The following is a 116,605-nucleotide window of genomic DNA, read 5'->3' on the forward strand; positions in this document are numbered from 1 at the left end:
CTATTGACCCACCGAGCCCCATTCCTTTCCTTTTATATGGAGTCTGTTCCCTGCTACCCAATGGGGAGTCTGATGTTTAATGGATATAGCGAGGAACTGGGAGGTATTTTTTCAGATTTTGTTGGATTTACACAAGGAGTTGCTATGTTACTTCTTTTGTGTCCTTTATTTTTATTTTTTAAGCTTATCTGTTTATTCTGAGAGAGAGGGAGTGGGAGAGGGGCAGGGAGAGAGAGAACCCCAAGTAGGCTCGGTGCTGTGAGCACAGAGCCCAACTTGGGGCTCGAACTCACAAACTGTGAGATCATGACCTGAGCCAAAATCAAGCATCACGGGCACCTGGATGGCTCAGTCGGTGGCATCTGACTTCCACTCAGGTCATGATATCACGGTTCGTGGGTTTGAGCCCCATGTCAGACTCTGTGCTGACAGCTCAGAAGCGTGGAGCCTACTTCAGATTTGTGTCTCCCTCCCTCTCTGCCTCTCCCCCACTTGCTCTCTCTCTCTCCCTCTCTCCCTCTCTCTCTCAAAAATAAATAAACATTAAAAAAAAAAAAAAGAGCCAGATGCTTAACCGGCTGAGTCACCCAGGCACCCCTCTTATTTATTTATTTATTTATTTATTTATTTATTTATTTATATTACTGGGGCATTTATTTTTTGTTCTTATATATATACTTTTCTTTGATGGCCAAGAGAAGTAAGAATTAGTGAAATTCAGCTTCCAAAGATTTTGCTATCCATACATGAAAGTTGCTCACTGGATAATTTTCTTTTTCGCCTCATTTTATTTACTTTGATTTAATTATTTTAGAGAGGGGGAGAAGGAGACAAAGAGAATCTTAGGCAATCTCCAACTCTTGATTTTGATTCAGGTCATGATCCCAGGGTCCTGAGATCGAGCCCTGAGTTGGGCTCTGTGCTGAGTGTGGATCTTGCTTGGGATTCTCTCTCTCTCTTTCTCTCTCTTTCTCTCTAAAGAAAAGAAAAAAGTCAGATGCTCAACCAACTGAGTCACCCAAGTGCTCTGCTCTGTTACTTACTTGAAGAAAAAGGGACAGTTGGGTATTTCATATTTCTCTTTAAAAAAAACCTTTTTTGATTAAAGCTCTAAATTTTTTTTTTCTTAAGTGCCCCTTCCACCCCCAAAGATGTCCAGGTCCTAGTCCCTGGAACCTGTGAATGTTACCTTACACGGCAAGAGAAATTTTACAGATGTGATTATGTTAAAGATCTTCAGGAGATTATCCTGGATTATCCACATGGGCCTATTGTAATCAAAAGAAGGTTTTATAAGCAGGAGGTAAGAGAGTCAGAGTCAGAGCTGTGTCAGTGGAAACAGAGGTTGGAGTGACACAGTGCGAGAAAGACTTAGCTGAATACTGATGGCTTTGAGGCTGGAGGAAGGGTCCGGAAACCGAGGACTGCAGGTGTCCTCCAAGAGGTAGAAAAAGGCAAGGAAACAGATTCTCCCCTGGAGCTTCCAGAAGGAACACAATCCTGCCGATTCCTTGATTCTAGGCCAGGGAGTCACATTTGGAATTCTGACCTCCAGAAGCGTAAGATAGTAAATTTGTGTTATTTCAAGCTGCCAGAGTTGCGGTAATGTGTTAACAGCAACAATAGGAAATTAATGCACGACCCCTCCCGGGAAAAAAGAAAATCCTGCTGTAGACCCACATTCATAGAAAGGGATGAACTGGGGAGAGGAGACAACTGGGCAAGAGCTGTTAAGAAGACAAGGGGCTCCTGCAACGCGGGTAAGAAGGTCAGAGGCTACCCACGTGTGTGATGTATACGTAGGTTCTTTCTTATTCCAACACGGGTATGAGCTGGCGCCACGGAGATATACGGTGCAGTACTTGCCTGTGGCTGCATCTTCTATTTTAACTATTTGTGTAGCCCTTTTTATTTCCCCTGCCAGCCTGCGCTTTTCCGTGATGGCATTCCTCATTAGGTCCTGGTCCTTTCCTCTGCCTTGTATGAATAACCCCGCCTTGCATTTATGAGCATCTCCCACTTCCCCAAGCTTTTCTGCAGCCATTCCCCATTTTGAGCCCTACCACAACTCTCGTGGGGTCGGGCAAGACCACGAGTAGTGTTACCAATATATTTCACTGTCTCACGCAAGTTCTCCAACACCCAGGCCCTTCTGTCCCCGGTAGCCCACCCATTTTCTCTGCAAGGTGAACTCTAGGCCAGGGGTGAGAATGTGGAGGTGCTGTGGGCCTGGAGGGGTCCTGAGACTGTGAGCTCAGGGCCACCCAGAGTTACTGTGTGCAACTCCTTGGGCTTCTAACCTCTGAACCTGGAAGAAAAATGCTTTTGCCCAGCTTGCGGGTGGGGGACGGCGGGGAACTGCACCACGGTGAAAACTTTTTCACTGTTCTTCTCAAGGACGTGGAGTAATTGGATAGGAAGAAAAGAGGTCAACCCCTGGTTCGGGGCGGGGGAGGGCAGGTAGGCCAGGCTGACTGTCAGGGGTCCCCAGTCTGAGCCCCCTCCTCATCCCCAACTGTCCTACAGAGGCTCTACTGTGAAGGCAGGCAGGAGGGATAGGCATGCTTCTGATCCGGGTTTCAGGGCCTGGCGGAAGGGAGCGTCAGAAGAGAGCGGTACCCATAATTCTTTGCATGCCATCCACATCCTCCCAGAGACAGCGGTGTCTCTGGTTAGAGACGGTTTCGGGCCATAGGTCCCCATATATCAGGGGTCTAAGCTTGCCCTGAAGCTTGCAAGTCACTTTGCCTGGATCGCACTTCCTCTGCAGAATGTGGGTAACACCTATCCTGCAAATCGCTGGGAGGATAAAAATAATACATGGAAAATAGGAAGCACTCAAATGACAGCTCTATTATTTACAGCCAAACAAACCGAGAGGGGAAGTGGATTTCTCAAAGTTGGGCAGCTGATAAACGGAATCAAGACCCCATCTTCAACCCAAGTCTTCAGTTTCTCATCCAAAGGCCCTCCACTTCCCACAACCATCTGTGGCCCGGCGTGGGACAACCACCCTGCCCCCCCCCCCCCCAAGACAAATCTTCCCAGCTCGGCTCACACAGAGAGAGCAGCAGGGGCTGCTTCTGCGCGCGGCCCCCACCCAGAACCCGCTGGAAGCTGAGCGCCGCACAGCTGCACACAACTGGCAACCCTCCCGGCTGGATCCCCGAAGGGCGGCGCCGCGACCCGAAACCTCTGCGCGGGGAGACGTCAGGGCGGCCGCGTGCGTCTCCTCCCTCCGGCCGCTGTCCCGACCGCCGCCCCGGAGCACAGGGGCACTGAGCCCGCGGTCAGGGCGGACCCCGGAGCGGCGCCAGGCACAGCCTGGCTGGCGAAGCTCCCCGCGCGCCTCCGCTCCCGGGTGCGAGCGCTTCGAGCCGGGGCAGCCTGGGGCAGCGGGGAGTAACCGGGAGCGCACGGAGCCAGGGCGCACGCACATCTGCAAACCCGTCCGCAAAGCTCTCCCTCTGCAAGCGTGTCGGGTTCGCGCGAAGGCCGGGCGGGAGGAACCCGGGGCGGCCGGGGGAGGCCTCGCGAAGTCGGCCCGGGGCGGCCGGGAGGCGACGGGAGAGGGGCCTGGCCCGCCGCCTGCAGGGTTCAGACGGGGCCAAGGAAGCCAAAAGCCGGCCGGCTCGCGCCAGCGCCAGGAGCCAAGGCTGACGCGGGGTGCTGAATAATGTTTGGCCGGCGGGCGCAGCCCCCGGGCTCGGCGGGGACGCGCGCAAGGGGCGGGCGGCCTCCCTCGGCGCCTCTGCCCCGAGCCCGCGCAGCACGCTCCGCTGCGGGAGCGCTCCCGTCCCGGGCCCTGCCACCGCCGCGTCGGCCCCGAGGGCGGGCAGCAGGCGATTCCAACCCCACTCGGCCCCTCGGGTCTCCCTGTTCTGGCGCGTGCCGGGGATCCCTGAGCAGATCGTGGGAGGACAGGAAATGCGGTCCCACTCCCCACGAAAGCAGTCCACCCGCCCCGCGCATGTTCCCAGGCGGGACAGCCCTGGGGCCCAGCGCTGAGATGGCTTGCGCGCAGAACTTCCTGAAAGTGAGCACCTGCTTTGGGAAGATGACAAGAACGGGGAACCCTGAAACTCAGCTGTGCTGAGCCCCTGAAACTCACCTGTCGTGAGCCACAAAGGGGCCTCACACAGCCCTGTTATCCCCTTACTGTCATTAACAAGACTGTAAACATAAACAGGTTTGTATTTTACCTGGGCGCTTTCAACCCATCTTTCCTTGTTATCCTTACAGCAACCCTGTGACGCAGACAGAGCTGGTACCTATTCATTTTACAGGTGAGAAGTCGTAGGAGTGAGAAAGACCTGAGTTTCTGTGCCCATTTGCCCAGCCGAGCTCTGTCAACCAAAGGCTGACCCCCTTCTCCCTCTCTCTCTCCCTCTCTCTCTTTCTCCTTCCCTCAGCGGGAAGCCACATTTCCACCCCCTGCAACATTCTTGAAGACGGTGGCCTCTATTTCTCTGAGAATTAGGCCTTCTAGTCTTCTGCTGCCTGGAGAGGTGGTGATAGCAAGTGATGACGAAGCAGGTTCTCCTTACAGCAGGACACATTCTGTGAGTGGCCTTCTTGATGCTTTCCTTCCAGCTGCAAGGAGGATCAGCACTCCTTGCCCTGGGCAAGTAGTTCTCAAAGTCTAGTCCTCAGACTGGCAGCCGGAGCGCCACCCAGGAACTTGTAAGAAGTCCATTCGCAACCTCTGCTCCACCCCAGACCTCCTGAATCGGACACTCTGGAGGCGGAGCCCAGCAATTTTGTTTTAAGGAACCATCCAGTGGATTCTGTGATACATGCTGAAGTTCTGGGAACCACTGTTCTAGAAAAACCTCTGCAGAAGCAGACTCCGAATCCAAGAGCCTGACTGCCACACTGCTGAGGAGGTCCGAGAAGGCAAGAAATGAACTGGTCTGGCGATCGGCAGCAGTGTGATGGGTCCATTCCTCAGATTCTCTGTTAACTCTGTGTGTGTGTGTGTGTGTGTGTGTGCGCGCGCGTGCATATGTGGGTAAACCTTTGGGGCCACATAAGAGATGGGAAAGAAATGGGGTCTTTCAGGGCGCCACACAATACTGCGTTCACACACCCACTCGACTCACACACTGAGTGTTCCTGCTGTGGACCAGTCCCTCAACTTGCTAAGGATGATCTGGATGTTCACTGATTCTTTGAGTTGGAAGAAACAGGTGCAACCAGGTCATGTCACGCAGTGGAACAGCATTGCTAGGTACGAGGAAACACGTGAAATGGACACCATTGTTTCGTTCTCCCTGGCTGACAGGAAGCTGACCCTGACTCAGTTGAAGGGTAGAGCCAGGCTGTGTTTCCGGGAAGGGAGGGAGGGGGAGGGGGGGGGCAGGCTGCACTCCTCCCAGCTGGCCCCAGTGCTTAATGTAGGGACGGGTACCAGGTATGATTCCAACCAGTGACGGAGCAGGGAAGCTTGCTGGGGAGCGGTTGGAAAATTTTCCTCCCTGTCTGACAGGGTCACAAGAAACATGCATTTCCTTTTTTATCTCTAGGTGCCACTGCCCGGAATCACTACAGTCTTTCTGAAAAGACAGTGACACATTGGACTAGAGGCGCAGGCAGCATATTGAGGGTGGCAGAGAAGAGAGTTAGGAAACACTTGGTATCTTCAGGATGTTGTTCAGCCACCAGGTTCATGGATTTGGAGAGGTGGGGGAGGGGCGCGTTTTGGGATTTTCCTGTTAAATGAGATGGATTATCTTTCTTATCTAGACCGCTTCAAGTGCGGTTTTCTTTTGCAGCCCAAACCTTCCGAATACAACGAGTGAGACCAGAATCTCCCTGCGATACACAAGCAGAAATGCAAGTCCCATGCGGCATCAGAGGGGTTATCAGGAGGACGTTCAGAGGCTCTGACAACGCTAGGCCTTAGATCGGCTGGTGTCCCGCATCTGTCTGTCTCAAGAGTTTCCGGCTCTGTTGCTCACGCTGTCGGTCCCTTTTTGTGTCTGTTGTTTCCACTTTCTGCCGGTTTCCAGGTCAGATTTTCAACAACGAGAACCAGACTCGCCTCGTTGAGCAGCACAGCTTCTGATGGGGAAGGACTTCTCATGTGGGGCCTCCTCCTGGGTCGCTGGTCAGTCTGTGCATTGGCTGTCGTTGAATCAGGGTCCTGCTCCTGGTAAGGAGGGTGGATATGGAACGTGGCCAGCCCCACTCAGCCCGAGGCAGAGGCCGTGGGCTGGGAAGCCTCCCTGACAAGTAAACAAGGCCCTTGGCAGGTACTGAGACTGACTTGCCACCACAGCCTTCTTGGGGAACAATGAAATGGCAGCGCTGAGCCAACCAGGGTCAGAGCAAAGGAATCCACTCCAACCACAACCCCCCTCCGCTGTTGATCTGTCATACACCCGACAGTCCGGGGGGGTCTGGCCAAAACGTGTGCCTGGGTGCCTCGATCTGCCTCCAGACGCACAGTCGAACTGCTCAGAGACTATCCCCACCCCGGTGGGTCCCCGCAGGAAGGAGGCGCCCTTGCTGCCCGCCCCGAACGCGCACACCACACATGATTTTTCCATATGGCACTTTATGGCAACTGTCTGCAGGGTTGCTTTGTGGTGTGCCGCATCAGGAAAGCCTTCGCGGTGCCGCCTTGCGCTGGGATGTGCCCGCAGCCGCCGCGCTGACGGAACTGAGAGTCGAAGGGACAGCAAACGACCGCAGCAGAACGTTTCCTAAAGCCACGCTTTAAAAAAGCATAGGGGATACCGGCAACAAGGAGCCCAAGTGTGAGAGCACGACCTCGCTTCCGCTGTGTTTATGGCATCCTGATCGGACGTGTGTTATTCTTTCCTTGAGAGCAAGCAATCACAGGAACGGAAGAGGCGCAAACTGAGTGTTTCTGTCACTTGTTAGTTCTCTATCCTCAGGCGAGTTGTTTGAACTTTCTGAGCTTCAATGTCTTCGTTGGTAAAATGCGCCTAATACTCCTTCCCTCGCAGGCTTGCCGTATTCCTTCTACGCAGTGAGGCACCTGGGAAGATGTTGAACACCTAACGTCATAATATGTTAAAGCTGCAATTCCGAAAGACCCCCTCCCGGGGGCAGGTGGGCTATCGGATGACTTTGAGAGAACCATAGTCTGAATCTCTAGAGCGTGGTATTGACTGAGTCCTGCGATGTCAGAAACGAGCCGTGGCTGGAAAGTGCCAAGTGGATCATAGGATCTTGGGAAGAAGACAGCTTCGCTCATGTTCATCCGACCAGGAAATGGAGAGGAAGCCAAAGTAGCTTCCAGAGCTGAGCCCAGGTGTCATTCATCATTTTACGCTACATGGGAAGTGGGACAGGACCCGGGCCTGACACCAGCTAGGCCTCCGAGGAAAGAATCAGAAGCCACGGTTACCAGTCAGTGAATGATGCCAGGGAAAACCACTCAGGGCATTAGGAGATGGGTCAGGAATAAGAATGGGATTTTTCGGGATTTGGGAGCCAAAGGATCTTCAGGGGAGTGATAAAGATGTTTAGGAATTCTCGGGCCTAGCATCGAGAAAGGTCAACTAGACGTCTGAGAGCACTCAGAAGTCTGGAATGGCTGCCTGAGGCCACACTCGAAGAGGAAATCAGCAGTGAGTGTTGGAGAGATTTTAGGGATCCCTGAAGGCCACACGATAGGAGTACCAGACACTGGTGTTATTTAAGATGGTGGGGAGGAACAGGGCCAATTTTTTCCAGAAGACAAGAGTCTAAGGTGTTTCACTCCACCCCGCCCCCACCCCACCCCTGCACCTCCTGCAAAATCCTCAGAACCGTGAAGAGCCTGGGCCTGACTCCCATCCGTAGGTTACATTAAAATGCCCAGTCGGCCTTAAAATAGGAAGAGTCATCCAGGTGGGTAGGACCTCATCCTAAGAGCCCCTTGGAAGCAGAGAATTTCCTCTAGCTGGTCGCAGAAGGGGAAGTCAGGGATCTCAAGCAGAAGGACTCAAGTCACTACTGATGGCTTGAAGAGGGAAGGGGCCACTTGTCAAGAAATTTGGTGGCTTCTAAGAAAAGTAGCTTTGCTGACTCCCAGAAACAAGAGAGGGATCTCAGTCCTACACCCACAAGGAGCTGAATTCTCCAACAGCAAGAAAGAGTGTGGAAATGGATTCCTTCCCAGGGCCCCCAGATGAGGGCCCAGGCTGGTCAACACCTTCACCTTAGCCTTGGGATACTCTGAGTGGGGGACCCGGTCAGATCCAGACCCAGATCCGGAGATAATAAGTGGGTGTTGTTTTCAGCTGTTCAGTTTGTAACGATTTTGTGTGCAACCGTTGGACACAAATACAGGTCAATGAAGAACACGTAGCTCAAACTTGAAGACTTAGAAATGTGTCCATCTTTGCCTCGTTTCGACTCTGGTTCTTTCCACCTGTTGTTTACCACTATCTTCTTCAGACTTTTTTTTTTTAATTCACTATCTGATTACTAGGAACCAATAAGAATTTAAATATACATAAGTGCTGATAAAATATAAGAAAAATATGCAAAAAATGTAAAGTCCATACTGTTTCTGCCACTTAGTTTGTGTGGCCTCGGAAAATTTTTTTAGCCTCCTTGTGCCTCAGTTTCTCATCACAAACAGGGTTTATAAAGCTTACTTACTGCATTTAAGTCAGACTCAACTCACACGGTGTATTCCAATGTGGTTTATGAAGTATAAGGCTTTATACAAATGTAAGCAACTGCTTCTGTAAAGCCAAAGCAACCAGCAGGATGCCTGGGGCAGCCGGGCGAGCCAGCGACAGTGAAAATCCCAGCTAGAATTTCTAGACACCTAATAGGAGAACATTAATGAGAAGAGCCCCTTGAAGGAAGTATGGAGGACCATTTGCAAGGACTATTTTTCCTCTTGGCTGTGCTTTCATTCTTCAAGTAAAAAAAGAACAGACTCGGAAGCATGCTAGACTAATTCTCGGTATCACTAATAACAGAGTTTAAAATCCTAGATGAAAAAAAAAGTAATATGATTCCCAGAACGGCCGACCAAGTTGTTTAGAGAGCAAAAGAGAAAAAGGAAGCCGCCCTGTAATACGTTACGTAATGAGGACATTAAACAGAACAAATGAATGAAATCAAACACCTATAAAGCAGAGGAGAAGCAGAAGGACATTTCTTGGGGGAAATGTTATCATTGGTTAAAGATAACACACGCCTGTGCTTCACAATAGGGTGTGAAACGTCTTGCACGGTAAAGAGATGGTTGGGAAGAAAGGCTACAGGCACGGCGTGGCAGCATATGGAAATTCAATCTATAACAAAGAAAATCAGACAAGCGATGGGTGATAAGCACGCCCATGAAGGACAAAAAGACAGATGTAAAAAGCTGATGAGTTCTCCCACTACTAACAGCATCCAAATTAGCAGAATGTTTATTATAAATCAGACTACAATAGCTACACAGAGGAATACTTTGGAGAAGGTTCAGAAGAGGAAGAACCAGCACCAGTGCTATATTTAGTCAACAATACCAACAAAGTGTTTTGTTTCCTGCCTGTTCCATTGTTGATTGACAATGAAGCTGCATTTGAAAAACATGAACCCAGGTAATACGAAAGCACACACATACGTACGCACGCCAGGTAAATCTGTAAATAAATTTACAGGCAGAATTAAAAGCTTTCGCTAGCACACAACATGTTGCAGTCATCCTAGAGAATGGACAAAACTGAGAACCAATTCCGGGAAGTAACCCCATGCCACAGAGGAGCCCCGTGTTTAGGATCTTAAGTGTACTTGAGACTAGAAACGGGCTTGAGTTCAAAGCTTAGCTCCACATTTATCCTTTGGGAGATACTGAGCATTTAAATCAGCCTCTCTGAGCATCAGTTTCTCTGTCTGTAAAATTGAGATAATAGGGGTTTGGAGAGGACTAAGTGGAATGTTACACATAAACGGCTGACATATGGTCAACGATCAAAAATGGTGGCTAATTTTTAAATCAGTAATACCCCTCCAGCTGTAAAGGAGCTCATTAAATAGACTGAGGATCCTTTCCACTTTTAAAGTCTTACAGTTCTACCCTTGTACATTTTGATGGGAATATAAAATGGTGCAGTCGCCGTGGAAAATAGTTTGGAGGTTCCTCACCAAACTAAACATAGACTCAGCCTACAATCGAGCAATTCCAGTCCCAGGTGTTTACTCAAAATAATCCAAAGTAGGGATTTAAATGGTTACTTAGAGCATTTTTCATTAGAACATTTTCTTACAGTAGCCAAAAGGTGGAAACAACCCAGTGTCCATCAACAGATAAGGGATAAAGAAAATATGGTACGTAATATAATGGAATATTATTCAGCCATAAAGAGTAATGAAGTTTTGTTACCTGTTACAACATGGATGAACCTTGAAGACTTTATGGTAGATGAAATAAGCCAAAGGCAAAAGAACAAATATTGTATGATTCCATTTATATGAAATACGTAGAAACACATAGGAAATTTCATAGAAACAGAAAGTAGAGATTACCATGGGCTGGGGGAAGAAACAAAGGTGAATTATTACTTAATGGGTACTGAGTTTCTTTTTTTTTTTTTTTTTTTATAAACTTTATCATGGTTTACTGGAAAGATTGACCTGTGATTCTGGTTTGTTTGTTTGTTTGTTTTTAACGTTTATTCATTTTTGAGACAGAGAGAGACAGCACATGAACAGGGGAGGAACAGAGAGAGAGGGAGACACAGAATCTGGAACAGGCTCCAGGCTCTGAGCTGTCAGCACAGAGCCCGACGCGGGGCTCGAACTCACGGACCGTGAGATCATGACCTGAGCCGAAGTCAGACGCTTAACCGACCAAGCCACCCAGGCGCCCCGGGTACTGAGTTTCTATTTGGAATGATGGAAATGTTTTTGGAAACAGATTGTGGTGATGGTTGCACACCAGTATGAACAAGAATGATGCTACTGAATTGTATACTTAGAAACGGTTAAAATGGCATTTTTTATATATAATAAATTATATATAATTTTCCCACAAAAAAGCGTGGTTCTATCTTTCAGACTCTTCTCCTGTGATACGCCAACATCCCAGTTAGAACGATGAATGCCACCTGCCTTTTCCTATTCCCTACAGTCACAAGTGTGGGCTCTCGAGACAGTTCGCCTGGGTTCGAACCCTCCCTCTGTTACTTACTACCTGTGCCATCTGGGGCAAGCCGCTCAAATTGTTTGAGCTTCAGCTTCCTTCTATGTAAAATGGAGATAAAAATAATCCCTACCCCGTAGGCTTGTTTGGAGGAAACTGTGAGATGCTTACAACGGGGCTGGGATGAAGAAAGTGCTTCTGAAATACAGGTTCTTACAATTCCTTGACAAGGGCCGCTACAGTGGTAGCGGAAGGTGAGAGCATCAGAGTGGGAGTCTAACAGTGCTGGGGCCAAAGTTCCGATTCTGATTTCCCAAGATGCTCCTCCCTGAGGTGGGAACCCTTGGCTCTTGTCCCCAGCTGATCAGAAGACAACAAAGTACTCCTTGAAGCACTACCCAAGCCCACTCCATCCTTCCTACTGTAGGCAGAGAGATCATTCTAATCTTTCAGTAGAGAGCATCTCACAGCTCTTGAATTCAGTCCCAGCTCCTGAATACCCCTTTCTGCTCTAACCGTGTAGACCTGCTTACTGCCCTGCCTGGAAAGCTCTTACCTTGCCACTTGCCCCAGCTCTCTGCTCCCCATCATTTCGGTTAACACGTGGACATCACCTCTTCTAGGCAGGCTTCTCTGGCTCACCAGGGCTGAGTTAGATGCTTCTCCTATGAGCTCTTTCCACTACCCCTACCATTGCATACTCACTCTGATGTTATTGCCTGTTTTCTTATCGTCTCTTATTAAGCTCCCTATGCTATCAACCTTTTTATCCATAGCACCTAGCATAGTCCCTGCAGTGCCTGGATCATAGAAACACATGCTGGTTGAATGGATGAATAAATTTGAACGGAGGGAAGAATGGCCTGGCATTGGTTCTATAAATTGCGTCGGGTTGTGAGACGGCGATATCAACTTCTATAAGCCTTTGGCCTCTTTCAGACCTTTATCAGACCGTTATGGACCCTTGACGTTATGTCAATATTAACGGAACATAGTAAGTGACAGCACAGATCCTAAACAAGGGAGGTGGGCAACTGTTCGTTTTTTAGAAACTTACTGGCCCCTACTGTCTATGTGCAAATAGATTCCTACCTGTGGTTTCAGTCCCTCCACCATCCAAACCTACCTGGTTCTTAACTTTCCTACTTGTACCGGTGGTGGCCCCATCACCTGAGCTAACCAAACTTCAAATCCTTTCATCTTTGACTCTCCCATAGCCCCTCAGATCTCCACAGTCCCTCAGGCACTCATTTGACCTCCTATCTACACCCACTTTCCCATTCCTACGATCGCTCTTAAAAAGTGCTTTGTGTAAGAACAAAGCTCTGTTAGAGAGTGTTTTCCTCCACTTTGGGAAATCATCAAGGACACCCGGGCCACTCAACGTCATTTAATACGGAACACAGACTTCAGGCTAGTGTCTCATTCTCCAGCACCTTTGGGAAAACAGCGCTGTGAGACTAGTTAGACTCTCAAGGCAGAAACAGCACCAATTTTAAATGGCACCAAATGGGGCAATGACCTAGAACTGCTCCTTTTTTTTTAATCTTCATAATACTAGGAAAATTAGGGGCATGTCCCTCTGCCTTAGGAAACAGGAAGGCTAGCCTTTCTCCTTTGAACCAGCGGCATTGTTTTATTGTCTTTGCCTAGGAAAGGTCTGAAGCAACCATTGAATTTGTACTTTAGCTATTGCCAGAAGGAACATTAATTAATATAAATTACAGCATAATTAAATCACAGAAATAAGTAAACATTCATCAAAATTTTAAAAAGAACAATTTTATACAATCTTCTCCCACTGGTTAAATGGAATCATTCTGCTATTTAAGCTGCTTTTCCACACTATTACTTATTTGTGGCGCCTAATAGACGCCTTCCTCAGCAAAAAGTACAGAATAATAGAGGAGTTCGCTTTGAGAAGGTATAGACAGGTGGTCACCGCCTAAAGCAGGTTGTCCGATGAAAGTCTTGTTCTCCCAAGCAGTCCTATCACTGTCGCCCTCTGTCGAGAACAGGGTCTCCTCACTCAGGGATGCTTATATGTGACCTTTGATCTCCCTGGGCTTTCAACTTCCTCTTGGAAGATTGTAGATGATAATGGTGTCTCCTTCATCGAGCTATTTAGAACGGTGCCCAGACATCATTCAAGCATTATTCCAAGCTGTTCCCCTGCCCCATCCCATGTTGTTCCTGCAACTCTGCAGTGGGTAGCCTGCCTGAAAAGGATTGCCAAGTCCAGATCTTAATATTACAACATAGAAGGACATGTTTCTTGCTTTCCCATCTTGTATCAAAATTGGATAGCTCTCATTCAGTCCAGAAAAATCTATATCGTTTAGAGGTTTGGGTCGTTATTTATAGGTGTTTAGCATGTGCCCAACGATTGCTTAGGCATCTGGGATTGGAGAGGGTCAAAGCATATAAACCACCCATCAGAGATTCCCCAGGTTCTACACATGTGATCTTCTTAGGCCTTGAAGGAAATACAGGATCACATTTTTTCAGCCTGTGGAGATGCTTTAACAAGTAGGAGGTTAGTATGTAAGGGTAGCGGCTCTCAAGATGACAATCAACTACCTGACTCTCCTGTGTCGCATAAAAACCTGGGAGGCTCAGTCAGTTAAGTGTCCTACTCGATCGCGGCTCAAGTCATGATCTCACGGTTCATGAGTTCGAGCACCACATCAGGCTTCTCCCTGACAGCACAGAGCCTGCTTGGGATTCTCTCTCTCTCTCTCTCTCTCTCTCTCTCTCTCTCTCTCACTTTCTGTCCCTCCACTACACTCTCTCTCTCAAAATAAATAAACTTAAAAAAAAAAACAGAGTTAGGTATTTTCCACAGTGCTGCCTATCTCCCTTTATTTAAAGGTTCATACATTAATTCCTTCTCGAGTTGTCTGCAGCTGAATTTCATTCTTCTTATGGTCAGAAAATGAAAACTATGAAATCTAATGTGTTTGGCTTTTGTTCTCACTGTCAGAAAGCTGATAGCCAGCTCATTGCCCATATGTGCCAATCCGTTCCCTTTAAGTGTCTAATTGTTTACTCTCCTTGCATCCTTCGACTGTACTTTCTGTTAGTTACCTTATCTTTTTTTTTTTAATTTTTTTTTTAACGTTTATTTATTTTGGAGACAGAGAAAGACAGAGCATGAACAGGGGAGGGTCACAGAGAGAGGGAGACACAGAATCTGAAACAGGCTCCGGGCTCTGAGCTGTCAGCACAGAGCTTGATGCAGGGCTCGAACTCACAAACTGTGAGATCATAACCTGCGCCAAAGTCGGACACTCAACAGACTGAGCCACCAGGGTGCTCCAATACTGGAGATGTTTAATATAGACGCATATTATATATTTATATATAATATATAGATAGAGACATATACCTATACATATATAGACAGGCATGATATGTAGATACATATCTCATATATCACACTTATTTTTTAATTTTTTAAATATTTTTATTAATCTTTGAGTGACAGAAAGAGACAGAGCACGAGTGGCAGAAGGGCAGAGAGAGAGGGAAACACAGAATCTGAAGCAGGCTCCAGGCTCTGAGTTGTCAGCACAGAGCCCAACGTAGGGCTCAAAGCCACAAATCAAGAGATCATGACCCGAGCTGAAGTCAGATGCTTAACCAACTGAGCCACCCAGGTGCCCCTATCATACTTATTTTTATAGAGACATATATATGCAAAGATATCAGATTCTTTGCATTCTTTGCATAACTCAGACTGTCTAGGTTTGAATCGTAGCTTCATCCTCTACCAGCTGTATGTTCTCGGACGAGTTATTTATCATCTCATTGCCTCAGGTTCATCATCTCACAATTACAGGTAAAAATATTCCCAACAAAGGTTTCTTTGAGGATTAATGAGATAGTTAGGATATGGCGAGCTTTCAATAAATACTAGCTTTTACTCTTAACAACTCTCTTTTACTCATTTATGCTAAGTGTTCCTGACAACATATCCTGACAGTGTTTCTAAGTCCTGTATCCCCAATTTGAACAATAGGCTTCCATGTTTTAAGATGGGATGGGCTATCTTCCCCAAATGCTAAAGACCAAAGAGTCCTTAATTGTACTTCCTGTAAATAATGCCTCACTCAAACTCCAGTCATCTGGAACATATGAAGATCTTTCATGGGCACAGCTGGCCAGGCAGAAGCAGCTATGGTTGTGGACAAGGAGTTCAAGGCCAACCCATAGCAGCTCCCTTCCTTCTGCAGGTTGCTCAGGATACACAGGGATCAGGGTAGAGAGGGAAGAAGATCGATCTCTCTCTTTCTCTCTCTCTTTTTTTTTTTTTTTTCATTTCCAAAACAATAGCTGCATGAACTTGCTGTGCATGAAAGTGAGCTCTAAGCTCCCCTTTGGGTAAGGTCCCCCACTCAGTGGCCAGCCTTCCCCGTATTTGTGGTCAGAGAAGAGGGGGTCTAGCAAGCCCCCAGCTCGAGATCATGAGCTCCTGTGATGAACAAGCCCCACTCCCTGCCAATCAGGGATGGGGGCACGGGATGGGGAGGGGGATGCTGACGAGGACGTCTGCTACCTTCCAAGCCCAGCCTCAACTCCCGAACATCAGTCACCTTTGGCCCTCCCCCCGACCCACCCCAACAGCAAAAGGACAACAGCACCAACTTCTTTTGGCTCAAAATAACCAGCAATGAGATGACACAGGGGAAAAAAAACCCAAACAGGCGCGTTGCTTGTTATGTTTTATTATGTTAAATGGTTTACATGGGATAGCCTATTTAATACAATATGTAATAAACAAAAATGTGGAACTTGCGAAAGCTAGATTTCTGAAAGTTGAACTTTTTAAAAATCTTTATTTATATTGTTCTTTCATTACATCCTTGTTTAGAGGAGCCACCTGAATTATAGCATAATTATATTTTTCAAATATCTCTGCATGTGTGGTTTTGAATATTCACTTAAGGGAATGGAATCAAAACCCCTTGAGAGAGGCGTTTTAGATTCAGCTAGGAGTCTAACCAGGGATGGTTAGCACATAATCCGAGACTGCACCATCCAGGGTGGTGACCACTAGCCACGGGGGTCCACTGAGCACTCAAAATGCGACTGCTGCTGCTGCGGCATTGCATTTTTAAATTTTGCTTCACGGTAATAATTTGCATGTAAAAACCGAAGTCGTGCAAAGTATTTTTCTCGTCACACAAGTTGACCCCTGGTAGGACCACACATGAAACATTCCTCTTACCTGAGGGTGTTCATGTCGAGCACGTGCCCTGTTTCTAGTATTACCTGTAAGCGTTTCACTGACGCGGCTGATGGCCACCTATTGATTCAATTCAAATGAGTTCTTTTTTTTCTATACACCAGTGTGACCTTATGATGTGTTCATGTGGATATTTTACGTGCACAGCGCGAGTTACAGTGATATCCGTAAATCATCGTCGGTGATTACATCGAAATTTTAATCGTAACACAGTTGATGTTTAAATTCAAAGTGAAGGCATGCTGGGGCGTCTGGGTGTCTCAGTCGGTAAAGCAGCAGACTCTTGATTTTGGCTCAGGTCATGATCGCATGGTTAGGTTTGCGGGTTTGAGCCCCAAGTGGGGCCCCATGCTGACAGCGCGGAGCCTGTTTGGGATTTTCTCCTTCCCTCTCTCTCTCTCTCTCTCTCTGCCCCTCCCCTGGGCATTCTCTCTCTCTTTCTCTCTCTCTCTCAAAATAAATTTTTTTAAAATGTTTTTATTTATTTTTGAGACACAGAGAGACAGAGCATGAACGGGGGAGGGGCAGAGAGAGAGGGAGACACAGAATCGGAAGCAGGCTCCAGGCTCTGAGCCGTCAGCCCAGAGCCCGACACGGGGCTCGAACTCACGGACAGTGAGATCATGACCTGAGCCGAAGTTGGACGCTTAACCGACTGAGCCACCCAGGCGCCCCTCAAAATAAATTTTTAAAAATGAAGGCATACCACTGACGCCGAATTGCTTAGAGGTCCAGAAGCGGGTACTGTCATGGAAATGATACGTTGTAAACGTCACAGTGAATGGTGATTGCGATTTGCTGACGGGATGCCAAATGAGAAAGCTGATTGTGGTATAAAGATGTTTTTAAAGGTAATGAAGTGTGCAACAGTAAGAGACATTTTCACCAAATACACGGTGAATTTGCTAAATTGCCTCTCAATATTCAAAAAAGGGTTGTTGAAATTAGTTACTTCAAATCAGGATCAGATATCTAAGACAGATTTTCCCCTTTGTAGACAATCTCCTTTCTTTCTTTCTTTCTTTCTTTCTTTCTTTCCTTCTTTCCTTCTTTCTTTCAAATTTTTAATTTTTTTTTTATTTGATGAATTTGGGTATATGTAGACACCTGTGATGTTATCACTACAATCAATGTAATAAACATATATCACCTCCAAAAGTTTCCCTGTGTCCCTTTGCTGTGTGTGTGTGTGTGTGTGTGTGTGTGTGTGTGTGTGTTAAAAACGCCTGAGATCTACCCTCCTAACAATTTTTTAAGTGCATAATATTCCATTGTTAACTACAGGCACCAGTTTGTGCAATGGACCTCTAGAACTTACTCGTCTGTTCTAACTAAATTTATATCCATTGAACCAGTCCCCATTTTCTCCTCCCCCCGCCCACTGGCAACCAACATTCTATTTTTCGCTTCTTGAGTTTTTTGCTTTCTTAAGTTTGACTAGTCTAGATACCTCATGTAAGTGGAATCGTACAGTATTTGCCTTCTGTCACTGATGTATTTCACTTGGCATAATGTCTTCCAGGTGTACCCGTGTTGTCACGAAGTTTTAAGACGTTTTAAATAGGATCTGCGCTTGTCACTTTCACCAGATATAAAATTGCTTTGATTCGCACATGCATACGTACATATGCATACATTTTTAGATGGAGACATGGTAAAAGAAACTATGATTTCAGCTATAGAAATGTTTTAGAAAATCATGAGGAAAATACTAAAAAAAAAGATATTTCGCAAAAAGAACTTCAATTAAGCCACCAAACAATTGCTTATAAAAGACAAGACCCCTTTAACAATATCAAAGTTCAATTGATTCAAAATCTGAAAAATTGCAAGTTTTTGTTCTGTTTTGCTTTGTTTTGTTTTAGCTTTAAATGAGTCACAAGGTAGAACACTGCCCAATGAGTCCTTAGGGTATGTTTTGTCTCTAAAGGCTTCTTAATTTATAAAGAAATATTGTCCATTCATAGCCTAAAATATCAAGCTCATGGCATGGATATTTTTTATTTTACATCTGTCAAAGAAGAATTTTGGCTGGATATTAAAAAGTTAGTTTCAAACACAATAAACAATTTTCCAGCCATGTTAGCGCAAATCACAGATTTATTGAAATTTTTAAAAAGGAACTGATGTTCCTTTATTTCTTTGTTTCACTGTATGATACATCTTACAAATATTTATGCCCAGTTTTCCAAAGCAGACTCCATGAAATTTGTCCTGGATACAGTTGTTAAAATCAGTCAGTGTATACATGCAAATGCAATCAATCATTAGAAGTGAATAGCAGTGTTGAAAGAAGTAAGAGACAACCTAATGGGCTCGTGGCCAACACTCTGGAGTGGTGAAAAAGTTTTGCAAACATTTACTGTACTGTTAACCTCAATTCCAACTTTCATTCTTGAAAATAAAGGGATATTTACCAAATACCCGATAATTAGAGATTTAAAAAATGGCATCATGACTTAGATTTTCACACCGATATCATACTGCATATCAATGAGCTAAATGTGGAGCTCAGAAGAAAAGAAAAGCTTATCAGTGACCTACCAAGACAGAGGCAAAATCTTCAGTTAAAATGGAAGCTCTTCATAATCAAATCAACATTAATGATCTTTATAGTTTTCTTTCATGAGTCAATATGCAGAAGATCTTCATTGTAATTGAGAGCATTCTGTAAACCGGCTGCGAAACTATAAGAAAAAGATGAAAAGCTCAATACTGACCAAAAGCTGCTTTTCAATGTCAATACCATTTTGAGTTCAGGGTTAATACTGAGTTAGCACAGGAATGAATGAATTTCCTTAGGCAGACCTGGATTTGAAAATCATGCCTTTTGCTTTAAATCGAGGCAGTTACTTTTAAAAAGATGACCCAGTTTTATCAATGTGGATGTGAATATTAAAGGAGAATGATTTTTCAGTTATGAGGAAACTTTTAAGGATGTTTGGAGCAACTTAGGTATATGAGTATGCTTTCCAACTATAAAATTTATAAAATCATACGCGGCATTTATTCCCCATAAAAACCAAGCCATACAAATCTGCTGAGCTTTAAGTGCAAAATGCACTTAAGAAGAAAAGAATCTAAAAAGAATCTTCAGGGGCACCTGGGTGGCTCAGTCAGTTAAGCATATGACCAATTTGGCTCAGGTCATGCATGATCTCATGGATTGTGAGTTTGGGTCCCATGTTAGGCTCTGTGCGGACAGCTCAGAATCGGCTTCAGATGATCTGTCTCCCTCTCTGTCTGCCCCTCCTCCGCTCGTGTTCTGTCTCTCTCTCTCTCTCTCTCTCTCAGAAATGGGTAAACATTTAAACATCAATCAATCAATCAGTCAATCAAATCTTGATTTCAGCTAGGTTGTGATCTCAGGATTCATGAGATTGAGCCCCGCGTTGGGCTGTTGACATCTCAGAGCCTGCTTGGGATTCTCTCTCGCGCTCTGTCTTCTCTCTCTAAATAAACATTAAAAAAATACATGGCTGCAAGAAAGTTTTAAATCACATATGTGGTTTACAATACATTGCTATCAGACAGTGCTGACCTGGGGGAGTCTGTGAAAACTGCCTCCCAGTCAATACTGCACTTAGGTGCCTTCAGGGGATAAGGAGGGGAGGGGAGGAAGTCAGCCTGGGTCAGTGATAACCACCCTGACCACTGGGAGAACTTTTTGTCCTGTTGGATATATAAGTGTTTGTCGCTGCTCGCCCTTGTCTTCCTGATTTTTCTTCTTCTGACAGTGGAAAGAAAAGAAAAGAAAAGAAAAAAGGAAGGAAGGTCAGTTCTGGAAGCTTAAAGCCAGATTTCCTCTGGAAGTCTGGCTAGCCAGTTAAAATACGTCAGAGTCTATTCAGAGCACCAAGGAGTGAAAGAGAATGCCTTTCTCTAGGAAGTGAAGGAAATCGCTTACAGGCTTTTGACCCTAGAACCATCAGAAACCCTGAAGCAGAGAAAAGGAGAAACTCCAAGCTTCTGGGACCCTTTGAAGAGTTAGGACTTTCTGACCCTGGAAACTTCATCTAAGAAAGTGAAATCTTGTTTTTGTAAAATAAGGAAAGTGTGGTTAGGAGAAGAAGAGACGAAAGCTAAAAGTCGAAGTTTAATGGAGAAAGGATATTTATTTTGTCCTTACGTATTTTATTTCTATTTTTTCTCCAACATATACAGGAATCACACACAATGATCAGTGATTACCCGTGACCTAACAATTTATGCTTTTATTTTAATAATCACATTTGGAATGGATATCAGTATAAATGACCCGGCTGTTTGCTGCTTTGGTCATGGTTGGGAAAAGGTTTTGTTTGTTCGGGAAGGTGGAGTGCTATGGAGAAACAACCCGTTTACCTAGTGGCAGATGCAAGGAATCCAGACATGGAAACTGGGGGGAAAGAAACACTTTCTGGAACAAACTTACAAATTCAGCCGAGGTACTTGGTCTGTGTCATAAGCAGCTCTTTGCTTGGCATGGTGCCTGCCACCACGTAGGCGGCCAGCATCATTTGCTGGATTGAATTGTAAAATGAGGTCATTTCCACAAAAAGATTTGTTGTCTAATCAGAAGACAGGGTACGAACCAGAAGACATTAAATAAATATAACTGGTTTTAGTGTTTGTATTTTTGTGTTTTGTATTTATTTTGCTAATTATAGAAAACCTGCTTCTAGTTTTCTTTTCTCCTCTTGGGAAAAGACAGTGGGTACACAGAACACAATACCGACATTGAACTTACTACCTGAATCACGCTCTCCAAATATTCTTTGTAATGACTTGGAACCATTTTTCCCTCACATGCATTATCCTAATTGAAATCCTGCTATAAAGTATCTGCATGCTGGGGCCAGTAAAAACTCATCATTTGAACACAAGTCTGGGCAAGAGGACATGGGGCGCCCTGCAGTCTATCTTCTCTGTTTCCCCTGTAAAATGGCTTCCCTCTTCTTGCTTTGTCGATTACGTTATTTAAACTTGCATGTTATAGCAATCATTTCCCCCCATTGGTAAGTGAAAGAAAATGCCTTCTAAGGAAGTGGAAAAGCCTGTGAGAAAAGTACATGAACCAAAGAGTTCTAGAAAACCCCATCACTAAAAAGAGAGGAGAACAAAAGAGCATTCTGAGAGAAAGGAATGAATATAAAACCCTTACGCAGGTAGAAAGGACAAGATAATGTGTATGGGCTACTGAACAACATGGGCACCCAGAGCTTGTGTCCACACTCACTAATGAGTTCATTAAATGCTACTGGTGGCTTTTAAAACAATTTTTTTAATGTTTTATTTATTTATTTATTTATTTATTTATTTATTTTAATTTTTAACGTTTATTTATTTTTGAGACAGAGAGAGACAGAGCACGAACAAGGGAGGGTCAGAAAGAGGGAGACAGAATCCGAAACAGGCTCCAGGCTCTGAGCTGTCAGCACGGAGCCCGACACGGGGCTCGAACCCACGGTCTGTGAGATCATGACCTGAGCCGAAGTCGGCCACCCAACCGACTGAGCCACCCAGGCGCCCCAATGTTTAATTTATTTTTGAGAGAGAGAGAGAGAGAGAGAGTGTGAGTGGGGTAGGGCAGAGAGAGAGGGAGACACAGATTCTGAAGCAGGCTCCAGGCTCTGAACCGTCAGCACAGAGCCCGACACGGGCCTCAAACCCACAAACTGTGAGATCATGACCTGAGCTGAAGTCAGACACTCAACCGACTGAGCCACCCAGGGGCCCCAAATGCAACTGATGTTTTAAATCCACCATACCTTTTAGAAATCCTCCCTGGATTATTACATAGATTCCTAAGAATGGTTTAGTGATATATGGGAAAATTGATGGGGGTTTTAAGAAATGCTTTTTTATTCTTCTCACTTAAAATAAGAAAATATGGGCTCAAGCTATTTGGAATTTCAATATCCAAAGTATTTTCAGGAGTATATTGGATTTGTACAACACAGGATGCCCGAGGTCACGGAGTGAAAGCACAATTAGATGGTGTTATGAATAAATCTGTTTTAAAGTTTTCATATCTAGAAAGGCCGTTTTGACTACAAAGAGCTTAATATTTTTATGTCGCTTAGAGATATTTGGCAAACATATGACTCTAGATAATGTTCCATAACAGAACTTCAAAGTAGTCCTGTGATGTTGAAATAAAGTTGGAATCCTAAATGAAAATTTTAAAAAATACATTTGGAATTTTTGAGATCTTTATGAACTTTCCTTTCCTCGAAAAAAGAAAAATAAAATTGAGTGTGGAAGCCGTCATCAGTCCATGGACTGTTATGGCTGCTCCTCGCTGGTTTCTCTATCTCTAGCGACCTCTCTCTCTCTGTCTCCCTGACCCAGTGGTCAGAACAAAGCTCTCAGAATTTTCTGGTGAAACACCATTGAATCATTACAGCTTCCGGTTGAGGAAACATCCCCATTTCTTTTTGTGTCAGATTGAAATGTCCCTTTCCAATGACCAATGATCAGCGATCGATGTCCTGCCGTGTCACCCAGTCTCCTTTCACAGTTGCCATGACTCTGTTAGCCTGCCCTCTTTTGTATGTGACTGTGCGGTTCTTTCAAACCTCCCAGCTTGGCAGGCCCTCTTGTGCTCAGTTAGCAACACTGTGCAAAACTGCTTTGTTCTGTTTAGTTCTCCGGTCCTCTTGGGCACATGTATAACAGGGACAAAGCCACATGTAGCTGTAAGCATAGCTTCGAGCACAGGATGTGGGATCAACTAATGTTTATTAAATGAACAAATGAATATGACATTATCTGCTTGAGTAACCATTGTCCCATCTTGAGAGACTAAAAATCTAAAGGAAACTTTCATCTTTAATCATAGGGTAGACCAGATACCCTGAAATTTCCTGCTGTAAAACAAAATAAAATATAATTGACATCCTTTTATTTTAATTTTTTTAATGTTTATTTATTTTCGAGAGAGATACATCATGAGAAGGGGAGGGGAAGAGAGAGAGGGAGACACAGAATCCAAAACAGATTCCAGGCTCCGAGCTATCAGCACAGAGCCCATTGGGGGGGCTCGAACTCGGGAACCAACTGTGAGATGATGACCTGAGCCGAAGACAGACACTTAACCGACTGAGCCACCCAAGTGCCCCTAATTGACATCCTTTTAAATGCAAAGTTGAGCTCATAAGATACAAAGAGAAATCCTTAAAGGAATAGGAAAACTATCATAAATCTGTGCTCATACCAAGCTGCTTGGAGGGGTTTTTGCAACTGGGCAAGTGGAGGTTTGGGTTTAAAGGACCACAAGGAGGAGAAGAAATAAAGCCCACTCAATGTTGAGCCTGGAACCAAAACCTCTGGAGAACACTATTGGTGGACACATAAACGCTACTTGCTTGGTGAAGGGAGGATGAGAAAAATGCACTCTACTTCTGAATATAAATGGAGAAGAAATACATCATTTACTGCTACCGTTTCCAAAGCCCCACTAAAATCAGAGGAAGAGATTTTTTTTAATGAACAAACCATAAGAACGAAGAGTGCAGGAGAGAATCAGTAATGGAAAAATACTGGAAGCTTGAAAACCTATGGAAAAGTGGTCACCGACTCAGAAGATACTTAGAGCACTTAATCTTCAGCCTACAGTACAGAAAGCTAAGAAATGGCAGAATTTTGATTGCAAGGTTCCCCCAAGTTCACAAATGGCATGAGGAAGCTATAGGGTATGGGGGTAAATTTGAGGGTAAACATGAAATGATTGGTTGAAGGTCAGTTTGTTTGAAGAGCAGTTGGTCCCCAAATGTCCACCCTGACCCCATTTGTCCTATCCCACCATGCCATAGGTGATGGTTTCTCCCAAAATGCAGCAAGATGATGAGAGTTAGGGGCTGATAGATATGAAGCACAAAGTCTCTAGACTCCAGGTACCAGCCCTTGTTTCAGACAGGTGCATCATTCTGATAATAAGGGCACGAACTGAAAGCTGGGATTCCCCCCGGCCACTTCTCCCACCAGTTCCCAGGTTACAAGTACCTAGGACAAAAAACCTAGGGAAGACAGGGAAAAACCTTCTGGGGCCTCTGGCAAGCACAGTAGGAAAGCAACTAATGCCAGGGGTCCTCCAAAGATACATCCCACCAGAACACCCCCGCTGTGGAGACCACAGCTGACAAGCCAGACCCCCTTTCTCAGCGCTTCCAATCAGCTTGCTAGTATTCCATTTGTAAAGATGAGTAGAGACTCAAGGATCATCAGAGAACAAAGAAAGACTCTATCGCGAGAGACACAGACCAAAAAAAAAAAAGCAAACAAACAAATAGGAAGAAGAAAGCCACTTGGAGGAAATGGAGGCCATACAGGAAGAAGAATATATATATTTTTAAAAGGTACAATTACAAATATCCTCAGAGAGATAAGAGAAGACCTTATGTCCATAAAAACAACAATAGAAAGCCAAAAACAGGGAAAAAGAAAAGAAACAACATTGAGTACACAAACAAACTAAAAAGCACTCTGGAAATAAACAACATTCTAGCAGAAGTTTAAAATGCAATGAAAGAGCTGAAAATCACCATAGAGTAAAAATACATGACAGAAAATATTATTGAACAGATAATGCCAGAAGACTGGTTCAGAAAGTCCAACATCCAAGCAGCAATATCATTCAAGAGATTTTTTCCAAATGGGCAGATTAAAGATGTATTGATCACCCAACATTATAGATGAGCATAACCCACACCAAGGCACATGATGGCTTCTCAGAACACTAAGGAACAAAGAAAATACCCTCAGATTTCCAGAAAAAGGAGAACATACCACATTCAACGATCAAGAATTGGAATACCAACGCTGGGACCTAAATGACAATGAAGTAATGCCTTTACAATTATAAAAGGAAACAACTTATAATCAGTCATTCTATTCTTAGCGAAACTAAGTGCGTGAGTAAAGACAATTTCAAACATATAAGATATGGAAAGGTTTGCCTCCATCCAGGACACGGATTCTCAGAAAGCTGGTGAAGGATGCACGTGTCACAAATGAGGGAGGACGCTGAGAAAGAGGGAGACAGGACACGGGAAACAGGGAATCCAGCACAGGAGAGAAACAAAGAGAATCGCTGGGATGAGGGAGTAGGGACAGCCCAGGATGAGACAGTGCTTCAGACACAGATGGCCACCAGTCCAGCCCAGAGCACATTTGAAGGCGGTAATATTTCTTTAAGAAGATGCAATTGATAGACTGTTTGGTGCACCTGAATGTCTTGAGAGATGAGCTCAACAAGGGTGAAGAATTTAGGGTTGAGTCGATGATAAAGGCACAGGAGCTCACGCAAATAAAAACTCAACACTCTAGTTATTTCCAGGGATGATAAACAGAACTAGTTCAGGAAGGGGGGGGGGTGGATTTTAAAGTTGCTTGATTCGCCTGAATAGAATTTGTATCGTTATAAAATAGTTATAAAATGAAACACTTAACTGTCTTTCCTGGAATTCATCTTGTGGGGACGAGAGGAGTGAACGGGATAATGGGGGAGGTGAAATGAGAGACAGCCCGGCCTCATCTGCCAACCTAGGAGATTTACGTGTAATGACTAAAATGAAAAGTCTAGAAGTAGTCATGGAAACATGTTATTTAGAAATACGGAGGTAATGCGCGAAAGAATTAGCTACAAGAGAGGACAGTGATCTGAAGAGGGAAAATAAGAGAAAAGGCATGCTGGTTTTTCTTTCTTCCTTTTTTCTTTAATGTTTGGCCAGAAACTCTGGAAATAACAGGAATCTTTAAACTATGTAGAAATATATTTTGACCAGATTTGTGTTTGTGTATACATATACAAGTATGTATGTATACGTATTTATAAATGCGTGTACATACATGCAGTTTGATCTCTTTTGGCTTCTATTTCTAACAACTTATATACAAAAATGAATCACAAAGGAATTTTTCTATTTCTGTCTGGACTTTGGGTCTTGTGTGGGGAGGGAGAGGAGAAACACAAAATAAGTTTCCCTAAAACTCTTAACTATAGGCCTGCCCTCATAAGGGTGTTGGATGAGAATCCTTATTTCAGAAAATTTTCCTTACTATACACATTTTGGAAAATTTCGCTTACTGATGTGTCCCATGCTGCTAGCACAGTGTTGGCATATGGTAAGCACTCAACAAATAATTGCTGAATGAGAAAATAAATGTCTGAGGAGAAAATTAAATTAGTGGTGTATAATAATATGTAAGACAACACAGGAGATCCATATAGGTAGACTTTGTAAAATCAAATATACTTGCGAAAAGTTTAAAGTTAGTGTCAATGATAATTGAAATAGAATGTAAAACTTCCAAATTAGTGTAAGGGGAAAAAGTTGAGTTAAGCAAAATGACTAATCTAAAAGAATGAGAAAAACAAAATAGAAAAATGGGACGAATAGAAAACACGTAACAAATGGTAGAAATAAATTCCAATGGATAAGTAATCATAATAAATATAAGTGGGCTGAAAACCTACCAATGAAAGGCCAGAGATTATTAAAATGGATTTTAGAAAATTCAGCTTTATACTTTTACAAAAGACACATCCTAAAGCAAGGACGCATAAATGTCACAAGTAAAAGGATGAAGAAAGGTATTTCGTGAAAAAACTAAATAGAAAGAAAGCTCATATAGCTACATTAATATCAAGCAAAATACACTTTGATGTAAAAAAATTACTAAAGATTAAGAATATCGTTAAATATTGATAAGTTTTCATTCACTGTAAAAAATAACAATCCTACCCTTTTCCATATCTACTAACATAATTTCAATATATAAAGAAAAAATTGATAGAACTACAAAAAGAAAATAGCAAAATCCACCTACCCGGTGGAAAATTTTAATGCAATTCCCTCCAAAAATGATAGATCAAGCAGGCAAAAGTTAGCTAGAAACAGAAGATTTGAATGACGTAATTAACACATTTATTCCAGGGGCTATATATAGGACTCTAAATCCAACAATTGGCAAATACACATTGTGTTCAAGCACACGTGGAACACTTACGAAAATTGAATTTGTATTATTAAGCCATTAAGCAAGTCTCTGTAAGTGGGAAAGCTGTCATATCTCAGACACTATCTTTTCTGACTAAAATAGAATTACACATTTCTTCGAAATAACATTAAAAAATACATGTTTGAAGATTTTAAAACATACTTGTAAAAGGTCCTTGGGTCAGGGTGCCTTGGTTGGTTAAGCGTCTGACTTCGGCTCAGGTCATGATCTCGCGAGTTCAAGCCCCACATCAGGCTCTGTGCAGAGAGCTCAGAGCCTAGAGCCTGCTTTGGATTCTGTGTCTCCCTCTCTCTCTTCCCCTCCCCTGCTCATGCTCATGCTCATGCTCATGCTGTCTCTCTCTCCCTCCCTCTCTCTCTCAAAAATAAACATTAAAAAATTAAAAATAAACATAAACAAATAAAAGATCAAAAACCAAATCAAGTTAGAAACTGGAAAACACATAAATTTGAAGGATAATAAAATAGTACATATCAAATGTGTTTAATGAACAAAGGTGATATTAGTGGGAATTTTGCAGGCTTAACCGTTTATATTACAGAATCAGAAAGAATAGAAATTTAGTGCGCTGTCTTAAGAAATTACAAAAACTGACAGAAGGTACACAAAGAATAAAGCCAAAAGTTGATGTTTTTGAAAATCTTAAACCTGACATTTTTTACTAGATTGATTAAAAAAATTAATATTTAAAAATCATTTATAACTATAATTATAGGATATGTTTTAGAATAGTAAGAGAATAGGGTGGATAATTATATACTTTTATGTTTAAAAACTTGGGCAAAAGGAAAAATATTACATACCAAAACTGACTCAAGAGAAATAGAAAATCTGCGTATTAATGTAACTATTAAGCAAATTGAATGAATTGTTAAGAATTGACTCGCACATATAATCTCACCCAACATTCAGATACTTAGCAGTCAGTTCTATAGAACAGTTAAGGAACAAATACTTCTATTTTTTTTTTATTTTTAGTTTTTTTAAGGTTTATTTACTTTGGGAGAAAGAGCGCAGGAGCGGGGAAGGGACAGAGAGAGGGGGAGAGAGAGAATCCCAAGCAGGCTCTACACTGCCAATGCAGAGCCTGTTGCGGGGCTCCAACTCATGAACTGTGAGATCATGACCTGAGGCGAGATCAAGTTCCGGATACTTAACCGACTGAGCCACCCAGGCACCCCCAAATAATTCTGATTTTATACAAACACTTCTATTTAATAGACAAAGAGGAAATACTACCAACTTATTATATATTTTTTAATATTTAATATATATAATATATATATATTATATATATATTATATATATTATATATTATATATATATTATATATATAATATATTATATATTATATAATATTATAATTAATATTTTTAATTATTTTAATTTAATTAAATTTAATTATTTTAATTTAATTTAATTTATTTTATTAAATTTAATTTATTTAATTTAATTAAATTTAATTAATTATTTTAATTTAATTTAATAATTTTAATTAATTAATATTTAATTAATATTAATATAATTAATATATATATATTATAATAATATAATATATATATTATATATATAATATATAATATATTATATATAATATATATAATATATATATATATGACTACTAAAAAGTGTTAAGTTAGTTAGGATCAGAATCACCTACACGTTAACAGAAACCTGCCAAAATATCAAAAGAAGATAATTTCTCTCTCATTAGATGATACTCAGACAAACACCAGCGACGATATGGCAGCTCTATGGAATCACAGGGGACCTAGGCTCCTCTCTGCTTTGCCATCACAGAGTCTGGCTTCACTTTCATGGTCCCATGTGGCCATTATGGTTCAGCCATTACTTCTGCCTCCCATCCCCTTGTGGCAGTTCGTCTTTTCCAAAGAAGGCTATAGAAATCTTAGATGCTCTTTTCCAATACGACCTTTCCAATGTTACAGCCAAAAATGCAGTTGTTTCTCTCCCTCTTGAAGACGACAGGTTCTGTTACTGCTTTGACCGGTAGGATATGGCAGAAACAACATTGCGCCAGTTCGAGGCATATCCTTAACCGAACTGGAAGCGATCGCTTTCTGCCTCGTTACAGCTGGCCTCTGCTTAAGAAACGTGACTTCTCTGAGGCCATCAGGCTGTGATAAGCCCAAACATTGTAAAACAGTTCTGAAGAGATACCATGTGAAGTGAGACGAAAAAGCACAGAGATATCGGATGTATGAGTGAAGAACCTATCTTGGAGTGGACGATCCAGCCCTGGCCAGGGGAACAATCCAGCCAAACCCTTCTTGAGTCCCTGACCCACAAAATTGTGAGCAAGGTAAAACGTTTGCTTTAATCCATTATGTTTCTGTGGTTTGTTTAATCACAATGTGTAACCTGAGCACTTCTCATTGAAGGAGTTCTTCTCGACAGCTTATGTAATGTTTATTTTTGAGACAGAGAGAGACTGAGCATGAACGGGGGAGGGGCAGAGAGAGAGGGAGACACAGAATCTGAAGTAGGCTCCAGCCTCTGAGCTGTCAGCACGGAGCCCGACGTGGGGCTCGAACTCACGGACCGTGAGATCACAACCTGAGTCGAAGTCGGATGCTTAACTGACTGAGCCACCCAGGCGCCCCTGGACAGCTTATGTGACTCCTGGCTTTACATTTTGTTGGCCCAAACTTAGTCACATGGCTAAGACCTAGAAGTCTGGGACTTGTTAGTCTCCTCTGGGCTGCAATGTTCCCAATGAAAAATCAGAGCTCTCTGCTAAGGAGCAAGAGGAGAATAGACGGCAGGGTTGAAAATAGCAATCTTTGACCCAAGTTATGTCTACACCGGTGATTCACAAAATGTGGCCTCAGGACAGCAGCAATGGTATCACCTGGAAACTTGTTAGAAATACAAATACTCAGATGCCACCCCGGACCTCCTGAATCAGAAGTGCTGGGGAACTAAAGTTTGAGAACTATTGATCCACACTTAGAGAATAGGATTCTTCCTGGTGAAATGTCAGAGACAGTTGATGATCTTTTAAAATCAGGAACAGAGAAAGATGTCTGGTATCGCTGCTTCCATTGAACATCGTACTTCCTGTTGTGGTCTGTGCAGCAGGAAAAAGAAATAAATGTTATACGAAATATATAGAAAAAGATAAAACTGCCATATTCACAGTTGATATTGTTTACACAATTACAAAAAAAAACCGAATAGCTTTTCTGGGTAAACTGATTCTAAAATTTATATGGGAAAATGGAAGTTCAAGAAGAGTCAAGATGTTTTTGAAGAAAAGGAAAGAGGTGGAGAGAATTGGCACTGCATGGCTACACCAAAATTTATTTGGAAGTAGAGTAATCAAGATAGTGAAGTATTGACACAAGGATAGAAATATGCGACTGGAAGAGACAAGAGAGCCCAGAAATATGGGACATGTGTCTAAGTGAAGGTGGCATTTAAGATTGGAATGGAAAAAATAGACGAGGAATTAATTAGTTCTGGGTCAATTGACTTCATTCAAAATGACAGTATTGGGTCCCAATATCAGTGCAACAAACAGTATCAATTCCTATTTGGTTAAAGACTGAATGTAAAAAGCAAAACTTAAGATTTTTAGACAAAATCATAGGAAGATGTCTTTAAGGCTACAATACAGAGAAGAACTTCTCGTACAAGATGTAAAACACACAAATCATACCGAAAAGAATTGATGAATTCAACTACATTACAAGTTAGAATGTCTACCCAACAAAAGAAACCATTAAAAAAAAAAAAAAAAAGGACAATTCACAGACTGGGAGAAGATATTATATAACATATAACGAATAAATAATTAATATCCTGAAAATATAAAGATCTCTTGACACAATCCAACAGTTCTGTATGTGTGATATGTTTTACAACATAAGCATAAGACTGAGATTTTTTACTGGATAAATCTATATATTTAAAATCTATACATTTCTATTTGTATAGATTTAAAATAAGATGCAGCTAAAGAGAGAATTAGCAGAATTAGTTGAATGGTAAAGTAGAAATGAAGAAATTATCTGAGATACAGCTCAGATATCCAGAGCTAGAAACTATGAAAGAGAAATAAAGAGGCATAGAAGGAACAGGAAGTTCTAGGAAGTATATAATCAGAGTTCCAGAAAGAAAAGACTAAGGCAGAGGAAATATTTGAAGAGATAATAACTAAGGCTTCCCCCAAATTTATCAACAGTGGCACCCACACTGGAGAACAATTTGTGAATATGTACTAAAGTTGAGTGGGTTCATTTCCCAACAATCCAGCAATCTTACCCCTCGGTACGTATATACCATCAATAATGTCTTGCACATATGTACAAGAATATTCATGATGTTAGTGTTTATAATTGGAAAATACTGAAAATATTCATCAATACAAGAGAAGATAGATTATATGTGCACATATTAGAATACCAGGCATCACTACAAATTAATAAACATATGTCAACACAAATAAATCTTGCCAAGATTTTGAGGGATAAAACCAAGGTCAAGAAAGCCCATGATACAACGTCATTTATTTAAAATGTACAAATGGGTAATACAATAAATATCACTCAGAGATGAATACAAATGTATTCAAAGTATAAAGAAATGCTCAGAAATACATAAACACCAAACTCAGGATGGCGATTTTTTGCAGGCAGAGTGAGGAGAGACAGAGTTATGATCGGAAAAAGGGCAAATAGGGGTCTTTAATTGTGTCGATAATGTTCTCTTTCTTAAGGGAGAAGGCTCACAAGTTCTTTACATCACTTTTTATAGCCTTTTTTATGGCTGAAATATTCCAAAATATACTTTTAAGCAGCTAAAATGCCTTTGAGAGATAACTGAGGATGTCCAAGAATCGGGGCTGTTTCAACTGAAATGTGAATATAATAGTTTCTGGAGACATTTAACGATTCATAAAATACAGTTTATCCACATGTTACTCTTGACTCTCCATCCTCCTTTCTCCCCAGAAGACACTGAATTTCCTCCCGGCGGCCGATATCATATGTTTTCATGGCACGTATGTTCCCCTTTCTCCCAACGTTCGCCGTGTCCTCAGCGTATAAACATCCCCAAGCCGCTGCTGTCTTTGACGACTAAATAAGAAACTCCTGTCACTTACACCTGCTGTGAACGTCTTGCCTCCCCTCTCACCAGGAGTTCTTGGAGGAGCACCTTCTACTTCCCGTCTCCAGCGCATGGCTTCTACTCGCTCTGCAAACCACTCCTCTCTGGTCCCTGTCCGCTTTGCTGAAAGAGCTCACACGTGGGTTACAACAGTCACTTGAAAGTCAACTCCGGGGTAACTTTTCGGTTTAACAGACCCCGGCTGCCCCTGACGCTGCTGATCTCCGCTGGCCCCCTGAAGTTCTTTTGTCCCCTTGGTTCTGAGATCCTGATCCTTGTCCTCCTCACACCTCTTACTCCTCTTCTGTTTTCTTCATAGTCTCTGGGTTAGCACGTTTTTTATAAGTCAGGTGACCGAACGCGTGTGGGTGCACTTCTGAACTCTCTGGTCTGTTCCGTTCCTCAGTTTGCCTCTCCTTGCGCCAAAACCACACGATCTTAGTTGCTATACCTTCATAATTGACCTTAATATCGAATAATACAAGAGCTCCAGACCTGTTTCTCTTCACGATTGTCTTGGCTATTATAAGGCTCTTAGAAGTCTTTTGTTTCCCCCTAGATCTGTCCCCAAAATTCGGGGGAAATTTTTGAAATTCTAAAGTCTGAGAATATCTTAGTTATTCTTAGTCATGTGAAGGATTAATTTCGGGGACAGCTTCTTCGGAAACTTATCATCCCCGCCACACATGCTTAGGCTCCCATTTTCTATGCACTTATAATCAGTGCACATCTTTCCCTAGAGATATTTTGGGGAATAATAGCAATTATTTATGTGTTCATTATAATTATTTTTACTCGCTATCTCCCGCAACCCCTACGCATTAGGTATTACTATCCCATTTGATAGATCAGAAGACTGAGACCAAGGAAAGTGAACCTACTTGCCTTTCACACAACTGATAACGTTTTAAGTTTGGCATTCAAATCTGTCTGATGCCAAAGCCTGGGTTTATTTTGTTTTTCTTTCACTCTTTACTCCTGCTCTTCTAATGACACAATAGACTAATCACAGAATTGAAACCGAGGTTGTTCGAGATTTGATGCTTACCTATAGTTTCTGCACTGGAGACCACATGACACTCAACATCCGCAAAGAAGGGCTCACTATTGCTTTCTTATTCTAAATATAAATATTGCTCTATGTCTGAATTACTTATTGTTGAGTAACAAATCCCCCCTCGCTGACCCCCAGAGCATAGTGACATCAAACAACCAGTATGTCATCAGGTTGGAGAATTCCGTGGGTCGGGGCTCAGCAGGAAGGGTTAATTTCTGCTCCACGGCTGTGGGGCCTCAGCTGGGGAATAAGAGATGGCTGGAGGCTCCTTCATTGATATGCCTGGTGCCTGATCAGACTCACAAAGGCTGGGTCCAGCTGGGGCTATCAGGCAGAGCACCCTGATGGGGCCTCTCCATATAGTGTGTGGCCGCGGGGTTCCAGGAGAGGGAGCACGTCAAGAGAGCAGGCATTCCCAGAGCAAAAGGAGGACACTGCAGGAACCTTCTGATCTAGCCTCCAAAGTGCCCCAGCAGCACCAACATCGTCCTCCATTAGCCAACACAATCAAGGCAGATCAGATGCGAGGGGCAGGAATACACAGCCCACCTCTCAGCGGTAGGAGTCTCAACAAATCTGGGGCCATATCTTAAAACCACCGAGGTTTATGAAAATATCAAGACTTATATCATGTTTTTGATATCTGAACCCCTGATTCTCTCCTTACGGCTAGTATCGGATCTGGGAGTGATGCCTTCACAGTATCCATAGTTAGATATATTCTGCAGGAGACATGTGACTTTTCAATGGGTTCCCATCACCCCTCACGACAGGAGGATGTGGGGTGGTATTAGAAGCAAATTCTAAATCTCCCATTCCTCTCTTCTGGAATTTTCCCATTGCCGTGAACCATGAAAAAAAACAACAAAAAAACATGGCACCGCGTGGTACCCAAGAAATGTAACAGGGAGCTTTTCCCTGACTCAAGAAATTTTATATTAAATTAGGATAATAAGAAATATATGGAGAGATACTTAAATGATATTAAATAAACATGTTAATATTTCATTTGAAGAGTAATAGGGTACATTTACTGAGTACTTAACTTACCACTTGTCAGCACGGTGCTCAGAGCTTCTTTGATCTTTCACGATTCTATGCCCTTTCACTCAAAGCGTGGTCCTCAGACGGGCAGCATTAACGTCACCTGGGTGCCTGTTAAAAATGCAGAGCTTTGGGCCCCAGCCCAGACCTCCTGAATCAGAATCTGCATTTTTAACAAGACCCCCAGGTGATTCATGTGCCCATGAAAGCTTTAACACACTGCTTTATGAAGTAGGCACCATTACCATCTGCCCGCGGAAACTTGCTGAAGGTGCACAATGTGGGGCTTGGCAGAGCCAGAATCCAGATCCAGGTCTGATGGGTTCCAAAGCCCCCCACGCTCTTGACAACGACTCCAAAATGCCTCCCAGTAATTCTCAGCACCATTTCAGCCAGGGCTTTGCCACATGGACAACTGTCGTCTGTTTACGGGGAGGTTGTGAAAGTCTTCCACGGTTCTGAAAAAAGAGGCTCAGGAACAGGTTTCTCCACCAAAGCAGCGCTGCTCCATCCTTGCCCAAATTGTTTAGCCCTCTGTTTCCCCTGAAAGATTGAAGAGTTCCTTAAGAGATGGGGCCATTGCCCTGTCTGTTTTCACAGCTCCAGAAATTAACACAGAAGCTGGCACGTAACACATGATCTGCTCCTTACGGGCTCGTTCATGAATCAACAATAGACCTGTTTGTTCAAGTGATCTGCATAGGTTGTGGACAGTTAACTGGAAGCTGATGTGATTTTGCAATAAGAGAAGGTGCACGGCTTTTCCCTGGCGTTTGTTACAAGTCCAGGATTTCAGCTGCAGAAAACCAAGGCACGGAGCTGTGCTTGGCTTGTCAGTGCGGCTTATCTCTCCATGCAGGCAGCCCCCAACCTCAGCCAAGCAATGGAACTTTCTGAGAAACGTTCTTTCGTTCCCGGCTCTGGAGCACAACTCCTCTGTGGCTATAATTAAACCCCACCCGATTTAGGAAGATCACGATCTGTGAAATGCCAGCGGGCTTGGGCCGCAGATCTCTGTGGTCCCTCCATTTCTTTTCTCTCTCTCTCTCTCTCTCTCTTTCTTTCTTTCTTTCTTTCTTTCTTTCTTTCTTCTTTCTAGTCTATTATATCTCATCTCTTCCTATTGAGAAATCTAAGGAGAGGGCATGGACACGGAGTAATGGTGAGGTTTGAGCCACCCGATGCCCCGGTTTGCCCAGGACAGACTCTGTTTATGTTTGGTAGTTATCAACAACATCCTCTTTCACTGTCAAAAACGTCTCTGTTTGGATGATAGATTAGATGGTCACCCTAGTCACTGGGGCCTCGTGATGCCCTGAAGTTACCTCAGGCCAGAACAGGGCCAGTCCCTCACACAGGGATCTGTTTTCTGAACTGGCAAGTCATCCATCGTGGGCAATTTCTGGAAGAATGGTCTTCCCGTCACCTGCTGCAGTCCGCCGCGGAACTGCCGGGGCCCCACCTTGGTCCTACTCAGTCAGAAGCAGGAGCTTCCTTTCCCCCAGGGCCTTAGTCCCCAGGACACATCCTCCCAACACTGGGCACCCAGAATCCTTAGTTTTCAGTCTCAAGGCCTCCAGCTTCCCAGCACCCCTCAGCAGTGGCCTGAAAACACCACCCTTCTTCTGCGCCCCACAGTGCTATTATTAGGTGGTCGAGTCAGAGACTAGAATTGCGATCCCCGGCGGCCCTTTGATCCCCCCAACGGAGGAGAGAATCGCCGGAAGGGACAGCCCAGCCTGAAGTTAGATAGTCCGGTTCTCTTTTCTCTGGGCTCCGGGGGACTGCAGGCCAGCAGGAAGGAGCTGAGCTATTCTTAGCCAAGGTGTGGGAGCCTGGCAGGAGCTTCAGGCACTGCCCCAAGGGTCAGAGACAGGAACTGGCCACCCACTTTGGCTGCTTCCCCCCCCCCCTTTCCTTTGGCTGCCCCTCACACAAGGAAATGACCACCACTCTCCCCTAACCCAGCAGCAACTATGGCTCAGACTTGGCCACCCCCTCGGTCCCCTCAGCAGCAAGCTTGTCTCGGCCTCCCTTGGACGGGTCAGTGTGTGGGTACAGTTAGAGATGGGAGGACGGTCTCAGTTCCTTCATGGAACCCTATCACTCCACAGATGCCAAGGCTGAGCTCCAGAGCGGGGGAGAGATTTGTCCAGGCCCACCTGGATACTCAGGGTCTGACCCAGAGCTCTAACCAGTGCCGGGCTGGGACACAAGCTATGGCAGCTATAAGGTTGGGCTGAGATTTCCAAGTGCCAGGCAGAAGGCATGGGCTATCGGTGACAACATCCTGCTAAGTCCTCAGAAAAATGGGAAAAAAAAAAAAAAAATAGGACAAGATCACCAATTGTGCTTTTGTAGAAAGGGTATTCTTTTGAGTTTATGCTCTTATGAACTTGAGGTTGGAAGAAAACGGCCTGATTTTTATGAAAACGACTGTGCTAGCACACGACAATCCCATGTCAGTCCCTAACATGAAAGCATCTCTTACTGATGCGTGAACTAAAAATATATATGTGAACCAATCAAGCAGAGAATACTGACCAGAAAATAAGGCCACGGTTCATTCCTTCATTCAGTAAATATCCAGAGGGTCCGCTGCTGGCCTGCGTCGTGCCAGGGCACAACATACACATGGCTTCGGCCCTCGTGTTGCTTACAGCCAGATGGGGATGACAAGGGACAAACAAGTAAACGCGTGACTGCGAAATGTGATGCGTGCTACAAATGAGCCTTTGAGAGGAGGGTGCTGTAAGAGAGAACAGAAGGGACCCAGTGGGGGGACTTAGTTTCCATCAGGTGTTCAGGGAAGACTAAAGGTTGAGGAACCATTTTAGAGAGAGCAATGAGGCAAGAGGAGCGAGCGGTCAAAGGGATGGCTCCAGTAGAGATATGGGGTTGGAAGAGCCCTTGGCAAGCTTCAGGGACCTGAGACAGCCGGTGTTGGGGAGAGTGGGCCAGGGGGCCCGATTCGGAGAGGAGGCAGGCACGGTGGAGGCCGGCCCCTTCAGATCTGATTGGTCCCCGTGAGGGGTTTAGCTTTTCCTGTAGAGCAAAGGGAAGTCATTGAAGCATTTTCAGCAGGGGGATGAAATGGCCCAGTTTTAATTTGAAACGTATTATCTCTGCCTGCTGTGTGAAGAATGAATGAATAGGGGAAACACAAGAATGGTCAGAGGGAGATCAGATTGGAGGCCACTTGTATTCCAAGTGAGAAATGCGGGAGATACAGAGAAGTAATAGACTTTCCTCAAGATTATGTTCTACTTGTAAGCAAACACACACACACACACACACACAATGAGTCAGATTATTTGGCACATTCAATACAGTCATATGTTTGGACACAGGGTTTTAGAGACAAGAGCTGAGAACACTCCAGGACCGGCCCTCTCCCTCTTCAGTTCTAATCCTCTGGCTTTGCTGTGGGGTCTTCAGATGGTCCTGTGCTCACTCCTCTAGGTCAGTACCTCCTCAGAGGAATCCGCCAGGCCCTGTCCCTGCTGTCCCCAACCGGTCCTCCCCAAGCTCCCCGGTTTGGATAGGGCCATCTCTAGAGAAAACCCACATCTGGGAAGCAGCTGCCTGGCCACTCTCACCAAATCATCATCTAATCCAGTTGAAGCTGGAGTGCAGGAAAAACATGAAGCCTGTCCAAGATGGGATCTGGGTAGAGTGTCAGGGGTACCACCCGATCTTTGGAGACATGCCTCCAGGGTAGCCCTGGGGACTTCAAGTGGCCTTTGTGCCTTCCTCTGATCCCTGCGAAACCAGATGTGTCCCACAGCTGCGTACCATCTGCTACCCTCCACCCCAGAGGAAGCTACAATTGGGGGGTTAAAGAAGTGAGGGGAAGACAGTGACTCTTCTTTGGCTCTGGAGGGTGAGTTATAGGAATGAGTCTAGACTTCCCACGAAGTAGGCAAATGGCCTGGAATCCATCTGCACCGTGGCTCCCCCAAAACTCTCTCCTGGCATGGAAAACAAATTGAAAGGAACCTCAGTGTCCTGGGGCTTTCAAACTCCTTTCCTACTAAGCTGTTCGTAGACTCCAGCTTAGAGACCTCCTCTCTCCTGTTGACTCTACTGCCTGCCCCTCTTCCTTCCTCCACACCCCAAGCACTTGCACCCCAAGTTTCCAAACGCGGATCATTAGAAGTCCCGCAGCATCTAGTCAGGCTGACATGCAAACCTCCCCAAAGGAAGAGAACTGTACTCCCATCCAGTAGATGATGTTATCAGCCCCCCTCCCTGAGCGCAGAAGCTTGGTGCGGCCCAGACATATGGATCTTTTTAGAGACTCATGCAATTTGGCAACCCCGTTTCACACCCTCCAAGGCCTGCTGCTCTGACATTGCTCTGCTGGGAGTGCACCGAGAGAGGGAATGCACAGCTCTTTTCAGGCCCTTGTATTCTTGTTCTTCCCTGGTCGTTTCTCCTGGCAACTCTCTACTCAATCTGGAAAACAAAAAGTGTTTCTCTCCTGGTTCAATCTTTGGCTGAAAACAGAAAGGAGCTGAGAGAGACAGAGAGAGAGAGAGAGAGAGAGAGAGAGAGAGAAGGAAAAGAGAAAGAGAGAGAGAAGGGACGAGGGAGGGAGAGAGAGAGAGAGAGATGAAAAAAAGGAAGAGCACAGAACTATACCAGTCAGTCTCCTAAGACAAAGACTAGGAGCTCCTCAACCAGCTACACACTCTGCCTTGCTCCTCCTCCTCCTCTTCTCCATCTCCAGCCACTCCAGGGAGGGCTATTTGCATCCCCCAAGTCTGTGTGGCTGGTGCTGCTGGATTGTGCAGTGCACAGCCTGAGCACTGTCTACTTCGACCCTGCCTCCTCCATCAGGTAATCCATCCTGAGCCCCCAGATGAGTACATTCTGCCTTGCTCTAGATGCTCCAAAATGATGAAAAATGCTTCTGTGGAGACCAAAAGATGTCTCTGAACCTTGGCAGGTTCACACTTGCCCCCCCTTTTCCCCCAGCCAGACACACAGGAGGCTGGCATGTCTCGGAGGGAAGGGAACTTTCTTGCTGCCCCTGGAAGAAAGAACGACTTCTCTGCTCAGAAAGCAGCAGCCAGAACGGCCAAGGAAAGTATTCTGGCACTCAGAGATCATCTCCCAGCATGAGACGTCTGGTGACCCCCAACTGGGGCATCTGCAAATTTTGAACCCTCAAGGGTGAGGAGGCCATCTTGGATGAAGAGGCTAAACTAGGAGGGTCCCCAAATTCACAGCAATTGGGTAGTCCTTGAGCCATTCTCCCACCCTCTGCCTCCAAAGTGGTCTCTTCCAGGCCCCAGGCCCAACTCAGAAGATGAGAAGTGAGAGAAGTGAGAAGTGAGGAATGCTTTGCCTTTTTCTTCCCGAACCAGGCCTGCACCAACCACCTTATTTTATTTTTGATGGTTTCAAGACAGAAAAGGCCTCTACACAAAGCGTAAGAGTCAATAGCTTGGGACAGATGTTTCCTTTCCAGCCACATTTTCCTGCCCCGAGTTAAAAATAGCTACCCTCTTTGCTTTGGCTTCCGTAAGATGTATGTTATTAATGCTCTCCATTTGGATTTCCAGAGACGAAGATTGATGGGCCCCTGGATTTTCAAGCCTATTGGCCCATGAACTAGATGCAACGTTGGGTGCGAGATGATCCAGCCCCTTGACAGAGGTTCCCTACACCTACCTTCAGGTAGCACCGCAGAGAATTTCCCACGTGAAGAAGGCAGTTTGCTAAGCAGCTCCACTTTTGTTTCTCCGTAAAGTCTTCCTCTTGGAATTTTCTTGAATCAGTTACACCCCGACCCCCAGGGTAGTCTGGGCCCCCTCTGATACTCTGGCTTGAATAGAAATATAAATACTGCCCAGCAGCATTCATGAGCAATGTTGAGATAGGCCTGCCTCATCAGGAAGATTTATTGAAAGCCTAGAAAACACACACACACACACACACACACACACACACACACATACACACACACACACACACAAGGGAAATGAGCAGAGACAATGCCAGAAGTGCAGACACACTCACATTAGCAAACAGTGGATGTCTGACCCACTCTCAGAGAGCTGCTTCCCAGGACTTAAAGGATCCTTACCCAAGTTGTTCTCACCACAGACACGTTTACCCTTTAGTCAGGCTGTGTTCAGGGATCACAAGGCTGCTGTCATAGACCATCCAGGTCCTGACAAAGCTAAAGGAAAGAACTATAACCTTTCACCTTCTCAAAATGAAAATAGTTTTGCTGATTATATTTGTTTGTAAAAGTAATGCATAGATGACTATTGTAAAACCCAAATGTACAGGTTGCCTACAGAAGTGGAGAAGAAAGTGATATTCACCCGTAACTTCATCACCAGAGACAACCATTGTGTATGCACGGGATGCATGTTATCGCTTCACACGCCGACCTTTCCCCTCTTCCCGCAATAAAATGGCATCACACTGTGACATGCTTTTATCTCCAGTTACGTATCACCAGCTCTTAATAGCTGCAGTAATGCACAGAAAAGCTGTGGATTGTGTGCAAGTCTAGCTGAAATGCTCCATCCTTTCTCTCTTACTCAGAAGCTTGTCCCTTAGGAGCAAAAACTGAGATGGGAGCCCCAGGCCAATGCTTGGAGGGGAGGGGGGAATGAGACATTACATTTTACGCCTCTTTTCTAATCATCATTTTTGCTTTTAATGATATCCTAAGGGGCCTGTGAAAGATGCCAACAGATGATCTCGGGCGCCTGCACTGGGTGGTCAGCCCAAGCTCATTCCCTTCTAAGGAACAGCCCCACCCATTCAAATGCAACTGAGGGATGTTACAACAACATCAGAATATTCTCGAACCTACTTAAAATATGCACGTGTGCATTTTAATGTATATATACACACGTATACATACAGAAGTAATTTGAAAACTTCTGTGAAAACTTCTGTGACTTAAATATTTGTAACAAATTAAGACACAGATTATTCACAAACAAGTAATGATACAGATTAAAAAGGGAACATACTCCAGATAAAGCACAGATTAATGAGACAAAAGGAATTTTATCAGTAACAATTTGAAGACTTTGATAAATATATAATTGCCTAGGAAAATAAGAACACTTGCTCAAGAAGAAATTTTTTTAAGCTGAGAGCTCATAGCAACTAATGGCAACAGTATTTTAAAATGGTCTCACACTAAATACCAGGTCCAAATGATTTCATAGGCAAGTTCTAACAAATCTTTAAGGAAGTAATCATAGCAATCTTATAAAAACTCTTCCTGAGAATAGAAAAAAAAAGAAAGAAAAGAAATACTCTCCAACTCATTTTAGAAGGACTTTATAACCCCAATACCAAAATCAAACAATGACAGAGTGATGGAGGAAAAAAATACAGGCTCATTTCATTTATGAATACAGAAGCAAAAATCATAAATAGAAGATTGGATTCACAAATTAAATTCTACAGTGTATAAAGATGATAATAAGCCATGTCAAAGTTGGCCTTAATGCAAAGTTGGTTTAATGGTAGAAAATCTATAAATGTAATTTACTATACTACCATATTAAAAGAGAAAAACCATATATCATTTCAATAGATCTAGGTAAGACATTTAAAGAAATCATAGTAAGTTCATTATTAAAGACAGAAATCTTTTAGTAAATGAAGAATAGAAGGGAATGTGTTTAGCATGAGACAAATTTAATAAAAAATTAAGCAAATGTAGTCCTAAGTGGGGAAACATTAGAATATTCGCCTTTAAGATCTGAAATGAGGCCAGGAAGTAGAAGATCACACAGCTTTAATCTTTGTGGTGGATGTTCCTGTCAGTACGTTAACTTAAAAAAAAATAATTCAGAAGAAGGATTGGAAAGAAAAAATGAAATTATCACTATCTGCAGTTGATATGATCATTTACATGGAAAACCCAAAGAATCTATAAATACTTAGAAATCGCAGGAGAATTTCACAAGGTAACTCAATAGAAGATGGATATAAAACAATGAATTGTATTTTCACACACCAGCAACAAAAATAATTAAGAAGAAGATACTGTTTATAATAGCATTAGAGGACATCAATCACCCAGGAATAAATCTAACAAAAGATGAATTAAAGCCACTACAGGAAAAATCATAAACTTTAATGAAGACCCAAACAATGGAGAGCTATGCCAAATTCATGGAAGGAAAGGTTTGGTTTTCTCCAAATTAATCTACAGAGAAGTTCTGATCAAAATCCAAAGGGCTGTTTCGGGGAAGAGCCTGATAAGCAGATTCTAAGGCATATGGAAGAGTAAAGAGCAGAGAACAGCCAGGCCACTTTTCTGAAGAGAATTTAGAGTCTCACTTGCCCTACCCATATCAGGACTTCCTTGAAGCTGCAGTAAATGAGGCAGTGGTAAATATACACACGGTGACCAATGGATAGAGTCCAGGAACAGGCCCATATTTATATAAAACGTTGGCATAGGGCAGAACGGCATTTCAGATCAGCATGGAAAGGAGAGGCTAGTCAGTAAACAGAGCTGGGAAAGTGGTTATCTGCATGAAAAATACATGGCACTGGATTAGGGCCAAGTATTTACCCCGAATCTCTTAGTCCCAACCCCACGCATCTATACTCTCCTCTACAATGCTGGATATATACACTGTGTGTTTGCCCCATTCTGTGAGAACATTCAATTCTTCTACAGAGGCCAAGGAAAGCAAACAAGATGGGCAAAATTCATCAGTTGTATTAACTACAGATAATAAGTAAGCAAGTCTTGTGAGACAGAGGCAGAATTCAGATGTGCTAAAAATAGGTAGCAAGTTTGTAATCTGCGAAGACATGTAAAAATAAAAGAAATGGCTGGGGGGGGGGGGAGCAGTGCACCTGGGTGGCTCATTGGTTAAGCTTCCAACTTCTGCTCGGGTCATGAACTCATAGTTTGTGATTTCGAGCCCCGCCTCAGGCTCCGTACTGACAGCTCAGAGCCTGGAGCCTGCTTCTGATTCTGTGTCTCCCTCTCTCTGCCCTCCCCCCCGCTCACACTCAGTGTATCTCTCTCTCTCTTTCTCTCAAAAATAAACATAAAAAGAAAGAAGAGGAATATACTGTAAAAAGGGTGGAACAACCAAGATTATTACTTACAGGTAGAAAGGGATAGAAACATTAAATCATAAATCACAGGGTAGACAGCATACCATTTAAGGGTTGACAGCCAGGTCATTATCTACCTAAATTGTCTACCTATTGGTGCCACCATTCTGACTCCTGTATGCTCTGCTTCAGAAATGCTGAAAAGGGACAGAACACGGACTAGCCATGTGAGCAGACCTGTGGCCAGGCCAATCTGTCCTCGCACCCCCCAATAGAGCAAGCATTGGTTGCGAAACAACTGGTTGCAACATTGGTTCCATCAATCTTCTATCTACTTATCCCTTACTGAACCTCAATTCTTGTCCTCATAACTACGCTATCAGAGCATAACACAAGAGAGTAGAGTCCATTCACCCTGCTTGCTTCCTATCCCAAGCAGGTTAACCTACCCCCACTCTTTCCTCTGGTTTCTGACTGTATGTTTTAAATGGGTTCAATAACCTTTGTGATCTGATCATCATAATTTGTCCTGAGCCTTCCTGGTCCGTGGTCTCTACAGCCTGCCTATGGCATACTTGGAGGCTAACACTACACGGGCCTAATTTCCCACAGGACACTGGGGCCAGGAATCTCTATGCCACATTTCCCAGACCCCCTTTTCAGTGGTTTTCTAGTTAGGTTGTGCCTAGAGGGTGCGCTGGAGAGAGAATGGGGGGCAGGAAGAGAAAAGAAGGGATTCACTTCTGACTTCAAGTCCTCACGGCCTCCCTGTGGCCTCCAAACACCTCTGCCACCCAGGCTTCCCCCCTGCCAAACTGGGGTTTAAACCCTGAGAGTTTTCAAAGAGCCAAAACAAGTTTGCAACATGGGAACAAGGTGCTGGTTCCAAAATATGAAACTGGAAAATCAAAATGAACAAAAGTTTTCTTAACCGTCTATAAAAGGTAAACTCGGCCAACTTGTAAACCACAATTCAACTCTTTAACACTTTTATAGAAACGTAATAAAGTTTGAATTACAAGAACCAAATGAAGAATGTACTTTAAAACTCAAAAAAATGTTTAGACCTTTGCCCTTATTTTTTTTTATACCAAAGAAGTCTATTTAGCATGGGATGGGGGGGCTATTTTAAATTGGTTGATATGACATGGAAGGGTTGGGGCTGGGGTGGGACGATGTCCCATGGTGAGGGTGGTCATAACCTAGAGGTTTATAAAGGGCCTGACAGAGCCTCTCACTCTGGATCTTTCTGTTGCACCCTCCACTATATGCCATGTAGGTAACTTCTCCTAGCACCAGCTTATGGGATGAAGCAGGGGGCAGAGACACCAAGGGGTAGCCAAGAAAGGCTAGAGCTTTGAAGATACTTGATAGCTCACCTCTATATGACTGTGAGGAAACATACGGCAGGGGCCCCAGGACGGACTTGTGTCCAGTGGCCTGCCTGAACCTGAGTTTGTGGGTGGTTGCCGCAAGCTCGTGTGTGCATGAAGTGGTGAGTCTCAACGACCTTGGAAAATAGGAAGGGTAGCCAGTTATCACCCAGTGTCATAGTTGTGGTGCAGACCAGAGAAGAACAGATCCGGTTTCTTAGAAGAACGGATGGGTCAGCCTCCCTTCCCTACACTCCTATTTTTCCTCTCTGAAGTCAGCCAGCCACTTTGCATGGAGCATGTCTTCTTTCTAAACTAGGGCTTCTTGAACTTAGTGTGCGTAAGAATCACGGAAAACGAAAGGAGACAAAAATACAGATTTGAACAGGTACATGCACCCCAACGTTTATAGCAGCATTATCAACAATAGCCAAACTATGGAGAGAGCCCAAATACCCATCAACTGATAAATGGGCAAAGAAGATATATAAAAATATATGTAATAGAATATTACCTAGCCATCAAAAAGAATGAATTATTGCCATTCGCACCAACGTGCTTGGAGCTGGAGTGTATTATGCTAAGTGAAATAAGTCAGTCAGAGAAAAACAAGTACCGTAGGATTTCACTCATGTGTGGAATTTAAGAAACAAAAGAGATGAACATATGGGAGGGGGAAAAAAGAGAGGGAAACAAACCATAAGAGACCCTTAAGGATAGAGAAACTGAGGGTTGATGGAGGGAGGGTGGGGTGGGGGTGATGGGCTAGGTGGCGATGGGCGTTAAGGAGGGCATTTGTTATGATGAGCACTGGCTGTTTTATGTAAGTGATGAATCACTGAATTCTGCTGAAACCGATTTTGCACTGTATATTAACTAACTAGTCTTTAAATACAAATTTGAAAAGAAAAAAAAAAAAGAATTACGGAGAGTACCTATGTAAAGTGCAGATTCCCACACCTTAACCTTCATTCTGTGTAAACCAACGCTTTGAGAAGCTCTGCTCCAGAGCTAGTTAAGAAATTCAGGTGCTAGAAACAAACTCTTTCCTGTCTTCTGGGGCCCAGCTAGGGCAGACAAATGGCATTTGAAGTAACGGAAAGAAACTACTAAGAATGAAGGAAGATCCACACTGACCAAATTGGTTTTCCTATCTAGCAAGGATTATAACTCCACATTTTGTTCACAACCCCTGGGTGTGAAGCAGACCCAGTCTCCGGAACTGAGAATGTTGAGGGGGAGTTGAGAGAGGGGTTGGGAGAGGAGCTAACCTCTTTTCTCTATTAATTGGGAGTCCCAAGGACAAAGGCCTGGTTTAAACATGTATTTTTCAGCTTTTTCTGCCCCTAGCTCCAGGCCTTTGAGATCTCACAATGTGGTCAGATCCAAATCACCATTTGCACTTTGAGAGAGATTCATACCATACCATTGTATTCTATCAAATTTGCATCTTAAGCCTTTGGTTTTATTACGTGATGAAAGGCTTTGTTTCGTATTTAAAGAAAAGTTAGCCAACAAGATCGGAATAGAGAGCTTTGAGCTTTGTTTCCAGACCTGGGTCCATTTCTCTCTCCTGTACAAACCAAATAATAGTAAATCAGAGAAGGACCATAAAGATAAGTCTGCTTTCATGATGTTAGGGAGTCTGCAGACAAATAACTCAGGAAAGATCAGAGGGGGCTGGTCTGACCTTCCTTCCTCCCAGCTTGGGCTGTACAGGGCGCATATCATGGGAGAGACCCGACTGGGTGTTAGTAATCCTGTGGTTCCATTCAGGATCTCAGAGCATGTTCGCAGACTGTGGCTTCCCTTATCTGCTCCCTGGTGCCATCATCTCCGCCTCCAGCCCCTCTCCCCTCCAGCGTCTTCCTCCCCCATCCAATCCAGTCTGCCACAAGGCTGACAGCCCAGCTCAGAGTTTCTGCAGTTCAGATTACCAACATCTAGAACAACTAGTGAGGAAGAGGGAGCTCCAGGATGGACAGGTAGTAGAGGGTGGGGTCAGGGGAAGTCCTTTTCCTGATGAAAGAGCTAGATAAAGCCTATAGAGTCTCAGACCCAGAGCTGGAGAGGAGGTGACGGGAGAGAGGGTGTCCCAGATGCCAGGAGAGTCCTTTGTCTTTATGGCGATGGTGACAGGCTCAAAGTACGTGGAAAATTAGGAACGGTCACAGGAAAAACCCCTCCAAATTAACACAGACAGATCTTGCCGGGGAAAAAAGTGAAAAGAAAATCAACAAGGATGGTTTGGACGGGTGAAATGAATAATTACAGTTATTTATGTGTCCTGCTCACTCTTCATGCTTCATTAACATGCAGCACAGTCTCTGGTGTGACCGTCATTAAATGCATCAGATTGGGCACGGGCTACGTTTTTACCTGATTAGCAAAATGTTCACATTTGTAAACTAGGGTCCTCACAGTAGAGTCCTTTGGCAAGATGGTTCTCGGCTCAAAAGTTAAAAATAAAGGAAAACAAAAAGGAAAGAAAACACACACACAGGCGCGCGCGCACACACACACACGCACACACACGCACACAGAACTCAGAGGAAACTTGCCCCCCGCCACCGGCCAGGCTGACACAAAGGGGTTAAAAGTTGAGTGGAAGTCGAGCTTGAAGGAGTAAGACGGGGCCTCTATATAAAGTTGAACAAGTATCTGGGGCCCGCACAAACCTCCACCTTTTTTGGCCTCCACGGCGGCAACCCCAGCCCCTGCTAACGTCCTCCGCCTGTGGGACCAAGTGGGGAAGCTCACGGTTGTGGCGGCCAAGGAGAGGGGCCGGCCTTGCCAGGAATATAGAGGGAGGGGAGGGGAAAAAAGCCCGATCGCCCACCCCGCTCCCTGGCGGAGGGCGGGGGCAGCGCGTCCCGCGGGCCGAGCGCGTCTCGGGCGGTGCGCATCTCTGCGGAGCGGCGCGGGAAGGATGCTTGTCGGCAGGGGCGCGCGCGCGGGGCGCGGGATGCCGCGGGGCTGGACCGCGCTCTGCCTGCTCAGTCTGCTGCGTGAGTACCGGCCGCGCGCCCGGGCGGCGGGGAGGGTCCCCGCTCTCCCGGAGCCGAGCGCGCAGAGCCCGGGGGCGCGCAGGGAAGGGACCCCCCCCCCCCCGCCACCTACAGCTGCCCCAACCCACGCCCCGCGCCCACGGAGGCTCCCGGCACTGGTGGGACCGGGGCCCCCCTGGGACCGGCGCACCACCTGGGAAGCGCTGGGGTGGACGGGGAGGCAGGGCGGGCGACCCCGCCGCGAGTGTCAACCAGCCCAGGTGTAAACCGGGCGGAGCTCTCTGAGCTTCCCGGTAGTGGAACAGTGCGACTCGTTCGCATTGTCTCTAAAGTACGGCGCTTCGAAGATGCCAGAGGCTGTGGCCAAAGGTCCGGAGCGCAAAGTTGGAGCCAGAGCCAGGAGAGGGGAGGACAGAAGCAGGAAAAGTTTTGCGCCTGGGGGTTGATTGAGAAAGCCCAGGCCGGAGCGGGTGCTGGGAAGAGAGTGCAGGCGCCCACCGACCACCACCACCACCACCACCACCACCACCACCGGCACTGGGCGAGCCCGAATTTAAGGACGGGAGCGAGGCCAACCTGGGACAAGGCCCTAGCTCCAACGCCCAGGAGGCGCCGGAGGCAGGCTGAGTGAGGTGACCAGGGGGTGTGGAATGAACAACAGTACGGGAAAGAATGCTTGCATTTAAGATCTGAAAGCTAAATTACAACTCCCTCTTCCGACACCCACACCCACTCCCCTGGAGAGAAGGTGGCAGCGGATGGGGTCTGTTGTGCGCCCTGCCTCCGTCTCCCCATCGCCACCCCCCCCTCGCCGACCCGGGCACCAAGTCCAACCTGTTTCATTTGGGGGCATTCTTCCTCTTCCCGCTCCAAGTTCTAGAACTAGGGAATATGACAGCAGGCTCGTGGACACCCTTCCGCTCACCCACACTTGCTCCTACTTCTTAGGATCTTGCTCTCTCACTTTGGTAAAGAAATCATAGACAGTAAGTATTTATTCTTAATTGCTCTCATTTGGGGAGAGCATTCTCTATCTCCTCTCATTGCCTTTAGAGGGTTTTAAACATTGTGAGCTGTTCTCCTTTTTGCTCAAGATTCTGCTTCCAGCCCTCTAGGGCCCCCAGGTCCCTACACGTACTCATCCTACAGGCCACCCACTATGGCCCCACAGAGTGACCTGGGCCTGCCAGCGGGACTCCTTTGCTCTCAGTGTCCTCTGGTGTCAGCGTTGGGCCCACCCAGTTGGAGAGAGACTCCGGGCTTGGGAAAGCTCTAAGTTAGGCTCTGAGTTGACCAGTTCGGCAGCCCCAGACCTGCCCTCTGGGGCAGAGAAAAAGCTGTGACTTCAATGTGGAAACACTAGGATAGGGGAACTCCCCTGGGTGCTAGACGGCACCCTCATAACACAGTGGAGCCGATCAACAGCCGATCAGATGCTTCACTCTCCTTTACACAGCTCGTGATGACCTGGTCCTGGGCCGAGTGAGGCCCACCCTTTTTTTATTTCCTCAGCTGGTCAGTCTCAGTCTCGCCTTGGCCCGTAGCAGGGGGTGGGGGGAGCGACTTAACTCCTGCAAAATCTGGGGCAGATATGCTGAGAATCTCACTGTCTCAGCTTTGGGGGTGACAGCTGGGACATGGGTCCCGACTCTCAATCTTGCCAGACCACTTGAGCCAATGTGTAGCCTTTCGTCTTGCCTGAGAACTTTCTAGGGTTTGTTTCTTTCTTTAACACGGGGAGTCATTTTCTGTCCTGGTCTACATCGGGGGATAGATGAGTGAGTGACTGTACCTTGAAAGGCTGACCGAGGGACATTTGCAGGAGTTCCGTGCGATTATTGCAAACTTTAGGGCACCGGGGGTCTTCTCATCATGTACACTGACAGAAGGCTTTGTTCTGGGAAGGTCTTTCTGTGCTCTGTGAGAAGTTGGCGTAAAGATGGGCACGGCGGTCCGACCAAAAGTAGACTCTTTTCGTTGCAGATGAAGCTGCTTTGGGGGGCGACCAGAGTCAGAATGAGTCACCAGGTAACACTCCCCTGCCGCCAAGAGGTAAGAGAAGCCTTTCAGGTTATTAGGAAGCCCCATTTGTGGCCCTCCGGGTATCTGTCCCCTCCAAGCCCTCCATGGCCTATCTCCTTCCTCCCTCTGTAAGGACACCCCCCCCCAAGGCCCGCCCCTTCACATTCCTCTTCTTCCGTCGTGCATGCTGACCCCACACCCATATCCTGTCTGGGGCTACGTGTAAGAGGGGAAAAAAGAAAAGGGAAAAGAATTTTATCAGATATTTTCCAGAGGAGAGAGGACTCCACCCTTTGACTCTCTGCCATATGGCGACCGACGAGGAGCAGCCTTGGGGACCTCTGACTAATTCAGTGGTCCCCAGTGGTCCCCCTCGTCGGGCCAGTCCAGCTGGCACAACCTTTGCAAATGCAAGTCTTCCATGGCCTTCCCGTTTGACGGATAAAACACTTCTGGGCATCTTTTTCTTATCCCTTTAGCTCCACCTCCTGGGCCTCCTTGTTCACTTGTCCTCCTGTTCTTCCTACTTTGAGTCTTTGTCTCCAAAAGCTCGGGGCAAGGAGTGCCAAGCTGCAGCAGATAAACTCGGGCGCAGAGTCTTACAAAAACAAATAAAAAAGGAGGAACAAATTCCACTCCGTATGGTCTCACTGCCTGATTTCCTTTAGACCCTGGGCAGGAGGGCCTGGGCTCCCTTTCAGGGCTGGATGGCTATTCGGCTCCACCCTCGGGGGGCCCGGCCTCCCTCTCTCCTTGACTTTGCCTGATCTAACTTAAATGGCCCCCGAGTGTGGAGAATTCAGAAGGTGAAGGTATGGAAACAAGAACAAAAACACCACCCTCCAAAAGAAAATGCTCCAAGTTGCCAGGGCAGAATTTCCTATTTGTCTGGGTCTTGACTTCTCTAATGAGAACATTCTCTTCCCTCCTCGGCTACGAAATAAAAACACACTATCTACAATTTTTAGTCTCCACGGCCCCTGACTTTGCTAAGGAGAAAGATGCGTGCGTCTTGGGAGAGTGAGAGGCCAATGAACGGGGGACGGGCCAAGGGGGACTTCTTAGCACCTGCACTCTGGGGCCCACCCCGGGGGCCATTCGCTTCCCTTTGGATGTAAAAGAAAAGGCCTTTGGGCTTAGTTGGCTTCGTCTGCTTCTTCCTGGTTTGGCGGGGAAAGACCCCAAAGAACCCACAGCTGGTACCTTTTAGTGGGATGGCATCTCTAGGTAGCGAGTTCTGTTGTTACAGAAAATGCCTTAACGAGTCTCTGGGTGAAAGTAACCTGGACCCCTGGACGGGCCTTGGAGGTGCAGGGGCAGACAGGAGGTTAATTGCTGGGCATGGTAGAATACATCGGAACTTTGTGTTTGATGGGCCCAAGAGACACAGGCTGAGGGAATGCAGAGCCCAGAAGGAGTAGAGAGAGAGGAAGGGAGGTCCCTGGACCATCAGAGAGGCAGTGGTGCCTGAGGGTGGAAAAGACCCAGCGAGGAGAAACTCCTTACGGTGTGGCATGCATGCTTAGCACAGTAATGTCTGGAATTTCAGGCTTATGCCGTTGTCTCTTCCGGGCTGGGCTGTAATCTGGCTCCGTGCTCTCAAACCTTTGATAAACACACACCCGCCTGGTGTTAGTGTGCTTTGCGGGGAATAAAGGAACAAGTCCTCGGCTGGCCTACGGTGAAGCAGAACTACAGTGCCTGAGCACAGGGAGGCACAGAGTTGCAGAAAGGGAGTCAGTGGCGATTAGGGAAATGAAGGAAGAGGTGACTGGGAGAAAAGTGGGCCCCCAGAGAAAGCGCAGGAGACCAGGCTTCCGTGGTAAGTCGATGGGGTCCAAGACAAGGTATTTGAATATTAAAGAGAAGTCAGAGTCCGCTGTTCACTCAGGCCACAGACACTTGGTTTACGCTCACGTCTCAGTGAGCCACGAAACCATAGGAAGGCATCAGCCCAGTTCTTTGTTCTGGTCCAAGATGCCCAGACTCGGGGAGACCTGTAACAAGGATGCTTCCTGAATGTTCCCGGAGAAGATGGGTGGCTCACCACCTCCCAGAGTAGTTCATTCCATTAAAAAAAAATAATAGTAACCCCCCCTATTTTAAGCCTTACTTTGTGTTACAATGAAATTAGCTTTCTTGAATCATCTGATCATTAATTTCTATTCTTAATTAGAATTGGCTAATCTTCAGTGGCTTCTAATCTAATTCTCTTCTTTAAACTACCATGGAATTATTATGATCCTTCTTCAAGACAATCCTTAATGATCTTTCTGGCCCCACTAGATTATAAGCTCCTTGAGGACAGGGATTTATTGAAATTGTAATGACCTTAACCCCAAACCTCAGGAAAGAATCTTCTTTTCTTCTGTGAATGGTCCTTTGCACGTCATGGGTGCTTATGACCAATATGAATGAATACATGCGTGAAATGAATCTTGAAGAAAGTTACTTATTCTCCCTCTCCAAATTCTTCTTTTCTGGATCAGAGGTTAGCAAACTTTTTCTGTCAAGAGCCACATAGGAAATATTTTAGACTCTGGAAGCCATATGTAGTCTCTTAGGCATATTCTACTCTGTTTAATTATACAACACTTTAAGCATGTAAAAGCCCTTCTTAGCTCACTGGCTGTACAACAGACAGCCCGCGGGTGGATTTGGTCCGCCAGCTATTTGCAGACCCCTGATCTAGATGAAATAACTCCGGGCCCCCAACCATATGACTTGGTTTCTAGAGCTCTCCTAATTCTGGTTATCCTTTCACGGACACTCCCTAATTTAACAAACTCCCTCCTAAAATACGGCATTGAATGAGTGTGAACATGCCTGACATGGTCGCCATTCAATCTAAGTGCTTTTTCTGAACTCAGAGGATTGTGCTAAGCACCCTGAGAAAACAAATGTGTATCAGAGATGTTTCCGGCACTAAAGAAATTTATAATGTAACTGAGGTGACAAGACCTATACTCAGGAAACAGAGTTTATGATTTTGTGCCAGATACGTGGTGGAGAGACGTGTCTCAGGGTCTCTGAGAAGCAGAAGGAAGGGGGCCCTATACTAAAGATAACTGCTGTTTCTTGAGCGTTTACCAGACAGGCTAACCGCTTTATGCTTCTTATCTCCTTTATTCCTCAAAACAACTAGGAGTTAGGGAATATTTTTATTCCCATTTTATAGGGAATGTTTAGAGAGTTGAAGAAGCTTCCCCCCAAGCCCTCACAGCTAGAACATGGTAGAGAAGCCTCTGAACATGGTCTGACTGCAGAGCCCAAGCTCTTTCTTCGGAGGTTTCCTTCTCTTCTCAGAAACATGGGCTGTGGGTTCCCAGCAGAGTCCAGCAGGCTTCTTCTTCCTGCTACTGTATCCCTGTGGGCTGAGACACCCAAGATTTTCTCGAAGAAACTCCTCTCAGGCAGGGCACCAGAATTGGAAAGGAATGGTGGAACGGGGCTAGCTGGCCAGGAGGAGATCAGGAAACAATACCAGCAAAAAAAAAAAAAAACAAAAAAACAAAAAACCACACACACACACACAAGAAAAAAGAAAAAACAAAAACAAAAAAACAAAAAAGAAAAAGCAAAAAAACCCACAACTAAACCTAAGGGGGTCTTTGGAAAGCAAGACTGAGCATAGGAGAGCATAAGCATTTAGCTACTTAGGTAGCAGAGCATTCTGGATCTCTGCGGATTTGTAAGCCCTCTTTCAGGATGAAAAGATTCTCCAATTTACTAATTGTAGGTAGGAATCTCTTAAGCATGTATTACATTATGCCTTTGCTTCCTCCGTGTACCCCTCAGAAATAGGACTTTAACTTTCATGACTCAGATGGATCATGAAAATAATTTAGTTATGGTGCAGCTCAGTGACTTTGTTAATGCTTACTAAGGTGTATATATTTATTTCCTCCTACTGTAAATGATTCCAGACCAGTGTGTGGGTTTTTTTTTTAACATTTATTTATTTTTTTGAGAGAGAGAGAGAAAGAGTGAGCTGAGAAGGGGCAGAGAGAGAGGGAGACACAGAATCTGAAGCAGGCTCCAGGCTGCGAGCTGTCAGCACAGAGCCTGATGCGGGGCTCGAACCCACGAACCGGGAGATCATGACCTGAGCCAAAGTCTGGTGCTCAACCGACTGAGCCACCCAGGCAGGCATCCCATGACCAGTGTGGGTTTTAATACTCATGTCTGTTTTTCATTTATGTTTCTTCTTTTTTAAACTGTTGTTTCTCCTTGATGTTTGCTTCTACAAGTCTCCAATTTTTAGCTTTAACTAGGATATCAGATAACCAAGCTTGTTAGAACTTGGTGTAAAACAAGAATAACTGCCTATGAATAAGTACCTGTAAGTTAAATGCAAAACTTTTACTCCATGAATTCTGTGACCTCTGTTTGGCGTTTTTGGCTTCTTATCCTTATTCCGCTAACTTTCTGATATCTTGTCTCTTCCCTTTGCCCCAAGCTCATGAGTTAGGATCAAATAGAATATCTAGAGTCACATAGGGTACTTAGGGGGACACAGTTAATAAAGGTAGGGTGGAAGGTAAACAACATAAGATGGCCTTTTGTTCAATTTTAAATTGTAATGTAAACGCCCTGTTGGGTTGGGGCTAACGGCTGTTTGTCTGGAAGGCTCCAGTCTAGAACGGAATGGAGTGGAGGTTTCGTTGATCGTCTCCTAGAATCGAACTGGGAAGCCGCTGTTGCTCCCTTACAGAGTTGGAGAACAGAATCAGATCAAGAAAGGTCAGCATTTGATAGTTTAATGCGTTGGATGGGGGTGAGAAGCTAGGATAGACAGAGACACGTGGTCGGTCTCGATTCTTATAAATGTTATTCCTCCAAGGCGCAGTCTCTTCGTGGGAGCTCCAGAAAGTGAGCCCTAGAGACTGTGAAATTGAGACACTTCCTGCCTGCTAGTCCCTACACCGCAGCACCCAGGTTGGATTGGTCTCCGGGTCTTCCACCACCTTGTTCCCTAGCTCTACACCCCCTCACATATCCCGTCACATAGCCTTGCCTTTCTGCCCTCCCTCTTTGACCTGTTTCTCCAGGGTCTCAGAGGCTGCCTTGCTCACAGAGGGCTCAGGGCCATGCATCTGAGGTTGGGGTTTCCTTTTCCTGGCAGGTGAATCGTGCTACCTGCTCCTCAGCGTTTGGCCCGGTGGTGGGTGGGAGGTGGCTGCGGCAGCTGGGAGCCCGACCCCAGCGGGTCGGTAGCTGGCCTGGGTCCAGAGTCGCTTCACTTCTCTGGCACAGGCCCTCCGCCCTCCGAGCTAGCAGCAGGTCTCTGCTCACATCTGGAAGAGCTCAGAACTGTTTGTCTGGGTGAAGGAGGCCCTGGGGAGGGGCTTCAAAAGCATGACATCACCTCAGTCAGGCGCAGCTTTCTTTGGAAAGCGCGAAGGGCTGGGTCAGCCTGAGCCAGATAGGATTCCCAGGAACTGATGTGTTGGAAGGAAGAAGAGGAAAGGGTGGGCAGGAAGAATGATGTCAACGGGGAGTTCCAGTGGTGCCTTGGAATGGTACCTGGGGAGGATGATCCTTCAGGTCAGTATCTGCCTGCTCCCGCCACCCGCCCCCTGTGGTGAGTTCATAGCTTAGGGGCCGATTGCTGAGCGGGTCCTGTCTAAGGGCCCGGGAAGACTGGATCTGCTTTCCCACCTGTTTCATTTTGATAAACCCACCTCCTGCCTAACCCAGGTAGGAGCCCATCCTTTTCTCTCCAGAAGTGTGGGGGATGCATCCTGGTTCTTAGCAGTTTCGACTCTCTGACCTTCTTGCTACTTCTACTCAAGAGTCAGCTAAGCCTCAGTGGCCCCAGTGTTCCCTGCCCTGAACTACGGCCTCCCTTCTTGGCCAAAACCTTGCGTGATTCAGGTTCTTATCTCTAAAATGCAGGTGGTGCTATCATTTCATCCTCCTGCTCACATGCACATAATGTCAAGATATGATTGTTGTCTTCACCATTTATATCCATCTACTTGCAACAGGTGGCAAGGGAGGCAGATGTGGGACAGTGAGACTTGTCACTGCTTTTAGGGGAAGCATTGAAACTAATGCCTAACTTCCCTCTTGATGCCGAGGGAAAGAAGAGTTGTCACTCTACATTGACATTTACCTGGAGACCTCCCAAAATTACAGCTCTAGATCTCAATCAGGAAAATTGAAAGACAAGCTTTAGGGTGGCCTGGGATCCTCAGGGGCCTTTCCTTGACGGTGGTACTGTGGGTGCTGAGCTCTGGGTACCAAGTCGATACTATAGCATTTATGGGGCCCAAGCCAAGAATGGAATAGAGGCCCTCATACCATATGTCTAAATACTTCGAAGTTACAATCAGGCCTGTGGGCTTATAAATGAAATGTCCTCTATCCCCTTACCTTGAAAAACATACCTAATGGCCACCTGGAGGGCCAGGTTTGAATTTGGGACCCTCTCAGTCTCAGAATTCAGTGCCACCGTGTGGCTGAGCAGGAAGAGATGGCCCTTGGCTCCAGCCTGTCCTGCTTCTCTTCTTTTTACCCCCAACCCTGGCTCACTGTAGGGGATGTTGCATGCATGCAAGGGACACACCATCCACATGTTTCATGTGTACACCTTCTCCCTGCCACCTCTTGGCCACCCTTGTGCCTTGGAGGTCCATACCCTGGTACTGCGGTTCACCCTCAGAAGGATGGACTGCGAGAAAAGGCCCCATGAAGATCCTCAAGTGAGAAAAGAGGCATTTGGGCAAGAATTTCTAGGAGTTCTGGTCCCCAGTGTATGATCTAGACAAGAGGGTACCTCTCTGTTGGCCCCACGGACGCCTCATGGTTGAGAGCAGGGCAGCGTAGGAGGAGGAATAGAATACAGACTCTAACGTTCAGGGAAGTTTCTCCTTTCTGGACGTAAGGGTGGCATTGATAGGTACCCCCAGGAAACACAGAAGGACAAGGACCCTCATGAAGATCTTCAGAGAATAATTCAATCCAGGAATATTATACTATATCAATTTAAGTTATTTGTCATTAATTCTCCCAAAACAATCCATGTCAGGAAAGACCCTCACTTTAAAGGTTGGTAAACACACACACACGCACACACACGCACACACACGCACACACACGCACATTAAACTACATAGTTATTGGAAAAGGCAAAACTAAGCTATCTTCCTACATTTGATGGGAAACCAGGCCTTAAGTTCTCTAGAGCGTCCACTGGTCAGAGGTTCTTAAAAGAAATCGTGGGGTCACTTACTGAGTTTCTCAACAAAAGGCAAGGAGGATGGGTTTGCAGGCCATGAGGGAAAGACTAGAGTGTGGGAATGGGGAAGTCTTGGACAGATAGAAGATTTTTAAAGGGACTGAACAGAGATGGCATGAATCTAGTGGCTCTTCCTAGAGTATATGAATGGAATGGCTGCAGGGTGACAGAAAGAGAGACAGATACGTTAAAAAGGAAATCTTCCCCCATACTTTAGATCTTTGCAATGTTTATTCAGATATAACTTGATATTTTACTATTTTATTTAACATGTTCTAAACATTGCCTCATAGTCTCATGTGGCTTTAGTTTTTTTATATTTCTTTATTCGCAATGATTCTGGTACATTAAGCGCATATAGCATTTATCCCATTGAGATTCATTTAGTTGTTTGCGACTTTTCCCTCCTGCAAATGGTACTATGCTGGACACTTGATGCGTACAAGCTTTTCCTTCCTTATCTTCTTAGGGAAAATCTAGTAGTGAGAAATTCTCCTGTCCAGGAGGATAGTCTTGATGTCATGATGTCCTAAGTCTCCAGGATGATTTAGGTTCTGACTTTTCCTCCTTGTTTCTCGATAGCCTCTGGGTTCACAAATACACAAACCGGGACCACTGTTACCACAGCGTCAGCCACCTCACATACAAGTTCAACTGTTTCCGCAAATGTGTCCAGCCAGGGAGCCACCACACTAAGTCCTCTTGGAACTACCATGCCATACCCTGTCTCTCAAGACCGCAATGGGACCACAACAGCCATCTCAGGTAAAAAGTGTTTGTCTCGGGCCCCAGAGGGATGTGGCTGGTGCTTGGGTAAAGCATTAGGATGCCTGCAGACCTCCCTTAGCCCTGCCTTCCTCCGCAGATGGAAACACAAGTCCTGCGAAGCATGGTTTGTGCATCATGTTTAGGGTGCCCTGAGGTAGACTCCTGACAATTCCTGTAGTGATGGCTTTCTCAGGCCAACAGTTTGGCTGCTGATCCTGACCAGTAACTCTCCTTGTACCCTCTTTTCATGCTGAGTTCAGCTTAGTGACAAAATAAGGATCAGATGAGGACTCCCTAGACATCTCTGATCTCTTCTAAGTGAAAGAAAGTATGTACAGGTTCACACTGGTTTTTGACTTCTTCAGGGTGAGCCAGATTCCAGTTCAGCATCAGAATCCTGAAAGCACCTCTCATACATTCTCAGTGATAGCCATGGTTCCAGTAGCTGGCTTGAAATGAGTTTGGTAAGGGTTAGGATATGAAGTAACTCTTAACTCCCCCGATTCTCTTTTCTGGTTTGAAGTCCAGGTCAGTATCGTTATCTGTAAAGTTTTAATTCAAGACAGTGAACTGAGATGTGTGTAGGGGTGTGTGTGTGTGTGTGTGTGTGTGTGTGTGTATGTGTGTGTGTATGAAAACATGTGCATGCAAAACATATGTTTTGGTCTATTTCAGAGACTACAGTCAACTTCACTTCTACCTCTGAGATCACCCCAGTGCCTGGAACGGGGAACTCTTCTGTCCAGCCACAGACCTCTTTAACTGTCACAGCATTTTCCACCACAACCAACCTTTCAACTTCAGACATGACTTTGAAGCCCAGCATGCTCCCCGGAAATGTTTCCGATCCCCCATATAACAGCACCATCAGTGTGACATCCTCCACTGAGCCTTATGCATCATTTTCTCCCACCCCAAGTACCATCAAGGTAGGTGAATTGGGCCAAAAGTGGCAGATTGCCCCCTCGCTTCGTATGTATGCAAACCCTCTCCTCCCCGCAACCTCTCCTCATCCCAGCCAGTCAGATTTGGGTCATGTAAGAATTAACATGGAAAATATGCAGCTTAAATATTGCTGGCAAAGATAGAAAGGGGAAGGGAGGAGTGGACACAGGTCGCTGACATATGCTGTGGGTGTTTCATTTCTAGGGAGTTGAAAGTAAAGGGGGATTCTTGGGGGTCCATGCAGTCGGCTGTGGTTCTTTCTAGTACCTCTTGGTCTGGGCTTTGACCAGGGCACCATTTCCCTTTGAGCGTATTTGGAAACCATCTTCTATTTAATGGGGCGACTTGCAAACAATGTTTAGGACCACCACCATTTCCTGTAGATGAGAGAGTTTGGTGGTATGTCAGGTATAGAGAAGCAGTGAAGAACTGGGCAGACCAAGGATGGTGAGCTCAGCCTTGGCGTCTGTGGCTGTCAACAGTTTGGGGCAGGAAGGGTAGAAAATATGAGGGTGCGTGGTGCCTGGGGGCAGGCTCAAGGGACCTGCCTGGTTTCTGTTTTTAAAGGAACCAGAATAGGAATCTGGAGAGCCCTGGGGACCAGGAGGAAAATGAGTGTCACCAGGATCAGCCTGGCCACCCCCATTACCTTAGTGCTCATATGGCCTCACTGCATGTGTATAATCCACCGCAGGGAGAACAGCCCCAATGGGTAAATTTCGTCCCCTCTTCCATTTCTGCACCATCCAAGCTCATGTTTACCAAGATTGCAAATAGCTACTTGTTGGCAAGCCCAGGCTGGTAACAAAAGTTTTGATTATCTGATGGGGATGCGTGTAAGAAGGAGGAAGAGACTGACACCAATTTATACATCTAGTCCCCTGCCATTTTTAAATTTCCTTTTTCCTAAAACCTCTTAAGAGAGTACCCCACAGAAATCAACCTGGACAAGAGGTGGGGGTAAACATGAGGGGCAAAGATACTGGCTTATTTACTTTGTTTTTGTTTTACTACAGGGAGAAATCAAATGTTCCCGAGTCAAAGAAGTGAAATTGACCCAAGGTATCTGCCTAGAGCTAAATGAGACCTCCAGCTGTGTAAGTCAAACTCCCCTCCACCTCACCCCTATCCTTTCCTCCTCCCTCTTCTCCCACAATCCCTTCCGAACATCCTTAAGCCCTCTCGGACTGGACCAGACTTCGGTGGGGGTGGGGAGAACTTAATTGGTCAGGCGCTTTCAAATACAGAGTTTTGGGTTTAGGGAGTAAGAGGCCCCATCTGGTGGGCAAAGAAGGCAAGGCAATTTTTTTTTAAATTGAGTTAACTTTTTCCCCTCCTCTAGTACATTTAATATATACATGTCAGACTTAAGTTTGCTTTCATGTTAAGAAAGTCCTTAGTGAAATACACACTAGTGACCTAAAGTGCCGGTTTGCTTGTTATTTACATATAACTCTTTAATCCGTTTAGAATTCTTTTGGGCTGTAATGCCACATTTTCCATATAACCGTCTTTCCTCACATTGTTTATTGAATGATCCCCTTTGTTGACTGTAATGCTGTTTTTTAGCTTGTATTAAATTTGTATTTGTCCCAGGGCATATTCTACAGAGATATTTTGTTCAGTTTGTCGTTTTTTGCCTATTTTAAGTTTTTTAAAATTATTCTACTTTTATATTATAGTACTCTTAATATCCAGCCATGCAGGTCTTGGCTCACTACACCATAAAAAGTTTATTTTTTGTCTGTTCTTTTAGAAAAACTTTAGAAACATCTTGTCAACATTAAAAAAAGAAATGTTAACATTTTCATTGGAACTGCTCTAAAGTCTCTCTCTATTTTTCTGGTCTTCTCTTGTATCATTCAGCATATTATCTTTTTAGTTTTTAAAAACTAAAAGCTGTTTGTTTGTTTGTTTGTTTTTCCGGTAGGCTTTATGGACTTTTAAAGTTTATTTATAATACAGATTTCCCATTAAATATTCGAATCGATCATTGCTGGTATATTATAAAGTTGAAAACTTCCAACTTTTCAATATACGTTTCCAATATATATTGAAAGTTTTGAAAATTTATCTTAGGTTTAGCCATTTTCTTTAACTTACTTGTTAATTTCAAGAGCTCTTTACTTGATTCTTTTTTGTTTTCAAGGCAAGCTCTCGTGTTATCTGCCACCATCCATTGTTTTTCTCCTCCTTTTTAGTAGTTATGCCTTGTTTAAGTTTCACATCTTATTGCATTGGTTAGACCATACAGCTCGGCGTTAACTTTGAATGTTGATAGCAGACGTCCTTGCTTTGTTTCAGTAAATCCAATTTCCTGACAGTTACAGTTTCCTCGACAAAGAATGGAATGACAGGACTCTTCCTATTCACTTGTAGGAAAAAACATTTCCTTATAAGTTGGGAATCCATTTAAGGGAACTATATGTGTGACGTGTGACATGTACACACACATGGGTAGCCTATAGTCTGTAGAGGGCATTCAGTTATTTATTTTGTCCATTCTGACTGCCCATGTCGTACCTGTGATTATCAGTTGGGTCATTCTGACTCACAGATCTTTTAGAATTATGCCTAAGCTCTCTTTTTAGCCCAGGACTTCTAAAAACAATGGGAATTGCAAAGACATAAGTTCGCACAATAGAATAAGTGCACGATGCAAAATAGTGAACTTAAACATGAATATACAATGTACAAGTAATACAGGAATTGCAGAGACAGAGGCTCACACAATAGAACAACTAAATGCAATTTGCAGACTAGTCAACTTCAACATGAGCATACAAAGTACAAGTAATACTCTGTGTGTTTCTGATAGCTATTTTCAACTCTCCTTATTAAAAAAAACATTGCCAAACCCTTCGTTAATCATAGCTTTAAAAACGACTTTTTTTTTTATTTTTTTTTTTATTTTTTTTAGTAATATCCTGGTGAAGCACTTATTTTCCTGTGTATCACACTGGTCTGTGCCAAAATGCTGCTTCTGCGTGCCACTGATTTAGAGCCAATTGCAGGGCAATCTAAGTGTCTGTCCATTGCCCTTCAAGACTCACATTTAACTAGGGTCATCATACAAGACAAGTGCCGGAAACTGACCGCTACTCCAGAAATAACTCCTCTTACTGTGGTTGCTTTCTCTCTGTGGTCTTTACTGTCTCGTCATTCATGCCACAGCTGAGAAGGTCTGCTCTCTCGTCTGAGATCTGGGGAGCATCTGTGAGCAGGGACGTGCAAAGACAGCAGTCCCTCCACTATGCTAAAGAAGGCTTCTGCACCGTTCACGGTGAATCAACTCTCTGGTGACCCCTTGGTCGTGCTACTTTTCCCTGGCCCCTCTGTCACCGTTGATCCCCCGTCTCTTCCTGAGGGTTCCTCCTCCCTAGTCCCCAAGCAGCAGTGCCTCCTAAGTCTCCCCAAGGTAATTTTCCCCCCCAGGCAGCAATCCTTGTTCAGAATCTCTAGCCAAAGCTCCGGATTGTGTTTCAGATTCCTTTCCCTTGAGTCCTACTGCGTGCTTATTTGATCATCAATCTGTTCCCAAGGCCGTGAGCGAGTGGTGTGGTGCCTCCCAGTTTTCCTTAGGTTGCATTTGCCCCCGGTGTCAGAGGGCCTTAAGGGACTGGGTCGAACCGTGGGAAACTCAAGCCCTACTCACACCCTAAGGAGAAGCATTAAGGATTTGAATTCCCCTAACGTTATGTCCTTGAGTACTTGTGCAATGTCGGCGTGCTCCTGCCTCCCGTGCACTCCCGTAACGGAAATACGTGTGCATGTTCTCGGCTATCCACACACTCACTCTACACTGGGACGTACTGAGTATCCAACCTTTCAGCTCCCACCGTGTGGATTATTCCGCCTGTCTTCTGTACCTGCATCCTGCAGGCATTCATTTCTCAACTACTCTCCTTTTGCTCCCCCTCCTTCACCTCTAGGCAGAAATCACCCCTATCAGCCTGGGGGCGGGGGGGCGGGGAGGGCAACCCCTACCCTCTTCTCAAGCACCTGCTACTCCGTCTTGGAGCCCTCATTTGCAGGACCCGTCAGTCTGAGTCTGACTTTCATTCTCTCGCCCGCAGTGTCAGGGTAATTTAGTTTTTGTGGTTATGGGTTCCCAAATCGTTTCCACAATGTGAGGTTACTTTCTTCTCTTACGCTGTCCCCCCATTTATCCAGGGAAATACACCGAGAAATTTTTTAATGGTGGTAAAAGACACATAACATGAAATGGACCATCATAACCATCTGTAAGTCCGCATATAGTTCAGTGGTATTAAGAACGTTCGCGTTGTTGTGCAGTCTCCAGAAGCCTTTTCATCTTCCAGAACTGAAACTCTGCACCCATGAAACAACTTCCCATTCCCCCCACCTCCTCGCCCCTGGCAACTACCCTTCTACATTCTGCCTCTACGATCGGACTACTCCAGGTACCTCATAGGAGTGGAATCATACGGTATTTCTCTTTGTGTGACTGGCTTATATCACGGAGCATAATGTCCTCAAGGTTCATCCGTGTTGTAGCATGTGTTAGGATTTCCTTCCTTTTTAAGGCTGAATCATGTCTATACCACATTATGCTTATCCCTTCATCCACCAATGAACACTGGGTCGCTTCCATCTTCTGCTGTTGTGACTGATGCCGTTATGAACATGGGTGTACAAATACCTCTTTAGCACTCTGATTTCATTTGGGGGGCGGGGGGCACATACCCGGAAGTGGAATTGCTGGATTATATGGTAAATCTATTTTTAAATTTTCGAAGACCCGCCATACTGGTTTCCATCGCAACGGCACCATTTTGCAACCCACAGGGCACAGGTTCTGACATGTCCACATTCTCACCAGCATTAGCTATGTTCTGGGTTTTTTGATAGTAACCATCCTAATGGGCGTGAGGTGATAGCTCATCGTACTGTTGATTGGCATTTCCTAGTGATTAGTGATGGTGAGCATCTTTTCGTGTGCTTATTGGCCTTTGCATATCCTCTTTGGAGAAATCTCTATTCAAGCCCTTTGCCCACTAGTTTGGTTTTTAGAACTACCTTTCTTTAGAGCCACATGTGTTTACATGCAGAGGTCGTATTTCCTCAGCTAGCTCTCATCGCCCTTATTCTGTCGTATTGACTTCATCTAAGGCAGGCTGCTTCCAGCCTCCAGATCATATCCCCCAGCCCACGCCTTCCTTGCCCTCTGCCCAAACACTAAAGGTCAGTTTCCATGCAGAAAAAATAACTTACAGATGGAAGACAGATGAAGACCATGTGTCTCCTGGTGAGAGCCTGAGATCTGGAGACAGTCTTACTCCTCGCTCGTGGTCAGCTGCTCACCGGTGGGGTGACTTGTAGCAGAGTCTTTCACTCCAGTCTCTAAATGAAAACAGGGTTTTACCTGCCACGTCAAGGTCACACCAACATAGATAAAATGAGAAAGAGAGGGAAGGAGGGAGAGAGAATGAAAATTGATCCTAAAAATCTCATCATCAGGAAAAAAATCTTTTTTTCCACTTCTTAAAATTTATCCTGAGGGGCGCCTGGGTGGCTCAGTTGGTCGAGCATCCGGCTTCTCCTCAGATCATGATCTCGTGTTTTGTGAGTTCGAGCCCCACCATCAGGCTCTGTGCTGACAGTTTGGAGCCCGGAGCCTGCTTCGGATTCTCTGTCACCCTCTCTGCCTACCCCTCCCCCATTCACACTCTGTCTGTCTGCCTGTCTCTCTCTCAAAAATAAACAAACATTTTAAAAAGTTTATTTTGAGAGAGGAGCGCGTGAGCGGGGGAGGGGCGGGGAGAGAAGAATAGAGAGAATCCCAAGCAGACTTGGCTGTCAGGTCAGAGCCCAAAGCGGGCTCAAACTCACGAAACTTGAGATCCTGACCCGAGCCAAAATCAAGAGTCTGACGCTCAACTCACTGAGCCTCCCAGGCGCCCCACATTGGGAAAAAATCTTAAGGATGATTTGGAAAAATACCTGTCCCTCTCTCCCTACTCCAAGTGCTTAATGAACATGCTTCCTTAACATGTTAAGAGTCTTGGCAAAGTTTGAGAATGCTGCTCTAGAAAGGTTAGATGGTTTTATCATTGTAGTTATTATTTTTGCAAAGCAACATGTGTGAGCAGATGTGGTTAGGGGCTAACAAATCTGATTCTCATGAGCAAAATGGCAAAGGCTGTGGCTTCCTCCTGCCCACTCTCCCATGATATCTGCCCACAGCCTCTCTGGGGGGAGGATGTTTATTTCAAGCGTCCGGAGAAGCATTGTGCTTTGTTCAGGATCCACCTGCTCCTCTCCAGCTCAAACACAATTCACTGATGCTGTTGGATTCCAGAGTGGGAGGCTGGCCACTGTTATTCCCTTGAATTTAGTCCAAGAAACTAAGCGAAGGGTGGAGGGACCCTGCGTGGAAGCCAGACCAGTTGGAACTTTGAGCTGAACAACAATTCACTGGGTTCTTCTGTTTGTTTGGTGCTACGTTTAGTGTCGTCTGGGTTCAGAATTATGTAACGTACGCCCATTCTCCCCATTAAGGAGTTGTACTGTCTAGTCAGAGAGAAATGGCAATGACAGTAAGGCAGAAGATGATCAGACACCGAAGTGTGGGTTCTAAGGGCTACGGTATATGGTATATTACTATTATTGATGGTAACAATACCAGCTGCCCTTTGTCGAGTGCCCATTGGGTTCCACACACTTTGTCGGGGGCTCTTCATACGACACCGCTTTAGTCACAGCTCTGTCTTCAACTGAGGAACCTCACGCTCAGACTAGTTGTATGTCTTGCAAAGACTCTAGTCAATCGCAGAGGCAAGGTTGATGCCGGGTCTATGGGAGATAGGGCCAGTCTCACTGGGGAGCTGGGGTCTGAGTTGAGTCTTGAAGGATGGGATTTCCAAGGAAGAGGGCCATGTTCTTCCTTTTCATATAGGCAGGGCTGTGAAGGTCACAGGCTCTCACACACTTGGGCTCCCCATAATGGCACCCTCAATCTGAAGGCCTTTCCTGACCAGCTTCCCCTGCACATATTCTCCCCATTCTTCAAGGCTTACTTTGAGGTGTTTCTGATAACCCCCAACCTGATGTATGCTCACCCTCCTTTGAATGTCCATAGAACTTTAGCTGTACCTTCCTCATGGTACTTACCGTGTAACTAGCTCTGTCACTTGTCTCTTTGTGCCTCAGTTTCTTCATCTCTAAAATGGGGAGAATAATAACACCCATCTTGAAGGGTTGTACAAGGTCTAAATGAGTCAATATACGTAAAGCACTTGGAACAGTGCCTGAGACATAGTGACCATCATTTGTTTTCATTGCCATGCATGCAAACTAAGAGCTTTGGCTATGTGGAATTCATAGCTACCCCCCCCCCCCCCATGATACATGTGCAGAGATTTGCACACAGTGTCTTCCATTCAGGGCTTGGTAAATGTCAGAAGAGCTGAATATGGTTGAGGTGCAGCTTCTTAGGACTCTGCAGGTTGAGGACGTGCCATTTTGTGTGGTTTGTTTAGATTGTGCAGGAGCCCTGTCCCTCTGCCTCTCTCAGGAGAGAGAGATTTCAACCAGAGACACTCTAGGAGGCCAGAGTTGTCCAGGCGGGGACTTCCCTCCTCCTCACTCAGAAAGCATGGTGTTTGGGAGGGTGCTCCCAGGGAAGCAACGTAAGGCTCCCCAAAGAGAAAGGGGCCTAGAGAAGAAAGACACTGCTGATCATATCCAGTGGTATCCAGAATGCCCACAGCAAATGCTGTTTTGAAGAGCCAGATTTTTCCAGAGACAGAGCCTCTATCCAAGTACTTCCTCAGAGACCTTTTCTTTTCTTTGCTTTTTAAATGCTTATTTATTTTTGATAACGAGAGAGACAGAGTGTGAGTGGGGGGCAGGGCGAAGAGAGAGGGAGACCCAGAATCCGAAGCAGGCTCCAGGCTCTGAGCACAGAGCCCAACGTGGGCTCGAACTCACAAACTGTGAGATCATGACCTGAGCAGAAGTCGGACTCTTAACCGACTGAGCCACCCAGTAGGCCCCCTTAGAGACCTTTTCTTGAGAGTTGAAGCAGCAGTGGCCTGAGAATGCATTTTTCTGTGCCCTTGGTTCTTGAGGGGCTTCTGAGGCTACCTCTGTGACCTGAAGGTTAGCTAGCCCTGCTCTTCTGGCCTCCTCCAAGCCCTTTGAGTTCCACCCAGCTCCCTTCAAGTCCAGCTGATAGAAGAAAGCTGGGGCCTGAGGCCAACCCTGACCTTGCCGTGTGCAGAAGCAAAGGATCCTGGGTTTTCCTGCCGTGGGCCACAGCAGTAGGAAAATACCCAGGCTGCTTTCCAAGCTGGGAGGCCCACAAGGAGCAGTCCTGCCCCACAAACAGGAAGCTGTCTCCTCCACGGAGGCTCAGTTCGGATGCCCCTCACACGCCCCAGCAGTTTTCCCCGAACAGGAAAGTTGTCGGAGCCGTTCAGGCATTTCCTCCTCACCATCTGCCATCCGGACAGAGGAGAGAGTCTTGGTTTCGGTTCCTTTCCTGTGCAGGGGAGGCCGCTCTGATTGGAAGCTGCTGGAACACATCCTGGGAGGTGTGAGAACAGGGTGTTGGAAGGGCACAGCCAGTGTTTCCAATTCATCTCTGTCCCAGGACTCAACTGGCAAAGAATCATGAGAGCTTATCTCCTGGGGCCAAGTTCCTGAGTCCTAGGGACCAGACAGCAACTGGAACCATCTGTGGACCTCATGTAAAACTGGTTTCCATGCTTTTAGTGGGGAAAGGGGGATGGTAGACTGGACAAAAACACCATTTCAGTTTCAACCATGCTCCTCGTGAGCCCCATTGGGGGGTAAAGACGGAAGGGCCCAAGGATGCCACTGGGTCTATAGCCATAGACTTGTTCTCTACTCCCTTCCCTTGGCTTTTCCTCCAACACTTGGGGCTTTTATAATCTTGAAACAAAGGATTTTTGTTTCCATCAGTAATACACTATTAATATTTGCTGTTTGAATTTAATTTGAAATAGTGTATGTGTCCATGGGCAATCCTTAAATAAGACAGTGTTTCCTGAATTTCTGCTCCGGTCCTCTTACAGCCCCACCCAGGACACTGACAGATGTTTCGGGACGGGGAAATTTTTGAGTTTTTTTCTTATTGTGTTTTGGCACATCTGTAGTTCACCGGATTTTTTTTCTTTTCCCAGTTAAATTTTTTAGGAAAAAAGGATCCTTCTTGTTTAGAGAGTCATAGTGTGACTTTCATCACGATTACTACCTGAGACTCTGGATGCAGCTCAGGGTATATGAATAATTTCGTCTTCTGTTCCCCATTTCTCTCTATGTTGCCAGGAGGAATTTAAGAAGGATAATGGAGAGGAACTGACTCAAGTCCTGTGTGAGAAGGAGCAGGCTGACACTGTGGCCAGCATGTGTTCCCTGCTCCTGGCCCAGTCTGAAGTGAAGCCTCACTGCCTGCTGCTGCTCTTGGCCAACAGAACAGGTAAGGGGTGCATCTGTCTTGGGGGCTAGGGAGGGAGTGGGGCTGAGGTTAGACAATCCTGGGTAGAACTCTGGTATCTTAGCTCAAAGAGCACAGGTGCTGGGGAGAAGAGCCGGGCTGACTTTGGGAGATGCAGCACCCTGGGCATCAGAGCATCATCGAGAACATCACAGGAGGGCACAGGAGGATGAGCTCTTCCCGCTTCTAGATTCAGCAATCCCTGTTTCTCATTCTAGAGCTTTCCAGTAAGCTCCGTCTTCTGAAAAAGCACCAGCCTGACCTGAAAAGGGTAAGTTCTCTAAGATGATGGGAATTCTCAAAGGGAAAATTGGGTCAGGGGAGTCACTGGAGTGGAAGAGAAAGTACTTATCTTTTCTAGACTTGTCCTTCCTACTTCTCCGTCCTTCTCCAACAGTCCTTACCTGTCTGAGCTTGAACCAAAATTTTATGGTTTTAAAAGATGTCAGTCTTAAGTCCTTTTTAGAAAAATCCCTGAGGTCCAAGACTTCCTGTGTTCGTCCGCTGTTGGGTCTAGCGTGGGCTGGGCTTCTCTTCTAGAACTCACATCCCACAAGTGACAGGCTGTCTTTTCTGTCTTCCCTTCAAGCTTGGGATCAAAGCCTTCTCTGAACAAGATGTTGGGAGCCACCAGGTCTATTCCCGCAAGACCCTGATTGCCCTGGTCACCTCAGGGATCCTACTGGCTGTCTTGGGCACCACTGGCTATTTCCTGATGAAGCGCCGCAGTTGGAGCCCCACGGGAGAAAGGCTGGTCAGTTTGGGGGTCCAGGGCAAAGGAAATGAGGAAGATAGTGGTCTTCTGGGGAGGTCCATAAATGTCCTGGAGCGGGGAGGAGACATACCAGGAAAGGTACTTCCGTGCTTTTACACATGGACGTGCAGAATGCACATTACCATGTCCATGGACAAGTCTGAATAATATATAGCAGATTGGAAAGGAGGCACTAACTGGGGCCAGCCCACTTGCTCACTGTGGCAGCAGATGGCTCGTGTCATCCGTTTATGATTTTGCCCAGGATAGTTCAGCTGGGTATACCAGAACAGGCTGCTAAATCAATCACACTTATTGACATGTATATTAAATGTCCGTGGGTGCCACTTAGCTCACCAGAAGGGCCCTTATGGAAGGAAAATCTACTGTTGGAGTGTTCTGGATGAGGGAGGACAAGGCTGGGGTTTGACTCTTGGCTTCTGGCCTGCTACCCACTCTGGGGAGGGCATTCCATCCTGGGAACTGCCTGGTGTCTGGCGGGAGCTGGTTATGGAGCTGCGGTGGCACGGTGTTGTGCCTCTCCTCTGTCCTTTCTCCTCTAGGAGCTGGAACCCTGACTGCTCTTCAGGAAGAAAGGAGTCTGCACATGCAGCTGCAACCCCCTTCTCTCCCTCCCACCTCATCTCCCCCCACCCTGCCTCACTCCCCTGCTTACCAGATAATGCTCCTTTATTTATACACTGTCTAGGGCGAAGACCCTTATTACACGGAGAACGGTGGAGGCCAGGGCTATAGCTCAGGCCCTGGGGCCTCCCCTGAGGCTCAGGGAAAGGCCAGTGTGAACCGAGGGGCTCAGGAGAACGGGACCGGCCAGGCCACATCCAGAAACGGCCATTCAGCAAGACAACACGTGGTGGCTGATACCGAATTGTGACTCGGCTGGGTGGGGCAAGGCTGGGCAGTGTCTGGGGAAGGGGCCCCTCCCTGCATCTGACCACACGCTGCCTCCAAGCTGGAGGCACCATCGATTGCATTCTACCCTTTCCTGCTGCACACATCCTCGGAGGCTGTTCCTGGGGCCCGGTACTGCACCGGGCCGAAGGGTTCTCTCCACCTTGGTGGAGGGAAGATAACCCCTGCCATTTACATGTTCAGCTCGCTAAGCCCAGAATCGGGTCGACTCTGAGTAAAGGTGTGGGGGGAGGGGAGGCCAAAGTGCAGAGAAGCTACCAGGGTTGGGGGGTGGGAGGTGATGATCTTGCATCACTCACACGTGGGCTTCTGTCCTCTCCCTCCTCTCTGCCATATTAAAGGAACTACCAGGGGAAGCATGGGGCCTTTTCTGGGCTACAGTTTCCTCCCAGGAGGCTTTGCCTTTTCCTGTTTCTTCCTCAGATCTGTCTTCTCTACATCAGGGAAACCAAAGCAACCCAGTGCTCCTGCTCCCTTGTAATGATGCAGCCAGAAAGACTTGTTATCCTAAACCGTCCCCCTTATGCCCTGGCCAAGGCACTGTGGATTCAGGCACCGGCTTCCCTCATGCTTTCCGGTTTCCCCTGAGCTCCACACCTCCCTCCACATCTGCATACAGAAGCCTGCTTCGTTTTCTGGCTGAGCCTGGAACGAGGCTCCAAGTTTTGAACAACGTCTTGTGTGTGTGTTTGGGAGACAGGATTAGGGGGACATGGGTCCATGCATTCCTTCCTGTGGGGGCAAGTGGGAGAGAGCGAACGGCTCAGTCCTTGTCTCTCTGGGGCTCATGGAGCCTCGTCTTGAGCCTCTGTTTCTCCCTGTGGGTCAGAGTGGACAGGATCATGGGACCAGACGTTTGAGCCAAGCCTCTTGACTTGTGCATCTCTGAGGAAGCGCCTTGCTCAGAGGCTAGGTCCTGGCCTTATCCTCTGATCTCGATGGCTTCTTCCTTCCTCCCCCTGACTCCTGGGTTGAGCTGTGGACTCAGTCTCCCAGCAGACTCCTTTCGATCTCTGTCTCCCTCACTCCAATCCCCTCACTGCTCCGCACCTCCATGTAGTCGGGGCCCCTTGACATCTCCAGAGAACCTTCACCACAAGCCACCTCCTCTGTAGGTGACCCAGGTTCTCATTTGCATTTTTCGGTTTTTTTCTCCAGAGGGGTAAGCGGGGATCCTGGTTTCAGTGACGGCTGGAAATCGAATTTTCCAGAGAGAGGAAGATTGGGTGGGTTTTATTTCTGAATAAAAAAATGGTGTGTGTAAATACTGTAATTAAAGTGATACTGAGACACATCTGTTCTGTGTCACTGTCCCAGCCAGTTGTGTCTGAATGCCCCAGCGGTCTCCCCGTCAGACCTCAGACCTGGCCAGACTGTGCAGTGATACGGTGGAGAGGGGCTAGCCAGGAAAGAGGTGGGCCCATCGTGGGGACACAGGTAAAACCCAGGGTGCTGCCCTTTGGCCAAGTCTCCCTCTCTGGGGGAAGCTCACAGGAAATCTGGATGCGTCTAGTCACAGAAAGACAGACCGGGATGCAGCAGGGGCCTTGAGGACGGAGGGTGGTGTGCCAAGGACATAGGAGCGGGAGGCCTCGTGGCTTTTCTGAGAAGTGGCACATTTGGGTCACCGTATGCAGAATATGCATAACCGGGTGAAGGAGCCCCATGCACGCCTTACTGCCACACCACGTCCTGCCCGGAGCTGGGAGCAGAACGGTGAAGGCTGGGGCGGGCAACTTCTGGCTGCCAGCTCCGGGAGGGAGTGGTTTCTATCTTCAGTGTGAAGACACCAGCCTAACTGCCAAAAACGTCCGTAAGGGCACCCCCAGCTCCCAGGCCCCCCACCCCCACCATAGGAAGTGGGGGAGGGACCGCTGCCAAACACTGCCCAGGAGCTTCAGGAAACGCTCCTGAGTGTATCAACAGTAGCAGAGGCAGTTGGGGCCAAACAAAGGATCCTTCCCTTCTTATCTGGCCAAAGCCAGACCTTTCCCTTTAGCACTCCCCCACCCCCTCTTCCCCCTTGCTTTTCTCCAACTGCTGGAACCAGAGGTTCCTCTGCAGGACTCAGGGAGAAGGAGGGGGGGGGTGGGGAGGGGGGGCGGGAAACAAGGGATGAGATCTAGAGCTTTCCCTAGGAGGTGATGGCTGATTCTGGGAAGGGGTGGAGGAAAGGGAAGATGGTAATCTGGGAAGAGAAGGCAGATCGGCCTTCATCTAGTTACATCGTGCCATGAGAGCGACCAGATGAGGGGTCTGGCAGGTTGAAGATGGCAGGGAGACAGTGTGCCGTCTCCTGGGAAACCTGAGAGAAGAAAAGGCACCTGGACCTTTTGAAACAGGTTTAGCCTCAGGCCCAGCAACTTAACAGTAGTATTTTACCCTGAGTCTGTCAGCCAATGTAGGCTTTGAGAGGTAGAGGGGTGTGTGTGTGTGTGTGTGTGTGTGTGTGTGTGTATTTAGGGGGTTGCTTTGCGGCTGGTTCTCTTTGGTGGCTGGACAGCATGCCCCGAAGGATTCATTGCATTCTTAAAACCTCAGACTTCCCCACCTTTGGCCTGAACACCCTGGTGCGGCAATGGCTCCACCTGCTGGCCATGATGGGCACCTACCACTCAGCTGTTCATTTGTTTCCATGGTGGGGTTCTCTCTTGGCTGCTCTACCCTTAAACAGCCTAGTCCAGTAGATCTCGCATATGAAGCTCATACAACTATAAGGGGTCACTGCTGAAGACGACTATACAGATGCGTTCAACTTAACTCCCCTATGTCAAGTTAAAGACAAAATAAGGCCCAGAGAGGAGGGGTCGCTTGCCCAGATCCCCTGGAATTCAGATGTCCTGAATCCGAAGCTCTTCCCTTCATCCTACCATCCCACTGTTCCACCAGGGCTTCAAGGTTCCTCCACTTGGATGTCATGAAGCTGGCAAGGGCCAGTCTCAGGATAGGTCTGGGGCTTCCAGAGTCTTTCATCAACAGGTGCTGTTCCAGGCCTGGCCAGCCAAGCAGGTCCCGGGGCCTTGAGACAAAGGAGAGACTGAAGAGCCCAGGAAACTGTGAGGCACAGCTCCCCCCTGCTGTGCCCACAGTCAGCCCCAGCGAACGAACTCTGGAGCATCACATAGTCCGTTGTGGAAAGCATGCCCAGAAGTGTCTTCTCCCGGTCGCACCTAAGTGGATAAGTCGGATTGTCCTCTAGGTGTAGACTCATGGGTCATCCGCATTGCATCCCCTCTAGGTAGGTCAACCAAACCCAGTAGCAAGCAAGCGATCCTGTGCAACAGGACGCTGCTTCTGTCCCTGAAGACCCCATCCAACGAGTTCACTGTCAGCATTCAGTCATTCTGGAAGTCTCATGGAGCACCTGCTATGTACCCACGCTGTGCCAGTGGCTGGGGATAGAGCAGTGAACAGATCCTTATGGAGCTTCCAATTCTGGTGGAGAAGAAAGACGATAAGCAAACATATTTATCTAAGCAAATAAAGACATACGTTTTCAGGTTGTATCGAGAGCCATAAAATAAAATGATGGAGAGTGACGGCTGATACTTTGCATGTATGGTGGATACTCCCAAGGAGGGGAGAATTGAGAGCGTAGCTCACCTGAATGGAGCGAGGGGGAGATGACGCCACGCAGGAGAAATGGCAAATGCAAAGCTCTGTGGGGCAAACCTTGGCAAGTTCGAGAAGCCGCAGATAAGCAAGGGCAAGAAGGCCACTGAGGCTGCGTCAGAGTGAGAGCAAGCAAGATCCGCAGGCCAGACCACATCAGGCCTCTTGGGCCTCAGTAAGGAGTCTGGATTTTATCCGGAGATCAGGAAACCACTGGGGGGTTTTGAGCAGAGAAGTAACGATGATCTGGTCTATGCTTTTCAAGGATCAAGCCGGTCACTGATTAGAGAATGGGGGTAGAGAGGCAAGAGGGTGGAAGGGAGGAGGGCAGGTGGGGGATAGCCACCGTATCCAGAGGAACGATCGCGGCCGGGAGCAGGGTGAGAACAGCGGAAACAAAGCAGAATTCCAAAGAGGTCTTGAAGGTCCAGCTACCAGGACTTGTCACCTCCGTGGAGTCCTTCAAATACCAAATTTTAAATAGTGTATTTTATTTAATATTCACAGACACTCTATGAAGTAAGTCCTATTATCCCGGAAAACAAAACTGAGTTTTCAGGGGGCTGTGCTCGACGCTCCGCGGGCAGAAGCAAAGATGGGTAAGCTGTGAATTTATTTGAACCCACAGATGTTTCAGTCTTGAAAACAATACTGTAAATGCATTAAAACAAACAAAAACAACAAAATGCAAGGCAGCCGGTGAGAAAGAACACAAGGAAAGAGTGAGTGAAGTATTGTGTATCCAGGGGCGGGCGGACTCCTTCCGGCAGAGAGAGAGACTGGGGACGGTGGGTCCTGGGAAGATGGCACCTGAGTGGGGTGGTAAAAGTGGATACAATTTTGGTAGCAGAAACGGGTGAGGACCTTCGAGGCTAGAAGGGCATCCATAGGTACCTGCAGAGATAGGCATGTGGGGAAGTAAAAGGTCCTTTCAAAACACTGTGTTTCCCAGTACAGCAGACAAGTTGGAGGTATTAAGGGAAGCCAAGTATCAAAAAGGTGTGTGTCATTGAATCCCAGGCCACAGAGCTTAATCGTATTCATTGAAAAGAGAGTACCACGGAAAAGTTCCCATGTATTCATCGACCTATTCATCTATTCGACAAACCTTTTTATTTATTTATTTTTTTTTTGAGTGCTTATTATAAACCAGGTACTATGCCAGGCACCTGGGATAAGACACAGTCTCTTCTGTCAAAGTCTTCTCACTGGCGGACATGGGAGGGACAGATGACAGAACAATTCGTGCTGAACCTAAGTGATATGGTGAAGGACGCTTTGAGTGGAAGGGGCATGGAAACCATGGAAGGCTTCCCAGAAGAGGTGACATCTGGGACAACTTAGTTTTAAAAGAAGACTCTCGAGATCAGTGTTCCAGGAAGAGGAAGGAGCCTTGGCCCAGGTGCAAAGTGAGGACGGTCGTTCCAGAAATAACAAGGGGTTCTTTTAAGGCCCAAGCAGAGAACACGATTCTTCTTTGTATCTTCTATTTCTGTGCGGAGACTTTCTATTTGTTCTTTTATTTCAAGCATGTTATAATTGCTCATTGAGGCATTTTTATGATAGATGTTTTAAAATCCTTGTCAGATAATTCCAAACTCTCTGTCATCTCAGTATCGGCGTCTGTTAATTACCTTTTCTCCTTCAAGTTGAGATTTCTGGTCCTTGGTATCACAAGTGATCTCAAGTTGTATCCTGGACGTTTTGGGTACTATGTTACAAAACTCCAGATCTTATTTCAGTGTCCTGTTTGGTGCTGGTCTGGTGGGGGGATTCCTCGTTACCAGGCGGGGGCGGAAGTCCCGGCCCTCCATTCAGCTGTTGACACCTGTTGGGGTGGGTGCCCCATTCCTGTTGGATAGAATGGAAGTTCAGGCCCCCTATTATCCTTGTGTTAACACTACCCTGGTGACATGTCATTCTAGGAGTCCCGAGGGCCCCAGCCTTCGTCAGTTTACCTTTCAGAGTCTTCTTAGGTTTTCTTTTTTTTTTTTTTTTTTCTTTTTTTTTTTAACATTTATTCATTTTTGAGAGGCAGAGTGCCACTGGGGGAGGGTCAGAGAGAGAGGGAGACACGGAATCCGAAGCGGGCTCCAGGCTTGGAGCTGTCAGCACAGAGCCCGATGCGGGGCTCGAACTCACGGACCGCGAGATCATGACCCGAGCCGGAGTCGGATGCTTCACCGACTGAGCCACCGGGCGCCCCACTTCTTATGTTTTCTATACACCATCCAGAATTTTTAGAAGCGCTCAGCCAGAGGAATAGGAAGCGGTACGTCTACTTTCATCTTGTCTGGAACTGGAAGTTCGTGCCAAAAGTATGAAGAAGTCAATCACTGGCCATGAGGCCTGCGTGGTAGGGAGGTTGTAGATGAGCTTCTCAGAGCCCTCTTACCCCCTTAAAAGTTCTTGAGGACTCCAAAAAGCTTTGGATTTTGAGCGTTACATCTATCAATAATCACTGTCCCAGAAGCTAAAACCGGGAAATTTTGAAATTATTCAGTAATTCATTTAAAAGTGGTAATTTTCTCATTGTGTGAGTATATAAGTAACCTATATTTTAATGAAAAATAATGCATTTTCAAAAATAAAAGCACTTCGGGAGAAGAGGGGCACTGTTTTGCATTTTGGCACCTCTCTTCAATATCTGGCTTAAGAGAAGCCTCCTGATTCTCTTTCATGTTTCTGTATTCAATATGTTGTCATATTACACGTCATGTGGCCTCTGGAACACGGCGGTGTCTACACTTCAGAGAGGAGAAAAGTGAAAAAGGGCAAATCACATTTTACTATTATCAGAGAAAATCGTTTCAACCAACCCTAGAGACCTCTGGGAAATGTTTCAAGGTCCCTCAGGGGACCCTGGATTGCACTTAGAGAATTGCACTCTTTCCACGGCTGTGGCTGCTGAGCCCAGGAAACGGGGCTGGTATGAATGAGGAACAGAACTTTTCATTTTATTTCACTTTAATGAATTCAAATTTTAAAACTGAAACAGTATAATTTTTTGTTAAATATAATCTTACTGTTTTGGTAAGAATACATTTCACTTTAACCCTCGAAAAGTTAGCATGTGAAGTGAGACGTGCCGTACGTATGAAACACCAGCCAGATTTTGAAGACTTTTGAAGAAAAGTGAAGGCGAGGGGCCTCTCATTAATAATTTGTTTACATTGGGTTTGTGTTGCTCTGGCAATTGTTTTGAATACAGTGGGTTAAGTAAAATGCACTGGCAAGGTTGATTTCATTTGTGTGTTTTAGGGTTTTTTGCTGCTGTTGTTGCTCTTTTAGGGGTTTGTTTGCTACTTTTACTTTAAAATTTTATTTATGTATTTATTTATTTATTTATTTATTTATTTATTTATTTTGAGAGAAAGAGAGAGAGAGAGAGAGAGACTGGGGGTGGGGGAGGGACAAAGAGAGTGAGAAAGAATCTTAGGCAGGCTCTGCACTGTCAGTGCAGATCCCGACACGGGGCTTGAACCTGAGAACCGTGAGATCATGACCCGAGCTGAAACCAAGGGTTGGATGCTTAACTGACGGAGCCACCCAGGTGCCCCTGTTTGTTTTATTTATTTTTTTTAATGTGGCTACTATCCATTTAAAGCTACACGTGTAGCTCATAGTAGGTTTCCACCTGGTAGTGCTGCTCTAGCTGAACCTGGGCAATGAAAGCTTTCTGTGCCATGTGAAGTTTATTCTTTATTGCCAAGGTAATGTGGAGCCATCGAAAGGTCCCAGGTAGGGCAGCGGCAGCAGCAGCAGATTTGCATTTTAGAAAGTTCGCTTTGGCAGCGGTGTGGCGTGTGGGTTGAAGGAGGAAGCAGCTAGGAGGTGATTTTACTGCTGAGGATAAGGGAAGCTTGGGGTCTGGAGAAATATACTGGAAAGACAAAATCAACTGGTATCGGTTCTCGGGTGTAGTGACGACACTGTGGGTCATACAGGAGAGTATCCTTATTCTTAGGAGATGCCTGCAGAAGTATTTAAGGATGAAGTGTCCTATTAGCCACAATCAACTTTTAAGTCCTGTATATCCACATGGAAACATCGCACACATACACACAATGCATATTTGTGAGAGCCTGGGGAGGAAAGGCAAGTGGCATGTTAGTATTATTATGAAAAATATATGTAGATGGCGAAGGGAGGTGGGGAGAGAAGGCAAATGCGTTATAAAATGTGAGTCACTGTGACTCTCAAAGTGATCTAGTAAATAAAGGATCATTTTAATTTTTTTTTAACGTTTATTTATTTTTGAGACAGAGAGAGACAGAGCATGAACGGGGGAGGGGCAGAGAGAGAGGGAGACACAGAATCGGAAGCAGGCTCCAGGCTCTGAGCCATCAGCCCAGAGCCCGACGCGGGGCTCGAACTCATGGACCGTGAGATCGTGACCTGAGCTGAAGTCGGACGCTTAACCGACTGAGCCACCCAGGCGCCCCAATCATTTTACTTTTTTTTAATCTTTCTGTATGTTTGAAATTGTCCAAAATGAAGATATGGGGGAAAATGAAAAAAAAAAAAAAAAAAAAAGCCCTTAATGCATTGATTGGATGTGAGAGCAAGGGGAAAAGAGCAGGCAAGAATGATTTTCTGGTTTCTTGATTGACAATGGAGTGGACAAGGTTGTCATTCTTTTTTTTTTTAAGTTTATTTAATTATTTTGAGAGAGAGAGGGAGAGAGAGAGCATGTGTAGGGGAGGGGCAGAGAGAGACGGAGAGAGAGAATCCCACACAGGCTCCATGTTGTCATCGCAGAGCCTGATGTGGGACTCGAACCCACGAACCATGAGATCGTGGCCTGAGCTGAAATCAAGAGTCAGATGTTTAACCGACTGAGCCATCCAGGCGCCTCAGTGGTTGTCATTCTTGAGATGGAAGCACAGAGAACACACAGGACTGTGGAAGGTCAGGATGAATCCAGTGTGGAATGCGTGCGCTTCAAGGTGCCTTGGGGACCCAACGGGCAGGGTACAAGCTTAAGTTTCCGAGAGGCAACGGTTCTAGAGATGCAGACCTGCATGATTTGGAATCTGGACAGTAATTGAAGGTTTCTGAGAGCAGTATAGTATCTAGGGTGTGTGGGGTGGGGAAATAGAAGAGAAAGAGGTGTGAGGACAGAACCCCAAGGGAACGCTAATGTTTAAGGGTCTGCAAAGGAGAATGGTGTTGTAGACAGCCTCCATGATGCCCCCCAGGATGGCCTCCTCATATTTGTACCACCATTGGTCTGTGTGACACAGTCAGAAATGATGGTGTGTCAGTCCTGATATTAGGTTCTAAAAGACACTGTGGCTTTCATTCGGGCTCATTCTTCTTGAATCGCTTGCTTTGGAGGAGGCCATCTGTCATGTCACGAGCAGTGCTGTGCAGAAGTCCACAAAGAAGTGGCAAAGAACTGAAACCACCTGCCAACAGCCATGTGGAGCTGGGAAGAGCTTGGAAGAAAATATTCACGAATGAATGAATGAATGAATGAATGAATGAATGAGACTGAAGTCTCTTGAGAAACCCTGAACCAGAACAACCCAACTAAGTAGTTCCATACGACTAAACTCCCAAACTCCCGCCCCTAAGAAACTACATGAGATAATCAGTGCTATTTTGAGCGGCTAAATTGGGGGTGATTTGTTATGCAACAACTGACAGCCAGCACTGAGGTCTCAGCGGAAACTTAGAAGAGTGGTCAAAGAGATATGAAAACTTTGAGACTAGGATAACACGAAGCCAGGGAAGAGAATCTTACACGGAGGAAGGTCTGGGATACAGTATCCAAATGCCACCAAGTGGAAGAGAAATGGACTTTTCAGCAAAGGGGTGGTTGGCAATCTTGGTGAAAGCAATCAGTAGGGTGTAGGAGGGCAGAAACCAGATGATAGTAGACTACAGAGTAAATAATAATAAACGCTATGATCTTTCCATTGTCACGTTTAATTGGGGGGGGACCCTAGTGACAAGTATCATAATCCCCATTTCAGGGATGAGAAAGCCAATGTCACACTGCTGCTATGTGGTAAAAATCTGTCCCCCCACCCCTACACAAGGGAACTATTCAAGAATTCTGTCTAACTATATTCATTACTGTCTCTGGAAAGAGTTCTGCTAAACTCCATTTTGGTAACCTCATTCCATTGGTGGTTGTGTTCTTACATCCTTTATAATTTCGGTGCCCCCAGATGGCTGCCCAGCTGGGACAGAGGCTCCTTCTAGTTCTGCCTAAATCAGCCTTCCTGCCTTAGGTAAATCCTTGAGAAAAGAACTGACAAATTAAAATGAGTGAAAAGCCATTCTTCCATTCATTCCATCATTACTCTTTTGAGTTCTTTGAAAGAGCCTCAGCTACCGGGCCAGCCTTCTGAGATACGGATGGGCTACCCATGTGATGTTTTATATCTGAAGTCGGCACTCCACAAGCAGAAGAAAGTCTGCCTTATCTTCCCAGGGAGGGGGCCCCTACCCAAGGTTGAATAAAGCACAGCATCAACGAATGAAGCAATCAGAGTAATCACTCAGCAGTGATTAATAGCAATAACTCCCAGGTATCACACATGAAGCTATAGATATGTAGCTATTTCTAGCCCCAGCTCTGTTCTAATGTCTTTGACCTTCAGTCAATCAGTTCACTTTCCTGTGACCCATACCACCTCCGCCACTGAAAGGTTTCCTGAACAAGGTTTGCCTTGTGAGAAGAACCCACCTCAGACCTGCTCGAGCTTTATTAAGTGACCGTGTGGTGTCTCGGTCAGTCTCCCTGGCTTTGGACTCAGGCAGGCTCCACTGGGATTCCAGTATCTGTGTGATTGCAAGTGGGTTTCACTTTTAACTTTTATTATTTCCAGGTTTCTCATCTGGGAGAAAAAAAAAAAGAGGGATGATAATATTTACCTCATAGCATTCCCCTAAGTATAGTAGGGAGAAAAAAATTGTCTGTAAAAATATGACCGCCCAACTTCCTCGTTCTAGTGTGGGGCAGGAACCACCTCAGAGGTGCTTGGGTCATTTGTTGAGGGAAATGCTTTGGTAAACCTGTGTGGCCAAGAAAAGCAGCTAAGCTCCCTCATGGTCACCCATCTCCACAGTTCCTTCTCCAACCCCCGATTGAGAATAGCCCAGAATGCAGAGATTTGCTCAAGAGAGATAAATTACAGGACACCTGGGTGGCTCAGTTGGTTAAGTGTTTGATTCTTCAAGTCAGCTCAGGTCTTGATCTCAGGTCTTGGTCTCAGGGTCATGAGTTCAAGTCCCACATTGGGGTCCATGCTGAGCGTGAAGCCTACTTAAAAACAGAGAGAAGCAGAGAGCTGAATTTATTTGTGTAATAAAGTAGTAAGAAACTTGTGTTTCCAGGGAGAGGTGGGGAACAGTAGAGAGAAAGAAAGAGAAGGGGAAAATGGCAGCCAGGTGGGAGGGCACCATGTGAGGGAGATGGGGAGCGTTGGTGTGGAGATTTCCAGCTCTTGCTTGTTCTAAGTGGTGTTACAACCATCATGTCTTGCTTCCGACCTCCGGTAGAAGTCTTCCACACAAAATGGCCCTATGTTCTAAGGGTTTCGGGGATAGAAGGAAGGAAGGAGCTCAGCTTGCTATGAGTGAGAGTGATGCGTCAAGCGAAAGACATTGGCAGGAGGCAGATACAAGAGGTTGAATTCAGCCAGAACAGGAATTCATAAGGAAAAGTGACCATGAAAATCTCAGCCCATCTCTCAAGAATCCTTGGAAATTTGGGGGCAGAACACAGACATTCCACAAAATTGGGTATGGGGACTGGGCTACGTCAAAAAATACATGATCCAAGAAGGCTGGCAAAAATCAGAATACATAAGGATCAAATGAGAGAAGGTCCATAAAGCATAATTAGCTCAGAGCCCAGCTTGTGATAAGCACTGAACTACAGGTAGCTTCTTGTTATGTTTTAGTGCGCAATTTCCTTCTTTCTTCACCCCTTTGAACTTCAAGGGCTCACAATCTACTTGAAAATTACGATCTAGTCATTCATTCATTCTGCAAACATTTATCAAATTCCTTCTGTACATCAGGTAAGTTAAATCATCTCAGGTAGCAGCGATGATCACAGCTAATGTTATGCAAGGCTCACTACGCGCCATGCGCTGTGCCATAGGCCTTACCTGGCGCGTGTCATGTGTTCCGCACGACAGTCCTAGGGAAGAACGCTCCCACTTTACAAATGACACACTGAGGCACAGTAAAGTTAAGTGGCTTGCTCAGATCACATAGCTAGCCAGTGTGTGTGGGGGGGGAGGCACAGAGCCAAGGCTTGAACCCAGGCAGCCCGATTTCAGTGGACTATTTTAAGCTCTACACTGTTTCTTTTTAATGTTTATTTATTTATTTTGAGAGAGAGAGAGAGAGAGAGAGAGAGAGTGCAAAGGAGGGGCAGAAAGAGAATCCCAAGCAGTGTCCCGCACTGTCAGCACAGAGCCTGACGCGGGGCTCAATGCCACGAACCGTGAGAAGATGACCTGAGTCGAAACCAAGAGTCAGACGCTTCACCCACTGAACCACCCAGGCGCCCCTCCAAGCTGTTTTTAAATGCAGTCGACCTGGGTGAGTTATGGCCTACGGAAGGGGGCGGGTGGAGATCACGAGGTAAGGGTCCTGGGGAGATAAGCCTACAAGTACTGGCAGGATTTTCTTGCCTCCTTTCTCCTCACCCCTTCTACTCCCTTTCTAGCTCTCAGCTCTCCAGATGGGGGTGACATCAGGATCCTTACACTTTTCGTGGGTTCGGAGCTGATATCAGCTCTGCGTTGTTCCCACCGTTAGCAAAGGGAAGGAGGAAAAGAAAGAGAAGGAAAAGACCCATTAAAGCAACCAATGGATAATTAGGAGCAGACTATTTTGCCATAATGCAGCACAACAGCAATAAATAAATCAATCACTTGGGGGGGTGGGGAATGACTCGCCTATAATCCGCTATTAAAGGCTTGTACCGCTAATTAGTCTATTAATTAGAACTGTTCTCGCCCTTCCACACGTTATCAGCCTGCCAAGGCAAAGAAAACTCAGCCCCAGGGGCAGGAGATAAGAGAAGTAAGAAAGACGGAAGTAGCAGATTCAAACAGCTGGGCAAGTCTGTGTTTTAAAAGCACAGCTTAGTGCCCGGGGCAAATCCACCTGCTAGTAAGAAAGGAACGTTTATCAAAAACCAAAGGGCTGTTGTCTTTGTTGAGCAGAAAGGGAAGAAACGATTTAATCTTTAAAGAGAAAAACCACCATAACCACACAAGGGGATCTGTGAAGGGCAGCTCCACTGGGTGTTCCCTGGGGCACTGGACACAGTGAGAAACACACTTGCTTAGCGCAAAGGCAGCGTTATCGGAGGCTCAGGAGCACGGCCCTCTATCCCCTGATGCTCAAGTGTACTCATCTTGGGGAACTAACACATGTTGAGTGCCTACTATGTGCCAGGCACACCCCTTCTGTGCTTTATGCTTGCAACATCTTGTTTGCTGATTTCATTGACGTTCTTAGAATGCCCTACAGTTATTTCTAGGAGTTCTCGGAAAGAAGCCTCATTGGAGCCCTCACAGCTGTGGTCACCAAAAGACGGTTGTTCGGCTCTTCCTCTCCTGTTCTGACTCTCAGTGGTCTGTGCCCCCTGCCACCCAGAGCCTGAAGAAGCCTCTCATCCATCACTGACTCAAAGGGCCTAGGGACTGACAAGGTCTTCTTCAACAGTTCATACAGGCTCTGAGCCTCACAGCTCTCTCCGTGTCCCCAGGAGGGGCGCAGTGGGGAGGACTGTGGCCTTCATACTGCTCCCCTCTCTTTTCCAGCGTCTCTGCTCCCCTCCGCCCTCCCCTGGTTACCAAACTGACATCCCCATGCACTCAAATGAAAAATAGCAGACACAGAGCGGGGTGTTGGAGGCAGGTGTCTCCACTGGCAACAGCCCACCGGCAGCTGCTAGGTTATCTTGTTTCATCCTTACAAAAGCCGTGTGACAGGCTATTACCAATCCCATTTTGCAGAGCGGGGAAACCGTGGCTCGGAGAGGTTAAGTCATGCGGCCAGTCTTCCCGAGGCAGTGACAAAGCACTTAGCGAGACTTCAGTAAATATTTGCACCGCAGACAGAATCGGAAACATGGAGGTGATGGAAGGTTTCCAGCTTTGGGGGGACCTCAGAACTCTCAGGGGTCCAACTACGTGGTAAAGGGGGGCTGTCAATTGGGACAACCCTCTAGAGTGGCAGAAGGGCCAGAGATGGAGAGTACGGGGTCAGCCTCAAGGTCAATTGCTCCCTACCCCCACTCCTTCCTGCCCTAATACTTGTCATATAGCTCACTTTCTACCGGCAACCCTCCCTAAGAAACCCTTTCAGAAACGGTAAGTGGTGACACTGTCCTGCCTGATCCTCAGGATGTCAATAGGTCTGTGTCCCAACAGTGCTTTCTGCTTTGTGGGTGAGAGGGAGGGGCAGTGGTGATGGATGTGTGGAGAGAGCCTGGGCTTAGGAGCCAGTGACCAGCCTCTATTCCCTGACAACTAGCTAGGTGACCTTAGGCAAATTGCTTTACATTACCCACCTTCAGTTTCCTCATATGCAAAATAGGAAATGCCAGCTGCCTACCCCCAAATGTTATTGCGAGGATCCAGTGCAGTAATACAACACTACTATTATATATACAGAGAGAACTTCACAATTACAGAGTGCTTTCATATATATCCCTGCCAACCTTTAGATCCTCAACACCCTCAGGATTATTATCCCTAGTTTTCAGTTGAGGAAATCAAAGACACAGAAGGATTGAAATTCACTTGAAAACAGTGAGCGGTGCTATTATTCAAAAGCAGAATGCCTGGCCCTACCACGTCTGACTTTCAGACCACGCAGCACCACGGCATTTGCCCTAGAGTCTCTCCTCTGGGGTATGTGTCATGTTCAAGGCTTTCATTCATTCAATAAATATGTGTTGCCTTTCTACATAGAGTCAGGTAGCGAGGACACTTTGCAGAGCTCCTAGTGCGGCAGAGAAGGCAGACCTCATATGTGTGAGGAACAATACTGTGTGAGAAGGAGAGCGAGGACAGGTGATATAGGAGGAGACCTTAAGGAACTCTGAAGAGTGAGTAGGGCATAGCCTCATAAAAAGCCAGGGAAGGGCATTCTCAGCTCAAGGTGGGAAAGGGCATGGTGTTTGGGACTACTGAAGCATAAAAGGTAAGAGGGAAAGTGATGAGAGAGAGACTGGAAAGTCAGCTGAGTCCAGATTTTGAATGCTTAGCAAGCGAGTAGAGGAGTTTGGACTTTATCCTTAGGATAATGTGGAGCTACCTAAGGCTTTAAGCAGGGAAACGATTGGAAACCTAGGAAGATTTTTCTCGCTGGGATGTGGACGCTAGATCTGAGCTGGGCAAGCCTGGAGGCAGGTAGCCCAGCTAGATGGGGACACATGCAGAAATTCAGGCAAGAAATAATGCTGGTCTGAGCTCCAGATGGGATCATAGGATGGAGAGAAGGGCAATCTTTTTTTTTTTTTAAATTCTTTTTTTTTTTTTAACGTTTATTTATTTTTGAGACAGAGAGAGACAGAGCATGAACGGGGGAGGGTCAGAGAGAGGGAGACACAGAATCTGAAACAGGCTCCAGGCTCTGAGCTATCAGCACAGAGCCCGACGCGGGGCTCGAACTCACGGACCGCGAGATCGTGACCTGAGCCGAAGTCGGCCGCTTAACCGACTGAGCCACCCAGGCAAGAGAAGGGCAATCTTTGAAATAGATTTAGCAATCAAAACCAAGAAGTGGTGATTGATGGGGAATGTGCATGGAGAGAGGCAAGTGAGAGGAAAGAGTCAAGGATGGCATTAGCTTGTGTGACTGGTGAATGGTGGTGTCCTTGTTGGAAAAGGGGACATTAGGGGCAGAATATCTGCTTTCTATCAGGTATATTCTGCATGAACTTGTATCCCAACTTTGCCAAGAACCTCTAAATTATGGCTGTCTTGTCCAGAGGACGAGGAATGGGTGAAAAGATCCTGCCAACTTGAGAATTCCATTGGCCAGGCACTGAGGTGTGCACATGGTATATGTTGATGGTGCAGCCTCAGGAGGTGGAACGGCATCCAGTTCCTCTGGAGTAACAGGATTCATCTCCCTGGGTTTCCTGTGGGCCTTCTAGTCCTTCAACCCAACTTCCTTTTCTTTGGTTTTTAAGAGCTGTTTGTCAAGGGCAGACCGTATAAGGCATATTAGTAGTTGCCAAGGGGGAAACTGATCTTAAAAGAGTTTACTACCTAGAAGGACCAAGAAGACAACTAACTACGAAAATAACTACAGATCCATCCATGTGGATAGTATTAATGGCCATAAATGTCATAAAGAACATGCTCCCAGGAAACCATTCCTTCTGAATGGGGGAAATCAGGGGAAAAGGTATCCGAGTTGGTCTTAAAGGAAAGATGGAATTTCTATAGGCAGAAATGTGAGATTGGGGGGCAAAGGAGATATTCTAAAGGAGGAAACAGCATGGTCAAAGATGGCAGCGGGTACAGGTAATCACCAGCTGGGAATCCTGCTGTCTTAGGGTATCTGCAGAGACGGTTCTTAAACTGATGCTCAGGGCGTTTTGAGAAGTCTGCGAATGCCCTGACTATCCAAAATTGCGTATGTATGCACATGGACTATTCTGGAGAGAGGGCCCACACCTCTCCTCCAATTCTCGGAAGGGGCTGGATCTGAGAAAAGTTTAGAAAACAGCACTCTAATTCTCCCGAATTAGAATTCACAGGTGGGCTGGAGGCGTGTGTGTGTGTGTGTGTGTGTGTGTGTGTGTGTGTGTGAAACAAGCACGGTTGGGAATGACCGGTGCATACCTGGGATCTCTCTATAGGCCCAAGGAGGCCTTGGAATGCTAGCCTCACGAGCTTCCTGCCCTTTGCCACCCCCCGATTTCCCACCCCCATTTTACAAGAGCAGTCACCACTGGCACCAGGGTCTCCACTGCCCTAGGAGAAATAAAGGAGGCAAGGACCGAGGAGCAGGGGAGGAAGAATTCGGGAATCATGCAAAAACTCTGAATCGCCTTTGGAGAGAGGGTGGGAGGGGAGTCGTTCCGCCCTAAATCTGGAGACAGTCAGTGGGCCCGGCAGGTCCCCCCCCCCACCGCCCCACAGCAAGGCTTCGGTCAGATTCTGGGAATTTCCCAACCCGTCGGCAGGGCTGCGGCAGATTTTCCCGGACGCGAGCGTGCCGTGCCCGCCGCGGCCGCTGGGTGGCGCGGCGCCGGGCACCGAGCGTGGGAAGCGCGGGCGCGCGGGCGGGCTGAGCTCACACTCCCGGGAAGCGGCCGCGGCGGAGCCGGGGTCCGCAGCGGCTGCGCATCGCGCGCCTCCCGCCGGGCGCTCGGGGGCTGCGAGGTGGACTGAGCGGTCCCCCGGGAGGGAGGAGGCCGGCCGGAGGTGAGAGCGGGACCCCGTCAGGGTGTCGGGGAGTGGAGGAGGTGGGGGGGGGGGGGGGAGTCACAGCGCGCCAGGCCTGCGGACGCTGTCCGAGGGCCCCGGGGCAGGGAGGGGGTCCCCGGGGGCGATGCCGGGCGAGGGGGGGTGGGCTGGCCGTGCTCGGCTCGCGCCCCACCCCCGCTGCGGCGCGGCCTCCGGGTGCTGCTGCCCTGGCCGCGTGGGTAGGAGCGGATCGCGGCCCGAGCAGCCCCGGTCGGCCCCCGGGCTCTGGGGCCAGGGCTGGCTGGGCGGGGGAGGTGGCGGAGCAGCCCCCTGGCCCCGGCGCGGCAGCCCCTGCCCACTCCCACCTTGCGTTTCTCCGCTCCGCAGTGGGCGTGGTGCCCCTTTGCTGCAGAGGGGGCGCCCGGAGTTGAGGAAGGCAGTGGGGGAGGGAGAGCGCAGAGACAGGTGGTTGAGGGGGCGAGGGCTGGTGCGCCGAGGCTCGTGATATTAATGCGTATTTCTTTCTCCCCCCTTCCTCAGGGGGCGCGGAGGTGCGTGTGGAGGAGGCGGCGGGAAGGCCAGAGGCATGGCTCGGGAGAGAGGGCAGGCTGCCGGAGGTGCCACTGGGCTCTGGCTCCGATCAGCCCCCCCACCCCCACCCCCCAAATTAATAAAGTGGGTGAGGTGGTGAGGGTGGAGGAGTTTGATGAACACCTGGCCCCGAACTGCCCCGAACTGCCCCCAGCCGCCGCCTGGCTCCCGCGTGCATATCCGGGAGCCGCATACTCCCGAGCACTCTGCAGAGGCCAGGGTGGTGGGGGGTTTGGTGAGAAAGCCCTCGGTTGAAGGAGCCGCAGCAACTGAGTCAGCTCCAGAGATAGGGGTTTTGGGGGGCGGGAGGTGAGGGGAAGTCTCCAGACCTTCAGCCCGTGTTCATAAGTGGTGGGAGGTGGGGTCTGTAGGGAAACAGGGTAATGTCCTTAGGACTCCCCCCCCCCCCCCTCCAGCTTTGTTCAGAGCCACAGACCAAAATTCCGGATTCGGCGTTTGCCACATGTGCTTATTTCTTTTTTCTTTCCCTCTCGGTTTATTTTGTTTTGTTTTTGTTTTTGTTTTTTGTTTGTTTTGTTTTTGGGGGGTTTTTTGTTTTTTGGGTTTTTTTTGTTTTTTTTTTTTTTTTTTAGAGGAACTGCAAATGACAGAGCAGAGGGACGGCTGGCCCAGCCAATCCTGGAGCTGCTGCAGCACTTGTTCCCCAAACAAACACGTTCTGGTGCAAGGACAGAGAGGAGGGGGCTGCTGGCTCACGCGCCCCCCTGCCCCTCCGGGGACCACAGCCCCCTTGCTGCTCCCGTGTGGGAAGGACGGCCCGGCACCTTGGGCCACACGGACGGAGGCTGCCCTGGGCCAGGGTGAGTGATGATGGTGCTGCAGCCCCTCCCTGCTGCCCAGCGTGGGAAGAAGAATGCAGAGCCAGGCAAGTCTCTCTCTGTGTCCTCTGGGGTGGAAGGAGCGGGTGTAGACAGGGCCGGGGCAGCCAGCTTTGGCATTGGTGGTGAAAGCCTTTACCTCCAGCCCCTTGGGTTTGGTTCCACCCCTGGCCTGTCCCTGGCACTCAACAACTGTGGCTATGTGCTCATTGGTGCCACCATGTTATATAACGCTTATATAATCTCCCAGGGCAAGCGCTGTGTCTCCGCTCTCGGGTCACGCCGACACTGTGTCCCTGTGGGAGGCAGGATCTGTGGAAGCTTTGGGGTGGACCTTCTCCTCAACTTGGCTCCTCCTCCGGATCCCCGGCGTAGGAGGGAGGGATGGGAGAACCGGACCCATCCACACCAGCTTCCTCTGGGGCTCAGAAAGAGGAGTTGGCTGGGCGGCCTCCTCACCTTCCTGCTTCTCTAGTCCCCCTTGTCCAGAGAACTGTCTGGTGGAGTGGATGCCCTTCTTGCGTTTTGAGGTCAGCATCGGTTCTTGGGGCCCCCTGGCATGGCCGATGGGTGTGGTGAGATGACCCCTGGGATGTGACAGAAGAATACGCGGTACATAGGGTTGGAGAGAGAGAGGCAGAGATTAACTCTGCTTTGGGGTTTATGAGCAGAAGTGATTAGAAGGATGGTAGTGGCCTTAGGAGAAATTTGGAGCAGGCCTAGGAGCTGGGGGATGGTCAGGGAAGGGTGTACGGGGAAGTGGATCAGACAGCAAAGATAAACATGGTGTTCTTTTACTGTACTCTCCACTGGGCTGTCCCTGGTTACCAGGGCAACAGAAGCAGTGATGAAAATCATGCCTTTCGTTCAGTGGAAAAATCTAGCTCCTCCTCCCGCCTCTTCCTTCTCTAATCGCCTGCGACCCATTGGGAGGTTGATGGCTCCAGGGATCAGAGACCCCAGTGTATCCCCATCAGGCCCCCCATTCCCCAGTGTTTTAATCATCTTGCCCCTGTTCCAGCATCCCTTATCTCCCCCAGAGCTCGGCAGTTGCGCAGGAGTTGGAGTGGAAGGAGGGGGAAGGGCACGGACGTCATTGCAGGGCAGGGCGGGCAGAGCGTGGGCAGAGACGTGGATGCAGGAATGACTGGCGCACGGGGAGGGTCGGGCACTGATCAGCTAGATGGCGCTTGTTTCTGGGGTGGTAGGACCTGGGGGTGGGAATAGTGGGTGAGGGCCCGCAGAGCCTAGCAGCCTAGGCTTCCCATAAATAGGGAATAGAAGGGCCTCAAGGTCTTTTTGGGGGTCTCAGCTCCCGATGAAAACCAGGGTTCATTCATTTAGCAGGGACTGGCTTCCTACCACGTTCGGTAAGGTTCTGGGAGCTGGGAAGACAGGACTGGCCCTTGACCTTGAAGAAATTGCAGTGGATAGGAGGAAGGTGGGTATATAGGGGAAGATCAGCCTGGCTTTGTTACAAGCCTGGAATCTGGGACTCCAGGCGAGGAGACTGGTGGTGTTCCAGACTGGAAGTGATGGATTAGGGTGGAGCCTGAGGGAATGCAGAGGGAAGAGTCTTTCAGAGAGCCACTTTGGCTTGCGGCTAGGTCGTGGGGAAGAGAAGGTGCTAAAATTTTGAGCCTTAGCGATTGACAGAAAAACCCAGATTCAGACTTCTTTACAGGAACATCGTGTTTGATCTGATGTTAGGCGACCTGCCTTCAAGACCACGGCCGTCCAAATTGAAATGTTTAGGGTCAGGCAAATAGAGTTTGCAGTGGAAGCCAATTCTGGGAAGAGAACTTATAGGAAATTGCATTACCAAGCCTCGAAGGTGTAGGTCGCTGAGAACGTATGCAGGGAGAGTGAGCCCAGGGCCCTGGGCATCAGCCTAGAATTGGGCGAGGCTGTATATCTTGTACCTGTTTATGATCCCAGCGCCCGCCCAGACTGCTGGACCTGTTTCTGCTAATGAACACACACGTCTTCTATCAAACCACACCCGTTTTTGAAGTTCAGGTTTCTGTTTAAGTTTCCTTCTCCCTAGTAACTATGTCCAGGAGGCTATGTCCTGGAAAGATAGGTATGTACGCTTACTTCTCCACTCGTTCTCCTTGACCTTTGCTGTGCCATTCACTTATAGATTGCTGAGAGGCCCCAAGTTGTGCCTGCTATAGCCACGAGCCATCGGTCTTTAATTAGCCTCCACCAACAAGACTGTTCTGGTTCCTTCCCAGTCATCACTCTAGAGGAGTAAGAGCACTGCACAGAGCGTCAGGAGGCTTCTGCCAGCTACGTGGTCTCGGGTGAGGCACTTCCGTTTCCAGGACTTAGTGCCTAGTCTGAGCGGTCTGGTTTCTTCCATGTCCAAAGCCTTCGGATTTGACATCCAAAGCTTTCTCCACCTCTGCCCAGGTTTCTGGTGCCAGGCAGGCGTTTTGACCGAGCTGCGCAGATTTCTCTGATGCTTTGTGGGAAGGAGTAGCAGAAATGGAGGCCTGCTCTCTAGGGTAGACCCCTGTCTCCAAAGTGGGTGGGCGCCCTCCAGAGGCAGTGTGGCCCTTATCCCTCTTGGGAATGTGGAAATGCGGGAAGAGCAGGTTTTCCCAGTCACCAAGCAGTTGGCAGGCTACAGCCCATAGGTCAGATGCCTGCTTTTGTAAATAAAGTTTTATTGGAACCCAGACGTGCCCATTGTTTATGTATCGTCTATGGCTGCTTTCCCGCTAGGTTGGTATAGTTGAGTGGTGCAACAAAAACCGTATGACCCGCAGTCCCGAAATACACTGTCCTGCCCTCTACGAAAAACTGTGCCGTAGACCAACAAAGTGCTTAGATCTCCACTGAGATGCTTAACTGTGGCCGTTTCAGAGTCCTATGGTTCTTGAAGGTTCTGCATCGGGCCTTACTGTGTTATCCCATGAGAGGATGATATGGCAGTTGAGACAGTAGATTACTGGAATCAACCCAAAGATAGCCACCCTGTATCTGGGAAATCCCTTTCATTTTCATATTTCATATTTCCCTCGATGCCTTTGATTTGTGACTTCCAGCCTCACAGCCCCTTTTAGTGCCAGGGCCCTTAGAGATGCATTTGCAGAGAGCCTGCAGCCGAGCCTAGTTTGTCTGCCTGAGCCTGGCACTCATCCACTCTGTCAGAACAAGGCCCTCTGGCTTGGGGTTCGTAGGGTGTGCATCTGCGCTGGCTTGGGTCCGGAATTAGCATTCAAGGCTCTTGCGGCCAACACTTACGGTGTCTTCTTGTGTCCAGGTTTCCACCCTTTTGACCCGGTCCTCAAACCAGAGTCTTGGTGAAATTCTTGGTTGGGAACAGGACAAGCCACCCCCTTCCCCCCTCCCTACTACAGGACAGCCACACAGCAGTTGCATCACTGCTGGTCTGTGTTGGGATAGGAAGTGAGACACTCTCGTGGCCAGAGGAAACCACGTCCTGGGGACGGCGTTGGGGGGTGGGGGTGACTGAGGTTTATTCCCATTGCAGCTGGAAGGGAGGAGGCTGGCAGTGGGAGGAGGGAGCAGACAACCCAGAATAGCAAGCCAGAAGCTGAGCACACTCAGAGCTGCTTTTAGCCGGTACTGGTAAGCCTGGCCCTGGGAGTCTTGCTTCACACCTCCCTCCGCACATTGTCCCCAGAGGCTGGCTCTCTGACTGTTCTCATCCCCCCAAGAAAGAAAAAAGAAAGGGTCCTCGTCAAAAGCCCTCTCTAAATACCTTTCATTTGTAGAGCTTAGGGTGACCCTGTCCTGCTTGGACTTGACCCGATATTGACACTGGCGCACTGACTTGGGGAAATATTTGTTCACCAGATATTTATTAAGGGTCTGTTACGCGTGGGGCACTGTATGAAGCTCAGAGGCTGCCAAGGCAAAGAAAGGATTCACAGTCTGGTCTGAAAGGTATAGGGACCGTTGAACCCATTTCAATATGATCTGCACTGGAATCTAGGCTTCTAGAGAGCGTATCCGCATCTGTCTTGTTCGTTGCCGTCATCCTGGCGTGGGATACCGTGCTTGACACACTTGTAGGTGTGCACGTGCTTAACTGGTTGACCCGTCCTGATTTGGTGCGTCCCGGAAGTGTGCAGGAGGTAGCTGAGTAGGCAAGTGGAGGAAGAGGGGAGCTCACGGCAGCGAGTGTGGCCAGTTTGGGGGAAGACGGGATGTTCCTGGGCCTCCCGGTAGTGTGGGTGCAGTTAAAGAAAGAGGGAACGCCCTGTGGGAATGGGAATCCTTGGGCCTCAGGGGACCATGGGAAGGGAGGAGAATGACCTAGGACAAGGTGGCAGGACAGCGGCAGCCCACACCATCGGAGAAAGCAGAGGGCCGGGCGGGGGGGGTGGGTAGCAGGGAAGGGTAAGACTGGGGAGGGAGAGTGGGAACTGTGAGAGAAAGCAGAGCTGAAGCAGGTGAGTCCCGGATGCACACGATGGCAGTGACAGAAAAGACACGTCTCAGCCCCATTCTGTGGCTCTTCAAAAGACCGTGTCCGGGTACGACCCCCATGATACCACATTTCTCTGCAGTGGGGCAGATGTGGGGAAATTAGCTGTAGTTTGAGATGATGGTTACCCTCTAAAATTCTTACTATGGAAATTGCACATGTATGTGAAGATACAGTTACTGTGAGAACATCCCACGTTCCTGTCACTCAGCTTTAACACGTAATCAACATGTAGCCTGATTTTATTTGTATCCCACCCACCTATTCTTTATCTTTTTGTTGTTGTTGTTGTTGTTTTGTTTTTACAGCAGATCCCAAACATCATGTTCCATCCATAAATTCTCCAGTGTGGCTCTCTTAAAGCATAACCCAGTCATCGTATCCCCCTGAAATATCACTGGTTTCCCCCCCACCCACCCCCCGCCCGTGTTTACGTTTCCCTGCTGGTCTCAGGTTTTTAACAGTTTTGTTTGAATCCAGTTCCAAACAAGATCCACACATCTCATTTAGTTGATGATTAATCTCACGTTGTGTGTTAATAAAGATTATGGGCATGCTTAAAATAATTTATGTTTTGCAGTTCTGCCTTTTAGATTTATTTAGCTGCCCTGCTCTGTCTCCCTTCAGCTGCCATCAACAGCTTTCCTGAGTTCTGTTGAACCGTGTTGTGATTCCTGAGCGTACTTCATTATTCTTCTTGTCTTTTTGTCTTTGTGGTTTAATATAACTAGTCATTTATTCCCTCCTTCAGTAAGTGCTTCTGGACAGCCTGCTTCGTGCCAGGCGCTCTGCCGGGCTCTGAGCATGCAGCTGTGGAAGGAGAGCGTCCTGGGAGCTTACAGTCCAACCACATGAGAGCGGTTTGGGTCCACCTGTTGTCTCTTGCCCCACGTGTTCACCCCAGCTGAGTTGGGTGACCACGAGGTCACTTGTGTGCTGTCAGATCTGCTGTGTTCTAGGGCTTGGTATTCGTGTTCTTGTGTGGTCACTTATGTGGCTGATAAGAAGTGCTTCTAGAACTATCCAAGAAGTCGGGTATGTTTCCTGTGGGAGGCATCTTTCATAGCCACGTGACCGGGAGTCTAGGAGTATCGCCGACGGACTTGGCGTGGATCCGTGAACACTTGTGGCCTTGAGTCTTTATCTCTAAGCAAGTTAAAATGGAGAGGCTGCTTTCCCTGGGGGATGGTAGAGAGGCCGAATGAAACATCTGGAAGGTGCTCTGAAATGTCGAAGGGCTCAGCAGACACCAAGTGGTGCCAACACGTTCTTTGAGCAGGTTGGCTGTTTCTATGACTCTGTGAAGGTCAGGCTGCTTGGGGACTTTCGTCCAGTCTGATGAGGTCACCTGCCTAGGTAGGTTCACTTTTCCAGTTTTCTCTTCTTTGCTGCACAGTCGAGTCCTGGCTAGCCTTGCTGCCTGAGTAGCAGACTGTGATGCTACTGTTCGGGTCTGTCTTGCTAATAAAGCTATTAACTTATGTGCATCTCTCTGTGTAAATAATAATCAGACCTGTGTTGGGTCCCTGTGACCCTCTGATTTTGAGAACGGTCTGTGATTCTTGTATTTTTTTCTTCCATTTGCAGTTTGGATGCAGCTACGCTGCGGTTCACGAATTAGCATCTGAGCCTTTAAAAAAAAAATCTTCGTTAATAAATTAAATGTATTCCCAGATATAAAGACTAGTATTCTTTCACCTCTCCTAGATATTTTGTCGTATACTTAAGATAATAGTACAGAGTATATTAAATATACCATGATATATATAATTCCTGTCACTGAAGGATTCATAGGTTAGAGTTTGAGAATACTTTTTTATTATTTCCAATTAAGCAGTCTTTAATTATTTTGATCGTATGGCTATGTTGGTTAAAATTTTTGAACGGATCGCTGTGTGTGTGTGTTTATAATTTCTATACAGTATGCCGTTGCCATACTAATACATTATATATGTTATAAAATACAAAATAAAAAGAATTTTTTTAATGTTTATTTTGAGAGAGAGAGAGAGAGAGAAAGAGGGAAACACAGAATCCGAAGCAGGCTCCAGGCTCGGAGCTGTCCGTACAGAGCCCAAGGCAGGGCTCGAACTCACGAACTGTGAGATCATGACCTGAGCCAAAGTCGGATGCTCAACCGACTGAGCCACCCAGACGCCCCCAAAATAAAAAGAATTAAAGGAAGTTGTGCTGCAGTGTATATTCTCTGCCTTCCTCCAGCATGAGCCATTCCTGGTCCTGGTGGAGGGCAGCTCACACTCCGTCCCCACCCCTTCACACATTCAGGGCATTACTGCTCTCGCAGAGCTTCCCTCTCCCCCTGGCATTGCCAGTTGTGCGCCCTTTCTACTGGATTGCTTCCATGTGCTGTTCTTTCTGTCTTCTTTGACTCCAACCCTTCCTGTTCCTGCCCCTTTCTCTGTCCCCAGAGAGTCTTTGGTCCTTGCAGCCTTCACTTCCTCTCTTGATTCCCCCCAACTCTGGGTGAAAGTGGTCTTGACGAAGCCAGCCGTGACCACCATGTTTCTAAATCTAGCCCTGGCTTCTTTGTCTCAGTCCTAGTAGCTCTGGCAGTTGGGCACATCTGGTCGGACCCTTTCCCTCGAAGCGCTTTCTTCCCTTGGCTCCCAGGCCATGAATCTCTGGTTTTGTGCCTGTCTCATTGGCTGTTCTTCTGTGGCATCTCTTCTCTTGACCTCGAAACATGTGCCCCTTCCTCTCTATCTTCTCTGTTTCTCTCTGTCACCCTCTCCCAACCCGTGGCTTGAAATACAATCTGCATGAATGATTTCTAGAATTTGCTTCAAAGTAATCCTGGGAGATAGACAAGATTGACCATGAGTTGTTAACAGCTAGATCTGGGTGATGTGTACCTAGGGGTTCCTTGTACTGTTCCTTCTGGGTTTTTTTTTGTTGTTGTTGTTTGGAATTTTCCATGATAAAAAGTTTAAAAAATCTATAGGCTAGTGACCCCCCCCCATTATTTGTCTGAAGCCCAGCCCTTCTCCTGAAGTATAGAGCTGTGTGTGTATCCACCTGCCTACTTAACCTTTTAACTTGGATGTTAATAGGCATTTCATGCTTACAAGTCCAAAACTGAACTCCTGATTTTCCCACTCAAATATATTCTTCCTGTGGTTTCCCGTCTTGGTTATGGGAATGCCGTCCTTCCAGTGGCTCATGCAGAATACCTATGGTCATGCTTGACTTAGCTCTTTCTCGTACATTTCTCGCTCAGTCCATCAGCAACTCCTGTTGACTCTACCTGCAAATATATCCAGAATGTGACCCATGAGAACTGCTTCTACTGTCTTCGCTGTTGTGCAAGCCACCATCATTTGTCACCTGTTTCTTCTTTGCCCCTTACAGGCTATATAATCCTCAGTAGGCAGAAGGATCCCATGATACAGAAGCCACATCATGCCCTGCCAAGCTCCAGCTGCGCAGTAGCTCCTTGTCTTGCTCAGCGAAAGCCGTGGTTGTTGGTGTGGTGTAGAGGACCCCGTAGCTTATAAACACTGCCCAACAGAAATATGATGTGAGTTACGCACGGGAGCCACACGTGTAATTTGACATTTTCTGGTAGCTAAGTTGGAAAAGGAAAAGGAAACAGGTGAAATTCATTTTAATAATTAACCCGCGGGGCGCCTGAGTGGCTCAGTCGGTTAAACGTCCGACTTTGGCTCGGGTCATCATCTCGCCGTTCGTGAGTTCGAGTCCCGCGTCAGGCTCTGGGCTGACGGCTCCGAGCCTGGGGCCTGCTTCAGATTCTGTGTCTAAACTCTCTCTCTGCCCCTCCCCCACTCGCACTCTGTCTCTCTCTGTCAAAAATGAATAAACGTCAAAAAAAAAATTAAAACAGAATTAATTAACCCGGTGTGTCAAAAATACTTGCACTTCTGGTAGATATCACAGGGTTATTCGCACGAAGTCACGCTCATGGCACATCTCAGTTTGGATTAGCTCTGTTTCTTGGGCTCCACAGCCTCCCGTGGCGAGTGGCTCCCGTGTTGGAAATGCACGCCTCCGTGATCTTCTGTGTCCTTATCTCCTACTGGCTCTTCCTCCTTTGACTTTGTTCTGGCCGCACTGGCCTCTTTGCGGCCCCTCAGATAAACTAGGCATTTCCTGTTCTAGGTCCTTCTATTTGGGACGCTTTTTCCCAGATAGCCCTGCGGCAGAGTCTTACTTCCTTTGGGCCTGTGACCAGATACCCACCCCCCTTGCGGTGCCCACTCCGCACCCACACGTTTGTTGGTGCCTCCTGTATCCCTACCCTCCAGTGTTTTCTCCCAAGCGCCATCACCACTTAACACACTGTAATATTTCTGTTACTTCGTGTATTTTCCCTCTCTCCCTGCTGGAATCTGAACTCCACGAGAGCAGGGACTTTTGTCACTTTCGTTCACTGCTGTATTTCCACAGCATGGAACAGTGCCTGGCACGTGTAAGAGATAGGTGGATGTGGTTGAAGAATTAAACGGGATGAATGATCAAGGAGGATTCTTTTTTAGCAAGCACCGTTCGGTTGAGTGCACGTCACCGTGTGGTGTCATATTTTTGCAGCGTAGCAGTTTGAAGGCCTAGTTGAAGTCAGGGTATTTTGAAAGAGACCCCTTTATAAAGAGGCGATCATGGGTGCAACTTACAATATAAATGGATTCAAGACCCCCAAAACGCTGCATTTCATTCATTTCCTTGGGTCATTTTAAACCCAGCTCGAACATCCTGTTGCAAGGGTGTGCGTAGGTACGGCATTTTGGAGATGACGTCCTTACCTTGAATGCGGTAACGTTGTCACATAATGGTGGAAACGATTTCCAAACGCCTGCTTTTAAGATGTTCTTTCTGTGACGGAAGTCTCTTTCAAAAAGTAAAGGTTTTCTTACCCAGTTTTTAAATGTCACCTTTACCTTGAAGGGACAGATTAAATACTTGTTTAAAAACATTCATTAAGTGGCATTCTACCGACAGGCGCTCCCTGCAGAAGAGGTCAGCAGATTTCGGAGCTGTGATGTTTTCTGCTTGAAAAAAACATACGTGTGATTCCTCTTTAAGTTGAGCGCCTCTTTCAGGGACCCTGCCGTGAGATAAGCAGTGACCGTGTGGTCAGATGATTTGTAGCCCTCACCCTCTCATTACAGAGGGCTGTTATTTGTTGTATGGAGGATGGTACCCTTAAATTTGCTTCCCCAGGTACATGTAAACTGTATGAAAGTACACAGTCAGCTGGGGGTACCACTGCCCATCCTTTTGTGTTCGGATCTCCTACTCAGGCACAGGATGCCCCCTGGACCTTAAGTGACGGTGACCACCGGACACACAAATTGAAAGAATTCACTGGTGTCGATTCACACGTCAAATAACAATAAGATTTAATTCCCTATTTTCAAATAAAAGGAAATACAGACATCCTGCTCATTTCTTCTTCGTCCTGATGGATCTTGTACTTGCCTCATCCAACACGGTTGTTGGATTGTTGGTTCTTCTGTATTAACCTTGTCTCTATAACTCGCATCCAGTTGAGGACTGGGTCTCCTCTTTTCTGTTGCTCCTGGTACCTAACAGGGCTGGGTTTCACCAGTATCTAAGAACTGAACGGTGTTGGGGAATAGATCATTCTCTGACCTCGGCACCTTTGTTGGACGGCAAAGTCCGGTATCCAGATGTCTTTGGTAGCTGCTACAGCCATTTCTTGAACAGTATCAAAGGCATCGGTGGCATTACGGAGAACAGCAGTGTAGTGTTGATGCTTGATGAGTCTTGATGCCTCGTCTGGTTCTGACAGGTAGCAAAAGCGGCAGCTGCGTGAGGCACCGCCGTGCCGTGCGGTAGATGGCTGTGCTCAGGTGCTGCTCTGGAAGTGGGCTGGCAGAGGTTGCTGGAAAAGATGGCCAGGGTAGCTGGAGTAGCCGGCTGTCTTCTTAAAGCGTGGTGATACATCTTGAAAGCATCGTGGGATGTCTTCCTTCAGCTCACCTAGATGCTGAAAATGTCTGTGCAGGTCTGCTCTTCATCCGTGTTGACGGTCTAGGAGGTATGTCAGCTGGATGTGTTCGCTTGGAGTTGACTTTCCGACTGCTGTGACCAGAAACACAATTTACAAGATGAGCGGCTGGAAGGAGAGCCGCAGACCGTCTCAAGAACAGAGGCCCTGTGTACTTTCTGCTGCGTGGGCCACCTCTCGTGTTCCCTGGACCCCACGTTGGCGAGCAAGGCTTGTCCCCGGCGGACCGGTCTTTGCTACTTAGATAACGCACTACTCCATCGGCATCTCATTGATGCACATCTGTACAGGGCCTCCTGGGTGAAAGAGTCCACCGTTCCGAATGGAGTGGGGTGGGAATGGGACAGGAAGGAATCTGCCAGCGTGAATGGGACAGGGTCTCTGTCCTCAGGGAGCTAATGGTTAGTGAAGGTGCCAGGCACCCACGCTACAAATACAAGACGAACATAAAAGGGATGTGAACGGAGTACAAGAAGGGGGTTTATTAGCCAGAGGGGGCGGTTGGGAATTGGAAGATGTCCCTTGGAGCATGAGGAAGAAGATCTTGTCCATCTTGCTCTTAGCTGAATCCTCGGAGGTGCTTTGTTCCTGTCAGGTGCTCAGTAATTACGTATGTGTTAATCGTTGGGTATTGAAGGAGTAGGCCTTCACCCGAAGAGGCAATGCAAAGGCCCGGGGGTCAAGGAAGAAATGGCTGCTTGGGAGAAAGTAGTTGGTGTGCTCTGAGGAGGTGTATGTGGCAGAAAGTGGGCCTCCGTATTGCAGAGTTAAGGGCAGTCTCCGGAGGGCCTCTACCAACTTCCTAGGAATTTGGTGGTGGTGGTTCTTAAGCTCTTTTGCACCAGTACTCATTGGGAGTTGCGTGCAAATGAGTCTCTTTCTCCAAGAAAAAAAAAATATCATAACAGCACGTGGTCTGGCATATGCCGTCAGAGAACTCACAGATCCGTGCTGTCAGCCGGGGGTCTGTCCGGGCTCTTGCTGAGATCTCATCATGGGTAGGAGGCATTTGTTTTTCCCTTGATGCACACATTCCAGGTTTTCAGGGCACCGACGGGCGGCAGGCCTAGTCGTGACCCCGATGAGCTCAGGGAAGCCGTGGAGAAGAGGGGAGAGGTCTCTCTGTGCACTGACGTAAATGGAGAGATCCAGCGTTTGTTCCATTTAGCAGAGGACAACAAGAAGTGTACCTGGGAAAAAAATCGGGGGAAAAAATGAACCCTTATAACTTACTAATTTGGACTATGGGATGCTTGTGCTAACTTTTTTTCTGTGACGCGGTTTCCAACGCCGACACCCGGCCAAGCAGTAATTACAGATATAGAGAGGCAGTGTTTGCATTTTTTGGGAACAGCGATTCGCGGAAGGGAGTCATTAGAGTTTCATGTTACCATGGTACAGGGTCCAAAGAGCTCCTTAGCTGTCCCGATCCATCCGAGAGCTGCCTGGAGGAGGAGGTGGCGAGATTTCACGGGCTGCTTGAAAAAGCTGAAAGACTGGGCGGAGGGTAGTTTGAAATTGGATTGTTCTGTTCTCCTTGTCATGAAAAAATTCCTGTAAAGAGAGTATCTGTGTACCTTCGGTTAAAAAATAAATTAATCAGACTTCCCGTCTGCCAGGAGTTTGTAGTGTATCTGATACACAGATAGGATATTTGGAGATTTGAAAAACCCGACGTGGGGTGGGCAGCACGGTGTTGACTTTTCTGCCTGTGCGTGTCGTAGGAAGTTCGTCCCGTGGAGGTGCGGTGAGGCCGTGCTTCGTTCTGGTGAACAAGGTTGATTGAAGACCAGCCCTGTGCGTGGCCATGCTTGATGCCGGCCAGCAACAGAAGGAGCCATCGGAGGTGGAAGGGGAGCACCCTTGAGCTCCCGCATCCAGAGCAAAGCAAGGAGCAGGGTCGGGGACCCTTGGGAACAGCCATTGCTCGATGCAAGCTCTTCCTCCCCTCTACTCCCCCCCTTCCTCCCCATTCATGTGCTTAGCGGGATTTTGCTTTGTGAAGAGGTTAGTCTTATGAGTGAGTTTTACGTTTTTGGGGGGCTCCTGGGTGGCTCAGTTGGTTAAGCGTCTCACTCTTGATTTCGGCTCAGGTCATGAACCCAGGGTCGTGGGATCGAGCCCCGAATCGGGCTCCCTTGAGCGTGGAGCCTGCTTAAGACTTTTCTCTCTTTCTCTCTCTACCCCTCTCCCCTGCTCACACTCTCTGTCTAAAATACAGTACAATACAATACGATATTTTTTTCAAGGAGAAGAGGCCCTCCTGTTTTTCCTAGAGTTGTGTTCAGACTTCAAGTCCAGACACGTTAATGGGGAGTAAAATCAGTTTAATGGGTTGAGACCAACGTTTTTTTTTTTAAAGGTCATAATAGAAAATATTAGATTGCATGGAATATGGTAAAGAGGAGCATGATTGTGTGAAGGTTTGTTTCAGTTTTATACATTTCATATTTATGTATAAGTACATAGTATTATATGCTTACATATCTGTGTCTCAGAAAGGTCACATGTAGTGTACAGGGTCACCTTGTAAACTTTATTTCTTACTGTGGGTCAGGGTCCAAAAAGTTCGAGAAATGGTCCTGAAGGGATTTCTCAGCTCTTAGGGTAGACAGTGGGTTCCAGCTGCTTCCCTGGAGGCCATCTCTATGGTGACAGATGTGTGAGAGGGCTTTTTTTTTTTTTAAAGAGCAGCAGATTCAGGCTCCCACAGTGTGATCCGGGCTTGTCTGTGGCTGCTCGCCACCCCTGCCCCCACTCTCCTGTGCCCAGTGTTTCCTGCCGCGGGGTGGGGTGGGAGGGGCAGGGAAACCTCACCAGGGGATGGGAGCAGAGGTCACCCTCCCCTCTGTTTCACCAGGTGTCATTCCCTGGAGTGCAGCGTATTCAGCCCCCTGCCTCTTCTCTGTCTCTTGACGTTCTTAGCTATGTCCACACCAAGGTTAGGGCAGGGAGAAGGCCATCTGAAAATGCTGTTCTGCCCTATGGTTCATTGGGTGGGGATGTTAGAGTTCACACGATCTGGGGGAGATTCTGGCACAGTGGAATGAGCCAGCCCAGCTCAGTGATTTCACTTGGATTTGTTGATTCTCTGCCTCCATCTTTCCTCCAAAGGAGAGGAGTCTTTCCTGGATTCTAGCTGCCTCTCCTTCCACCAGCTGTGCCAACCGGCCTGCGGAGTGCTGACCCACTTGTCGTACCTCAAATAGAGGTTTAAATTAGGACCTTTAATCTGTAAGAGGCTTACTGCCTGTTGGGTGGCCAGCTGCTCTAGACTCCCATGGGGCAGAGCTGGGCTTTGCCTGGCTGTTGTTGTGTTTAAGGAATCAGGGGGTTGATGACTTCATGTCAGGAATAACCAGACATATAGACTCACTTGTCAAAGGCCAGGGAAGCAGGGTCTTTGGGAAACAGAGCTGTTTTCCCAATATCCCTTTTGCCGTCAGCACTCACACAGGCCCTGGGGGTGGGCGGGTGGGTTCTCTTGGGATGGAATGCTGTAGTGGTATATCCTTGTAATGATAGCGTGGAAAGCCCAGAATTCCATGGGGTTTGGGTGCTGACCTTGCTTCTCCTGGGTACTCAGCCTGGATGTGCAATTAGTTCTGCTGGCTCTACCTGTGTTTCCATTCCACAAATATTTATTAATCAAGAGTCGTGTGCCCAGGGTGGTGCTAGGTGCCGTTGGGAACACACAGAAGCATGAGAATTGGAGCTTCCCCCAAATTGCTCATTGTCTTTTGGAGGAGACCAGACTAGTATATATCAAAATGTTCGTTCATCCGCCAGGCAGATACTTACTTGGCTGGAAGCTGTTCAGGGGAACAGATTATTGAGTTCCAAAGTAAACGGCATGGGGGATGTATTTTTGGAGACCTGAGCAGGGAGAGAACACCAGGGTGGGCAGAGCTGGGCCCTGAGTGGGGAGATTAAGAAGGATGGGAGAGGAGAGGACATTGAAGGTAGGTAGGAGCAGCGAGAATAGGCCGGGGGACTGGGTGGTCCTCTTCCAAAGGGCAGGTGCCTGTGGAGCCCCCCAGTTCTGGAAATAGCCCCAGTTTTGGGCCTAGCCACCCTTATTCTTTGGATAACATTGAGACAGCTCTAGGGTTTCCTCTCTTTTCTCCCCCTCTTTATCATTATAACAACGAGAAGAATGATTCCTAGCATTTATTGAGCATTTATTGCATACCACTGTTCTGTATGCTTTTACGTGGATGTTCTCATTAAGTCTGCCCAGTAACACTCTGACGTAGGTGTTAACGTATTATTACATGCATTTTACAGCGGATGGCACTAAGGCATAGAAAGGTTGAATAACTTGCCACGTCATGTGGCAAGGAAATGGTTAGGTCAGGAGTCCCCCCAGGGCAGCCTGAAGGCAGAAACCTGTACTCTTAACCCGCTGGTTCCTGAACTTGTCTGAACATTGGAATCGCCGGGGGATCTTTTAAAATTTCCAAAGCCCGGGCCAATTACATTACACCCTAGGCCAATGACATCAGTCTCTGGGTGAGGGGGGGCTCGGGCATCAGTACTTTTTGAAGCTTCCCAGGTGATTCCAGTGTGCCACCAGGTTTAGAAACCATTATGTTAACCTCTGAATTTTTTGGGGGGGGGGCCTTGAATATTTGATTGAATCCATTTTTTATCTCCAAGACAGGGGGGCCTTCCCTCCAGGCCTGTCTGAAGCTCACCCATGGTTCTTGAGAGAGTGACTCCAGCATGTCTTCTGAGGGAGCAGGACCCGTCGCAGCCCACGGCATCTGGGACCCCACCTAGGTGGGCTGGAGTGGGCAGAGGGAGGGGTGTTCTCCTGGAGGGGTGCCTCTTCTCTCGGAGGGCCGTCTTGGGGCAGAGACACTGTCAGAGCCCTGGAGATCTTCAACTGTGGTTTCTCACGTCTTCTGCTCCCATGGGCCCCTGACTTCAGCGGGGAAGGGCGAGGGTCACTTGAGGGCAGATCTCTTCTCGACGAGTCCCGCTCCTCTCCGCCTGTCCCCGGGTGAACCTGAAATGGACACGAGGAACGGAGTCGTTTGGGTGGCTGGGAACAGCACTAAATTTAGCAAAAGTGTAGCTGGTGGGGGGCTGGCCTGTAGTGAGCCAAACGCAGCCCGAGTGGACCAGATTTATAGTCAGCAACGCAGCCAGCGTCGTCTCTGCTTGGGCAAGTCTGTGGTTATACAGGATCTTCCCGTGTCTAGAGCCCGGAAGCTTGTCAGCCTGTCCTGCAGGATCTCCCTGACTCTGCCCCCAGGAGGCTTGGCTCCACCCCCGCTGCCCCTGGGGATCTGGCTCCTTCGTCCTTCCCTCACGTGTCTGGAATTCTCACTTGAGTACGTTAGCCGTGGCCTGAAAATTCTTCCATGCCTCTTGGCAACCTTGATTCCCAAGGCCCTGGAGGGCAGACATGAACTTTGGTGGATTTCTCTTAGGGCCTCTGGCATGTTAGGATACCTTTTGGTCAAGGTTGTGGAATGGAGCAAAGAGTTCATTCACATGGTCAGTTGAACAAGGTTTTAAGGGTCTGAGAGGCCCACTGTCTCCACTTAAAGTGAATCACAGTGTGGAGTGACCGTGGGTGGGCCGAAAGGCTCGTTAATAGTTGGGGATTTCTTTGGGTGCCTCATTTTCTGCCCTGTTGGGGCCCATTTCTGGAAGGAGGTGGGTTTCGTGGAATTGGAGAGTGGGGGTCTGCCGGTGACAGGTTATCTTCCCCTCCTGGATCTCCTTCTTCCACTTCTCAGATCTCATGGTGGCAGCTTGCCTGGGAGAGCCGCTGTTGCCTCAGTGCCCTGGCTTTGATTAATGACCAGGCTACATTTTCCCAGCCCTTTCCAAAGTGGACAGTAACACTTTGGCCAGGGCTGGGGTCTTGTCTGCGTGACATGATTTGTTAGCCTAAAGCGTCGGTTCTCAACCAGGGGCATTTCCCCAGGGGACTTTTGGCAAAGTCTAGGGACATGTTTGGTTGTCACGACGGAGGAGAAGGAGGTATGTTATTGGGGTCTAGTGGATAGAGGCCAGGGATACTGCTAAATGTTGAGGGCAGTCCTCCCCACAACAAAGAATTATCCAGTCCGGAATGTCAATACTGCTGAGGTTGAGAAACCCTGGTATACGGGGGACGGTCTTCTAGGCCCTTAGAGGCCGTTTCTTCCAGATCTGTGCTTCTGTTGGAAATGACGAGACCAAGAGCTGTCTGGCCACCACCTTCTCCCTTTGTCCTCCAGGTCCGTTCCCCCTCCCCTTAGCATTTACAGTTACATACTCTCATATGTTCATATATATTCCTGTATATGAAGAATTCTTATATGCATTGTGTTCAGGAGGTTTCCAGGGAGTTGCTTAAACCTTCTATGGTACAGATTCTCATAGAATCCCACCATTAAAGTGCTCATGTACCCTAGGTCAGTCTTATAGTCAGCATGATGCAGTTATGTCCCTGGTGCACCTAAATCAGCTATGGTGTTGGCATGTTTCGATGCTGATATCTTTGAGATGAACTTTCAGCGCAGCAGAGAAGCCCTTCCAAGCAAACCTCCTGTGGAAGGACAGGGTCTAGCCTGCCTTGCAGATCGGAGTTGTGCTTGCTAAGTCCTCTTAAACGCAGGAAACATGCTTCTGGCCTTGGAGAACATGATGTTGCTTCCCAGATAAAATGTCCCAACCTGTTGCTAGATAGCCTCAGCCGCCGAGCACATCGCTCGTCTGCCAGCACCCTTCTCCTGCAGCCAGCAAGGCTGCTTTAAGGCCAGGACAGGCCAGGAAATGCGATGTCTTCCCAAATGAGGACCTGGAGGGAGGATGGCTGTGCGTGGATTCTGGAATACGCTGGCTTTTTACGTTTCAGGACAAGCCTCAAGGTTCTTCTCATGTGACTTCGGTACTGACTCTATAGCTGTGATGTCAGAGAGCAAAGGTGTGAATGGAGCTTTTATAGTTTTGGGCTGGTGGGGGGTGGGTAAGAGAAGAGGCGGGGAGTGTGGTGGCAGGGCAGAAGCCGGGGGAAGATGGACAGATACTTCCCTGGATGCATTTGGCACCCTCGCTCCCAGGTCACTCAGTGTTCTCTGTGCTCTGACACGCGCTCTCAATTTCCATGTGTTCTAGTGAGACCAATATATTTTTAGATGACCCCAAGCCAAACAGTTAGGAAGGTAATTCTTCCAAAGGGAGTAAATGCAAATGATGTTGGGGTTACCTGTTTTGTGTTTTAACTTGGAGTTTGCGGTCTCTCTCGGTTGGTGGAAATCCCTGGGAGATGGATTATATATGGCAGATCCTGATGTTCTTGGAATTCAGGTTCACTGCTTCCCTTATTCTCAGATACAGGACTAAGGTGATAACTGTGGGCTCGGGAACTAGGTTCTAGATTACTGCTAGTTTAGTAGGCAGCCAGGGCAGTCGAAACCAAAAGCCTCCAAAGTCCCGGTCAGTGATGGTAAACATCTGAATGCAATGAGCAAATGCATGTGTGTATATTTAGAAAGTCCCACCCTGTCGAGAAAGAACCTCCGGGTAAGCCCGGATTGCTCATCCCAGCCACAGGTCTGAGCACACCCAGGGTCACATCCTCTTATTCCATGATCAGCTGAAGTCACTTCCTTATGTACCCAAGGCTGCCCACACCCAGCCAGTATTTCCTGCACTGGGTCAGGAAGTGCCGATCACCCCTTTCATAACTTCTTGGTAGCTTGTAGTCGGCTACCAGCATAACTGAGCCGCCTTCCATCGTGGCTAGCATCTTGCGTCTTGTCTTTGGGCCCTTGGCTTCTGCTTGGACTAGCTGGCTTCCAGGCCCAGACCGACTTCAGTTGTCCGGTAGCCACTGGAGATTTAAGCCCTGGGTTGCCTATCTGGAACTGTGTTGTCTCCCCAGTCTTCTCGATTTTCACTCCCTTCCCCCCCCCCCCACCCCCCGGCCCCTACCTCTTCTGTCTTATTAAAAAAATCTTATTCCTCATAAAAATTACTCCATCTTTCAACATGTATCCGTAAAACCCAAATACATTCTCAAACTCTGTCTCATAGAACATAAAACTTGATAACTTAATTTGGAGTTTTAAAAACATGTCAATTTTATATGCCTTCAAAGTTTTGTAGAGTAACCTCTACCATTTACTAAAAGGCAATAAGAACGCGATCAGAAATGTATGTGTGTCTTTCATATTTCGTGAGTGGATAGTAGACACAAAAATCTATTGGTGCTGGGGAAACAAGCCATTTTTCTTAGGGTTTTTGTTTTTTAGTCTTTCTCATGAACTATTTTTTTGTCTATTTTTGCATGACATATACATTCAGAAAGGTGAACAAATCCTAAGATTTTAGCACAAAGTGTTTATAGCCTATAACCAACATGCAGGCCAAGCAAAGAAATAGAATATTACTAGACACCTCCCTCCTCTCCCTGAAAACTCCTTGTGCTTCTTTCCAGCTCCCTTCCAAGGGTACATGCTATTTTGACTACTAAAATGACAGATTAGTTTGGTCTGCTTTTCAACTTTACAGACGTGGACGTTCTCTTTTGTGTCTGGCTTCTTTCACCCGTCACTTTGTTTGTGACATTCATCCATGTTGTGTGCTATTGCTGCTTTCCATCCTGCTGGCTGTGTAGTATTCCATTTTATTGATAAACCACAATTTAGTATCATTATGTGGCTGATGATGTTTGGACAGCGTGGGCGTAGACCCTGGAGACGAACCGCTGGATCATAGTTTTAGTAGATTGTGCCAACGCAGTTGTAACAATTGTACTCCCACTGGCAGCATAGGCAAGTTCTGGCTGCTCTATGTCTCTGTCAATATCTGGTATTATCTTCCTTTTCCATTGCATTCAGCCTGGTGGGTGTGAAGTAGTATTGTACTCTGCTCTGAATTTGCATTTTCATGATACTGGCCATTTGGATATCCTCTTGAGAAGGGCCTGTTCAGGTCTTTTGCCCTTTTCCTATTGGGTTGCCTGTCTTTTTCTCATTGGTTTGTAGGAAGCTCTTCATATGTTGTTGGATATTTGTATTGCAGCTGTCTTCTCCCTTCAGTAGCTTTTGGTGTCCATATCTTTAGTGATATCCCCAAGGTTAAGCCATATGAAAACATTGGGATTATAGATAGTACTTTGTACGTGGATCTTTTATTCTTTGTTAGTGATGCTCAGCTTGCAGCTTCATTCTGTCACTACTGACCTAGAAAGGCACTGTTGGAATATTGGTTGTGTAGGGTGGGACAGGGACTCTTGAAATTCTTGGCATACCGAGGTGCTGGCACCTTTGGGGCCCCATAAAAATACAAATTGTAATATCCAAGTGCTTGCCATGTGCCATATGCCATTCTAAGCATTTTACATAGACTATCTCATTTATTTCTCAGACATGCTTATCAGTTAGTTACTATTATTACTCCTCATTTTTTAGTGGGGAAACTGAGGCCCAGAGAGGTTTTTGGTTTGTTTTTTTTTTTTTGTAATTAACGAAGGTCACATAAATAAGACTCTGGTTGCAGAGCTCATGCTCCATAACCGTTGTACTACATAGAAAGCTGCACTTCCAAAAATCAGTGTGTTATTAGCATGCCTGGAAGAGTGCCTGGCACATAGTAAGTGCTCAGTAAATACCCGCCGAGTGAAAGAATTCGACAGTGGTGAGTCGAAGTCTTCATTGAGTGGGGAAGTTTGTCCTGGCACTGGATATGTCGGCCTGAGAAGTTGTGTTCCATCCTGCTGTATATCTTGCCTGGAGTGGTGCCTGTTGTGGTGTAGACATCACAGTGGGCATTTGTGGAGTGAATGACTCAATCACAGACAGACTGCAGCCTCTGCTTAGCAGAAGAGATGAACTCAGAGAACACCGCGGGGACCAGGGCCGAGGCAGACACATCACGGGGGGCTATCGTGACGGTCCAGGGAGAATCGAGAGCCTGGCCAGCAGCGCCCTGGTTGTGCGGCCACAGGGCAGCCCGGTGTGTGGACACAGAAGCAGGGTTCAGTGTCAGCAGGCGAGGCTGTCCCAGTTACAGGCAGTGAGGTCAGAAGAGGTCCCAGCAGCAGTGCAGGGCTGACAGGACGCAAGGTCAGGTAATCCAAAGTCACAAGGTTGTAAGCAGTAAAAGTTCAGGCTGGCAGGAAAGAGAGCCAGGGAGCGCTTGGAGGGAGTCATCTCCCGGGCTGGGTTCCCCTCCTGAATGAGGCCTTTCTTCTCAGGCTGCAGAATGCCTGCGAGGAATACACCAGACCTCGGGGCAGGGTGAACCAGAGACTTCTCCTGTGCTGGAGCCAGCAGCAGCCTTCGTGAATGTGTTGTCAAACTCTTTATTTAGCAGGCGAGGAAATTAAAGCTTAAAAATGTGAGGTTATTTGGAGCCGGTGGTAGAGCCTGCATTGGAACCAGGCACTACAGGGTTTCTCTGTTTCCTCATGCCATCCTCAAACATTAACATGTGGTGGAAACTGTGATACCGGGAGGACAGAGAGGCGAGAGCCTTAAAGAAGGATGATGGCATATGGGGAAGAAGGGGGGGTCAAGCGCCTGCAGGACAAACCTGGAGGGGCGGCACAAGTGGCAGAATTTGGGGAGGGAAGCTGCGCGCGTGACGATCGCCATCTTGACTCCAGAACGTAAGTTCCACGAGGGTACGGTCTTTTCTGTTTTTACTGAAGCGCAATTTACAGAGGGGTGCGAGGAGGACGAGGACTTTTTTTTTTTTTTCTTGTGACAAATAACGTCTTGTGACTTAACCATCTTCACCATCGTTAAGCGTACAGCTCAGGGCATTAAGTACATTCATGGTGTTGAGCAGCCATCGCTGCCGTCCATCTCCAGAGCTGTGTTCACCCTGCGAAGCTGAAACCCTGCACCCACTAACACTACCTCCCCTTTCCCCCTCTACCCAGCCCTGGCAGCCACCATGGCTCTGACCACGCTAGGCATCTCGGATAAGTGGAATTCTCCAGCGTTGTCCTTTTTGGGACTGGCGTTTTTCAGTTGACGTGCTGTCTTCAGGTCTATTCGTGTTGTAGCACACACCAGAATTTCCTTCCTTTTAGAAGCTGAATAATGTTCTCTTGTGTGGATATACTCCATTTTAACTATTCATGCATTCATCAGTGGATACTTCGGGCACGAACTTTTACATGGTTTGCTGATCAATGACCAGACTGAGTCCTGGCTTTGTAGGCACTCAACAGAGAATTATTGAATGAATTTTAGTTATGTTGAACATGGAGTGACAGTGGATATTCAAGTAGACTGTCCAGCAGGTGTCCTTTGATAACTCGGGTCTAAATGGAAGGGGACGGGGAGGTGGTGGGGACGGGGTGGGGGGGCGCATGGGTGGCTCAGTTGGTTAAGCATCAGACTCTTGATTTTGGCTCAGGTCATAATCTCACGGGTTGTGAGACTGTGCCCTTCATTGGGCCCCCTGCTGAGTGTGGAGCCTGCTTAAGATTCTCTCCCCCCCCCCCCCCCCGCTCTGCCCCTCCCCTGCTTGTCTACACTCTCTCTCTTGCTCTCTCTCAAAAAATAAAAAAATAAAAAAATTTAAAAATAAATAAATAAAGGGGAAGGGAGCGATGAAGCCAGTAGTGAAGTTACTCCCAGGGCACAGGGCCTGAGCCACAGGAGCAGGGGCCTGGCCTCCGGACAGGTGGGAGCAAAGCCAAGAAAGATGCAGGAAAGGGGGTCTCAGGGTCTCAGGGTAGTGGCATGTACTTAAAAACAAGATAGCAGTTTTAAGAAGGGGGTACTAAGTAACATCCAAGTCAAGAGGATGAGGTATGAGGAAGGAATGCTGGAATCGGCCCACAGTGATGAAACCAACACTTGAACTCAGCTCTGCCTGACATCACTTCGGAAAGAAATCCGTAGAGTGTTGGTGGTGGTACCGGCCAGAATGTGCGATCAGGGGAAACACACCTGAAATAGCCAGAGCTATTAAGTGCTGAGGCACCAGCCCTGGCAACAGGTGAAGCAGCGGCAGAGAAAGATTGAGGGAACACAGATCATTCTTGAACTTGCCTGTGGCCTTGGAGTGTGGTTGGGGGCTCTGTGCTTGTAAAGAGGAGAGAGCAGGGCACCCGAGTGGAGGAAGCAGTGAGGGAAAAGAGCTTGGGGGACAGAATGTGGGTGTGCATGGGGATGATAAGGAGACCAGACCAGTGAGGCAGAGGATTTGCAGGGGAACATGGGAAAGATGGTTGGCACATCCATTATCTTCTCCCTTTTATTTATTTTATTTTATTTTTTAATGTTTATTTATTTTTGAGACAGAGAGAGACAGAGCATGAACGGGGGAGGGGCAGAGAGAGAGGGAGACACAGAATCAGAAGCAGGCTCCAGGCTCTGGGCCATCAGCCCAGAGCCCGAAACGGGGCTCGAACTCACGGACCGTGAGATCGTGACCTGAGCCGAAGTCGGACGCTTCACCGACTGAGCCACCCAGACGCCCCATCTTCTCCCTTTTAAAGTTGATTGAGAGATGGTGATTGGGAAGCCTGAGTAATCTACATCTAAAGTAACTCAGCAGTCTTATTTATAGTTACTGGACACCAGAGAATCCCCAGGACAACCCCGTTGCCCTGTAAGTATAGTAGAATATTCTATCACCGGCCCTGGTGGTTATGAAGATTCGGTTGCATCTGACAGACACAGCTGGCTCAAAACGAGTGTGGCTATTTCTGAGTTGTGTGGTAGAGAATCAGAGCCCTCATTCTGCGTAACCCGTATTCGCCGGGCCCCAGCTGAGAGGCACGCCTGGTGCTCGATGCTGGGCTAGAAAGACAGAAAGGCTGTGGTCTAAAAAGGAGGAGTTGAGCCCGGACCGTTCTAGATTTACCTGAGTCTTCAAGACTTTCCTTCCCGCAGAACCTGAAGAGATGTTGGACTGAAGGCCGAGAAAGTGAATGGTACGTCTGCCGCCATCTCACTCTCGGAAGCCTCTAGAAAATGCCAGGCTGCCCACGCACTGCCCCAGGGCCAGGCAGAAGTCTGTACTCTCATACGTACTCTCATACGTACCCCTTCTGAAAAAGCAGTTTGGTGAATTCTTATGTACACCCACAGGGTTGGCCCTAGATCTTAAGGAAATATTCAGAAATGGCTTTTAAAGATAATACCCAGATAACCGCCCCCCCCCCGCCTTCGCCCCCCAAATCCGTGCTGCCTGGAAGCTATTTATCTCAAGGAAAACGCCCGGAGCATCCCCACAGGGTATAAATGAAGCATGTGGACCGTGAATCCTCCGTGCAGGGAACCAGTCAGATGCCGCCCCCCAGTGCAGGAACCACGGCAGGGAATGTGGGGCGGGCGTGCTAACGTCCTTGCCTGCTTCTGAGTCCCAGGGTTTTCCTGAGCGAGCTGACGAGCAAGAAGCATCACACTGCCTGCCTCCGGCTCTCTCTGAAATGCTGGAAAGGAAACCAGGACCCTCAAGGAGGCTTTGGATCCCTTTAGGCTCGTGCCTGTGTCATCTGGTACCGTGTCTACTCCAGCCCACGTCGGGTTCTCTTAGCGTAGGGCCCATCTAGTCTCACCCGGCACCTCGGAGCCTAGGTTTCAGGGAGTCTTACCTACAGACACACAGAAAATAGTAAGAGCTAAATGTATCGAGTCTTTACCGTGTCCCAAGCCCTGTCCTAAGTGTTTCCTATTCATTAACTTGTTTAAACCTTAAGGTGACTCTGTGGGATAATTGTCGTTTGACGGACGAGGAAACCGAGTCACGGAGACGTACAGTATCTTTCCTGAGATCGAGTCGGCTAGCTAATACCAGGTGGAGGCAGAAATCAAAACACATGTGCCTCCAGAGCTGGTGACTCTTCAGAGAAGACAGCCCCAGTGGGACCTGTGGGAGCCACCAGAGGCCAGAACAGGGAGGTCATTTGTTGACCAGTCAGACTCCTGGATCCGGTTTCTCCCTGTTGGAGCCGGCTGCCCCTGTTGCTTCAGGGAGGGGACTGCTGCCTTGTTGTATTACCCAAGTTTGCCAGGAGGATTAGCCTCTTCCTCATGTCAAAACAAGCCAAGCAGGAAAAAAACCAACAAACAACTCATGACTTTGAGCAGAAAGAGCCCCGCAGCTTCCCCAGCAGGAGGGGAGACCTCCACCGCAGAGGCCCCGAATGTTTCTGGTTACGTCCCGGTCATCGGCCTATGCTCCTGAGAGGGACCCCGAGACCCCTCGTTTTGCAGCTTCGGGCCCTGAGGCCCGACCCGTTTGGCGGCCAGTGTCTGTAGCAGCCCACCTTCTCTCCGCTGTCCCCCCATCATACCGTGGGGGCTGTGACGGTGTCGTGGACAGCTCACCAGCAGCACAGCCACCTGTGGTCTATGCTCGGCTCTGCCACGAGCTAGCTAAAAAAATTTTTTTTTTTTATCGCAGTGGAACATTTTCTTCAAATCAAACGTTACTGATAGGGGCAGAATATGAAACCATTAAAAGCAGAGGCATACATTTTCAAGAAAGAAACAAGGGGAGAGAAACCTTAGGCCAGTCAGACTTCTTTACAAATTATCCCCCGCGCCTGCCCGGTTTTGCTCCCCTTGCCTTTTCTCACATCATTCCTTCCCCTCGGGTTGCCTTTGCTCCTTCCATTTTTATTGGGAAGTTTTGGATTTTTCAGATTCCCTTTCAGCTTCTCCCTCCTTCGTGGAGCCTCTCTCTCTCTTCCAGGTGGGAAGCACCGACTTCCGGGGTGTCTCTTTGGGAAGTGGAGGGCGGGTGCTGGGCACTGGCCCTCCTCGTACTGGGCTCTGTCCAGTACTGCGGTCACCACTGATGGCCCTGCCGGCCTCACCGCCCACACCAGCCTCCCTGCCGGGGACGCCCCATGTCCATGGACGTTTGTCTCTCAGGGTGATTTCGAGTAAGTTTTACCTGCTAAGCTTCAGTTCCCTCACCTATAAAATGGGACTGGTGATAGTTGCACTTACCTCATCGGGTTAGTGAAAGGATTAAATGAGCCTGGAAAGTGCTTAAAATAGTGTCTGGCTCATGGTTAAGTGCTCTGTGTCTGTTAATCCTAGATTACTTGCCACATTTGTGTTGTGTCGGTGGGCTTATTTGGCCCTATGACCACGAGCTCACCTTGAGCAGACTGTCGTAGGTATTCCTATAGTCTCAGTGCCTAGCCCACTGCCTGGTCCACGGTAGGCATTCAGCAGGCGTGTGTTGAGAGAGCAGGGACCTCGGATTTGGGCCGAAAGGCGGGTAGGCAGATCTGAGGGCACCGTATGAGAGAATGTGGAAACTGATGTTGGAGGGGTGGGTTGAAACCAGATGCTAGGGGGGCGCCTGGGTGGCTCAGTCGGTTAGGCGTCCGTCCGACTTCGGCTCAGGTCATGATGTCGCGGTTCGTGAGTTCGAGCCCCGCCTTGGGCTCTGTGCTGACAGCTCGGAGCCTGGAGCCTACTTCCGATTCTGTGTCTCCCTCTCTCTCTCTCTCTCTCTCTCTCTCTGCCCCTTCCCGCTCATGCTGTGTCTCTCCCTCTCTCAAAAAAGTAAACATTAAAAAAATTTTTTTAAAAATTCTTAAAAAAGAAACCAGATGCTAGGGGGCCGTGAACCGTTGAATGCCTCTGTGAGGCACTGGGGAGCCATGGAAGGAAGGCATCAGAGCAGAAGGACGCGATGGCTGAGAATTTCAGGGAGGATACTGGTAGAGGAATCTAGAGTCCGGATGGCAGAAGAGAGCCTGGTGCCAGCGGGGCCACCAGTTAGGAGGCGTTGGGGACACAGCTGGGAGTCACGAGCTGTGTGGGCAGGCAGCGTGCTGTCTGCTCTCCCTCCCTCCCTCCTCAGCACCGCGAGGAACCAGGCCAGCTGGTTGTGACCTTCCCCCGTCCAGCCCTGACTATTCCCAGCCCTGGTTCTTGACTACGTACATCCCACTCACTCTGACACACCTTTCCCAGGTTGCCAGGTTACCACAGCCCTGCGCTGCGTGAGTCCTTGTGCCGCAGCTCTGATGCCACTTCATTCTCCGCCCCCCCCCCCACCCCGCACTTTCCAGCCTCTCTCTGTCTGTGTGTTTATTATTTTAATCTTAAAGTGAGAAACAGTGAGGTTGCTGGATGTAGGCCACGAGCTTCTATTTGCTCTTCTCACCAAGGACAGGCATGTTCCCAAGCCCTGGGAGCGGAGCCCCGGAGCCCCCCCGGGGGAGGGAGGTGTGAGGCAGAATGTGGAGAGGAAGGCATGGGTGTGCTCAGGCTGGTCCGCCATCTTGTCTGTGGCCTGCACGTGTGGCCGCAGCCTTCGTGGGCTCCCTGTTGGTCAGGGAGCTGTTCTTCGGCATCACGTGGCGGGGCGCCTGGTCCCGGCCTCCCTGGCAGGAGAGCACAGGTCCCGGCCGTGGTGTCCCCGCATAGCAGTGGCAGCGGACACACTCTGGCTGGCTGTCTTGGCCACGGCCGCTTGTGCGGCGTGGTGGCTGGATATGCATAAGGAAGCCGCTCGTGGCCAGCCTGTGTTAAGCACCTCCTGTATACAGAGTTTTGTGTCTGGTGTCCACGACACGGGCAGATAGAGAGTTCAGGACACTCTGTAGTCCCTGCCTGGGCGGTGGGGAGTAGTAAAAATAACTGCCATTTAATGAGTGCTTACTGTGTGTTGACCCGTGTGCTAAGTGCTTTGTATATATTATCTCATTTAATCCTCACGGTGACGGCGTGTCGCTGCTGTTATTAGCAGTCTTCTATGGATGAAGAAACTGAGGTTAGCTAACGGCCCTGGGTCGCACGGCCCCTGAAGGTGAGTCTTCCCGACTCCCAGGCCCCCACCGTTGTTCCTGATGCTCTGCCGCCGTTCATGCGTTAGGACGTGTTGTCTGTGCATCTGGAAGTCTTGGGTCGGTTTGTTTCTCCGGCGCTCACTGGCTGGGCCGTCTTGGCCAACCAGCTCCCTTTGCTTTTCTCATTCGCTCATCTGTAAAAGGGAAATCAATGTGTATACTTCACCAGGCTTTGCGGGGGGGGGGGGGGGGGGAGGGGGGTTCGACAGGATGATTGGTCGTAAAACGACTTTGTAAACTAGGAGTTTTACCCATGTAACATCTCATTTAAATGAGTCAGTAGTAAAAACCTACTTAAAAAATACTTGTTTACCCAAAAGACATGTATCTTTGGGTTTGTTTGTTTAGAGAAATGTGGTTAGTCCCACCTTTATTTGTCTATTTTTAATGTTTATGTATTTCTGAGAGAGGGACAGACCTAGCGTGAGCAGGGGACGGGCAGAGAGAGAGAGTGAGACACGGAGTCCAAAGCAGGCTCTGAGCCGTCAGCACAGTGCCTGACTTGGGGTTTAAACTCACGGACCTTGAGATCATGGCCCGAGCCGAAGTCGGACGCTTAACCGACTGAGCCGCCCAGGCGCCCCAGTCCCACCTTTAGATCTAGGGTTGTCGGTTGTGAAAACAAGGAGGAGTTTGTTAACGAAGCACAGGTATTTGGAGGAAGTCTCCTGAGAGGATGGGATGTCCCTCGCTGTCTAGCACGGCGAGGAAGAGGCCGGGCT

The 116,605-nt window shown here is 47.3% G+C and overlaps 1 protein-coding gene and 2 long non-coding RNA genes across 6 annotated transcripts; 2 read left to right on the forward strand and 1 right to left on the reverse strand.

Annotated features, from left to right (window-relative positions):
• Positions 1–6,742: 6,742 nt before the first annotated feature.
• On the reverse strand, positions 6,743–33,595 carry LOC122212155. Its single transcript, XR_006199038.1, has 3 exons — positions 33,535–33,595; positions 18,894–19,036; positions 6,743–7,006 (listed from the first exon to the last, which is right to left on the reverse strand). It is a non-coding gene; the product is annotated as an uncharacterized LOC122212155 (long non-coding RNA).
• A 14,106-nt stretch (positions 33,596–47,701) lies between these two features.
• On the forward strand, positions 47,702–71,474 carry CD34 (CD34 molecule). Of its 3 annotated transcripts, none has more exons than XM_042925222.1 (9): positions 47,702–48,031; positions 50,015–50,083; positions 57,879–58,061; positions 58,740–58,993; positions 60,026–60,106; positions 68,325–68,475; positions 68,712–68,764; positions 69,083–69,247; positions 69,811–69,942. In XM_042925222.1, the coding sequence occupies exons 1-9, from the start codon at positions 47,953–47,955 to the stop codon at positions 69,823–69,825; spliced, it is 1,050 nt and encodes a 349-aa protein (XP_042781156.1). In that variant the 5' UTR covers positions 47,702–47,952; the 3' UTR covers positions 69,826–69,942. The 3 variants fall into 3 exon arrangements, with proteins under 3 accessions (XP_042781156.1, XP_042781154.1, XP_042781155.1); XM_042925220.1 differs by lacking the exon at positions 69,811–69,942 and adding an exon at positions 69,957–71,474 and having other exon boundaries at positions 47,704–48,031; XM_042925221.1 differs by lacking the exons at positions 50,015–50,083; positions 69,811–69,942 and adding an exon at positions 69,957–71,474 and having other exon boundaries at positions 47,704–48,031.
• A 15,635-nt stretch (positions 71,475–87,109) lies between these two features.
• On the forward strand, positions 87,110–93,001 carry LOC122212407. 2 transcript variants are annotated; one of them, XR_006199128.1, is made up of 3 exons: positions 87,110–87,216; positions 88,383–90,647; positions 90,772–93,001. It is a non-coding gene; the product is annotated as an uncharacterized LOC122212407 (long non-coding RNA). The 2 variants fall into 2 exon arrangements; XR_006199127.1 differs by having other exon boundaries at positions 88,383–89,158; positions 89,973–93,001.
• Positions 93,002–116,605: the final 23,604 nt, after the last annotated feature.

This window comes from Panthera leo, chromosome F3 (assembly GCF_018350215.1).
Source record: "Panthera leo isolate Ple1 chromosome F3, P.leo_Ple1_pat1.1, whole genome shotgun sequence".
NCBI classification, from domain to species: domain Eukaryota; kingdom Metazoa; phylum Chordata; class Mammalia; order Carnivora; family Felidae; genus Panthera; species Panthera leo.

Bases quoted from the DNA above. Each gene is read 5' to 3' on its own strand.
- CD34 (XM_042925220.1), top strand. From the start codon at position 47,953: ATGCTTGTCGGCAGGGGCGCGCGCGCGGGGCGCGGGATGCCGCGGGGC. The intron at 50,084-57,878 runs GTAAGAGAAGCC...GTTTCTCGATAG, and splicing joins CACTCCCCTGCCGCCAAGAG to CCTCTGGGTTCACAAATACA. The intron at 68,765-69,082 runs GTAAGTTCTCTA...CTTCCCTTCAAG, and splicing joins ACCAGCCTGACCTGAAAAGG to CTTGGGATCAAAGCCTTCTC.